Source organism: Pongo pygmaeus, chromosome 11, assembly GCF_028885625.2.
Source record: "Pongo pygmaeus isolate AG05252 chromosome 11, NHGRI_mPonPyg2-v2.0_pri, whole genome shotgun sequence".
Lineage (NCBI taxonomy): Eukaryota > Metazoa > Chordata > Mammalia > Primates > Hominidae > Pongo > Pongo pygmaeus.
The window spans coordinates 37,350,370-37,494,548 of record NC_072384.2 but is presented as its reverse complement, the minus strand read 5'-3'; the positions used below and the strand labels follow the sequence as shown (position 1 = coordinate 37,494,548).

At 38.7% G+C, this 144,179-nt stretch overlaps 1 long non-coding RNA gene across 3 annotated transcripts; it reads right to left on the bottom strand.

Moving 5' to 3' along the window:
* Positions 1-35,329: 35,329 nt before the first annotated feature.
* LOC129031331 (uncharacterized) lies at positions 35,330-136,491 on the bottom strand. Of its 3 annotated transcripts, XR_008501014.2 has the most exons (8): positions 135,849-136,491; positions 134,430-134,508; positions 133,099-133,211; positions 67,188-67,296; positions 60,515-60,560; positions 58,668-58,870; positions 55,211-55,288; positions 35,330-37,931 (listed from the first exon to the last, which is right to left on the bottom strand). It is a non-coding gene; the product is annotated as an uncharacterized LOC129031331 (long non-coding RNA). The 3 variants fall into 3 exon arrangements; XR_010122794.1 differs by lacking the exon at positions 55,211-55,288; XR_008501013.2 differs by lacking the exons at positions 55,211-55,288; positions 133,099-133,211; positions 134,430-134,508; positions 135,849-136,491 and adding an exon at positions 121,139-121,303.
* Between the last annotated feature and the right edge of the window lie 7,688 nt (positions 136,492-144,179).

Sequence of the window (144,179 nt, the reverse complement as noted above, 5' to 3'; positions counted from 1 at the left end):
GACTGTAGAGGCAGAGCTCAAAGTGAAAGCATTTGGTCACCAGGAGAACTCTACACAGGAACAAAAGTATCAGGTGGAACTCTGAAGAATGCTGTATAGCCATATATGTGCCTTCACCAACCAGACCAGAAGGTGACAAGTGAGTCTTTTGTTCAGCATAGATTTTGGCATTAAGAGATATTAATGTTTTCGTCAGCTCCTGTGGATCCCTCTTGCTGGTTTTGTGTGTCCATACAGCAGCCTCTACATGTGAGCTGTTACAGCTTACTCCAGTAACACTTACTCAAGCAACATTCCTCAGAGGACTTGGACTTGGACTCTTAGTACCACTTTCCTGGAAGCATCTTAGAATTTACATAGCATCTGGGGAGGTCTGTAGCTATTGACTGACAGAAGACAGGGTACAAAAATCTGATTCCTTGCCCTGGCAGGAAGGAGGAGGGGGAAGCCCTCTGTAGTCTTTAATCTCTAGAGCTCCCCATGAGATCAGGCTGAGGCTAGGGCAGCACTTCTCTTGATCCAACGTCTCCCACTGCCTTACCTGTTTCTCCTAGCACCATTCTTCTAATAAATCATTTGTGTACAAACCCTTGTCTAAGCATCCGCTTCTGGGAAACTTGGCCTAACATAGAGGTGGTATATTCATATCTACCCTCTCATTGCCTTCCATTCAAGGATCCTCAAAATAATTTTTAACACCACACAGTGTTGTTAAAGCAAACTAAATATGGCCTGAGAAAGACTCTGTACTCCTATATTTGAGTCCTTGTGGATCAATGGTAACCTAATTTAGGAATATGCATCTGTAACAATCGCTGAGTCTTGGCCAATCCCAGAAGTCATACTTCAATCACTCATACACTGCTGAATGTTCAAACTGTGTTCAAATAAGGCAAATACCAATCTGTAACCAATCCTGCTGTTTCTGTACCTCACTTCCGATTTCTGTACATCATTTTCCTCTTTTTGTCTATAAATTTGTTTTGACGACGAGGCATGCCTGGAGTCTCTCTGATTCTACTCTAATTCTGATTCACGAATCATTTTTTTGTTATTGTTTGTTTTTTCTTGCTCAATTAAACTCAGCTAAATTTAATTTGTCTGAAGTTTTAACAGTGCTATTTGTGAAATAAATAACAAAAATCATAATCTTGGGGAGTGATAAAAGCCTTTAATTCTGACTGTCTTTATTGACCATAGAGAGATTTGAGGATTGTTGTCAGAACTAAAAGACAGGTGGAAGAGAAAACAAGGGCAGGGTAGGTTAATAAGGTAGAAAAAAAATCAAAATCATGATTCAATAAACATTTATTGAATATTATCAATATTTTAGGCTTTTTTCTAGGCATAAGAAATATGTTTCTTGCCCATGGAGCTTAGATTTTAGTTGGAAGAGAAATGAGAAAACAATCAAACAAAAGAAGTTATGTATTTGAAGTAGTAGATGGCTGTCTTACTCTGAACTGTTATAACAAAATAGCATAGACTTGGTATTACAAACAACAGAAATTTATTCTTTTGGTTCTGGAGCTGGGAAGTCTAAGATCTGGTGTCTGGAGAGGGCCTGATTTCTGGTTCATAGATGGTGCCTTCTTGCTGTGTCCTCACATGGTAGAAAAGGGTAACTAGCTCTATGTGGTCTCTTTCACAAGGGCACTAATCCCATTCCTGAGGGCTCCACACTCATGGCCTCATCACTTCCCAAAAGTTCATGCCTCCAAATACTATCACCTTGGAGGTTAGGATTTCAACATATAAATTTTGGGGGGATACAAACATTCAGACTATAGCAATGGCTTTAGTGATGGTCTCAGGTTCAGTGAAATCCTTCTTGAATAAAATGTTAATTCTCCCCTTTGCATTCATGACAGCTATTGAGGGAAGGAGAAACCTGACCATGGTGGGAGCCTGTTTCCTCCAGTGCTGCCTGTTGCTGTGTCTCCCAGGCACATATTGCATGACCTGACCCTCAGTGAATGCAACATAAATCCTGCCTATCCTTGACTTCATTGATTAGGTATTGGAGATTCAACTCAACCACAATATAGATAAACCAACACTCATTCTGAATTCTTACTTGTTACACACCCATTGAGACACCACTTCTACAGAAACCACAGACAGCTGTCTGCTTTTTCTCCTCTCCCCACTTATGAAACTTGATCTGGATCACCCATCACTTTGTATATTCTCTTTCCTAGAGGTATTTATGTATTGTGTTGTCTCTAAAAATATTAGTACTGTATATAAGAAATAGCCAGAAAGGGTGGATTTTTTTCTTAGATCAGCAGCTTTTATTTCACTCCCAACTTCATAGCATATGCTCTGACTTCACATGATGTTAGTTTGCCAGCCAAAGGGGCTCCTCCACTGACATTCTGTAGAAGTCTGCTTCTCAGGGTGATTGCATCAGTAGCTGATCATTTAATAATAATAACAGTAATAATAGAATATTAAATTTGGCTCATAAGAAGTCACAAACATACTTTAAGCAATTCTAAATATTAGGCATATAAATGCACATTCATATGGCAATTATTTGACAAAGGACTTGTCTTTGACTATGGGTGCATGATTATAATTCTGTTTCTCATATAAACCACATCCGTAATGAGTTGTCCAAATTTTCTGTTTTACTTCTTTACAATGAAACAAACAAACAAAATCTTAAAAATTTTGCAAAGCAATCCAGGTCGAGAATTCTTTTACTTTTTGTGAATTATTTTTACCCTTCTTTATTCCAGTGCAATTTTTTTTCTGACTAATAGTTACCGAGTCTTTGTAAAACATTTGATTTATTTTTATAGGCACAACGAACTCCCTTTTTTACACTTTCATATTTGCATACTATTTTATTTTATTCTTTTAAAATAATGTATTACCTAATTAAATAACTTAATTACAATAACAATTTCAAATAGAACAAAAGGTTTTGGAACAAATAACTAAATAAATGGGAAAATAATTTTGTGATCATTCTAGGGATTAACTAAGGAGTTAAGTGTTCCATGGGAATCATTTTGTTTTACACAGGAAGTTGAATGGGTTAGTTATTTTGGAAAACTGCTTATATAGAGATAAGAAAAATTCCACAAGATATGTTCCTGTCCTTTGAAGATAACGAAATAGTTTGCACTAGAAATGGGTTTGTAGAAAGAAGTGGGGCAGAACTACTAGGTGAAATACTCTTTTGGAAAAAGGGAATAAATACTGCGAGCACTCCAACGAAAAGACTCAGAACACCAAAGCTGGGCCACATTTTCTGATCCCAAGCTCCAGATCACACATAAAATACGAACCGAATTCTATTGTTCCCCAATAAAGTTCACGAACACACTGCCTCCATGAAAGACCTGTCATTTATATTTTGAGATTAAAGTGCTGGGAAGGTTCACCCCAATTTTATCTCGGAATTCTACAATTACTGAATTATGCATTGTCTTCATTGTCTTTCTTCTTAGGGTTTTTTATTAAGTTTGAATCTCCTGATCATTGTAGCACATAAAATTTCTAAGTACCTGTCCTGAAAGAATATATCAGATTTCCTCTATGAAAGGGCTAAAACAGTATAAGAACACTGAGTGACTCTGTGTGAGTGATGGGGGTGGATAATAGGAAAGGAGTTATAGAAGAGAGCTTAGAAAAGAAAAGGTAGACAGCCTGAAGCATAGTCTTATCTCTTTCACAATTTTTCTGGGTGCTAATTCCCCCACTATTTATTTTATATTACAGAGAGTGAACTACTGGATAGAGACTGATGCCTTTAAGATAGTCCTACTTTCAATCTTCTATCATGGAGAATATCCAATCAAATGAGAAGTGAAACAAGTCAAAGTAAGCTTTTTTAAAAACAATGTTATCTGTGATTTTGGTGAAAAGATACATTTCTCCATTAAAATTGTTTTTACTTTTAAAAAATGTCAATATGGTTTGTGCCCCATTTATAACCCAACATACTTGGATGATTCATCATTGCCACCAGACATAAAAATTGCAACTTTTTTTATTTTCATCAACTCACTATTTTGACATGTAAAGAAGAGTCATTTTGTAAAATTCTAAACTTTTACAAAGGTAAGAAATGGTGAAATAATAACAACATTTGTCTTCTGTCAAAAAATATTGACATGGTATTACTATAGCAAAATTGGTTTGTGTTCTGAAGTATGTCTCAAAGATAAATTAGACTTTAGATTTTTTTAAACAATCTAAATTGTTCTTTTGATATTAATGTCTATAAAAACATCAGGACATATAAGTGCAGAAAAGAGATTCTATAAAGTAGACGTAAAATTTGGATAAGATCCTTGAAATTCCCTGAACACTCATTTGACATATTTGACATTGACTTAAGTCATTTTCAAAGTATAATGTGACATATTTCATATTTCATTAGTGTCTAAATTGTGGACTTCTTGGACCAAAAAAAGCCCTTTGTAAATGGCTAAGAAATGTCTGTTTACTGTCTTTGCAAGATTCTATTCAGAGAACTGGGCAAAGAAAGGGTGTACTATGTGAATGAAAAAATAAAAATTTATATAGCAAATTCATGTAATGGAGAAGAGCCCAGAATGATTAAAACATTGGCAGCAAATGCTCTTAGCAGTGAAAGTGAACTACGGTCTACTAGTCAACAATTTCTGAAGTTGGAAGTCTATTTCACCTCTTGTTTCTTATCCATGCCCATTAACCTCATGCCAGAATCAAACACCTAGTGCCATCTGTCTAATCAGACTGATAAAGCAACAGGACATGGAAATGCAGACAAGGCTGCCTTTTATACTTTTTAAAAAGTCTTTATTTTGATGTTGTTAAGGAGGAAAAAAAATGAACCATAAACAAAATGTGATTTAATTTAATTGGCTTTAAAATAGTAAATTGAGAAATAATAATAATTCAACTCATTTGCTTTCAAACTGATAACAAAATTCAAATTCACCTCATGCTTATTAAGCACCTACAATATTCAAGACATGTTCCAGGCAAAATGAAGGAACAAGGATGACTGGTGGAGAGTAAGCAGTCTGCATGGTGTGCTGGCTGGCTGCGGTGGCCTTCTGGATCTGGGACACTGGAGGAACTGCTGTCCTGGAAGGAAAGGCTGGCAAAGCAAGCCAGGATCAGTGGAAGGGCTTGAGCAGCAGGCTGGGCAGTATGGGCTTTGGGCTACAGGTAAGGAAAACCCTTCACAGGTTTCTAACAAGGGAGATGAGCCCATTGGGGTATTCAACTTGATGCAACCCTTATAGGAATAAGTAAGTGCAAAACTCTTCATTCCATTCCACTTTGGTGAGTTGAAGAGGGGCAAGGTAAGGGGGAAGAAGAAAGAAGAAGGACATACAGGCATAAGAGTGAACACTAGAGAAGCAGGAAAGGGGAGAAACATATTCTGAGCAAGGAACCAAAGCAGGACTAGGATTGAATAGGAGGGTTTTGTTTTGTTTTCAAGAGACAGAGTCTCAATCTGTCACCTTGGCTGGAGTACAGTGCTACAATCCTAGCTCACTGCAGCCTTGAACTCCTGGGAGCAAGTGACACTCCTGCCACAGCCTCCTGAGCAGTTGTGGTTACAGACATGTACCAACATGCTTGGATACTTTTTAAGAAATATTTTTTGGAGAGATGAGGGTCTCACTATGTTGCCCAGGCTAGTCTCAAATTCCTGGCCTCAAGCAATCCTCCCACCTCAGCCTCCCAAAGTGCTGGAATTACAGGCATGAGCCACGCACCCAGCCTACATGAGAAAGTTAAGTAAATGTTTAGTTGAGAATTAGGTGGCGAACATAATCTGCTGCTCCTTTGAGCTGGGAGCGTCTGAGAACTTACCCGCCATTTCCTAAACTAGAAGTTAACTGGTGACCTGTAGTCAACAAGGCCCTAAAATTTGGATTTACTTTATTTATTTAATTTTCTGTTTTTAAACTTATTTGTTTTTAATTTTTTGTTTCTTTTTATTTATACATCTTAAACATATTTTAAATTTGAGTGCCTTTAGGAGGCTATGCCATTCTGCAATTCAACACTCCCTATTTACTTACATCCATGTTTATATGCCAGCCTGGCTTTTGAGTTTGTAGTTCCAACTAGCAGATAAAGACTTGTTTGCTGAAGATAAATACAAGATATTTGTATCTCTGTACACCTTAAAATTAAGAATATCAAAACACATATGTTTAGAAATTTGGAAAGATACGTTGTATACTTCTCTCCCCCAGTATTTACAAAGAGCGCAGTGGGTACTTGTAAGAAATGTATCAGATGCTCTCAAAGTGATTGTCATGCTTTATCAGCAGCCATTAAAAGAGCATCTGCCACAAATATTTAGCCTCTCTGATGTTTTTACACAGTCATTTGTACCACTTTGGGCAGAAATCACTTGGTCAAATCTCAATTTTCTCATTTTCCTCTTCTCTTGCTTCAGGAAAACTAGTAGATTTACTTTCTCCTTGTTTCTTACTTTTTGAAAAATGATAGGAGCCAATTAAAAATTATTGAGTAGTATGTTATAGTATATTCTGGTTTTTGGCATGGTTGCTTATCCACAAAAAATAGCTCTGATATTGGCCAACATAGTTAACTATATTGTCAAGCACACTGGTCTCCCACTTATTTTCATTCAGATCTGTGCCCAAAAAATATCTACAATTGTTTTCTTTTGAGTGTTAAGGGCATATAACTCCTCTGCCACTCTCACCAGGAAGAATGCATATATTTATCTGTGTGAGATTAAGGTAGAAAAAGGCATATGTAATTATGACGGGACTGCATTTGACTACTGAGTAGGATATTTGAAACATCGAATGTCTTAAGACGTTATTAAATTGTGCACTTAGGATGGGTGAATTTTGTTGTATGTATGTAACACTTTAAAAACATTTTTAAAGTGTAAGATCTAAGACCACTAGATAAACGTGGCAGAGAATACATGCATTTATATTTGCCTCCACTTCAAATCCTACCACAATAAGTGTAAAGAAAAGAAAAAGTTATAAATCTGTAGCAGCCAAATGACCAGAAGTGGAGAAAACAATTAATTAAGAAGAAATGCTAATAAAATTTAGAATGGCTGAAAGTGAAGAGAAGAACCTAAATCCTACATGCTTGCAATGATGGATACCAATATGTAGTCAACCACAGGGCCTCAGAAAATGACAATGATAGATGGTCTCAGAACTTGTTTCGAGTACTCCAAAATGAGCGACTGAAGTATGGAGCTGAAAATGGAGTGATCAAGAGTCAGACCAAAGAAGGGTCAGCCTGTCTTTGAAGATTTGTGAGAATGACAACTCAGACTTGGTTCAAGATTGTTTTTTTCCATTGGTACTAGAAAATCATTCCCAAGCTCATTCCAAAACAGAGATACAAGGGAGTACCCAGCTATCAGGGTCTCTGCATTTCTCCCACACAAGTACATTGGAATTGTCGGAAAACAGCTTCATGTGCAAGAAATTCACAAAGCGGAAGATCCCTATTATCCTATTATCATGCAGAGATCTGTCTAGGGTCCTAGGAAGAAACTCTTGCCAAGATACTCTTTTGAGTTCAGTAAACACCTACAACAGACCTAGAGATGGCTCACCTCAGGGTGAAAGGCCACACAGGGGACATTTGGGCTTTCAGGATCCTAGTTCTACTCCCAGATAGCCCAGTGACCACCTCTTGCAAGAGACTAGGGGTTGACTCTTTGCATATATTGAATAAATCAGCCTTTGGATTTGGGAACACTGGACACAATGGAAAACAGAGAATAGAGCTAGATTTAAAACAGGGGACTTGAGCAAAAATATGCATGCAAAATGTCAAGATCTCATCCTCTTTTTCAGAGGACCAGCAGCCAGGCCTATAAACTGAGGGCAGAGAATAAAAGATCCTTCTTTGTACAGTGTCAGAGAAAATGTTAACTGACACTAAAATTTAGAATTTTACCAATGAAATAGTTGCGTTCACATATCGACTCCCTACATGGAAGCTCACCCACCCACAAGTCATTGCTAAGAACACACAGTGTACACTTGGCTTGTAGGTGCTTCATTATTTAATGTAGACATTTAGTCTAGGATTGTCAGACATTTAGGAGAGACTCTAGGATCAAAGGTAGAGCTGAAAGTCAATAAATGCTAAGAGAAAACTTAGCAAAAACAGAGACAATGCAGAGAAGAAAAAAAAATATGGCTACATTTATGGATAGATATGTTAGGTTGAATCATATGAAACTACCATTTTTGTAGATCAAATGATGAAATAGCAGCAATTTCACAAGGTCATTAATGACCTAATATACTGCCAATAGAAGTTCCAAAAGAGAGGAAAAAAGAAAAAGGGTACAGTTTTTTTGTTGTTGTTTTTTTTTTTTCAGGGGAGTTTGAGTGTGGGGAGTGGGCAGAGCAATTATCAAAGAAATGATATCAGATAATTTTATAGACAGAAATAATATAATTCTGTTGATTAAAGGGATGCTCAGAAAGATGAGTCTAGCAATGTAAATCACTGCAAAATTTTGGAACATGAAGAATAAGGAATAGATACTAAAAATATTCTAGATGGAAAAAAATTGGTCACACACAAAATAAAGCATATGAAGTGGTGGTGATCATCTCACTAACATTGGAAATTAGGAAACAATAGACAATACTCTTACAATGTTGAGCAAAAATAATTTTCAACCACCAATTTTCCCCCAGCCAAACTGGATGAAAGAATTTTTAGATGTGTACTATATATATATGTGTATATATGCATACACACATACACACACACACACATATATATATATAATATGTATATATTTCTTTTTACCCTCTTCTTCGTGCACTATCTCAAGAATATACTGGGGGATGTGCCTCACCAAAATAAAACCAAAGAGAAAGACGTGAGATATAGGGTCCTGACACAGGAGGGAAATGAAGGAAATTCTCAGAACAAGAGCAATGGGAATGCAGCTATGCAGTTGCCCAGGAGAGCAAGTGTTCAGTGTGGACAGGGGAGTCAAAGCTCCAAGAAGGGTGCACTCATTAACGAAATCGAAATAACTGATTATCCCATACATCCTACAATTTGCAAAATGGTATTGAGGGACTGACGGATGGTCAAAAGTAATTATAGGTCAATATAAGAATAAAAATATGGAGAAAAGTGAGGCAACTTATTAAGAAAAGTTTTATCAGAAAGTAAAATTAGTATTTCCCACTATTTGGCTCAGCAATAAACAATACTGCTTTGTAAAAATAATATAAATACTGAATATTGATATAAGTCCAAAATGTGAAATATAATTGAACTTTGTTGGGGAGAGAAAACAATGAACAAGGATAATTGTGCAAGAGAGTTGAAGCCTTAGCTACCAAGTAAGAAGCCAAAATATAATATCAAACAACCACTCATAGCAGCTTACTTTTGTTTTGTTTTGTTTTGTTTATTTGATATAGAGTCTTGCTCTGTTACCCAGGCTGGAGTGCAGTGGCCCGACGATAGCTCACTACAGCCTCAAAATCCCAGGCTCAGGTGATCCTCCCACTTCAGCCGCTTGAGTAGCTACCACAGGTGCATGCCACCATGACCAGCTATTTTTCCTTTTTAAATTTTTTTTAGAGACAGGCTCTCGCTTTCTTGCCCAGGCTGGTCTCAAATTCCTGGCCTCAAGCCATCTTCCTGTCTTGGCTTCCTGATGTGTCAGGATTAGAGGTGTGAACCACTGCACCTAGCCGTAGCTTACTTTTTAGTAGCTAAATGCCCATCAACAAATGGTTGAATGGATAAATTAAATAGTGATATATCCTTATAATGGAATAATAGTCATAAAAACCAATAAACTGTCGATTTATGCTCAACATGCATGGATATCAAAATATACTGAATGAAAAAATATTGAACAAACTTACATACAATATGATTCAATTTATAGAAATCTCTAGGAAGAATAAACTAACGTTTAGTGATAGAAAGCAGACCAGTGGTTACATGGGTCTGGGAATAAGGGAGGTATGGAGGAAAGACTGGGTTTCAAAGGGGCATGAAAAAGCCTTTGGGGATGATGGGAATGTTCATTATCTTCACTGAGGTGATTATTTTATGGGTATGTGTATGTATATATATATATGTCAAAATGTGTTAAATTGTAAACTTTAAATATATGTGGCTTATCATATATTAATTATACCTTAATAAAACTGCAAAAATAGGCCAGGTGTGGTGGCTCATGCCTGTAATCCCAGCATCGTGGGAGGCCGAGGCAGGTAGATCTCTTGAGGCCAGGAGTTCAAGACTAGCCTGGCAAACATGGCAAAACCCCATTTCTACTAAAAATACAAAAAAAATTAGCCATACATGGTAACTCATGCCTGTAATCCTAGATACTCTGGAGGCTGAGACTTGAGAATCACTTGAATCCAGGAGGCGGAAGTTGCAGTGAGCTGAGGTCGTGCTTCTGCACTCCAGCCTGGGCAACAGAGAGAGATTCTGTCTCAAATAAATAAATAAATAAAGCTGCAAAAATAGGTTCTAAAATTAACAAAATAAAGAATTTCAATTTAATGATTATATTTTAGCAGAAACATATAAATAGCAGAAAACACATCTAGGGTGAAAAATGGCAGTCTTTGGGGAGCAGGATTGGGGAAAAAGAAGATACTGCTCACTCTTAATGAAAACCTAAGAGTATAATTTCCTTTCTAAAATTATGTACGTGCATTCCTTTTGTAAAATTTAATACATTTTTAGGTCATTTTAATAAACACATGTACACAGATACTATATACAGTGATATGTACTCACGTTTTCCCCAAAGTAGACAAGAATGTGTATTTCAGAGGTTGATTTTTGTGTCTGGGCCTTATGGCTCAATAAGTAATTAGTAATTAAAAGTAATGGCAAAAACCACATATACTTTTGCACCAGCCTAATAGAAAATGGATGAGAAGGGCTCACTTTAAGTCGACTGAAAGTGGAGGTTCATGAGGAAATAATCTTTACTTGCCTTTTAAGATTATATTTTTTTGCCACTCAACTGCAAATTCAAGAATGCTGTAACTGGTAGGTTCTAAGGGAGAGTAGTTTGGTAGAATTGGGCAAATACAGCTTAGACAACTTTAAAGGTATATTTTTCCAATCTGGACCAGCTTTCCAAAATTTGGAAGATTTGTGTTTGATTTTTGTAATGGCCAGTCACAGTAGGTTAGGGTCTTCCTGTAGTGAAAGAGGGTCCTCTTCAATACACCTGATGATTTGGCTCCTTATATTTCACTGGTTTTGAATGATACTATGTCCTGAGTATATCCACATAATCACATTGCATGTGTTGGATAAAACTAGAGATTTCAGAGGGGAAAATCTTGTTTTCATAATGAATATTCACTCAAATGAATAAATATATGAATAAACATACTACAATCAATATCTGATCTATAATAACACAGTAGCTAGACAAAGGCATGTAAATAAGTACAGCTAAGCACAGCTAATGTGGGTTCAGGTGATATTCCCATCACACTGTTCATTCAACTTTGTGCCACAAGTTTTCTTGGCTTGTTATGACTATCAACTAAAACACATATAATGAAGTTCTTTGTAAACAATACATGTAGCAATTAATTAATTATACTATGTGCCATGGAATGTAGTAGTAAATGTTCAGAATAATACACTTTATAGTAACTTTAAATAAAAATTGGTCATAATCTTGATCATTGTAGCATTGCTTCTGAGTCTGATTTTGATAATAAAATTTATCAGCAACCTATTAACAATGTAAATAACTTGTTAAGTATTTCCATCAAATGAGCTTTCTTCATGTGGAAAGACCTAGAAGGAGTATTTAAAATAAAACAGAAAATCAACCACTTGGACATGATGACTTTATTGCCATATAGAAACAGACTCTGCTCCTTTCAAAGTCCTTGGAACATGAGTAGGAAACCGTGCCCATCACCCCAAATAGTACAAACCTGTTAGTAACTCCATATTTCATTATCCATAACCTTTTTTTCAGAATACATTGGTCCTTTGCTTAAGATTAAATGGACTTACAATGGTTAAAAAAAAAAAAAAACTAGGACAAAAAATGAGACCTATGCACATGGAGATGTCTACCAGAAAGTTGATGAAAGCTACGGGTGGACTCTAATCTGGCTAAATGAATCAACTTCACATTCTCTATCAGACCCCTTTAAAAACCCTTCACTTTCACCTGCCTCCCCAAGAAAGAGCCACAGCTATGCCCAGATAAATGGAAATAAAGCACTTTATAAGATTCTTTATTATTAAACTTAATTCTTGTTCATTCTCAACAGAATTTGTTGCATACACACAGAAACAGTTTCCAGAATACAAATATATTTGATTATTACTGATCTAGAAGTTAATGACAAGAGATAGGAAGAAAAAACACAAAACTTTATATACCAGAATATACCTGAACATTCACTGGCTAGTTTTGTGGTTTGTTTTTTTGTTTTGTTTTGTTTTGTTTTTTTGGTTTGAGGAGGTGGGAAGGCATGCAGGTTCTAGCAAAGAAAGTCGAAGACTTAGAGATGAATTCATGAAAATTAATTTTTCAGATGACTTTTTTTCAGATGAATTTTTCATGACCTTTTCAGATGACTGGCTAAGGACATCAATTATATGTTGGTCTGTATTAGCACAGAAAGAAAGCAGAACTTCCAAGTCCTTAATAGCTTAGCAGAAAATAAATAGTCATGTGGTACATTTTAACATTTATAAACAAAAACCAGAAGAATTAAAAAAACTGTTCCTCATTAAATTTAAGGTATAGTTATTTTCTGATTAGATTATACATAGCAAACAATTCTTCAGCAAGAAGACTATCTTTTGCTTTTTATGTGTTTGAAACAGAAAAATCCTTTTATTTCACTCGTTTTGAATGATATGGCTACTGATATTTCTAGAGCCAGTGTGGCACCAGACATTTTACAATTTGAGTCAGTGAAGTTACAGAGAGAACAAGTGACCTACAGTATAATCAAAACAGTGTAATAAAAACCCAATTCCCAGACAAAGTCTTCCAAACAAGGAAAGTCACAGGTACCATGGCAGGAACATGATGTGTGAGAGACACTGATCATGCTGTGAGATGAGGAACATAGACTTTGAGGTCAGAAGTGCTTGGCTTAAGTAAAAGCCCTGCTACTTGCTTGAAAAGAGTGCAGCCTGGGGCAAACCTCTTGAGCTTTGTTAGCTGAAACATCCACCTCTATGCCTGTTCTTCACCTTCCCAGAGTTATTATGCAGAGATCAAATAACACATAAAACTGCATCATACTTTATAAGGTGTTATGCAAACATAATGCATTATTTTTCTTTCTTGGATAAAACTGAAAAAAAGCTCAATTATAGAATCAACCTGCAAACTTTTTAACCTAAAGTATAATAAGACCCTGTAATTAGATCCTGTATTAGTTACGATAGAAAAGCAAATTTTCTTTACTGCCATTTAATCTTTTATAACAATATTCTGAATAAAACCCAATCTGATTAGTTTCTTTGAATGATTGTGAAGAAATTCAGTGTTATAGGTAAAATAATTTTAAAATTTAATTTTCATCCTTTTGGTTTGGGGGGGTGGCAGACTTTAATGGCAGTAAGATAAACTTTTAATGAACAGAAAAACTGAGGTCATATAGGAAATATTATGTCACGTAAAAATAATAGGTATTCTTATTTAAGACACAATTGGTATTTCCACATGGATTTTAAGAATTTCATCATAAATACTGATGAAGAGACCAGTCTCACTCGCTTTATTGATTATAGGGAATTACAAGACTGCAAAATGTTAAAATATCCAAAAATTCTAGGTTGGAATTTCATTATATTCTTTTTTCTTGATGATTTCAGCTTTAAAATAATTACGATAATTACAAATATCCATCTAGAATGCTAGAACTAATAAAGCAATTTCAGTTTCATGACCTCATTCGATACTGTCTTGTAACAGTCATTTTGTGTTGCTTATAACAGAATACCTGAAACAGGGTAATTAATAAAGAAAAGAGTTGTATTTCTTGCAGTTCTGGAGGCTGGGAAATCCAAGGTCATGGACTGGCTTCTGGTGAGGGCCTTCTTTCTGGTGGGGTCTCTCTACAGAGTCCCAGGGTAACAAGAGCATCACATAGTGAGAAGGCTGAGAGTGAGGGCATACTTGCTCAGGTCTTCCATTTCTTATAAAAGCATCAGTTCCATTTCCAGGATAAGCTATTAATTCATTAACCCACTAATCCATTCATGAGACAGAGCCCTCATTATCCAATAAACTCTGAGAGGCCCCACCTTTCCATAATGTCACATTGGAGATCAGTTTTCAACACTTATAATTTAGGGGACACATTCAAACCATAGCAAATACTTGTACAATCAAGTATGGGAAGTTTTATCACAGTGATGACTGTAGTTGCCTATAGCACAGATTTTAAGGAAGAACCAGTAATGATGTCCAAACCTTTTGACAGAAAAGCCTTGGTCTCTGGTCATTGCATAAGGTCATTGCATTGAGTGTATAATAATACTCAAACTGCATGTTCATGTCAAACCCAATTGTGGCTCAATGTAAAGAAAAACATTGCAACAACCCAAAATCCCATGTCTGTGTGTAGATTAATAAATCAGTTGGAGACATTGGCCCAGATCATTTTATAGTCCCTTACAAACAGATAGTGTTGTGCCCTGCCTTACATCACAAGTGCCTCCAGTTTAGGAAGTATGTATTTTCTACAGAACATGTAAGGCTACGCACATAGTAGGAAAGTTAGTTTTCTTTTTTTTTACATTAAAATTATGTTATATTTGCTTAAATGAATGTTCTGAAAACATATTCCATTTACAATAGAATTGTAACAAGCAGACACTTTTATCTAGTTTTATATCATTTCTTTTTTTTTCAATTTTACCATTTCATTTATTATTATTTTTTTTTATTATACTTTAAGTTCTAGGGTACATGTGCACAACATGCAGGTTTGTTACATTTGTATACATGTGCCATGGTGGTGTGCTGTACCCATTAACTCTTCATTTACATTAGGTATATCTCCTAATGCTATCCCTCCCCCTTCCCCCCACCCCATGACAGGCCCTGGTGTGTGATGTTCCCCTTCCGGTGTCCAAGTGTTCTCATTGTTCGATTCCCACCTATGAGTGAGAATGTGCGGTGTTTGGTTTTTTGTCCCTGTGATAGTTTGCTGAGAATGATGGTTTCCAGCTTCATCCATGTCCCTACAAAGGACATTAACTCATCCTTTTTTATGGCTGCATAGTATTCCATGGTGTATATGTGCCACTACCAATGACTTTCTTCACAGAATTGGAAAAAACTACTTTAAAGTTCATATGGAACCAAAAAAGAGCCTTCGTTGCCAAGACAATCCTAAGCCAAAAGAACAAAGCTGGAGGCATCATGCTACCTGACTTCAAACTATACTACAAGACTACAGTAACCAAAACAGCATGGTACTGGTACCAAAACAGATATAGACCAATGGAACAGAACAGAGCCCTCAGAAATAATACCACACATCTACAACCATCTGATCTTTGACAAACCAGACAAGAACAAGAAATGGAGAAAGGATTCCCTTTTTAATAAATGGTGCTGGGAAAACTGGCTAGCCATATGTAGAAAGCTGAAACTGGATCCATTCCTTACACCTTATACAAAAATTAATTCAAGATGGATTAAACACTTAAATGTTAGACCTAAGACCATAAAAACCCTAGAGGAAAACCAAGGCAATACCATTCAGGACATAGGCACGGGCAAGGACTTCATGTCTAAAACACCAAAAGCAATGGCAACAAAAGCTAAAATTGACAAATGGGATCTAATTAAACTAAAGAGCTTCTGCACAGCAAAAGAAACTGCTGTCAGAGTGAACAGGCAACCTACAGAATAGGAGAAAATTTTTGCAATCTACTCATCTGACAAAGGGCTAATATCCAGAATCTACAAAGAACTCAAACAAATTTACAAGAAGAAAACAAACAACCCATCAAAAAGTGGGCAAAGGATATGAACTGACACTTCTCAAAAGAAGACATTTATGCAGCCAAGAGACACATGAAAAAATGCTCATCATCACTGGCCATCAGAGAAATGCAAATCAAAACTTCAATGAGATACCATCTCACACCAGTTAGAATGGCAATCATTAAAAAGTCAGGAAACAACAGGTGCTGGAGAGGATGTGGAGAAATAGGAACACTTTTACACTGTTGGTGGGACAGTAAACTGGTTCAACCATTGTGGAAGACAGTGTGGCAATTCCTCAAGGATCTAGAACTAGAAATACCATTTGACCCAGCCATCCCATTGCTGGGTATATACCCAAATGATTATAAATCATGCTGCTGTAAAGACACATGCACACGTATGTTTACTGTGGCACTATTCACAATAGCAAAGACTTGGAACCAACCCAAATGTCCATCAATGATAGACTTGATTAAGGAAAGTTAGTTTTCATCGACTATGTTATCATAAGTCAGTAAGCATGGGCTTCAGGTTCCTCGTTAGGAAGGTAGCTTAATAATACCTGCCCTTACTATCTTAAAAGTACATATGTGAAGGTAATGATGTTCCACAAATATTGGGTGGTCTTAATACATTTTCTGCTAGACCCCATCCTCCTGAGTCTAATCTGGCCTTTTCCTTTAGATAATGCTGCCTGACCTAATATCATTTCAAAGCACTCAAAGGCTGCTTCATCCTGATATTTCACGAGATGGGCTACAAGCCCCAACCAACACATTTTCTTTTCAACAGTCATGTAATTGCCACATCACTCCCATGAATGGATCTGAGTCTGTTTAATGTCAAAGGCACATCATCACAGACATAAACAAACTTCATCTCTCCTATCCTCTTGCTGTGAGGGTAAGAAGTCTTTAACTAAAGATGTCCTTAGATCAGCAAAAAAAAAAAAAAAAAAACAAATAAAAGAGCACATTCTCTTTTCTGAGTTTCCCAGAAAACCAATGATACCAGCATACCTACAGGCATAATCCAGTCATTATTACATGAATTCATAATATTTGAGTAGATGGTTATTATTAGTTGGTTCACTCCTGAAGATGCACCACCGTAGGTGCCACCAATGTTCTAGATGATTTCCAAATTTCTTTCTGGTCTGAAATCCAGGATTCTTTGTTGGGTCCTGGGAATACCAGCAGGAGTTGGCAAAGTGATGGGACAGTTGGGCTAGTACAATCAATTTAAAAAAAAGTGATGGATTTTCCTTAAGCTTTCAAGCCATGGTGTTCAGTTGAAGCCAAGGCTGCATGAGGATGGTTGAATCTGTCCTGGATAAAATGCTTCACTGAACCCTCAGCACTTTAGGTGTGCCTGATACCCTGGTGTCACTTAGCTGCATCATGAACATGCATGCACATATACACATGCACTCACAGAAGAAAAATAAGTGCCCTCAGTAACAGAGATTTGGCAATTACCAAATATATTTAATTGATGTAGAATATCTCATTGGGTTCTTACACCTATCAAAGCTATCATTGTTAGACTCGGCATACTCTATAACTAAAGAATGCATGGTTTACTGTTTTCATCGAACAATAATTCTGTAATGTCTCCAGGGTTTTCGTCTGAACATGTGGCCTCATAACATTTTAATATGTTTATAGTAATAATAAAGTTTTATAAGTTAACTACTTTGCTAATACTTTGAAAGCTAACTCAGGCTCTGAATTAGATATGGAAAAATGTGAATGTCAATACAAACATGACCAGGAAGAATATGCAAAATTTTTTTTTTTCTTTTAAGGGGCTGAAGACTATGTAAACAAATATATCTAAATAACATAGTCTTCTAACAGTTGTAATAGTCACAAGCATTATTCTCTAACTGTCTTCACTGCTTGTGCTATTATCAATGGAATACATCAGAAATGGATCAAGTCAAACTCTAGATATACTTCCTCTTGACATCTTGGGAGGAACATATATAACATTGGAAGAAACCCATTCCATGCTGTCTACAAAATAAAAAACATTTTTCAGTGAAATTGATGCAAAATCATTGGGAAACTTCAGAAAAAACTGTTTCATGCATTACAGAAGATATGTATTTTCTTCTATTACCTTTTGCTAATACCATTTTCATCAATAAAGGTCTTTGGCTGCAAAAGATACAAAGAAAATCCTTTTTATATCATAGTGAGAACAACCTTGATATAGTTCCTCTGGCTTTGAATTATAATGTATGTCATCAGTAATGTAAGTTGTTATAATTTACTTCTGACATTAAGATGTTGCTTTAGGGCATATTGTTGCAAATGTATCCTATTCACTTTCTTGCCTTCTAAATGCCCTTCATGTTTCAGTAAAACAATCCAATCAAAACTAAAGACCAAAAACACTGTAAAACAAATCAAGCATACAAACAGTTTCTAAGCATTCCTGTTACATTTTAGCCCTTTAGCCAGCGGCTCTAAAATTTCTTAAGCTGTATATAGTAGTTTAAGTTGGCAAACGGGGCACAGAAAATGTCATCATGAATATTATTTTCAGTCAGGTTCTGAAGGACTGCAAGGAAATACCTGGGGGATACTAGAATGATTTGGCTCACAGGAAGCCACCCCAGGTAAAGCTCTCAAAGATCATATTCAAGGCGAATTAACCACATTCCTTCCTCTTGGTGCAGGACCCTTGTGACTGTAACCTCACACAGGAGCTAACAACCAAGCCCACTGTATCCCCTCTACTGAGATGTCCCAATAAGATAGAGAGGGATCCCTTCTGAAAGGTTTGATTTATTTGTTGTTGGTGGCAAAAGAATTCAAAGCTATTAGGAGATTTCCACCTATAGAGTCTCTGGAATATAGATTTTTAAAAAATTATTATTATTTTTTTGAGATGGGGTTTTACTGTGTCAGCCAGGCTGGATGGAGTACAGTGATGCAATTATGGTTCACTATAGCCTCGAACTCCTGGGCTTAAGTGATCCTTCCACCTCAGCCTCCTGAGTAGCTGGGATTACAGGCATGTGACGATCACCTGGCTAGGATTTTTTATTATTGTTGCTAACGATGATAAGCTAAATTTCTGAAGCAGAACATTAATTCACTGTAGGAAATGATTACCAGAAGTTCATTGCAAAAATGTCAGGCCACCAATGAGAAAAGGGGTGACAAAATTTCTTTCTGTATTAATGCTTTCCTTCCACAGTCCAAGGGAGATTTTAATACTATCAGGTGGAATAATTTAATATTATTCTTAAATATTTAAATATTCTACTTTTAGACAAATAATTTAGAGCAAGTATGTGTTTATACATATATATGCATGTATAATTTTCCACTTACAAAATAACCTCAGAGTTTTAGTCCTTATAAGTAACATCTTCCCTAATTTTAATTTTTCTGTGTAGTACGTAAGTCTCGTGAGACCCATTCACTACTACCATCTATTAAGCATCTGCTTAGCATGAAACAGTACTGTACTAGGTACTGGCAATACACCAGTGAATAAAATAGACATGGTCTCTGGCCTCATGGAGCAAACATTCTACTTGGGACAGGCAAATGATATAGAAGTAAACAGATAAAGAATATACTTTCTGATAAGCACTATGAAGAAGACAAATAGGCTGATGTAATTCAGAGTGACTAAGTGAATGTTGTCGCTTTACACTGTCAGAAAGACTTTTCTGGAGAAGTGACATGTGAACTGAGATGCAAATAACCACGTAAATTTGTTCAGTGCAAGGACCAAGTACTTCAGAGGATGTGCAAAGGTATAGGGAAGGAACAACTTTGGCTTATTTGAGAAATAGGAAAATACATGGGCTATGGTGGCTGTTGCACAGGGAGCAAAAGGAAATTGATATAAGAGGTCAGTAGGGACTGAAAATGTGGAAGCTGTGGGAAGAATTGTGGATTTGGTTTTGAATACAATAGGACATTGTTGAAGATTTTAAGAAGGTTAAAGTCATCATCTTAGGTAGTTTTTAAAGATCACTCTGGTTAGTTTTAGGTGATGGCATAGGGAAGCAAAAGTGGAAGGATGGAGATAGGGAAACTATCAGAATAAAGAAGAGAGATGGAAGTAGTGTGGGCTGGAAAGCTAGCCGTGGAAATTCAGAGAAGAGTCTGGATTTGGGTATGTGTCAGATGTAAGACCCCCACAAATTGCTGATGGTTTGTGCTAGACACAATTCTACAGTTTCCTCTAAGATTCCTGCCCCTGACACTATGCACGCCTTGTATAATCTCCTGCCCTTGAGTGTGAACAGGACCTGTGACTATGATGGGATACTTATTCTCATGACTACAGTATATTTATTGTATAAGATTTCCTCATAGCACACTGGAGGGAAATTTTTCTGCTGGCCATGTTGTAGGAGGGCCACATGGCCAGGACCTGAGGGTGGATGGCTGCTAGATACTGAGCATAACCCCGGTTAATAGGTACCTCAGCCCTACAATCACAAAGATCCAAATTTTACCAAAAATCTAAAGGAGCTTGGAGGAGGGCCCCAAGCCTCACTTGAGATTGCAGCCCAGTGGGAACTTTGATGACAGCCTGTGACACCCTGAGTGCCAACCAGTGCCCTGACTCCTGATCTGTGGAAACTGGGAGATAATAAATTAGCCTTGTTTTAAGTTGCTAAGTTTATAGTGATTTGTAATGTGGTAATTGAAAACGAATACATAGTTTGTAACAGAGAAGATCAAAGATAGGGATAAAACAGGAAGTTCAAGATTTTTGGCTTGGTTTCTGAATACCATCCTCCACTAAAAGAGTGTCCCTTGGAAAAATAGCTGATTCTGGGGCTAAATCAGAGAATGAACAAAAAGATCCATAAACATATGTTTGTGTTACAAAGGAAGGAAATATTCAAAAAATGAGGGGATACATCCAAAGAGACATTGGACTAGATTGGAGGAGACTTCTGCTGGCCAACTCAAAGACCACCTGAGCAGCAAAATCAATAATGAATAATGGTGTATGACCCATTAAAATATCAATTCATAAGTCTATTTTATATAAATGAAGGAAGAGACAAGTAAATTAGGGAGCAATGATAGTTCTTCCTTCCAAAAGAATACCAATACATTTTGAAGGAGTTATGAATATAGAAAACTCACCATTTGATAAACATCATAGTCATAATTAATTCAGATGGGAGGTATAAATGGATGCTAAGACTTTGGCGTGAAGACTTGACAGAAAGCAGTACATCAGTCATGGTCCAAGCAGGAAAACAGAGTCATAAAAAGATTACATATAGCAAATATTTATATATAAAAACATAGACATACATATGATTTTTGACAGGCACTTAGCCTTCTGCAATTATGAAAGTCAGTCAAGCGATTTAAGCAAGCTGTTGTCTCTGTGATGCTGGAGCTTTGAAGTCCAAAGTGTAGGCAGTAGGCAAAGGGAAATAGATGTAAACTGAGTGGCAAGCAGAGCAAGCTGAAATTCACAAGCATAAGCTGCAGATCAGAAGATGAACTGAAACCTATGTCAGTTCTTGTTGCTTCTGCCTTTGATGGTATGGATGTCCTGCAGAAGTCAGAGCCCTCCTACCTGGCTCGCAGGTCAGAGAAGCTGAAAAGGAAATCAGGAAGAGGTGAGTAGTTGCAGTCCTGGCTCCTGCGCACCAATGAGCTAGGCCAGTGGGTGAGTGACAACGTGAGAGATACAGAATGGGTGCCGCTTTACTTCCACCCTCTTAATTGCCCACAAGAAGGTCGTTGTGGCCCAGACTAACTTGAAACATTCTTGAAACATTCAGCCTAGCCAAGTTAACACATGACTAAGCCACCATTGGTTTAGATGTGGTGTATCTTCCCACAAAATACTTATCATTTACAAAGGAGAAAACAGTGACTTTAGGGTGAAAAACCTGGCAGACACCAACCTGATGTTTACATCACTTCTTGTGGGAAGGATCATTGTGCCGCCTGAGAGACATCCTCCAGAATGAACGATCTCTACTCTTTAAAACCATCAAGGACATAAAAGGCAGGAAAACAGCTGCAGAACTTTTCCAGATTGAAGGAGACTAAAGCAACATCAGATCCAAATGCAAAGCTTGATTTTGAATGGCATCCTTGACCAGAAAGGGAGAAGAGCTCTAATCAGGGTCATTGGAAAAAATGTGACTGGATTTCAGGTTTGGATTATAGTGATGCATCAGTGTAGATTTCCTGTTTGGGATGATTGCATGGCAGTCATGTCGGAAACTGTCCTTGTTTTTGGAAAATACACACTGTAGTATTTAAGGAGGCAGGGGTAACGTTGACCATAGTTATTCAGAAAAATAAGAATGATAATCATGTGTTGTATGTATTTACAAGGAATGAGAAATGGGGCAAATGTGGTAAAGTATAAACAATTGGGGAAGCTAGGTGAAGGAGATCCGGGAGTTCTTTGTGTTCTTCTTGCAAGTGTTCTCTTAGTTTAAATTTGCTTCAAAATAAATTATAAAGAGAATAGTAGATGGTAAATGAATAAGAATAGGAAAAGAAGAAGACAATATGGACAACAATTTTTCCAACTCTTCTGTGAATTGGAGGCTGAGAAGTAGGGCAGGACTAGTAGAGAAATTTGGTGTCAAGAAAGGATTTTTCAAAGATGGTTGATAAGAACTTGCTTGTAAGTTGATGAGAATGATACAAGTAATTGAGAGGGATATATAGTGCCTAATTTCAGGAGCAAAGTCCTGGCAAATCACCATAATGTCCACATGACAAGTAGATGGATGGTCTTTGAGAGAAGCCAGAACATTTGCTCTTTAAAACAGAAAGGAAGCATTTTATTGCTTTTATGGATTCAGATTTTACTATTTTTAAAAACTAAATATGAAATACTTAAAAGCAGAAATGTTGACAGCCATGATAATTAGGAATTAATTTTTAAAAAGGCTAAAGCAAAAATGAATTATAATTAACTTTTAAAATTAAACATATATGCATCCATGTTTAAGGCTTTTATTTTATTACAGAGAAAGCTAAAACGAAGATGTACAGATCACTTCCGGCCACCTGGTACACCAACTCCTGGAGAATTTCTTGCAGGGCTTAAGTAGAAATCAAGGCAAAGACTACAAATGGGATCCTAAAATTCACCCTGTGTACTCTCTGGAAGTGAAATAGTTATGGGCTGTATCAATAAACCTGAGTTGCATATGAAGTTCACATGCAAAAAAGGCCTAGCAGGGAGGTGAGCCTGTCCCAGTTCTGGGGAAATTTGCAATTCAACTTGGTCAAGTTACCCAAAGACTTGCTGACTCATGCTGTTGACTCCACTCTAAATTTTTCAGAAAGTTGAAAACCAATTTTCATTTAGAGCAGAAAAATGCTTTGGTTTGACTGGGAATGTGTGTTACTAGTAGAAAAGATCAATTGGGAAATTACACTTCAGTGTCTCACATATCAAATTCTTGAGGCTTTATTGAAATTTGTCATTGAATCATCTTTTTCACAAATATCTTACAACTTTAGCATTTTTAAAACTTGGCACATAAGAAGTAATTACTACTTTTACTTATTCATCAAAGCATGGGCTTTTATTTCAGTTCACAAAATTATCCTTCCAAAGAATTAATAAATTTTCCAACATTCCTTCCTTACTTTTATTCATAATCTTTTCTGTATTTCTGTTTTTGCTTAAATATATGAAATTATTATCTGCTTTACAAACATTCTGTTTCCAGACTCTTTGCTAACAAAAGAAATTGCTTCTATCTATTTGAAGCGTATATACAATGCTATGTCTACTAGTATTGTGAATTATACAGTGGTGATACAGATGGGCCCTGGCTTAAATCCCAATTCTACCACTTGCTCCATTCTTGACCTTGGAGAATGTACTTATCTTCTCTAGCTTGAATTTTCTCTAATGTAAAGTACAGGGGAGGCTGCATCTTGTGATGTATTTAATGGGTGTGCTCCTTCTATAATACAACTTTCCCCAGGGTTCCACTAAGTATTTTAATTCTTCCTCTGGGATTTTACTAGGTAATTAGTTTAAATTACATGTATTAAGGTTATTAAGGCTAAATACTCAGAAAGAAAGAAGTAAACTCTTTAGAAATGCAGGGACTCTGGAATTATTCAGCCACTTTACATTTATCTCTAGGGTTTTTTCTAGTTATCATAATAATATTTAGCAAATAGTTAAGGGGTGATCTTAGGACCTAATTCTGAAGAAGGTTGTCTTGCCCTGTGGTGTGTTCAACAGTGAAATGTTTTGCAAATTAGTGAGAGCATAAACCTGTAGTACCTAGAGGTTTCTGACGCAAGAATGTTCTCAGTCAGTGCTGAGTTATTATTTTTGTTGTTGATTACTCCCAATTATTCCTTTACCAAAAAGCATGCTGTTTTCCAGAACCCAGCCAAATAATATACTTCATTTGGACAACAGAGTTTGAAAACTGGAAAAAGTATAAAATTATTTGAATAACCTTTGCAAACAAATAAGGACTCCAAGTTAGGAAATGTCACTGGGGCAACACCCAAACTGACTACCGTTCTAGCCTTCTCTAGCACTCTATTTAGTAGAGTTGCTCTGCTGTGTTCATACACTGCTTCCAACCAGCCTTTCAGATGGCCCCTCCTTACCTTGGCTCAATTGTTGATAAGTGTATCACATTGCTTACATCAGAGCACCAAATGTCACCCAACTGGTAATTCCTTTGTTTCCTATTTTCCACCCAAGTTCACCCTGACACTAACAGAGAGGCATGTATGTTTTGTGTTCTTATCATTTTCTTTCTCCAAAGAGGTTTGAAATGTCTATTTTTGTTGTTCCCATCTAATGTTAAATAGAGTTCCATTTTTGCTTCGCTAAGGCTTTTGAATTTAAGTAGTTTAACTTTCAGCTTATTAATTTTGCTACTGCTTCTATACATTTCTAGAGAGGTCCCAGAAAAAAGTTTGTATTTCGTGAAAGCCTGTGTTTGCACCCAGAGTTAAAGATATCCCATCACTATATCTAACATGGACAAAGGCATTTGTCAGTAGTAGAAACCACTATGTGAGTTTACATTATTATGACTTCTCTATTAAGTCTCCGGGGCTTTCCACCACACAACAATCATTGCATTTTTAGAAAAGCGGTCTAAATACAAACGACTATCAATGGCTGGCAGTGAAAACCCTATTAAGAGCCATGCTAATCATGGCCAATTAGAGCACAATGAGACCTGACATTTTTCCTCATTTAAAACAATTTTTGTCCAGCTTCTTAAAAACAATTGTTAAAATGACCTAGGAGGGCATAGGATTCTAACACAAACAAATGGAAAGAAGATTTGTAGAATTATTGTTGCTATGATAGTATGATAGTTGTGCTTAATTATTAGATGAATAGAATGAGAGGGTTTCAAAAATATTTCATTGTTTTCTCACTACTTGTCTTCATCAGCTCCTGCCAGGTGAGGCTAAATAGCAATTTAGGACACGACCTCTTCAGCTTTTCCTCAAGTGCTTGAGCTATACTCAGTCATTCTGAAGTTGGAAGAGATTTGAAAAGTTCTAGTAAAAACTTTCAGATTGGGAGCGATGCCTTTAACCTTTGGAGGAATGGAGAGAAGGAAGGACAAGGTATAACTGTGGCTGGAGTATACATTGAACCATGGATGATTTATAATTTCAAGAAGAAGGATGTCAAAAACTGATTGTTTTCCCCCAACCTGTCTTTGGATCTTCACGTTTGAATTAAACACACACAACATGAGGATGGAATATTGCATGAACCAAAATTACAGTACGGTTTATGTGAAATTAGAAGAGCTCAGTTCTTCATGCAGCTGTCTTTTCGGGCCACTAACAAAGCTTTTTGTGTGTGTGCAATCTTCCTATAAATGAGCAGCAATCATCAATGCAAGATTATTCCACAACTCACTTACATGTATGCTAAAACTGAATAGTTTCTTTCTACATTTTTCTGGGTGTAAAAGTCTGGAGGAGGTCATTGCAGCAAAGGTTTTCTCATTTATCTGATGGCCCTAATTTTCTGATTTCCTGTACCATGTTTAATTCGCCTGCTTTTAACCTGTTCGTTCATCAATTTAACAAGTTGCTATTTTTTTGTTCATCCACATGTGTTTTTTAATATCCTATTTTGTGGTTTTTTATGTTGCTACTATCTGCAACCTTCTAGTATAAAAACTTCGAGGATATAGCCAGAAGCCTGTCCCTGCATTCAACAATAGTCTACTGATGATGACAGACAAGAAAACTAGCAATTATAACAGTGTTGTATGGTCTATGGTGAACAGAGTGTTGGGAGGAATGGGAGCACAAAAGAGGACAAACTGATTCAATCTTATCTTGGGAGGGCAGGAAGGCTTCTTCGAGGAGGTGCTATATAAACCAAGTTCTAAATGCTTAATACTTAGATGTTTTACAGAGAATTGAAGCAAGAGCACAGGTGTGTCTACAAAATCTACAAGATTGTTATTTCACGTTCATTTTCTCTCCTATTCATGTTTGTGGGTTAAACTGAATTACTGTATTCGTTCATTTATACTGGGAGGTGGGTAAGCAGAGCAGATCTCCTTACTACTTTTAAGAGTTCCTCACACTGAAATGGAGCCAAGAGAGGAAAAATAAATGTCAGCATAGATGCCAGAAATTGAGAGTCATTAGCCTCAGGTCTGTGATTTTTAAGTTCCATTTCTTAGAGCAATCATGGTTCAAGGGTGGCTTGAAATAAACAAACTGGTTTAAATGGGACACTCAGGGCGTTCAGCAGCATGAAGCGTCAATCCACGGTTAGCTAAACCTATTTCTCCCATTCTGCTTCCTAATGAGAGGCTGGAAAGAGCCTTGACTCCACTGAAAGAGCAATTTATTTAAGACAATATTGGTCAAATTAATTAAGTTCTATGGGCATTGTTTTCTTCATTCATAATAATAATATAAATCTACTCACAGGAATGTTGTAAGGAACATTTATAATTATGTTAATTCTCAAGAACAGAGTGATGCACTTAGTAAGTGTTCAATAAATTATAATTATTATTATCATTATTAGTATTGTCATTATATGGAAAGTGATCTCAGCTCATGCTTCAGAATTTTATGAACAAGTTCTCTCCAGACATTTTTTATTATGCACTGTAGGAGTCGTAAAACAGAAAGTAAAAGTTAACATATATATTAAACTTATATACGCATTACACACATTTTATATCAATATATTTTTACATTTAAAAACATACACTAAAATTGTATTGAGATTTAAATGAAAATGTATTCAATTAAAAAATAGATGCATGCCTATACTCCCAGCTACTTGGGAGGCAGAGGCAGGAAAATGAGTTGAGCCCAAGAATTTGAGGCTACAGTGAGCTATGATTGCACCACTGCACTGCACTTTGGGCGACAGAGTGAGGCCCTATCTCTAATAATAATAATAATAATAACAATAATAATAACAATGACAATAATAATAATAATGGGTTCTAATGGGAATATTGGTGTCCTGTAATAAGGTCTCCATATTGTAGCCTATTTTGGAAGACTTAGGCAGAATTCTAAGACTGTCCCCATGACTTCTTCCCGCAGTGTTGTGCCATAATTAGGTTATATTATATGGCAGAAGATTTTGCGCATGTAACTAAGATCACTAATCAGTTGATTTTGAGTCAATAAAAAGAGATTATTCAGGCGGGCTTGAACTAATCGCTTGAGCCATTTAATTGTGGGTCTGAAAGTCAGAGCCAAGAGTCAGATTCAAAGTATGAAAGGTATTTGACATAAGGAAGATTTTCTCTCTGGACCACACATAACATGCAACATTCCTTTTTTAAATAAAACCCCCAATCTTCTCTTTGTTCTTCGGACATTCCAAAGACCACCAGGTCTGTGTGTATGCCCTGAATTGCAATTCTTTCTTCTCAAATAAAACATTAACTTTAGAAGTTTGTCTCTACTTTTTAATTTTAACTTTGACACTTCTCTGAGAGCCCACTTCTGAGTGTCATCAGTGACTTGCCAATGGCCAGGCCAATAGTTCCTTCCGCTCACTTAACTTCCCAGGAGCACTGGATACTGTTCACCATATGTTCTTTCTTGAAACATTTTTTTTGGGGGGGGTTTCCTTGCACTCTCCTGCTTTCCTTCCTTCTTATTGGCCACTTCTCAGAATCTGTTGCTGGCTTCTCTTCTGCTTGACATCTAAATGTAAGAATGCTTCAGGGCTCCTTCTTAGCTATTTTTCTGCTCTATCTACCCACCTCCTCCCTAGGTAACCTCATCCAGTCTCATTGCTTTAAATGTTAAACTATTAGAAATAACTTTAAATATGTATCTCCAGTCTGACCCCTACTGAAATCCCTAATGAGAATAACCTACCGTCTGCTTAACATCTCCACTTAGATATATTTTGGGCATCTCAAATTTAATGTGGACACCACAGAACCATTGATTACCTCAACATTTTAACCTAAACTGGCTTTTCTTAGGCTTCCCCATCTCAGTAAACAGTATCATCCACTGTACAGCTTCTAGTACTATCTTTATTCATTTGCTCACATCCAGCATCTAATTCATCTGTTAAGTTTTGCGAGGTCTACCATTAAAAGCATATCCCAAATCAGTCCAATAATCCCCATATTTCACTTGAACTATGGCAGTAACTTCCCAAGTGGCTTCTCTGTTGCAAACCTGTTGCCACATCCATTCTCCACAAATCAGCTGAAGTAAACTTCAAGAAGGTAAATCAGACTGTGTCCCTACATATGCACATCATGTTTAAAACCCTGCAAAGACTTCCCATTACCCATAGAATAAAACTCAAACTCCTTGCCCTGCATTAAAATCATTGTTTGACTCCTGGCACTAAACTGACTTCATCTCTTGCCACTCTCTCTTCTCTGCTTGTCTGTCCCTTTGTTTCTCACTCCCACCTCAGGGCCATTGCATTAACCATTCCCTCTGAAGTGAAAAGTCATCTCCTGAGAAGTCTTTTCCAACCATTTGGTCTAAGGAAAACTACTCCATCACTTGAGGTCTGTTTATCTGCGTCACCGTTATCTTTACATGTTTTTGTTGTCTTTTATTGGTCTTATTCCAATTCTAGAATGCAAGCCTTGTGAGAGCAGGGAAATCATTCGCTCATGTCTTTATGAGTGAATCCTCAGAGCCTAAAAAAATCCTGCGGTATAGCACGTACTCAATAGGTATCAATTTAATAAATGAATGAAAGTTGAGTTGTTCAAACAGAAAGTAGAAAAGAGGGAAATGGAGGGATACCAATTTCTTAAACATGCAAGTAGAATTTTAAGAGACAGGGTATAATAGTGACTGAAAATAAAACTTTTTCTTAAATGCATTATTTAAAGTAAAAAGTTAACCAATCAAATACTAAAAATATAGTAAAACTATATTTCACTATAAGCATTAAGATGAGGGAAGGTTACCTTCTCCAGTGGAGTATGTGAGCTGCTTTCTTACCTTCACAGTGACAGAGACAATGGTTATGGTTTATATTTGATAAATTCATTAATAGAGATATAAGCATTTTTAGAAATATGGAATAAATAACCAGAATGATTAAGAGATTTTTTTTTAATAAGTGTGAGATGATTGTGTAAGATCTTAACATTAGGAGAAATTCGGTGAAGGATGTATGAGAACTCTTGGTACTATCTGCAACTTTCCTGTAAATTTATTCCAAAATTTAAAACTTATATAAGTAAAAAAAGGAAGAGTTTAATAAAAGCATTAGTATATTGGGCATAAGACTGGTGATAAGGCAGCTAAATATAGTTTTCATTTTATGCTTTGCTTACTATTTGCTTTTTTTCCCTTGTGTACATGTATGTAATTGATAGTGATGATGATGATAAATAAAAACTTTAGAACAAAACTTTCTTTTTGTAAAAAACAGCTTCATTGAAGTGTAATTTGCATATATTAAAATTCACTCATTGTTAATCTACAATTTAATAATTTAATGAAATGTAATGGAAATTAAAACCACCCTTTTTGGGTGGTTTTAATGTCTCACGTTACACTTCCACTAATATATGTGTGTGTGTGTGTAGTAGTAGTACTTGTTAAGATGTTTGTGTAAAGAGCATCATCACTGGGATGAAAGAAAACAAGGAAGAAGGGAAGGAGGGAGAAAGGGAGGGAAGGAAGGAGAAGAGGAAGGAAGGGAGGAAGGGAGGAAGAAGGAAGGAAGAAGAGTTTTATGGGTAAGACTAGGTCCTGGACACGCTTGATGTTCAAATGGGTCTTACATGGTGAAAACAAAGAGGAGCTGTGGGAATCTTCAGGACTGGATGCAGCGTGATTCATTTCAGCTGGAGCGGTATACCAGCTGGCTACTGCTTTCACTGAGAGAATCTAGTTCCCAAATAAAAGGTAGTAAGAGGCAGGTATATTGTCAGGACCTGGTCTAAAGAGCTGGGACAGGAGTGGAGCTCCAAGCCCAGTGTGCATACTGGGAAGCAGAGCAGATAGACAGGAAAAGCAGAGTGTAATAAGATTAGACAAATGAAGTAAGAATTAGGGAAAAGACGTCAAGTTATTTAATGGATTCTCACAAGCATTGGTTGTGAGAATCACTATATTGGTTTTCTATGTTGCTGTAACAAGTTACCACAACCTTAGTGGCAGAAACAACATAAATTTATTGTCTTACAGTTCTTTAGGTCAGAAGTCTTACACAGGTCCCACTTGGTTAAAATCAATGTGTAGGCAAGGCCACATTAATTTCGCAGTCTCTAGGAAAGAATATCTTCATTTTTTCTAGAGGCTGCCTTCATTCCTACGCTCATGTCCCTTCTGCCTTCAACACCAACTTCGGGTTGAATCTTTCTCATATTACCATCTCTTTTGTTCTCTTCCATCATCATTATCACCTTTCTCTGAGTAACCAGAGGCAGGAAAGGGCCTTTGCTTTAAAGCACGCATGTGATTAGATTGGACCCACCTGGCTAACCCAGGACAATTTCCCATCTCAAAGTCCATAAGCTTCCTCACATCTGCCAAATCCCTTTTGCCACGTAAGGCAACATACTCATGGGTTCCAGGTGATTAGAGTATGGATGTCTTTGGGCAATTATTCAGCTTACTACACCTCTCAAGACCTATCTACAGGTTTCCAGACTCCCAGCCTCTGGACTTCTAAAACTCAAGTACGTATTCATATGGATCTTATTCCTGTATGGATCCAGATGGTTTTAAGGTTGGGGGTGGGAATACTTGTAGGTGTCCTGCCTCAATGCCTGTAAATGAATGCATTGAGTCAGGTGGGTGGGCTGACACAGAACAAGCATGGTGATTATAATGATCACTTGAAATGTTATTCCTTCCTCTTTTATCATTTTTAAAATATAATATTTAGAAAAATCAGCTGCTACCTGTATATGAGGTGGCTTTTTATATCTAATTCTCAAAGCAACCTAGTAATTATAAAGATGAGAACTGCACAATGAAATTTAATTTCATGAGGATAATAACAAGGGGAAAAAATTCTTTTTTTTATTTTCAAGGAGGATTGGAAATTAGTCCTTCCCTTCCTCCTCTGCGGTTTCTAGGCTATGCTCTCTTAATGGATTTTTATCTGTTTTATAAGTAATTTCCTTAATATTTCAATGGTCACAGATAGTCGAGATTGTACGTCTTCTCAGGAAACATATATTTCATCAGCACTGTCACAGTCTAGAGTCCCAGAGCTTGTAGGCTGATGTTTCTGGCCCTTCCTGCTATCAGACACATAGCACAGAAATAAATGTGTTTGTCTATTGGAGGCTTTAATGAAATTGAAAATGTGGCAACATTTTTCAATGTCAATAAGCTAATTTTCTTGTTTAGATGCTAATGTTGGTTTTTCCTGAGGATTCCATCCTCTAATTATGAGTCATGACTTTCCTTCCCTTTGTCCAAACACTATTTCTGAGAATGGCTTGAATTATGTAGGGTGGTTTCCGATTCCAGATAGGACTAGATATTTTTGTTTGCCTAAACCTATGGCATGAGATGAGAGTGGAAGAGTAAGAGAAGCACTTGAGCTTTATTAAAAAGTATTTACTAAGAATTTGAGGATTTGCACAATGCAGTAAGCGCTGAGCTGAGAGCTGAGCAAATTCTGTCCCTGGTACTATACTTTTATTGGCTTGTACTGCAATTATTTCCATCTTATTAATGAAGAAATGAGCTCAAAGGAGCAATTAACTTGCATAACTTTTTAGAGTTAGTATGTTAGGCAGAGTTAGGGTCACACCCACATCTGACTTCAACCCCCTGCCTGTTTCTAGCATCACTCAGTCCTCAATACTCCTTCTCATACCTATCCTCCTACTGGGGCTGAAGAAGTACAAGGGAAGGAATGTTGTCCTGCCTTTCATTTCTTTCCACCTTGGTTTCTATATCAAATCTGAATTTTACAGTTTCTTGATTCAATAACATTTTCACTAGGTAAAGACTAGTTTCTGTTGCCAATTCCAGAGTATTAAGATTAAAAAAAAACCATAAAATCAGACCTGGATTAATTCATGCTCTTTTGTGCCCTTTTACTACTCATTATTATTTTCTTCTTCCTCTCTCCCTCCCTTCTCCTTTCCTTCCCCCCGTCCCCCCGACCACCACCCCCGTTATAAACAAACAACTGTTTTGTTAGTGGTTGCCTAACATCTTTTGAATAGCTCTTCTATTTGGGAGACATTCTGAACATTATAAACCTGGCTGCCAGGATGGGAGCTGAATTCATTCCCTCACTCTCCCTGGCTGTCTGGGTGCAGGAAAGGGATCTGGGCCACCCATCAGACACACCCGTGAAAAGATTTTTTTGAGTTAGGAAAATAAGATAGAAGTTACTTGCTCTTATAGAAGAGTAAAGATCTATCGTCCTAGACTGATATCATGCTATGGTCTCAGAAATCCATAGGGACAAGACTCCTTTCAAGTGATTATTTCACAACCCTAGGGAGTGTGACTCATCTTCACTATACTCAAAGCTAACATAAAATAGCTTCTATTTTCCACTGGCCTAAACTGGCCACAATTTGATCAAGTAGGGGCTAGGAAATGTAGTTTTTACTCTGAGCAGCTGGCCATGTGACCAACATGAGAGATGGACAGAATATATTACAATGAGAGATGGAGTGAATATATGTTGGGGTGCAAACAGCAGTCTTTCCTACAGAAGGGAGCCATATGATGTCATAGACACTCATTGAGTCTATCTTTCAGCAATTAGTGGTTCCAAGTGCTTCCAAGCATTTGGCTCCTCAGAGGCATTTAATGTCCGATCTTAAGCTTTGATATTTCGATGAACTGAGATATAGGTGACACACGTTGACAGCAGTGGTATTTTCATGGGTCATTTTCATGCATCATTTTCATGCATTGAGTATCGTCCCATGACTCTCTGTGGCTCTTTGGACCTCCTGATAATACTGTCAGCTACTCAGTATCCATAATACATTTTATTTACCTCTACCAAAATTAACTAGATACAGTCTCTAGTTTGCAGCTAAGAAACATCTCCTTACCAGTTCCCTTAAAAAAATGACTATAAATATTTCTGTGTTTTTCAAACTCAGATATCCAAACTCTGCTTCCTTTAAGAGTAAAAGGTAATGAACAACAACTCCTTAGTCTTCCTTTCCATCATTCAGAATTTCTTATCTAGTTATCACTAGCCTGCCCCTCTGTTTCTGTCCCTGACAATGAAGTGTCCCTGCTCCTTATCTGAGATGAGTTTTCCAGCCTTGAGGTTGAGCTCAAGCCTTCTGCTTTCTCTGGAATATTGCTCTAGAATTCCCACCCTCAACCCCCCACACATGCACTTATATCTTAAATCTCTTTCTCTCCCTTGTCTCTCATCACACAACCTGTCTTGGCTTCTTCTCCTAATACTCTCTTCTCTCCACACAGCTACATTTTTAGGATGCCATTCCATTATTTCTTCTACTTTCTCTCCCAGTTCTCCACCACTCACTCATCCCTAAGGCTTTTATAATCTGGTCTCCACACCAGTTTGCTGAAGCTACTTTATCAAGTCATTCCCAAACTCCTAATATCCAAATTGGAATCGTTTTCTTATTGGTATCCTCAAATTTGCCACGTTGGCACTGATGAAAAGCTCCTCTTTCTTAGTAGTAAGTCTTCTCCTGGATTAGTGACTTAGCATTACACTGATTCTCTTACTTTGCTCTAATAGCTGTTTGTCCACCTCTTTTAATTTTTTTTTTATGTCACCACTAAATCCTCCTCACCACCCTGTGCCACATCTGTGCTCCCAGTGACATCTCTCTTCACCGATTTGCCCAAGTCAGTTTGCTGAGTGTCCTCCTTGTCTTCCCTTTCCTTTAACACAGGCATGTAGTCAGTTGTCAAGTCCTGCCAATTCTCTCCGCTATGCATTTCTCAATTATCCTTGAAATCCCTTAATTGGTTTTCCTTGTTCTCAAATTCATGTCCAAACTCCATAACATGACTTATGATCTGGTCCTATTTACTTCTCCCATTTTGTGACTTAAAGGAAATCACCCCCTATATGGACTATCTTTCTTTTCATCCTGGAAAATCTTAAACATCCCATTTACTCTATGTGGAATAACATTTTCTTATTCTTGACTTGAGTAAATCTTCTTTTTTGAGAAAAATTCTCACTCTGTTGCCCAGACTGGAGTGCAGTGACATAAACATGACTCACTGTAGCCTCATCATCCTAGGTTCAAGCAATCGTTCTGCCTCAGCCTCCCAAGTATCTGGGACCATAGGTGCCCACCACCATGCCTGGCTAGTTTTTAAAAGTGTTTATAGAGACTGAGTCCCATCATGTTACCTAGACAGGTCTAGAACTTCTAGGCTCAAGTAATCCTCCTGCTTCAGCCTTCCAAATTGCTGGGATTACAGGTGTAAGCCACTGTGCCTGGATTGAGTAAATACCTTTTCTCCTTTAGGTTCTCAGCTTAGGTGTTACTTTCTCTTTGGAGTTTCCCTGGCTCTCTTCCCATATTGTCCTGTTTTCTGTATTATATCACAACACTATGTATTAAAATTGCCTCTTTACTTCTCTGTATTTACAACCAGATAGTAATCTTTCTGAGGAAAGTGTATTATTTTCACTTAGCATCACATTCACAATGCTCAACAAATATCTGCTGATGAATACACTGCCTCTTTCTAAATGTAGTAAATGTAGGTTTCATGCATAGCTGAATCCTAGCAACCAATGACATCATCTGAGCTTTATGTTTCTTTACATTTAGGGTGTGGGATGGCTTCCAGAAGGCCCAGACACACTTCCTACCTGCTCTGCCCCCTCAAACTATTTTCTACTATACACATCCTTCCTTTTATGTGCTCCACTCACTCCCTGTCATGCATTATTTCTTGTAGTTCACTGAATTACTATATCTTTTTATTTCTGAGTTTTTGAGGATGTTATTGATTCTTCCTACGGTAATGTAAATAATCCCTACTCATGCTTCATCTCTGAGAAAACTTCCTTGACTTGTCAAGGCTAGTTCTAGTCTCCCTTCTAAATCATCCCGTAATTGGTGCTTGCTTGTCCTTATCAGAACAGGTCAGATTGTATTTCAATTACCTTTTCAAGTTTCCCCATGTCTATTTTGTTTACCATCCATCTCCACTATGTAGCACTGTGATTGGCACATTCTAAGTGTTCAATAACTATCTTTTGACTGAGTGGTACTGTTGACTAATTTACTAAATACATTTTATATTTGAGAACTTTAATGCAAACATTTTTAACCAACAGACTCAGAAGCTGTCTCAGTCAGCTTTTGTCACAATAATGCTGCATAACAAACCACACCAAGATGTAGTGGCTTAAAACATCAAGATCTTATTTATCATTCATGGGTTTGTAGGTTGACTGCAGCTCAGCTTGGCCCAGCTCCAGGCTCTGGGTTCCAGGATTTGATGTGTTACACATAATTTTCACACTGTTTAAATCAGTGGCCATCTGACCATTTTATTCTCAAGATGAATACCAGGAGTCCCAAAGCCAAGCCAAACCATATAGACATATTTAAGGCCTCTGCCTGTGTTACATTTGCTAACTTTGCAAGCCCAATATCAACAAGGCAAGGAAGTTTTCTCTGCCCACAGTTGGAGTTGTAGGGGAATTAATATTTACTGAACAATAATCCAAACCATCACAAATTTTCTGCTAAAGGAGACTGACGAGAATAAATACAGAGCTTTCTTTACTGTAAAGAACAGTAAATAGACAAGAGTAAATGCTCCAGGTATAGTAATAATGTTGGCATTGTTTCTGGTTTTCAATTTACAATCCTCACTAGGGATTTTTTGACATGCTAGTAAAGTGATATAAACAAACATTCTCTCAGAAACACACAGAACCTTAAAAAAAATCAAACATGTTGCCTGTGTCTTCAAATAATTTTATTATGATCTTATGTAATATCATGTATCTGGAAAATTCTTTATAGACATATTTAATCTGCCTAATCAGAACATAAAAAGGATATCAAAATCAGTAGAAATTCAAATTAGAAAATATGAAACCTAAGCATGAAGCCAAAAATCTAAACCTGTCCCTTCTCACAGGCTGTCCTTTGTACATTTGTCATCTTTATGTAGCCGAATTTGTTGCTGCCCTTCTTCATTGATGATGTAGGTGGAAGTGGCAATGATTTTTTCTTTTTTTTTTTGAGACAGAGTTTCGCTCTGTCACCCAGGATGGAGTGCAATGGCTCCATCTCAGCTCACTGCAACCTCCACCTCCTGGGTTCAAGTGATTCTCCTGCCTCAGCCTCCTGAGTAGCTGGGACTACAGGCATGCGCCACCATGCCTGGCTAATTTTTGTATTTTTAGTAGAGACGGGGTTTCACCATGTTGGCCAGGCTGGTCTTGAACTCCTGACCTCAGGTGATCCACCTGCCTCGGCCTCCCAAAGTGCTGGATTACAGGCATGAGCCACTGCGCCCAGCCGGCAATGATTTTTAATGGCCTAAAAAATAAGGAGATACTATTGCATTTGCCATTCCAGGTTACTTTTCATGCAAAACGTGTCTGAGTATTACGGTTGGAATTCATTTTGTTTGTTGACAATTATGAGATATACATTTATACCAATAAAATTGCCTCACCTTTTCACCAAATACTTATAAGGGTAAAGAATTTCAGAATAGCTTTTAAAAGTGGTATTAATATTTAGAAAGTTGTTTATTTTTACCTGTGTTGTTGTTACACAAAGAAAATGTCCATATAACACACTTGCTAATTTTTAGATTAAAAATCTGTACTCTCTAAGGAAAAGTTTTAAGGGCATCAACTAGTGAGTTGCCTACCATGAAGAGCAGTTCTAGATCAAGATAAATCAATGATATCAGAAAGTCAATTCTGTTAAAGTAGTGTTGGTACTTAAAAAAAAAAAAAAAAGCTTAATTTCATTAGTGATTAGGAACAGGCGAATTAAAACCATAATGAGATACCAAGTGTTGGCAAAGATATGGAGTCACTGGATTCTGCATAAATGGCTGGTGTGAGAACAAATTTGGTACCTGTACAACCACTTCTGAAAAGGAATTGACAGTACTAACTAAAGTTAAACATACACACACCCTGTGGCCCAGCAATGAATACTCCATGTTATAGAGTCAACAAAGAATAGTACTTAGTAAAAATGTTTTATAGCAACATAACTTTATACTGTTCCCAAACTGAAAACAAGTTACATGTTAATCAAGAGAAGAATAGATAAATCATGGTATAGGCATAAGATGAAATACTATATAACAATGAAATAGGTCAAACTACTACCACCTACAGTCACATTGATATATCTCACAAACATAATGTGGAATGGAAAAGCAAAACACAAAATAATGTATACTATATGATTTTATAGATACAATGTTTGAAAATAGGCCAAACAAATCCAGTGAGTAGTGATTGAGGGGTGTATGAAGAGAGCTTCTGAGGTGCTGGTTATCTTCTTGACCTGGGGAGTGAAAAGGCAGGTGCATCACTTTGTACTGGCTCATAAACTGTGGCTTTATGATTTATGCATCTTTCTGAATATTTTACTTGAAAAATATACTAATTTTTTTTAAAAGCAAATAAACCAAAATACTCTGACCACATACACTATGCCAGGCACTTTCTTAGTTTATGTGTCTATTCATTTTCACATCTAATCTGTGAGGCAGGTATTATTATTTTCACAGTGTAGAAGATAAACTGGAGGATCAGAGGTGTTCTGACAATCCCAAGGTTAGACAATATTTTGTCATTCTCATAAACTCCCTGCAATACAGGTGCCTGGATCCTCTCACTCAATTTTCCATTCACAGCCTGCTTTCAGAAAAGGGTCTGATAAACCTGTAACACAGCATTAAATTGCAAATAGAAAGCTTATCGTTGAAGAAGAGGTAATTTTAAATAGAAAGCTTATGGTTAACATTTCATTAAAAGTGTATAGAAATTTGTTTGATGAAGAAAGTTTTAAAATAAGAAATATCTGATAAGGAAAAAAGGGAAATCTTGGAGACTTCAGTGAAAGAAAATAGTTCCATCTCCCTTTTGTAGGGCAGTAAGTATTCAGAAAAGTTAAGGAGGCTGGGTGGCTCTAGGTATGCTGGATGGAAGCAGGTACACCTGGGGCAGTCACAGTCTCATAGTATAATGCAAGCTACACATGCAATTTGAAACTTTCTAGTAGCCACTAAAAAATATAAAAAAGAGGTGAACTTGTTTTCAATATTATATTTCATGTAACCCCATAAATCCAAAATATTATCATTTTAACATGCAATCAACAAATTATTATCAAAAGTTTAAATTCTTTTTCATAGCAAGTGTTAGAAATCCAGTGTGTATTTTACATTTATTGCACATGTCAATGCAGGTGGTAAATTTTTATTCTTTGGATCTAGATTTGGATCTAAATTTGAACCTTTATTGATATTTCATAAAATTTACAGTTCTAAAAGAAGATATACATACTTAACTTGCTCCAAATATTCTTACAATTTTTACAATAGTCAATTATCAGTTTTTAAAGGTAAATTTCAATTAACTAAGATTAAATATATAATTAAAAATTTACTTTCTCAATAATACTAGCCACATCTCAAGAGTTGAGTAGCTATATGTGGCTAGTGGTCCCACATTGGACAGTGCAGGTCTGAAAGAATTGGGAGGAGGACGGTCGTGAGAAATTACAGTGAAATTAGGAGGTGGCCACTGCATTAAAGAAGCGTGAATGGAAAACCTCCTTTTCCTCAGTCATGCTCAGGCAGGTAAGAAAGAGACTAACAAAATCAAACATTTGGTAACATGATGGAATATGGATTATTTATTTACCTGTCACTGAATTATTATTATTTTTAACTCTTCTCACATCTTCAAATCTTGATTAGGATAACAGAGGGGGATAGGCACTATTTTTAAATCATAATAACGTATGAAATGTAGCTATATAGCTGTTAAGCCAGAGAGAGATAAAGGCTTGATTTTTTTGCAACATGAATCAGGTATTAAGACCAGTGTGGCAGCCTCTCTTCCTTTTCTCTTTCCTCCACCTCTCAGAATCTATCGGTCTAGGGCCATCCAGCATGGAACCAGAAACTAGAGGTTTACCTAATAGTCATACAAAGCCATCAGAGAGAACTAGAAATCTATCTCCATTTTAATGTCCACAAGAATTATGTGATACTAAGAAATAGATTCTCTATGAAAAAAGACATCAAATTAATGTATTCAAAAGGCTTTAGCATTAAATTCAAAGCATTTCAGGACCAAACGATGCAAAGAAATGCAAAAATCCATTCAAGTGAACTTGCTAGGCAGAGTTGCAGACAATAAGTAGACAGATATACATACTAAAAGCCTAACTTGCTTTAAGTGCTAAATTTGCCATTATAGACTATAAATAATGCTTAGGGCCAGGTGCAGTGGCTCACGCCTGTAATCCCAGCACTTTGGGATGCCGAGACGGGTGGATCACTTGAGGTCAGGAGTTCAAGACCAGCCTGGCAAACATGGTGAAACCCCGTCTCTACTAAAAAATACAAAAATTAGCTGGGTGTGGTGGCAGACGCCTGTAGTCCCAGCAACTCAGGAGGCTGAGACAGGAGAATTGTTTGAATCCAGGAGGCAGAGGTTGCGGTGAGCCAAGATCGTTCCACTGCATTCCAGCCTGGGTGACAGAGCAAAACTCTGTCTCAAACAAGAACAATAATAATAATGGTTAGAATGTCCCTACAAAGTCTATAATAGGATTATATTAATTACATGTTCTGATTATATATTATTTGCAATTAACATATGCTAATATGTTAATTTTGTGAGCCAAACACCTTATCATTTTGCAATCTCAATTAGTTGAGAAGTTATTTCCAAAATCGATTGGCATGATACAACTGTTTTCTTATTGAACTAAAAAACATTTAGATTTAAGTAAGAGATATTCAAAGAATCAAACCTATTGTATTTCTTTTAGCTAAATAATAAGAGTACATTTGGAATTCTATGGGCTTATGTTTAAGAGAATTTGTTCTCCCCAATAACAAATGAAACTTACAAATTTAATATAAAATACATATTTGAATAACAGATTTAGACTTAGAATTTTAGGTTAAAGTCTTCCTCAATATGTAAACAATATTGGGACATTTTAGGGATCTAAGTCTTACTATATGTTTCATTTATTTGCTATATAAAACTTACACGAGTATATCTCAGTCAGAGAGGTAAAGTAAGTAAAAGGGAAACTGAAAATATTAAACTCATAAATGTGGATTAAAAATGTTTTAATTGAGTCCAACTATATCTATACCAAAAATAATCAAAGGCATCCTCAACAGTGATTATTAATAGTTGGTGTATCTACAGAAAGATATTAAGTATAGTAAACTGAACTAAAAAAAAGCTAGATTTGGAGATCTACAACTTTAAAATTTTGAATATTATTCTTAAAACAAGTTTTTTTCTTAATAGACATTCCTGTGTATGAAACATTCCTTGCATCTTTATGTATCGGGAAATTTCTAGATCAAATAACGTCTGCTTTATATGAAAGGCAGCATGGTAGAGATCAGGAGTTTGCCACATCATAAGTATTTCAGGCTTTGCAGGTCATATTGTCTCTGTTGGCAACTACTCAATTCTGTGGTTATAGCATAAAAACAGCCATAATAATACACAAACAAATGGGCGTAACTGTGTTACAACAAAACTCTACGTACAAAAACAGATGGTGAGCTGTATTTGGCTTATGATCCATATTTGCTGACCCCAGGTATAGTTGGAAGTCATTAGTATGTCCTATCACTGTGATCTGGCTTTGAATACTAGCTCTACCATTCATTATATACTCTTCATGGTCTTGCTTTAAATTGGAATAAGTACATTGTATTTACAGGACTGGATAAATGATTGAGTGACATAATGCATAAAGCTTCTGACATGGAGCATGCCTAATAAATTTTAGTTTCAGGATTTCATTATAGAAGGGACGCTGTTCAATAAAGTGGCAAGTTTGGGGAATGATAAAGAATTCCACTTGTGATGATAAGTGTGAGACGACAGAGAGCCAACCAATGGAAACCTTCAACAGGCAATAGGAAAATGGATAAGGAGTTCCAGAATAGAGTGCAGAGAGGGAGTTGAGTTGGAATTTTAACTTGGGTAATCAGGGTAGGCCTCACTAGGAAAGTATCCTCTGAGCAAAGACTTAAAGGAGTTGAAGAAACTGGCTATGAGAACTGTTCCAAGCAGGAGAAACACCAGGACCTTGGACTTGAGGTGGAAGAATAGTTGAGATGCTCAGCAAACAGCTGGGAGGCCAGTATGCCTTCAGTGGAGTGAAAAGTTAGGAGATGAGATTGGAGAAGTAACTAGAAACGAATCATGTAGAATCCTGTAAGTCATTGTAAGGACTGGCTTTTTGCCCAGAAGAAAGACATGATGTAGTTTCTATTTTGAAAATATCTTTCTGCTATGATATGATATGGCAAGTCTTTAGTGGGCAAAGATAGAAGCAGGAACACCAGTTAGGAATTGATGTAATGCAAGTGAAACTTGATGGTTTCTCTGGCCAAGGTCACTGCAGTGGAGGTTATGAGAAATGGTCTCATTGTGGAGATATATATATATAAGTTTTATATATAACATTATATATTATATATTTATATATTATATAAAATTATATATAACATATATTATATACAATATAATATATAATATATTAATATATTATGTAACATATATTAATATATTAATGTATAATATTTTACATATATATATATATTTAAGATGGAGTTTCACTTTTGTTGCTCAGGCTGGAGTGCAATGGCATGATCTTAGTTCACCGCAACCTCCACCTCCCAGGTTCAAGCAATTCTCATGCCTCAGCCTCCTGAGCAGCTGGGATTACCGGCATGCACCACCATGTCTGACTAATTTTGTATTTTTGGTAGAGACAGAGTTTCTCCATGTTGCTCAGGCTGGTCTCAAACTCCCAACCTCAGGTGATCCACCTGCCTTGGCCTCCCAAAGTGTTGGGATTACAGGCATGAGCCACTGCGCCCGGCCTATTCTGGATATATTTTTAAGGTAGAGGCAAGAGAATTGCTGATTAACTCTTTGTTTGATGAATCTGGAATGCGTAATAGAAAGAGAGGGGTCAGAGATGACTCCCAGTTAGAGGTGGGCCAGATCATATATAAGATCTCTTCTCACTATTTTATGATTCTATAATTATAAATGATATGTCCTAATTGTGATCCTCAAAACTTGAGTGCCGGAATAAAACGGGTAAAGCAGGTTTCACCTAGGTTTTAGAATTTACTGCTGCACAAAGTTTTTCCCCCTTTGGAAAAGCAGAGACTGAAGCCAGAGCTGTGAGAATATGCACTGCCTTGATGGGTATAATCAACAAATAATTTTGTGTGAGGATGCTAAATTATTAACCTCGCCTCTCTTGGGTGAATAATATAGTATTTTAACCAAAACTCACCAAATTATAAGCCTCTGGCTTTTTAAGAAGGGAGAAGGAACTCTAAGCGTTAAAGAAAGAAGGAAAACATGAAAAGTGGCTCAACAGTCAAAGACCAGTTTATTTGTGAGAATAAACCTGAGAGGAGCTTCCGGCTGATTTTGGTTAGGAGCCTTCTCTCTTACAGAATAAGGGTATTTAAGGGTATAGGAAGGGAGAACTTATTACAGGCTCAGAATGTTTCCTTGTGGAGGAGAGTTACAGGGTTGGAATGTCTCTGGTCGGAGGGGAGGTTATCTTGGGGTTGGCATGTTTCTGGTTGGAGGGGAGGTTATCTCAGGGTTGGCATGATTCTGGTCAGAATAGGTTTATCTCAGGGTTGGAATGTTTCTGGTTAGAGGTGTCACTTGTGGTTTATGGTCATGCTGACATTAGCCATTAGGCTGATGTTTTTTGGGCTGGATTTAGGCAGTTTTTAATCAAGGGGAACTTAAAATGGCAGTGTTTGTCTAAGATGGTGATGCTCCTGCTTTGTCAGGAACTACTGAAAAAATCGTTCTTCCTGGTCTGGTAGGCTGAAGGATTGGTGGCTCCATATTCCTTCTGAGTCTGAAACTATCTAGGCAGTGGTGTTGCATCCATCTCCTTTGATGCTCTGAAACCAGGTCTTCCTTCATTAGCTTTCCCTATGACTGAAATATTGTGCCCACTAAGAGCTAAGCCACAGTCCAGGAGTAGCTATTAACATTGTGCCACTGTTAAGGTACATCTAGGTCTTGAGGAAGTGTTCCCAGCAGTTCATACATTATCCCACCCTGGGCCAGAAAGTGTGCGCTATAAACACTCTTTCTATCTCTTTCTTTGTGTCCTTCTCCACAGTAAGTAAACTACTTTTATTTTTAACATCCTCAATATTAAATGTTTTATATTCTTATAAATTATGTAAAATTATTGAGGATAATTAGAATTTACTACAAATTACTGAAATGAACCCAGAGAAATTCTACATTGTTCTTTTTATTCTGTCATCTAATAGACAAGGGATCAAACCAGCAGATACCACATCTGTTGGCTTCTTAGACATTACCAGGGAATATTTTTAATATAAATATTCTCAAGCCTTGCATCAGAGCTACTAAATCCTGTGTGCTGGGACTTAGGCCTTGGAATCGCCTTTTTTTGTTTTGTTTTGTTTTATTCTTTAAATCTTCCCAGAAGATTTTAATGCAATTGACATGGATAAGATTTTCCAGAATGGTGCTTTGGGTCTTCCCACAATTATTATGAACATAATGCTTAGAAAATATTCCAAAGCAGTTGTCACTAAATAACTGAAGATCCTCAGAAAATTGTAGCCCAGATGTCATATTTGGCAGACTTGTCATTCATTGCGAAGATGATATCTGCCCATTTGAGATAATGAGCTGACTTCAGGGGCCTCTCTATGGTTCACTCTGAAATGATCACCTATAGCTCTATCTCCTTTACTTTTGATTATCAAATGATCAGTTTTGCTGCCTGGTTAGAGAATGTAGTGTTGTTTGTTAGTTTATTTTCATCATCAGTAAATTGCTGATCCCTGACAAAGTTTACTGAAACTGCCAACCATACATTCTTCAAAATAATTCACATCAATAACGTGAATTTGAAAGCTCTCTCATTCCTTTCTTGGCAGCTACAAACTGCTGACTCACACACCTTTCCCTGTCGAGTGTGTTTAACTTCATATCACAGTTTAATAGTTTCATTCCAAAACAAAGACTGGAATTGGAAAGTGCAGGGAGAGAGTGCAGTAGGTGAAATGAAAGTTTCAATATATGTTACCATATATAGGAATCTTAAATTACCTCTAAATAATACACAAGCTGTGACATGAAGCTGAAATGAATCTGTGACAGAATGTTTCATCCAGACGCAACTTCTCATCTTTTCTTGGAGAAAGGATAGAAAAACAAGCTGACTTTGTGAAATGTTTTCCAATTAAGGCATTTCCATTTCAGATTCAAACTTGTCACCTGAGTTTCTGGATAATCCAGTGAAAAGCGAGTTCATCCTCCAATCATTCAGACAAAATCAAGACTTTTTATTAATGAAGCACAATGTCATTAAACTAGTTGCCTTTCCAGAATGAAATTCAATATCTTATAATTATGCCCTTGGTTTCTCAGGCATCCAAATTATCATGTTAAAGAAGAAGGAGAGTTGATTTCTGGAGGCTATACAGTAAACTTCCTTCAATCCACCCTCTTGGGCAAAATTGTAAACTCAGCCAGCAAAGTAAGGTAAAGTCACATGGATTGTGATTTTCTAAGGTGGTGAACAACTCTTCCTAATTTTTTGGCAAAAATATAAAATTTTCCTGGATCTCTTTGGGAGTTACATTGCTGAAAACTCAGTAACTATTAAAGCCATGCAAAAATACTGTGTGCTTATGTGTAAAATGGAGTTAGATTATTGAGTCAGATAATTGTAAACAGATTTTTTTACCTACATGATGTACACTGAGCACTCAACATGATGAATGAACTTAGAATGTTTTACTGTGTGAAAATGTAGTATGCACTGTGACTTTACCACTCTCCCTGGTCCCCATCACTAAATGCCAATAGTGACTCCTCATCATTGTGACAATAAAAAACACTCTCCCTGTAAATTTCCAAAGGCATCCAAAAGGATAGTACCATATCCCTTTATCAGTTGATCACTGATGAAACTGTTGAGGAAATGGACACAGTGGTCTTGATATCTTTCCCCACCTACTTAAGGACAGCAATCCATGAAGAATCTACAAAATACAGATGTCATAATGTAAACTGATATCTGTATTTTGAGATAATTCTCAATCTTTTCAGGCAGAGTGGTGAAATAAAGGAGCTGTGGATTTAGAATGAGAAGATTTAAGCTCCAATCCGAGTCCTGCCTGGAATTTGGCTGCTATGTGACCTTGGCCAAGTCACTTTCCCATTCTGGGTCTCATTATCCTTATCAGTAAAATGGAGATAAAAGTAATAATAACTGTCCTGTCTGCTTCACAGAATTGCTGAGAAAATGATAATCAGTATGAGATTGGATTTTGTCAACTAGTGGGTTGTTAGAACTAAGTGGTAGTTCTTGATGCTCAGAGATGCCGTGAGGAGATAGGAAGGTAGATTGTGTGGCCTCTAGGGTTGCATATAAGCCTAGGACTCACTGGTGTTTTAATCAGATAGATACTGTGACTAAGTGTGAGTTCACTGTGTCCAGTATGTGCTGCTTGTACCAGTTAATCTAGGTTGGATTCACTCCTTCTGTCTACGTGCTGAGCACATTTTTTTCTGTTGTCCCTGGACACAGCTTCCAGGACATGCTCTTCTCTCTTTTATTCCATCTCCTCCTTACCACACTGGCACTATCCCTTTGTAAAAATCACTTTCGCTCTTGCTTATTCCCTCTGCTTCATGAACCCACTCTCCCTCACAATGGCCATTCTCTCTGAAATTCAGTTTCGGCTGAATACTAAGAACATAAAACAGTAGCTTCTAACCTTTACTGCATACTGGAATCACCTGTGTAATTACTCAGACCATACCAGTTTATATGGCAATAATGTCCTCACGAGTTCTACCAATTTTTTGACTCTCTAGCGACATTTAGAAAGGCCAGGGCAGACACTAGAGTTAAGAAATTAGCTCAAACAGGCAAAAAACAATCAGTAACAAAGTAGCCAGGAACCTGACATTTCATGTAAGATCTGGATGTCCAAACAAGAGCAGGAAAACCACAATGAAGTCAATACAGTTTGGAGATAAAAGCTGGAATTTGGTACAGAAGTTCAGGGTCCATAGGTGAGTACAGATTAAACAGAATGACCAGTCTGGGTGCATATGCAATTAGTATACTAGACACTTCTCCTTGGTTGATGCTTTTCTTATACTCTTAGACTTGCCCAAGAATTTTCCTCTTTGCTGGGTAAGGACAGAGCTCTGGTGCTTGCTTGAACAATCACAATAGGCAATCCATATATTCCCTAGGCAAAATCTGCCATGTAGAAATCTAAGGTGGAATTCATCAGAATTCACAAATGCTCCACTGAAAGATAATCTAAGTTTTCTGAAGTGGGCCTTTGTGAAAGACAAGGCTGGAGCTAGGGGTTAGCCGCAGTCCCTGAGATTAGGACCACAAGACAACCAGACATTATTGAGAAGAGCTCAGGAGGCAGAACAAACCCAGGCCTCCTCACAGGTCATGGTAATTGAGAGAATCAAAGTAATGGTGATTCTCAAACTCAGATAGGTAATTGGTTCATGGTTCTGTGTGATGGAGGGGTTGATTCAATTTAAGTAGATCATAACCAATATCTGGGAGAACTGAAAAGGGTCCAACTCCTGGGAAAAAGGACAGAGGAAACAAACCAAGTGCATTACAGTTATTAGCAACATTCTCTTTTTAAGAGAAGTCAACAGGGAAACTAAACTCAAGTGCAATCATTCAGGCTGAGCATTGGCAGCTGTGGTTAGAGAAACCCTGGGCTCTGCGACTTGCTTGCTCTTGGACCACTCGTTCCAGACTTGTTGTATCTGGAGCTACCAATATACTCTCCACATTGGTCCAAACTGGATCAAAAATCGGGTCGGCTGAGCTCACAAGTTAATGGCATGAGTTATTATTGGGCCTGAACTGTGTGTTTTCAGGAAATGATAAACTCTCAATGGGCCTTTGATGATAAATGTGTGTTTTCAGGAAATGATAAACTCTCAATGCTTTGGTATATTTGGGCTCAAAGGCACCTGTTACAGCTACCCCACATGGAAGGCTGCTGTGCTCCAAAGCCAGAGGCCATTTTTATGATATTTTGTGGACTATATTACCTCTCTGTCCACAAAGCCTTGGCCAGAAGTGAGTTCCATGTTTTTGAACCTTGGCCACTTTACTGCCACTCACCTGGAGTTTACAATCAGCTTCTTGACGTGAGAGACATAACTCCTGATTCAAGGCTTAGATTCTTCCTCCAGGACCTCAATGAGAGTCTGAGCATACAGGTGGCCCTGAGCTGGCCCAGGCAGACCACAGGGGAAAGCAATGCTGCGATGTTCAAGATGCATTCCCTAATTCATGCATGCTTTCTCCATGGTCAATGAGGTGCTCATTTGTCTTTTTGGCATTTTCCGTGTTTTGTTATGAGTAGATAGGAGAAATTTGAATTTCCACTGATGACACAGTAAGGCTTTGGTATAATCCTCATGGATCTGAGATTCAGAAGGCCCAGATTTTAGCAGGCTCTGCTACCATGTACATTTAGGTAAGTATTAAACATCTCTGAGCATTAATTTCTTCTTCAGTAAAATGAGAAAGCAATACCTAATTTGTTTTGTCCTTGAGTTGCAATAAAAATCAAATAAAACTGTAAATACAGACTATAAGAAGGAATATAGATAAAAACTATCCATTTACTCATTCATTCTCTCAGAGTTAATGAGCCTCTATTTATGTAGCAGGGAGAGCTAGTCGCTGGAGATATTAGTCAAGTGAATTATGCAGGTATAAATGAAATAATCATTCTAACAAATGTAAGTTACAATTCTGACAAAGGCAATAAAAGAAAGGTATGTGGTTCATATGATAAGGGGAATCCAGCCTCCTGATGGTGTTCTTTAACTGAGCTGTGGAGGATGGAAAGAATTTAACCAGGTAAGAGGATAGAGAAGAGAATTTTAATAACTAGAAACAGCAAAAGTCAGGAGAGGGCATGACAGATAAAAAGCACCACCAGTAAGCCAGTGAGGGTGCAATAGAGAGAAGGACAAGGTGCTGGAAAATGAGGCTTGGGAGGCAGGTCAGACCTGGATCATACATCGCTACATTGGTCATGGTGAGGACATTCTGCTTTAACTTAAAGCAGTGAGATTTTGAGGGAGCTGAGAGAGTGATGAAGGGAAGTGATGTGCATCTTGAGACCATCACTTTGATAGATATTTGACTGCATAGCTTCTTATATTCCTTAACTTTATCCTTCATGTATCTCACTTTAAGTTTTCTGTTTACTCTGATGGTTATTGTTTTTGGAAGCAGGCATATTTAGACATCAATTCGAGTTCTACCATTCACCAATTGTATACTTATTCTTCTCTGATTCTCCATTTTCTAAACTGTACAATGGTGATGGTAATTCTTATCTCAAAATTTCTTAGGAGTATATGTGATGGTATCTATGTAATTTCTGGCACACAATGTCAACAAACACTAGTTTTTATTATTATCCCCTCTAATAATTTACTCCTCTTGTAATCACATTTTTCTGGATAGGATTCATTTTAGCTTTTTAAATTTTTTAATAAGAAGGTGGAATTATTGATCTACTATCCATAGAAGATGCTATTTCATTTATTTCCCATAGAGGGGATGGGAAATAAATGAAAGCCATTACCTTTGCTCCCCAGCACCTCTAAAAATAATGCCCATGCATTACATTACTTTGTCTAGCAATAGTTTACCTGAAGTAAGGAATTAATATCATTACCCTTTTAGGATTTAGCTAGATTGAATAGTATAAAATGATTCCAGATTCCAAGAAAAGGGTTAGGCATGAGTTAATTTAGGTTGTATTGACACCACTATCAACCATTAACTGGAGGGCATTTACCTTTCTCGATTAGATAGAGTAGCCCAGTATAAAGCCAGTATAGCTGGTCTCACACTATTGAAAAATTGTTCACCCTGCCTACTAAGCTGTTGAATGTGCAGTGATGTTCAATAAGCAGGCTCCACACACTATTTTAAATGAAAATGGCCAGTTTTGAGTAAGACAATGAAAAAGTTAGGTGGAATTTGTCCAACAAAGGGTAAAATATCAAAATTAATTTTGGGGGAAAATTAAGATTCTCCTCACAGTCTCAAAGCTTTCTCCTCTAATCACACTGCAGACACTATCAGTGAACAGAGAATCTTTGTATTATTTCCAAGTTTCTCCCATTGTCAGTCACTGTGACAAAGTGCTGGCCAGTCTGACACAATGATGAATCACTCCAGACATTGAGTTTTCACATAGCTGTCGAAGGTTCTTGGTAGACTTTGTTGTCTGAAAATGCTACGGACCAATACTAGGTGCTCTGCTCATGAACAAAGCCAGGATTTGGCAAAATTAAACACACGTATTTTAGAAAAAAAAAGAGAGTTGTAATAAACATTTACTATCTCTGTTCCTACCATGTCTTCATGCTGCAATTGATTTAAATGCCTATTAAACAAATCCTCACTTGCCAAACCTCATCTCTATATTCTGCTGGAATGAGTTAGATTTCAGAGTACATTGAGAAGTTGAAATATTAAACAAATATTTTTATTTATTGTTTTCAGCAACAAAATAGCATGTGGGCTCTCCTTACCCTTTATCCTGGAAATTTTAACATACTACATAATTCTTTGCAAATAATATTTTTAACTAATTAGAACTTACAAATCTAATGCTGAATGATGGATTGATGCATAGCTCAATGCAAATGTACTTGTAATGTCTACCTTAGTTTCCTGTTAGAAAGCTTGTCAATACACCACCGCGTCAAATCCATTTTCTCAGTAAAAATGTTGCAGTTTTCTGATTATTATTCACAAAGGCAGCTTCCTGAGTTATTTCTGCTCCTGCACAATATTCATGATAGCAATTTGATACCTTAGCAGTTTCAAGGTTATCAAGTGATGGAAAATCCTACTGCTTACTTCAAGGTGTAACATATACAACTGTGCTGTCATCCATTATAGCAGTATAATAGTTTTTCATAATGCCTTTCATGAACTGCTGATGTAGAAGTGTAAGCCTAACTTCTGAAGGCGCTTATCAGTCTCAGGCTAGGGAAGTATTGCTTCACTGGAAAACATCAGCAGGGACCCTTTGTGCTACTAGAAAAGAAAAAAAAGGAACTAACTTTCATTTCTCTCCTAGATAGTGTTAGAGCCTTGTCCTGTGAAGTCATTAAAGTGCATCTGCAAAAAGAAAGAAAGAAACAAACAAAAACCATAGTTTAGCCTTTGAAGGGCTAATGCTAATCAGCAATGAATCTTAGAAGGAACCATTTGATTTTGCAGATTGTGGAGGTTAAGTTAGAAAAAAGACATTACTGAGAGAAATGATGGAGGAGATTTTGCTAAAGCAACAACACAAAAAAGTCAAGCAAATTCATAATGATGCTGGGAGGTAAAACCCATCATTATTCAAAGCACCCTTTGCACATATTGCTCTATCCACGCATTGAATTTTGGTTTAGGGGTCTCTGGTTGAGCAGAGGGTTGCTTGAGTGAGTTTAGAAGGTGGCATCTGTTTAAGTAACAGATGTCTGTGTCACCAAGGTGCTGTGTTCTCACTTTTTATATAGGGGAAATTGCTGCTGAAGGAGTTTTATTGTTTTTATGCAAATGAAAATATCATACTCTTCTCCTTAAAAGGTTTCTCTTCCTGATGTGGATCCACAACAATCATAAAGTACCTCAGCCTCATGGACTTTTTAAAAATATATTTTGGAATCTGATAAAGTTTCTTATGCACTGCCAACTATGCATGAAATGAGATCTGGAATTGCAGACATACTTGCTCTTTTTTAACAAGGCCCCACTGGGTTGAAGCAAATTGAGCAGAGTAAGAGTCAATGCTGACCCTTCTGTGGCACCAAGAAACTGGACCTGGAGAGGCATTCACACCCCTTGAACTAGCTCTAAGCATGGAGGGGAAGGGTTGCCTTAGGGCATAATTTTGACTTTGTTCATTTGGTTCTTGGCTTCTAGAAATTTCTGATTCCTTTTATTTTCCAGAAGAGATGAGGGAGAGTGGAGTCATCCAAAAACACCCTTCAAGTAGACACATATAATTAACTATGACAAATATTCCAGGTGACAAGATGAGAAGGAAGCAGGAAGAGCTGTATTTCTGCTCCATAACAAAGTATGATGATTATCTTGAAGAAAAATACTTGTGCAATTATTTGAGTTTCAGGCAGAACTACTCATTTCTTTTATGGAATGTCAGTTTTATCTGAAAGTACAAAAGAGAGACAAACTATAGGAATTCAGAGTTAAGCATTTAGGATTTGCCATGAGAATGAACAACATGAGTCTTTCATTTCTAGGAAAATGACTGATGGTATTTGTTGCCAGCAGTAAAATCCAAACTTTCAAGGGAAAATTTGAATTTTGGAAAACTTGTTTCCATCACCATGAGCTTACTAGCTTCATAATATTTACAGTGTCCTCTAATGAAATTGGTGGTATTAATAATAAATTTGATTTTTTTGATACTGTAAAATGAAATGTGTCAGTATTCAAAAAACCTGCAGAATTCAGTGAACCAATATTTTCCAAGACACCATGATGTTACGGAGGCATGCTTAGTTAAAAGATACATTCAAAGTAAAAAATGGGCTAATGGATTGTGATATAACAGAGTAAGAAAAGCTTATTGATATGGTTTCAGATTCCACACACAACTAACTTGTAAGACACTACTACTTGTTGAGTTTTGGTGTACTATCAAAAAAGAATATCTACATTCATCTGAAAAGTCTATTAGAGTTCTTCTTACTTTTCCATCTACATATTGGTCTGAGGCCACATTTCCTTCACATATTTTTGTAAAACAACATACAGCAGATTGAGCCCAGAAGCAGATATAGAAATCTACCTATGTTTTTTTCTGTTTTTTTTTTTTTTTTTTTTTTTTTTTGAGATGAAGTCTTGATCTTCATCTCACTGCACCCAAGCTGGAGTGCAGTGGCATGCAATCTGGGCTCACTGCAACCTCTGCCTCCCAGGTTCCACCGATTCTCCTGCCTCAGCCTCACAAGTAGCTGGGACTACAGGCGCGTGCCACCACACCAGGCTAATTTTTGTATTTTTAGTAGAGATGGGGTTTCACTATGTTGGCAAGGATGGTCTTGAACTCCTGACCTTGTGATCTGCCTACCTAGGCCTCCCAAAGTGCTGAGATTACAGGCATGAGCCACCACACCCGGCCACCTACCTATCTTTTATGAAGCCAAACAAAAGCAGGATTCAGGCTCACAGAGGTTCTCGGAGACTAATTATTGAATTAGTTCACTTATTAAAATAAACCTAGAATACCTTTTGTCAATATTCTTTTCTTGTGGACACTGTAGAAATTAAAGTGATTTCAGGAGCTCATGAGTAATCTCATATTTTTCAAGAAGAAAACTAGATTCTATACCCAGGGAAGTCACGTAGTTGTGGTAAACCCAAGATTCCTAGGCATCAGTAGCCCAGTGCCAGTGAGGTCAAATGAACATTAAGCCTTACCTAGCTCATTAAGCCCCACCTGCACACTTCAGGACCTCAGCATATTCTCTTCAGGGTCTTGCACTCCCTCTATGCCACCAGTGTTTCTGAAATTTTCGAAATGTTTTTCATTTGTGTTTGTAAGTCAGTTAAGTCTGCTAAGAGTCTCTGTCCTGCTGCATATAGCTCAAGGCACAGCTATACTGTTAATGCTTTCCCTCTGGCTAACTAAAAACCAGATTTTTCTTTTTTAAAAATTTTGGAATCTGATGGGCTTCATGTCATTGCCTTCAAGTGGCATCAGTCACTGTTGCTTGAAGAATGCTGAGAGGATGTTCTTTTACTAGGAGATGGCAGTGTAGTGAGCATCGCAGCAAGGATTATGAGCTATGAAATAGGAAAAGACCGCTGCCTGTTCAAGACCTTGAGGAAAAAGGAGATGGGTGAAGGTAGCTTCAAAGTAAAACTAGGCACTGGTGGAGGCTGTGTGTAGGATCTAGCTTAGCACTTAGTGACTGGGGGAGGATGTTAGTGGGGAAGTGATGAGGTGAGGAGCTGAACTTCCACAGAGGATGTGGCTAAGCTAGAAATCTGGCTTGTGAAAATGTTCTGGTAACATAAAATTTTTCAAGGAAAAATGGGTTCACATGACTTCAAGATGTCCCTAAAGTATCTACAAAGCTGGTTAGAGGCCACAGCCCAAGGGTCTGATGCTTCCCCCTTATGAAGGTTTACCTGACAGAAGTCCCATTCCCTCCAACCTTGCCATTCATCAAGAGATAATAAAACAATGACTGTTTAATGAGTGCCTCCTCCCGGAAAAGACAGTTGTCTTGAATGAGTGGGAAATTTGAGAGGCAGGTTTGAAATAGGCAAGAATTTCAGAACTCCTAACAGCTGAAAATAGTTGCCAACCCCACTTACCCTGAGTCATATGCCTGATCTGGAGATTGAACCACTTTCTTCTATTTCTCCTATTCTCAATTATCTTTATTTTTAAAATCACATTTGAAGGAAAGAATCTTCTGAAAATCAAAAATCTTAGAAAACATCCCTCAAGCACTTGTAAGCTGCTAGCACTCTTTGTCCCCCAGTGTCTGGATGGGTTTTGGGGTAATAAGCTTATTTTAGTAGTTCAATAAATACAATATCCTCTATGACAATAAGTATGACTCAGAGAGCTTTTTTTATCATAATTAAACTTTATTTTAAATGATCAATGCTAAAATTTATTTGCATTAGTGTAGACAAATATAATTTGATTAGACCTAGCCTTCAGAGATCAGTTTTCAGACACTGTGATCAAACTTTTGTGGTGTTCTTTGAATTAGAGGAGGTAGAATACACCATAAAGCATATCTAAAAATTATGTATAAGTCAGCATTATGGTTATAATGGATATCAAGGCAGGTTTGCAGGCTTTATCTAAAAATGGTGAAGCTCAATTGTTATCTTTGTAGTACCTCGCAGTTTATTATTTGTGGGCAAAGTATTTGTAGATGTCATTAGAATGGCTGTTATTAGTTTTTTGATTTCCACAGATAACCTAAAAATGAGGAATGGATATCATAACAGCTGAGCAGAATGGTAACTGGGGTATCTGGGGACTTTTCTTGCATATCTCCATTAGCAGAATGGAACATTTAAAGGCACACTGCACACTTGGGTGTAGCTAGAGATAGCTGAGTCTCAAAGATGACCCTGAGCTTCTTATGTGGGATGAGGGTGAACACGTGCAATTTGAGTACAATAAAGAACATATGCAACTGTGTTAGAAGCATAGAACATGCAACCATTCTCTGTTCCTCCCTTATTCCACCTAAGAGATAACCTGTACCTCTCCCTCAACATCATCTTCAAATCCATTCCATTCCCCTTCTCAACAGAGCAGCCCCCCTGAATCTTGTCTGGATACTGTGGAGGCAGAAGGTAACAGGGAAGAGTAGAAAGCAAGTTAAAAGGATGTGACGGTGAGAGAAAGAAAAGAGCCATGATGGGCCATCATGGTAAGGAGTGTGACTACTTACAGCAGAAGCAGAAGGCTCAGATTCAGAAGGCAGGTAGCTTGCTGGCTTGAATCAAGCCGAGATCACACTTCCTCTGACCTGAATTAATAGAAGTTTTGCAATAGCCTTGATCATGGATAGCAGATAGATTTCTTCTGGAATGCTGGTGGCATTTGATGGGCAATGTATCTGGCATATTGTGTTAAAATAGATTTTAAAGCTAAATTGGACTGAGGGGGAGAGAAAGTTGTGATTCATTAACAATATCTACCACAGACATGACAAGGGAGATTGCAACATGTGACAGATTTACCACCTCTGCTCCACATGGGTCTAGGGTAGCCTGCCAAATGTGTGACTTCTTCTTTCCACATTCTTAGGTTCTAAGGTCACCTTGACGCTTGGTGGCATTGTCTGTTTTAAGAGGTTGGCATGTGTATGATAATTTTTGCATAAGACTATTGCTATATTTTTCTGTCCTTCCGTTTCTAGAAAGGCACAGGGGATTCAAGTCTCCATGTTCATTTTCACAATCCTCTTCATTGATCCTGTTCCCAGAATAATTTTCCTAAGACTATTCCAGAGATGCCTACGTCAGTCTCTGTATTCTTGCAAATGAATGACAAGGACAAAAATGAAACTATTATGAAAGGGAGAAGACTCAGGAGGATTCTTTCCCTAGGCCCTGAGATCCTCACAATAGTTCAAGCGAAATGACAGCCAAGGGCTTCTTTATCTGTTCCCTTTGCTTGACCAGCCCCCAGAATGTGAACAGTTGTTCCGGAAATCCACATTAAACATTGCCTGTTCCCTCTATTTATACTGCATTTTAATGTAATTGGTGGCTTTCCCCCATTTGTTTCAGGGTGGTGACACAGCTCTGGGGGCCTAAGGATGATGAAGTGAATGAGGATGGAGAAAGAAAGAGAGTACACACATGAAAAGCCCTATCAGCAATACTTCTTCTTATTTATAGTGACAACCCCAAGCAAAATATAAAAATATATTTAGAAAGATGACAGCTTTGCTGCTTCTTGATCACAAACCAACACTTAGGAGTTCCCTTTTGCGAGCAGATAAAAAGGGCTGCACCTCGATAAAACAGGGTGAGGAAAAAGGAAAGAGAGAAATTGGATGAAGGGCACTATGTCCTAGATAAAACCAGTACAAGAACCAATACATTAAATAGAAGGAGCCTCAGAATATTGCCTGTGGGTGCCTTGGACTGAAGATGGATGGAAACCTCCTCCCATCCAGAAATTATAATGCCAAGAAAGCAAGAGGTCTTTAGACTTGCCTTCCAGTCCTAGAACTTATATTTGATGAATAAAACAATTAGTCTTCAATTTACTTTATTTCAAAATAAGAGAGGGGAAAAAGGTGCATGAAAATATTTGAGAGGGGCATTACTTATTCCTGTGTTAAGAAGAGGCAGTCACAACTTATAAACAAGTCCACCTTCGAACAATTCAACTTAAGTATGCTCTCTGCAAAGCCCAAGTGGTACAATGATGAGTAAGACACAGACCCTGTTCTTAACAAAGTCGTGGCAATGGAACCAAAAGTTTATTTGAAAGTTAGTTTGAAACTTATAATGCCATCTCCATAGAGTTAGTGTTAAATATGGCAGTTGGTTTTCAGTTCATGATTCCTTTGTTCCTGAAACATAATTCTGTTATAGTCTGAATGTTTGTGTACCCCCAAATTCATGTTAAAATTCTAACCCCCAGGGCGATGGTGTTAGGAGGTGGGGCCTTTGGGAAGTGATTAGGTCATGAGGGTAAAGCCCTCACGAGTAGGATTATTGCCCTTATAAAGGGATCCACAGAGCTACCAGGCTCCTTCTACCATGTGAGGAAGGACATAGCTAGAAAGTGCAGTTTTTATAAATCAGGAAGTGGGTCCTCACCAGACACCAAATCTGCTGGTGCCTTGATCTTGGACTTTCCAGCCTCCAGAATTGTGAGAAATAAATTTCTGTTGTTTACAGGCCACCTATTCAGCTTATATGTTGACATACCAGCTCTAACAAACTAAGATATATTTCTTTTATTTTCTTCCTTTATCTTCAATTTTCATTTTAAGTTCAGAGGTACATGTACAGGATGTGCAGGTTTGTTACACAGTTAAACGTTTGCCATTTTGCCATGGGGATTTGCTGCACAGATCATCCCATCACCTAGGTGTTTTTTTTTTCTATTCTTTTCTTTCTTCTTTTTTTTTTTTTTTTTTTTTTTTGAGACAGCCTCTCACTCTGTCACCCAGGCTGGAGTGCAGTGGCACAATCTTGGCTCACTGCAACCTCCGCCTCCCAGGTTCAAGCAATTCTACCTCAGCCTCCTAAGTAGCTGGGATTATAGGGGCACACAACCACACCCAGGTTTCAATATGTTGGCCAGGCTGGTCTTGAACTCTTGACCTCAAGTGATCCACTCACCTTGGCCTCCCAAAGTGCTGGGATTACAGGCATGAGCCACCAAGCCCAGCCTCATCACCTAGGTATTAAGCCCAGCATCCATTAACTATTCTTCCTGTTGCTCTTCCTCCCCACACTGGCAGGCCCCATTGTGTGTTGCTCCCCGCCATGTGTCCATGTGTTTTTATCATTCAGCTCCCACTTGTAAGTGAGAACATGCAGTGTTTGATTTTCTGTTTCTGCATTAGTTTGCTGAGGATAATGGCTTTCAGTTCCATCAGTGTTCCTGGAAAGGACATGATCTTGTTCCTTTTTTATGGCTGCATAGTATTCCATGGTGCATATGTGCCACATTTCCTTTATCCATCAAACTAAGACATACTTCTATAAGGCTATTTCAACATTTATTTCTCTAGCACTGTGTTTATATTATTCTTTTTTAAATGTGGGCAAAAGAGTATTTCGAGCTCCAATCTAGTACTAAAAAGTGCTTTTCTGAATGCATTCATTCAAATATCTGACTTCTCTGATACTGATTCACTTTAAAGTGAGAAGAGTTGGGGGTGGGGAGAAGGGCAGAAGGCTCCCTGTTTGCAGAGAGCTCAATGTTCACTCTGTATGTGAGTACCTGAAAATGCCAGTTCTGCCTTTGGCTGAAGACTTCTCACCAATGCTTTGGACATTTTTCTCTGGTTCTGTCCTTGCTCTCCATGCACAGTTGGTTCACTTAACCTGACTGGCTTTGAGGGCACATGCAAGTTTACATAAATGCCCTTCTGCAGGTAGTACCATGCCCTATCTACTCATCATGCATCCACATGCCAACCTTTATTTCTATTCCCGGTTTATCTCTTCAATTTTTTTAGCTCTTTTACCCTGACTCTTACTCTGAATACTCAATCTCCATAAATCTGCTTTTACCTACCAGTTAACTCTTATTAACCCTGTACTTACTTAACAGAGTTATCTCTCTAAGTCAGATCACCCACCCCTGCCAATCCCACCAGTTGATTTGGAATGGCATATGTTGGTTGATATGGGAATTACTAAATCCTCAGTTACCTTTGTGAAGGAAGCATTTGTTTGGTGACTGTGGTTGTCGAACTTTGCTCCATTAGAATCATCTTGCAGCTTTCAGAAAATCCAATCTAGGTTGCATGTCATGCCAATTAAATCTGAGTCTCTAGGAGCAGAACCGGGGCATCAGCATTAAAACTCTCTAGGTGATTTCAAGGTGTAGACAAGTTTGAGAACCATGGTTTTGGCTGAAAAAAGCAACAGAAATGGAAACACTGTGGAGATGGAATTAGATGTACTGTGCAGAAAACTGGATTCAGGATCTCTTCACCTCACTAGCTTTGCTCCTTTGGATAAGTCATTAAACCTCTTACTGCCTTGTTTTTGTTAATGAGAAAATGGAATTAATTATTACTTCCTAGGCTAACCCTCAGAATTCTGCAGGGCATTTAGGATATCATGGTTTTGTGGTTCTGGAAACACTCTGTGATTATAACACACAATTTAAATGTGAAGTGTTTTAATAGAATGTTATACGGTAGAAAGGCCAATTTTTCAAATTGTCCTATCTCTCATTTCACTCATACACCATTCACAAATTTGTAAGCGCATGAAATCTGTGATAGGTAGACCCTCTCAAACTTGTTTTTTGGCCACTCCCTTCTCTCTCTTGGTGCTTATGACAAGATTCACAGTACCTTCACAGTATTCACTGACTATCCAGGACCATAGCCCTAATCACCATCCTGCTCTGCTTTCACTGTATTCAGAATGATGAGAGGAAGAGAGTGACTTCGGCAGCCAAAGGCTAATCTTTGAGCCTGGAATTAGTGAATAGAAAAGTTCATGATGTTTGGCTAGGATTCCAAGGACTGCAAGTAGTGTCCTCCTTTCTGGGACTATTTTGTTATTTCCATTATGGTAATTCCTTTTTAAAAAACTTTTTGACTGGTAGCTTAACTTCTATGCCACCTTATTACCTTCTTTCTCTGTCTTGAATTCTTTTGAAATTGCCATAATATCTTATATTGAGTCTTTCATTTTTTATTGGCTAATGCTTCTGCTCAACACTTCTGTCCAGTGACTAACAACTATATTTCTGGTTTTGACTGGGGCCCTAGCCTCTATTTCTGACAACTATTTGCTTAATACATTGGTTTTAGACCCACATCACCTCAGAACCATGGTTAGCACAGGGATATTAGGACTGGCCTTGTCCTCTAACACACCTGCATTATTATTGGTCTGATCTTGCTCACTCATTATCAGTTCTTTGATTCTTTACCTACTAAAATACTTAATGATACAGTATTAGATAATAATCGTGTGCATTTTTACAATGGATTTTTCAATATACCATACCTTAAGTCAACAGAATGACTGCTGCTTGATACTTTACCTATTAAAATATTTAATGATATGATTCTAGATGATAGTGATAGTGTGCATTTTTCTCTATTTATTTTTTGAAATAGAGAAACATAGGTTCTTGACTTGTAACCGAAGACTGAAATTGTAAAAGTATAAAATTCTACCAAATAAATTTGTAGGTTTCATATAATTTCAATAAAAAATTGTTAACCTGTTATAACTTAAATAGTCTAAATTTCATCTGAATGAGTAAACATGTAGAGATAGCCAATACAGTTTTTAAAAAGAAAAAGAGCTCACTTAAAAATGGGGATCTCACTTTGATGACAAACCATGTAGTAGTTTATCTAATAATCTTAAACAGAATGGTGTTGGTGCTAGATTCAACCAGTATATCAGAATAGAACAAGCAGCACTGCCTATGGAATATTTAGTACATGGAGGATGAAAGCAAACATGAGCACACAATGTTTTAGTTAGATATAGGAGTGGGGAACAAGTAAAATTTCCGCTTTACCTACCGAAAAACATTCAGGCAAATTAGAAGTTAATGAAATCCTATCAGAACTGGGGGGAAAAAAGAATATCAATAATTATTTGATCTAAAAATAAGGAAGGACTGTCTAAGCATAACAGCAACAAAGAGAATCACAGCCAGAAAAGTCACCAATAAATATGCTTAAAAATGGAAAATTCTGTGTCATATATAACATTTAAAGATAAATGGCGCATTAGGAAAGTATTTGAAACATTCATGACAAATAATAGAAGCTATCAATCTATAATATGCTCACACAAATTGATTAAATGAAAAAAGTCCTTAAACCCAAGAGAAAAATGGTTAAAATGTCACAGCAAGCAATTCTTTGAAAAAGAAATACAAATATTCAATAAATATATAAAAATGCTCAGTTTCATTTATAATCCAAGAAATGCACATTAAACAACTATAGAAAATTATTTCCCACCCTTAAGAGTGCTAAGGGAAAAAAATTTCTCATCCAATAATGGGAAGATGTTACCAGTCTGTCATTTTATTCAGAGTAGCATAGAATTTATCTTTTTATGTATTAATTCTCAGAGACCCATCCTGAAACAATAATCAGATAAATGATCAATTTATTATATTATGGAAGATTTAAAATTATACATCCATACATTTAAAAGGATTTTACATAGTCACTAAATCGTGTTTGCAAAGAATATTTGATAATATGCAAAAGTTCTCATAAAGTCTCAAATAGAAATAAAGCATGATACAACATGAGATAGCAAGGCATAATAAGAGTTTACCCACCAAATGATCATATTAAATCACAGTTTGTATATTCAGGGCACTTCCTCATTCATCACTCATTTAATCCTTATTTGGTAGGAAGGGGAAGCATTACCTACTTGTCTTCTTGAGTTGATAAAGAAATAGATTCAAAGCTGATGTTTTCTCATCCTAGCCCCTAACTTTTTCCCTAAGTTTAATGCCATGGGCAAAGAGCTACATAAAATAATTATAGGGTATGTCAATTTTCTGGAACTGTTCCTGAGTTCCTCGTACCATTAAATATAAGGTAATGTGTTTTTTGAGTAGCTAATATGTGGTAGGGTCTTCTCTGGCCACAAGAATACTCTGGTGAAGAAGAATGAGATGTTTTGCTTCTTTTGGAATATAACACTAAGGATGAAAGAAGATAGACCAAAAGCAAATACAAAAATAAACAATATAATTTCCAGACTTGATAAATGCCAAGAAGAAAATAGAGTGGCTTGTTAGAGAATCAGCATTTGTGGAGTGACAGGAACAGGACCTTTATTGGAGTAGCCAGGGAAGACTTCCAGGAGGAGGTGACACTTGAGCAGAGTTTTAAATGGTGAGAAGGCAGCCATGGGAAGATCTGAGAAAGAGGGTTTCTGTCAAAGGAGAGAGCAGGTAAGAAAGGCCCTGAGGCAGAAAAGAGCTAATAAGAAAGCCAGTGAGATTGGATCATGGTGTCTAAGGGAGAGAATAGTGTGAGAAGAAATTGAAGAATGCTGAGTTCAGATCATTCTGAGCTGTGTGGGTCTAGAATAGCTCATAATATGTGATTGGTGTATATTCTACTGGAAGGCAATCAGAGGGAGTGGAACTTAAACTGACCAGTTGCTCAAATAAGTAGTATTTATGTGGACAGAATGGTGAGGAATACCATAGCATCAACTAGAGCAAGATCATGATATAAAGCAGATTTATATGATAACTATGTGATACAAAAATACATTTGTTCCTTCAGTGATTCCATTCATTAGATAGGGAGGGAGGCTGACTAGCTTTTGCCGATAGCACTTTTGTTTTAACTAACATTTTAAGAAATTTCAGGTATAGTCGCTGTGAAGCTCAGTTTTAGAATTCTAGTTTTTCCTTTATCATACTACCTTATATGTAATGGAATGAGAAACTCAGAAACAGTTCCAGAAGATTGACATCCCATATAAATCAAAAATATCAAAAATTGTTCCACACTTTGTACAAGTTATAAAAATTAACAATAGAAAGTTTAACAATAAAAGGCAAATAAACAATGCTGTCCAGAGTCTTATCAGTCATGTGAGGCTAATAATAAATGCAACTCAACTGATCATAAATTTAAGAAAAAATGAAATATTTATTGTGAAAGAGTAAATATGAGCCTGAATCCTTAGCAATGCAACATAAATGAACAAAAGATTCCCATTAGATTTCAATGCTTGGTCGATTTAATTTTATTGCAACTAAATTCATCTCTTTTCTGTGAGCAGATTGCAATGTAAACGAATATTTATGATGTTTTATAACTATTCATAGTTCAGTGTTAAGAAAACATCTAAAGTGCTTTTTAGTTATGTATTTTGAGATAGGTAAATTTGAATACCTACAGAAAAAATAAGCCAGGCTCCCTGTTGTGCCTTTGTTGTGTTTTGCTAACTGCTTTTTGTTTGCTAAAGTTTAACTGACTACAAGAAGAAGAGGAAAAATAAATTTCGAAAGTTTAGGATCAGTTCTTTCCTATTCAACCAACGTATCATGACCCACATTCAAACATCCCACTCCTTTTCACCTCTTTTGCCCGTTAGCCTTCTGAAGTCCTCTCCTTACAGAAATCTGATGCTGGAAGAGCTCAGCTATTTGCTTTCTCTGCTTCTCTCCCAGCCTGCCATTGAAAGGCGCCCCAGGAATTATCACTAATACAGGACCTTCAACCTCTGCTGAGCGCCTGATGCTGTACATAAGCCTGAACTTTCCCATCAGCATCTTATCTTTCCCCATGCCTACATTAATTTCCTCAAGACCTCTCTCTGCCCAGCATTCTGCTTCACACCCAATGATTGCCTTTCAATGCATTTCTTCCTTTGTCACAGAAAACAGGTGCCTTCCTAAGGGTCTCCTTAAAGTTTTTTTTTTTTTTTTTTTTTTTTCCTAGCCACTCTGGTCTTAACACTTACCAAATTATCTTTGCAGCCTCCCATCCTTGCTGCACCCCAAACACCAATGTAGAAATTCTTGATCTCATCTAAGCTGTTTTCCCCACATCTTCCTTAAACTGTGTTACCTGCCTGCTTATCTAGGCTTAAGCAGACACACTTCCCCAAAATGACCCTTTACTCCTGTCTTCTGTCACTGAATCCACTCAAAGAGATATTTTAATTTTACCTTTTTAAATCTCTTATATCTCGTCCCTTTTCTGCATTGACACTGTCCTGTATTTGGCCCACGTTCTTAAGTTTCTTCTTAAGACTTGTTACCTGAAATTTGTTCAGTCAGCAAATATTCATTAAATGCTATTGTATGGCAGACTCTGTTTTAGGTAGATGAGACACATAGGGGAACCAAATGTGTTCTTGAGGTTCTCTACTCTCTCCTCTTGAGGAGCCTATATACTAGTTGGCAGAGAGCAATAACAAACATAAAATATAATAAGCGAATACCTTATTACGTTGTAAATTAAAATGTGGCAAATGCTATGGAATAGAACAGGGTAAGGAGAACCACGACAGTTGGTGGGGTCAGGGGTTACCATTTAAGATAGGATGCTCAAAGTAGGCCTTTCCAAAAAAAGGTGACATTTGGGCAAAGACTTATATGAGGTGGGGGAATATAGAGAGGAGAAATTTGGAAGAAAAACAGAAACACTCAATAGAAAGAACCTAAGGAGAAAGTATACCTGAAGAGTTTGAACACCCACTAACCAGTAAGAAGGCTGGAATGGCAGAAGCAGAGTGAGCAAAGGAGAGAAAGTAGATTGAGGTTTAAAAGGTGAAGGGGAAGGCAAGGTAGGTATTTCAGGCACCTTTGCTGTTACTGAGGGTTTTTTTTTTTTTTTTAAGCAAAGAGTGATATTCATGTTTCAAGAGGATTGTTCTACTGATGAGTACAGATTTTTAGGGAGTAAGAATGAAAGCAGAGATACCTGTCAGAAGGCTTTTGAAATAGGTGATGATGGCTCTCTGGTCAAGTAGCAGCAGTGAAGGCGGCCAGAAGTAGAGGAAGTTTAGCTACCTCATGACAGTAGAATAGGATTTGCTTAAGAATTGAATGTGGGGCATATAAGACAGAGGTAAGCTAAGGTGGTCCCCAAGAGTTTTGGTCTGAACAACTAGAAGCAGTGAAGTTGCTATCCCTGGAGATGGACAAGGCTGCCAATAGAGCAGGTTTTGTAAGGTAAGACCAGGAGTTCAGTTTTGGACATGTGAAGTTTGAGGTTTCTATTAGATGTTCTAGCGGAGGCGGCATTAAGGAAGAAGTTGCATATGTGAGGCTGGAATTTGAAGGAATGGGTGAGATTTTTATTCATGTATATATGTGTGTGTGTATATATATACACACACACACATATTTGAGGTGTTGACATATAGATGTTACAACTATAGAGAGAGAAGAGATTCAAGAGTGGTACCCTAAGGCTTTCTAACATAGAGAGTTGTGGAAAAAATCTGAAATTCTCTCAAAAACAGAAAAGCAATGACCAGTGAGATAGAGAAAAGCATAGATAGATAAAGCAAAGATAGATAAAGAGAATGTGTGCCTTGGAACCAAGATCAAGAAAAGATATTTAAGAAGAGGATTTATGCAACTGTATTATGTTGATGATAAATAGGTCACTTAACATGAGGACTAAGAATTGTCCGCTGGATTTAGATGAATAATTTCTGTGGAACAGTGGGGCCTAAAGCATGATGAAAGTAGATTTACAAAAATAAATGGGAGAAGAAAAATTGGGGCAGTGAGTATGGACAACTCTTGTGAGATGTCCAACAAAGGGAACAGAAAAACATGACGGTAGCTGGTGGGGAAAACGAGTCAAGAGAAAGATTTTTAGGATGGGAAGAATGAGAGCATATGTGTATGCTGATGGGAATGATCCATGGGAAAAGAAAAATGTCTTGCAAGAGGCAGGGAGAATTGCTTGGAGCAGGCAAGAGGGAATGGCATCTAGTGCCCACGTGGAGAGACGCTTTTAGCAGGTGCACAGGAAGCTCACTGCTGATGTCAGGTAGGGGGTCCAGGACATGCAGGCTCTGAAAGTGGTAGATGTGGTGTTGAGGGTCTGTGGAGGTTCCCTCTGGTTGCTTCCATTTCCTCAGTAAAGTAGGAAGCAAGGTCAACCACTAAGTATGAGGTTGGGGAGGAAGAGGCAGTTTGAGGGAAGAAGAGGGGTGATAAATATCTGGAAGGTGGAGGAGTGAATGGCCATGCAGCCTGATTGCTGGGCAGCACAGAGAGCCCATTCCTGGTCATGAAGATCAAAGGTGGTCTGTCAGGGAAACTTTGTCTCTCTAAGTACGTGGTTTGCTCCATCTTGGTCTTGTTCACAGTGAGAGTTCTGTGGCTAGGACAGTGCCTGGCACACAGCAGGCACCTCATCCCCATCCTGCCTCTAACCTGGCCTCCCTCGAATTCATTCTTCACACAGCTGTCAGAGGGAGTACTGTAAAAACAATGCTTGTCTAGTTGCAGTGATTGTCCTTCGTCCTCAGTACAGCTCAAACTTGTTACGGCAGGACAGAAAGCTTTTCGTGTCCTGGTCTTTGGTTAGGTTTCAAACTGCAGCTGTTGTGTTTATCCTCATGCCCCACACTGTAGGGGCAGTCATATTGGCCACCTAGCAATTGCCATAATGTTCAATGCTATTTCTTTCTGGACTATCCTCATCACCTCTAGCTCTCACCTAACTAATTCATACTGATGCTTCAGAGATTCAGCTCAGACATCCCCTGCTCCAAGGAGCCTTCACTGACACTCTCCCTAACACTTCCTCCTCCCAGGCTGCACTGGATGCCCTACAGAATCCTTCGGTGACTTCTATCTCACCCTTTCTTATGTGTCTTCTCTGTTCAACAAAATAATATTGGTAAATTCTAGCATGTCAACATGGTATTTATCTGTATCCTGAACTCCTACCATGGTGTCTGGCATATAACACGTTCTCAAAAAATGTCTGTGGAATGAAGGAAGAAAAGACAAGAACCAGTAATGACTGTCTGTTGTCTATCAAGACAGGTTCCAGTAAACATTAATACATAATACATAGCAGTAAGCTCCAAGGCAGCCATTCTGGACTTCTTGGATTATTTGCTTAATTCTTTGACCCTTTCCTACTCCTAAAGTTACTTTATGTATATCTCTGATTTTTACAAGTAGAATAGTTGTGATCTCTGATTTTTACAAGTAGAATAGTTGTGATGTGTTTAAGATCTGATTTGCAGACATGGCATCAGTAAGACATACCCATTGAACAGTTTTTCAGAGTCTGGAGTTAGGTGGCCCTGAGCCATGCTCACTTACCTATGTATGATTAGCAAGGAGCAAGAAACACACACTCTGGAGGCCTTTAGGCCCAGGCTGAATCTACACTACCTCCCTTTACCTCTAGGAGTCTCCATATCCTCATTTGTGATAAGCTTGCCTGGAGTGATAGTCTAAGGATGGCATTTTGTAGATGAACAAAAAATGCTAGTTCGCTGTTATAATTGTGACCTAGGATTCTCATTGTTTAGGCATCTGCCCTGAATAACAAGTGGCTACAGATCTGAATAAAACAACTCTTCCACTTGACAAACCACCTTTCTCTACTCTCTGAGGTCAGCCTGCTTCTTGTTCTTTAGGTCTTACTTTGAATGTCCTCACCTTCTTCAGTCACTCTGTCTAAATCAATTCTCACCACACCTTCCCCATTCCCCACTTACCTCCCCCTTGTCATCTCAACGCTGCAGTCCCTTCATAGTGTTGATCAGCATTTGCAATTCTAGAGTTCAAGTCCCATAATTATCTTGTTCAGAGTTATATGTCCAGTGCCTAGAGTCCAAAACATAGATAACAAGCAATCCATAAATACTTGAAGAATGGATAAATTGCACTATGTTTTGATCATACTGGACAGCTAATTTGCCTAGGAATTCTAGGAGTTGTTTAATTTTACCAAGTCACCTAGAAACTTTGAAGAGAATATTTGTCTCTCAGCTTCAGGTATAAGGTTCATCCTTTCTAGACTTTTCTTCTGTCTCCCATTCCTAATGGCTTCACCACTGAAGATTATGACAACTATATTCTGTGCTTGCAGAACAATTTGTAAGTCTAAACCATCTTCAAAAGTTCTTAGCAAATGCATGGAAACAGAATATTTAGAAAAACAGGCAGCTTCTTAAATGAAGCCTCTGTATGTGTATATATATATATGTATGTATAATAAAATCTATTGGCTGTGCTTTAGGATTAGAATCCCAACCTGCCTCCCCATTCCACCAGGAATTGAAGGAGCATGCCAGAATGCGTTGGAAAGCTGATTATGTCCTGCAGTCGCTTACGAACTGGCTCAAGACGTCAAGACTGACATCCTTGAAATCTAGTGAGAATCTAAGTCAATATAAATCACGGGCTAAACTGTGTTTTACTGGAGAGTCGTGAAGTTACTCTAACTTAAATACAGGGTACCCGAGTGGGGGAAGATCATTGAAGGCTAAAAGCTTCCTCCAAGAGGTGGGGCTTGAGAATGAGTGGAAGAGGCTTGGTATCTGGGAGGCGTGGCTAGAAGGGGTCGGGGTCGGGGGCATGGCCCCTGCTGGTAATAGGCTTGCAGTTCCCAGAAGGAGGTAATGCAAGGACGCGAACCTAGGTGGGCGATGAGGGAGGTGGGAACCTTGAACGGCCCCGGGTCTGGCACACTGTGCTGAATGTTGGATGGTTCTGCAAAAGCTGTGACTTCCCCTCTACTTGTTTATTGCCTCCTGCCTTCCCCAGAACAAAACAAAACTAAACCAACACCACCAAACAAAAAAAAATCTCTTCCCTCAGGATGGGCAGCAGGTGGAGATTCCATGTTCTTGCTAAAGGAACCATAAGGACAAGTGTTTATGAAAATGTGTCTGGCTAAAGAGTTATTTTCCATAAAGGATGAGAGATTAAAAACAAATGACAGCAGGACGCAGAGCATGACTGTGTGTGCATATGTGTGTACTGCGTCCACCTTTGTGTGGGTGTATAGTCTATACCCATGTTGTGTGTATGTGTGGTGTGCTATAGAGTGTGTGTGTGTGTGTGCGCGCGCGGGGGGGTGGGTGAGTGTACAGTATATGCCCATGTTGTGTGTATGTGTGGTGCGCTGAAGAGTGCGGGTGTATGTGTGTAAAGCACACATTTTTCTCCTTCCTCTGGCACCTGCTTGGGCATCCTCAGTTCTTGGCTTCTTCACAGGCAGAAAGAGGTTTGGGGCGCGGCCCCTGTTTCCTTTTCTGCTTCTCTGTGCACCTGGTGTCCCCTTTTGCTCTGCTGCCCACTGCAGGGACCCTTCCTCTCACTGCTGCCTGCTTTCCTTCCCAGCCAGAGGAAGGGGGCCATGTTCCTGAGGAAGGCGGGAAGGCCAGCAAGTGACTTTGATGGATCACTTTGCACGGGAGACCCAGCGCTCCTAGATTAGAGAGGCTGCAGCTCGGCGCCCGTGCCTCCAACTGGGGTTGTTCTGATGAGATATTTTTCTCATTAACCTTGATAACTCTCTGCTGATATACGGATCTGTTTGCACTAACAGAACCTTTTTTTTTTTTTTTTTTAATATTTTTCGGTCTTCTACACCTTCCAAGGAGGAGAACTCGGAGCTTTGTGTCAGCCTACAGGCTGTTGAGTAGCCTGGGTGCCAGCTTCTGGGCGCCCCGGCAGACCTGCAGGGTGGAGCTTAACAAGTCCCTGTGTTCAGTATCCTGGATTTTCTTGGCCATAAAGCTCTCAACAACTGTGGAATAGGTGTTGGAGTGAATGAGCAGTTTAGAGATTTAAGAAACCCATGAGGCAGAGATGGGCTCATCTGCTCCCACTCCCCCTTCACTCCCTTTAGCCTGCAGCAAAACCCAGCTACTTGCTGTGGCTCCTTGCAATAGCTCTGATTTCAGACACCTTGGCCTCTGCCAGAACTGTCCCTGTGCTTCAAAGTGTAATGGCAACATGCCAGAACCATTACTTGGGGCGTGTCTTTTTCATCAAGCTTTCTCTTCCCTAATTAAAGTGAATTTCTGTATTGTGTACATACTACCCTTACGGTATTTATTATAATAAATTGTGCCTATTGGTCAAGTCTTTTTCCCTGGCAGTCTGTGAGCATTTTGAGAATACAGTCTGTCATTTTCATTTTTGTTTCCTCAGCATTAATACACGGTCTGGCAACAGTGAGAATTTGGAGAATGTTTGTTGACTTTTGAAGAGAATTAAATAAGACACAAAATTAGGAAGTGCCTTGAATGCTTCATGGAGTTTAGTTTTATGGGGGAAGTTATTAGCATAGGTTGAATTGTATCCATCTGGGGCCTAATGTTGGGCCCTTACACATAGAGCATCCTAAGTATCTCCCCAGAGGCCCTCAGAGTGGACAGGGCAAGTCAATATATTGAGGATCCTGGTCAATTACAGTGAATAACTGCAAAAATGGGCCCCAAGGATTTAATAGACTAACAAATTAAACACCTTTATGAAAACCCACTGCAATACAATTATGTTGTCTGTGAGGTAAATTTTAATTTTTTAAATAATTCACAATACACCACAGGCAGCGTGATCCAGTATGAGACACAAGAGAAATGATGGCCATCTTTCAATTTTGACAGTGTACTTCTGTGAGTTTACACAAAGTGATTTAAAAATTATGTCAAAGTTCTAAATTTAAGCTTCTTCATGAATGTGATGCCTGCACAGTAGCTTTGTTTGACTTTTAGTCTCTGATTTGATCCTTCACTACACATGCATACAACAAACACCCTCTCTCCATTTTTTCCTTAGCCAGGCAGCCTTTGCTTATCAACTGACACTCCATTTTGGAAAGAGGTTATGTATTTGGGGGGAAGTAAAATTACCTTATAATTCTTTAATGAGGCTGACAAAGACATTGTGTTGGGTCATAAAGGCAGGACAAGTAGAATGTAAAGAACTCTCCAGATGCTCTCCTCTCTGAAGAACACAGGGAAGTGTTTGCTGGCAGCTGCTGCAGTGTTGGAGCCAGTGTTGATGTTTGAAAAAAGGACTCAGACTGAAGGGAGAGGAATGATGTCATCTCTTGAAGCAGGGGCCAGTTCTTAAACTTAACACTCCTTAGAATAGACTGTGGGGATGGAGTGAATTCTAAGAATTTGTACTTCTTACAAGTTTCTGGTTGTTGTTGATGTTGCTAGTCCATTGGTCTAAGGGAAACTGCATAAGAAAAGTATGCCAGGTTACCTCAGAATTATTAGAGATGAGAGGAACCAGTGGGTGCTATTTGAATTATAGAGAATTTAAGATGCAAAGGATCTGATAAATCATTGGATCCACACCCTCATTTTATAAACAAAGAAATAACAGAGATCTAATGAGGGGTAGTAATATCATTTTAAAAATAAGTGAGTTGATGTTACTAATATTTGGTCACAAAGTCATCTAAAACCACCCAAGTGGTTGTTTCAGCTACTAAAGATACTAAAAAGACTATAGTGATATACAAAATAGAATTGAGAAGTGAACACTTTTCTTTATCTAAAGATTCTGGTTGCTAAATTCAATGTAAGGAGAACTATGTTCAAATTGTGCTTCATCTAAATGATTTCTTCCTACTATGTGCCAGGCACTGTACAAGGTCCTGGGGAAATAGCTTACAGTCCAGTGAAGGAGATTCACTTTTGACAGTATAGAGTTGGCCGAAGGGAAGTTTTCAGAAAAGCTCTGCCTGCTGGAACTTTTACGGAGTATCAGCCAAGTGACAGAAACCGAAATAGTTGCGAAGAAGTGGGCTTACCAGCAAATGTACCCAGTCCTTGGCAAATGTAGAGATATGTCTAAGGTCTAAGGTCTATCAAAATTATTATGCTTAAAATTGAGAAATGGGGTCTAATTAAACTAAAGACCTTCTACACAACAAAAGAAACTATTATCAGAGTGAACACACAGCCTATAAAATGGGAGAAAATTTTTGCAATCTATACATCTGACAAAGGTCTAATATCCAGAGTCTACAAGGAACTTAAACAAATTTACAAGAAAAAAAACAAACAGCCCCATTAAAAAGTAGGCCAAAGTCATGAACAGACACTCTCAGAGAAGACATTTATGCGGCCAACAAACATATGAAAAAAAGCTCAACATTACTTATCATTAGAAAAATGCAAATCAAAACCACAATGAGATACCATCTCATGCCAGTCAGAATGGCTATTATTAAAAAGTCAAAAAACTACATATGCTGGTGAGGTTGCAGAGAAAAAGGAACGCTTTTATACTGTTGATGGGAGTGTAAATTAGTTCAATGACTGTGGAAGAGAGTGTGGCAATTCCTCAAAGACCTAGAGGTAGAAATACCATTTGACCCACCAATCCCATTACTGAGTATATACCCAAAGGAATATAAATCATTCTATTATAAAGATACATGCACACATATATTCATTGCAGCACTATTCACAATAGCAAAGACACAGAATCAACCTAAATGGCCATCAATGATAGACTAGATAAAGAAAATGTGGTACATATACACCATGGAATATTATGCAGCCATAAAAAGGAATACGTTTATGTCCTTTGCAGGGAAATGGATGGAGCTGGAAGCCATTATCCTTAGCAAACTAACACAGGGACAGAAAACCAAACACCACATGTTCTCACTTATAAGTGGTGGCTGAATGATGAGAACACATGGACACATGGCGGGAAACAACACACACTGGGGCCTGTTGGTGGGGTTGCAGGAAGGGAGAGCATCAGGAAAAATAGCCAATGCATGCTGGGCTTAATACATAGACGGTGGGATGATCTGCGCAGCAAACCACCATGGCACACATTTACCTATGTAATAAACCTGCACATCCTGCACATGTACCCATAAACTTAAAAGTTGAAGAAAAAAATTATTATGCTGTTGTCTCATATATTTTGAGGAAGCCTGGAAAAATCCAGCCAGAACAAGTGCTTCTTGTTTTCTGCTCCTATTACAGGGCTTTCACTCTCTTTTGGCCTCAGTTTCTTGTGTAGCAAATGCTGTGAGGATTTAATAGAATGAGATGAGGAGAGTAAAGAGGCTTCACTCAGGGCCTGGCAATGTGGAAGATGAGCAATAAAATTGTAGTTTATGGTATAACTTTAGAATGTTTAGAATTCCAGATATGCTGCTTTATAAACTGTGTGCTATGAAGTGAATAATATTATTCTTCCTTTGTTAAGAAAAAAAGGTTCAAAAACGTGAAGAAACATGCTTACACAGTTAGTAGCTGTAGATCATGAATTCAAAGCTACAGCCGCCTAAAACCAAGTTTCTTTTTCTCTTTTTTTTTTTTTTTTTTTTTTTGGAGACGGGGCTCATAGTCACTCAAGCCAGACTGCAGTCATGTGATTGTGGCTCACTGCAACCTCTAATTCCTGGGCTCAAGTGATCCTCTCATCTCAGACTGCGGAGTAGCTGGAGTAGTGGTGCTATAGGCATGCATCAACACACTTGGTTATTTTATTTTTTGTAGAGGTAGATCTCTCTATGTTGCCTAGGCTGGTCTCAAACTCCTGTCTTGAATGATCCTCTTGCCTCAGCCTCCTCAAGTGATCTTTCTGCCTCACCCTCCCACATTGTTGAGATTACAGGTGTGAGCCATCTTGCCTGTCCTATTTTCTTAATTATTCTTTCTTAATGATACTGTGGGATGTAAAAGTTCTGAAAAGAGTTGCTTGTTATCTGATCCAAAGAATTAGTTGATCTATAGTACTTTTTGTTTTGAAGGGGGTTGTGTGTAATCACTTCAGCTTTCTTCACATTATTTCCATAAGTTAAGAGTTAAAAACTGGATTTGTGGCAAGTTGCTATAGTCCTCATCATACCTTTTATCTTATACCTAATCTGCTTCACTTATTTGTGTTACCTGCCACTTCCCTTTGGCATCTGAACTTATGGTCCTGGAATATTCCTTTTCTATTTCTTCTTGCCAAAGAACCCTGATGTATCCACATAAAGATTTATACATATAAGCTCATAACAGATTTACTTAAGTAATAAAACAAAACAAAAAAATAGAAACAAGTCATATATCTATCAACGAGTGAATGCATAAAAAATGGTGGTAAGTCCATAAAATGAAATTTAGTAGAATAAAAAGAAAAGAAAGGCAAGAACATGGATGGATATTAAAAACATAGATAATGACTGAAAGAAGCCAGAAATAAAAGGACACAGTGCATGATTTAATTTGTGTGATATTCTAGACCTATAGTTCTGCATTGAAACTAATCCATAGCAACAGAAAGCATATCAATGGTTGCCTGAGGTCAGGGGGGAAGTGGATGGGGGGATTGACTTGAGACACAAGGAGCTTCTGAAGAGTAACGAAAGAGTAATGAAAATTTTCTGTATCTTGATTGTGGTTGTGGTGATTACACAATTGTATACATTTGTCAAAATGCATTGAACCATATACTTAAAATGGATGGGTGCATTTAATTACATGTAAATTATACATCAATAAAATTGATTATTTAAATTAGCTCTTGAAGGGCCAAAGAGCTTTGCAAAAGAAACAATGCATGTGTCTGCAGAGTATTGGACTTCCAGCTAGGCGACCTTAAGGTTTCTCTTAATCTCATCACAAATTAGAGCTAAAACTGCATAACCCAAATAAAACAAACTGCCTTGTGGACAGTTCAACAATATTTAGGTAGAATCATTTTATATTTGCTAGAGATGCTCTTGCAACAAATAGTGATGGAGGCAAAATTTCAGAAGGTATCTCATGTGTGGGATCTCACTCTTCTTTATTTGTGGGGGATGGCACTGCCCTTACTTATAAAAGATACTTTCTGTGTGGTTTTATTTTTTAAACTGAAATACAATCTGTATATAGTATACATATCATTAGTGTCTAGCTTGATGCACTTGCATAAACTGATTACACTCACGTAATTTTCACCCAGATTGAAAATAGAGCAACCTCAGCATTCCAGACACCCTCGCGTGCTACTTTGCACCCCATTATTCACCTCAAAAGGGTAATCTCTCTTCTAAAAGTTGGCATCATAATTTTATACTTTTAAGACATTATGTAAATGGAATTGTATAGTATGTACTCTTTTGTGTCTGGTTTCTTTGATCAACATTCTATTTATGAGACTCATTCATACTTTTGCCTGTTGTGAAATTAATTGTTCTCATTACTGTGTAATATTCCATTGTGTGAATATACTATAATTTATCAATTTCTAAAGTTGGTTTTTGACTAATGAAACCTTCTTTAAAATATTTGTAGCTTGACATAAAAAGCACAATTCATGAAAGGAAAAATTGATAATTATTTTTTTATAAATTATAAATTATAATTGATAAATTATTGAACATCACCAAAATTAACTTTTGCTCTGTGAAAACTCATATGAAGAAACAAAAAAGACAAGCTACAGACTAAGGAAAACCATTGCAAAATCCTACGCCTACGGAGTCTCGCTGATTGCTAGCACAGCAGTCTGAGAACAAACTGCAAGTCGGCAGCAAGGCTGGGGGAGGGGCGCCCGCCATTGCCCAGGCTTGCTTAGGTAAACAAAGCAGCCAGGAAGCTCGAACTGGGTGGAGCCCACCACAGCTCAAGGAGGCCTGCCTGCCTCTGTAGGCTGCACCTCTGGGGGCAGGGCACAGACAAACAAAAAGACAGCAGTAACCTCTGCAGACTTAAATGTCCCTGTCTGACAGCTTTGAAGAGAGCAGTGGTTCTCCCAGCACGCAGCTGGAGATCTGAGAAGGGGCAGACTGCCTCCTCAAGTGGGTCCCTGACCCCTGACTCCCGAGCAGCCTAATTGGGAGGCACCCCCCAGTAGGGGCAGACTGACACCTCACACGGCCGGGTACTCCTCTGAGACAAAACTTCCAGAGGAACGATCAGACAGCAGCATTCGCGGTTCACGAAAATCCGCTGTTCTGCAGCCACCGCTGCTGGTACACAGGCAAAAAGGGTCTGGAGTGGACCTCTAGCAAACTCCAACAGACCTGCAGCTGAGGGTCCTGTCTGTTAGAAGGAAAACTAACAAACAGAAAGGACATCCACACCAAAAACCCATCTGTACGTCACCATCATCAAAGACCAAAAGTAGATAAAACCATAAAGATGGGGAAAAAACAGAGCAGAAAAACTGGAAACTCTAAAAAGCAGAGCGCCTCTCCTCCTCCAAAGGAACGCAGTTCCCCACCAGCAACGGAACAAAGCTGGACGGAGAATGACTTTGATGAGTTGAGAGAAGAAGGCTTCAGACGATCAAACTACTCCGAGCTACAGGAGGAAATTCAAACCAAAGGCAAAGAAGTTGAAAACTTTGAAAAAAATTTAGACGAATGTATAACTAGAATAACCAATACAGAGAAGTGCTTAAAGGAGCTGATGGAGCTGAGAGCCAAGGCTCAAGAACTACGTGAAGAATGCAGAAGCCTCAGGAGCCGATGCGATCAACTAGAAGAAAGGGTATCAGTGATGGAAGATGAAATGAATGAAATGAAGTGAGAAGGGAAGTTTAGAGAAAAAAGAATAAAAAGAAACGAACAAAGCCTCCAAGAAATATGAGACTATGTGAAAAGACCAAATCTACGTCTGATTGGTGTACCTGAAAGTGACGGAGAGAATGGAACCAAGTTGGAAAACACTCTGCAGGATATTATCCAGGAGAACTTCCCCAATCTAGCAAGGCAGGCCAACATTCAGATTCAGGAAATACAGAGAACGCCAAAAAGATACTCCTCGAGAAGAGCAACTCCAAGACACGTAATTGTCAGGTTCACCAAAGTTGAAATGAAGGAAAAAATGTTAAGAGCAGCCAGAGAGAAAGGTCGGGTTACCCACAAAGGGAAGCCCATCAGACTAACAGCGGATCTCTTGGCAGAAACTCTACAAGCCAGAAGAGAGTGGGGGCCAATATTCAACATTCTTAAAGAAAAGAATTTTCAACCCAGAATTTCATTATGACAAAGGACTAGTTTTTAGGCTATATAAAAAGCCATGAAAACTCAACAGTAAAAACCAAATAATTCAATTAAAAAATGAGTAGGAAACATGAAGAGACTTCACTGAAGAAGCTATACAAATGGCAAATAAGTACACACAAAAATGTTCAACATTATTAGTCATTAGGGAAATGCAAATTAAAACCACAATGAAATATTATTATCCACTTACCAGAATGGCTAAAATAATAAATAGTGATGATACCACATGCTGACAAGGATGCAGAGAAACTAGATTGTTCATATATTGCTGGTATAGATGTGAAATGGCACAGCCATTCTGGAAAAGAGGCAGTTTCTTATAAAACTAAGTATGCAATTACTGTATGTACCATCGTTTGCATTCCTGGGTATTTATTCCAGAAAAATGAGAACATTTGTTCACACAAAAACCTGTACACGAATGTTCACAGGAATTTTATTTGTATTAGCCAAAATCTGGAGTCTGCCCAGATGTTTTTCAATGGGTGAATGGTTAAACAAACTGTGGCATAACCATACTATGGAACACTAGTCAGGGGAAAAAAAAAAAAAAAGGAAAAAAACCCCACTGAACCACAGATATAAACAACTTGGATGAATCTCACAAAAATTATATAGAGTGGAAAAAGGGTATTCAAGGAAAGCCACATCTTCTTATTTCCCCTTCCCCATCTGTAAACCCCAGCAACCACTGTCTGTTCTCCATTTCTGTAACTTTGTCATTTCAAAAATGTTATATGAATAGAATATGAATAGAATTGTACAGTGTGTAACCTTTTGGGATTGTCTTTTTCCAATCTGTATACACATACTGCATATGTGATAAAACTGTATAGAAGTAAATACACACACACACAAGTGTGTACAAGTAAAACTAGAGAACTCTGAGACTGGTGAGTTATATCGGCGTCAATATTCTGATTGTGGATTTTGCTATTACAAAATGTAAGGGTAAGACTGGGTAAATGGTACATGAGCTCTCTCTGTATTATTCCTTATGACTCCATGTAAAGCTACAGTTATCCCAATATAACTCAATAAAAACTTGTATTTATTAGGTTTAGCGATCATTTCTAACTTAGAAATAAATTACTATAATGCGATTGTATTATTATTCCTAAGAAGCTGAGATCAGCTTCTTTCATGATTGTTTTTGATCAATAGTAATTATTATTGATAAGAAATAATAATAATGGTTACTAAAGACTTGGAGTGGGATCATTTTGAAGCATGAAATTCTTGAAATAATCTAGGATTTATCAAAGTGGCGAGCTTTGGCCAGCAAACGGCACTTGGGAAAGAAAGGTACCAGGTAATGGAATATGGTAAAACTATGTTCACTTTGCAAACATGCTGAGGGCCTGATGACAGCAGGCTTTCTCATGTCTCTGAAAACTATCCGCCAAGGGATAAGTGTGTCAAGGGCTGAGCCTGAAGAATTCTAGTCTCATACTCCAGATTTGTTTCACAGAGGCTTTACGCGAGAGCAAGATGAGAGACACATAGAGCTCATATTATGGTGGAAAACATAATTAAAGAAATAACCCCTCAAAGAGACTTTAACATTCCCTTGGATTCTGAGAATTTTATCAGAAACTTGAGCCCATAGTGGCAAAGGACTGCTTGCGGAAGTGACAGAAAAACGTGAATGAATGGATTGCTTCTGAAAAGGCAGTTCATACAAAAGAACAGTCATAGGGGGAAAAAAACTCAAACTGTTTTTCCTCTGTTCTCACACCACAACAATAATCAACACAGAAGACTTCTGTGACCAAATGTGGGGGGGGGGGTTCTCCCCACCAACAAGCAAGCAATCAACCTGCAGCAGATGCCAGCTGGGTGTTCTTAATTAATTTCCAACACTATCTACCTGGGGCTAGCATCAGATCCCACAAGGTGGGGGCTCAGTCCCCAAGACTACTTCTCACTTCCAATGACAATCCCAAGCCCCAGGTTATTTTTCCTGTGCTTCTGACTGACCAGCTATAAATTCACAACTGTCTCCTTGGTTATGATTACATTTGCTGGAGTAGCTCACAAACCTCAGGAAAACACTCTCATTTATTAGTTTATTACAAAGGATATTTTAAAGGACATAAATAAATAGCCAGATGAGGAGATACATATGGCAAAGTCTGGAAGTGTCCCAAGCACAGGAGCTTCTGTCCCTGTGTAGTTGGGGTGTGCCGTCCTCGCAGCACATGTTTGAGTTCTTGCGCACCTTCCTGTAAGCCTCCATATGGTCAGTTATTCAGGAGCTCTCTGAAACTAGTCCTTTTGAGTATTTATGGAAGCTTTATTACATAGGGTTAATTGATTAAACTATTGGCCACTGGCGATCAACTTAACCTTCAACCCCACTTTCCTCCCCAGTTGTTTGTGGTGGGGATTAAAGCTCCCATCCTTTAATTCTGCTTTGGTCTTTCCTGGGATCAGCCCCATCCTGAAGCAGCTAGGGGCTGTCAATTATCAGTCAACTCATTAGCATACCAAAAGACATCACTTTGGAGTTTCTAAGGATTTCAGAAGTTGTATGCCAGGAAAGAGGATTGAATACCAAATATATGTTTTACAATATTACAGAGAGAAAATTATATTATCTTTCGTCTGAAATTAAAAAATAATTCCAATATTTCTGAATGAATTGTTGAGATTGGGTTAAGGAATCTAGTTCTCCAAACAAGCCAGACTAAGTACGGTCCAACCATAACTAAAAACAAAACAAAATCTAAAATTGGAGATTATTCCACCTGTGAGCTTTTATTTGTGATATTTGATCTGAAACTTGATATCCCATCAATATGCAAATAATGGAGGAACTTGAAGATTGGCGAATGGCAATGTAGACCGTTTGTGTGTAATACCTGGAATTCACCAAAAATGCTTTATTTTATTGTTAAGTCACACAGATTCCCCAGTATGTACCTGGCATAAAGTAGGAGCTAAATAAATCTTTGCAAGAAGAAAGGGCACACAAAAAGAAGAAAGGAAGGAAGGAAAAGGAGGAAGGAGGGGAGAAAAGACCATATTTTAGGCTTTGGCTGAATTTATACACCTAAAGACAAAAAATAAAATGTGTTTGATTAAACTGTTCAGTAAGTAAAAGACATCGACATTTCATCACTTACTTCACACCTTCCAACCCTCTTCCCAGTAAACCATTGATTAGTGAGTTAAAATATACATTTAGAATAATTTCAAAAGTTCATAATTATGAAAAGTATAAATTGAGATGACTGTTTAAAATGGATTTCTTTCTCTCTCTCCCTCCCTCCCTCAGAAAACTCCAGGTGAGGAAGGAAGAAACATGGTTAGACTACAGTGATGCCATTTCCTCATGTAAGCATTTGACTTAAGAAATTGAAACTGGCCATGATTATTGAGTAGGCCTGGCAGTTCAGCAGAAGGATGATCAATGGACTTCAACTCAGATGCAGAGCTTGACTGACAGAAGATAATTATCATTCAAGCTAATGGGGAACTTGAATTGGACTCATTGGTGTTAGAAAGTGAAGAAAGGGTAAGTCTTCCTAAATAAGAAAAAAATAATAATCTCTTTGGTGAGTTCATCCTTTTAGCCTGAGTCTCTTTGATAGTAGACAGTAAAAAAGTTTGCATCTTCAAATAATCATTTTCAGTTTAGATTATTATCAATGTTCTTTGTTGCTGTTATTTAGTATATTTTCACAGCAAGAGGCTAGAAATTGCCTTCTTTCCTCTAGATGAGAGCAACTGAGCATTATAAAGGTTTTCTGCCAAAATCATGGAGCCTCAGATAAGTAATCTCATCCTTCACCTATGATAAATAAGCTATTAAAAATCAAGAAAAAAAGAAACAGTTAGAATGTGTGAAATGCACAGACAATGTTGTAGAAACCTCATTTGTGAGACCATGAGTCTTCCCCATTGTTTCACCACAATGCTGAATCTTCTTTATTTATATTTTTGTTTGGGGATTTTTTTCTTTCCCAGGCTGAAATGTTTTGTGCATGAGACTGAAAAGCTGCCAGGACTGGTCCATCTGGCTGGCCAAATGGATTGTGCTCACTGGAGCAATGCCACATGTATACCAGCAGAAAGTTTAATTTCTGGGCAGTCTAACACCCTGCCTCTTTTTCAGTGTAATAGAGACCACATTTCTGTTTTCCAGAAACTTCTCCAATTGACCTGAATGTTGTCACCTCGTCTTGCCTCCCGTAATCTTGATCCCAGTCTCTGGAGAGTTCAAGAGTGCAAATTCTTCTTTCTATCAAGTCCGAAGCAGTGAAATGAGTTTGATGAAAAGGGTTATGGCAAATGAAAAATCACTAAGTTGCATTTGATTACATTTGTCTGACCTTGAACAATCTTAGGAGCCAGAGTAGTCATTTCAGTTAACTAATTTAGTTTAAATTACTTAATTAAGAAATAAAATTTCGTGGAATTCCCTAGATTAATTTGCACTTATACTTACGAGCATCAACATTTGTAATCAACTTAAAGAGGAAATAGGCCTAGAGTATTTTATAGTTTGCAGTGAAATCTAATTGGATTCATTTGGGCTGAAATAGGAAATACAGAGAGATCTATTTTTAATTTCCCAAATCTTAAGAACAATAATGGCCATTTAATCTTAGTGAGACACTGAGTTTTAGACTTGAAACTGCGGAAATTGTGGATTTTGGAGATAAGTGGCTGATTCCCCCTGTGTTCTTACCTTTCAGGGAAGGTATTCACCAGTCTAGATTGCAGCAGAAACCCACAGGCTGTGTTGGCTTCTGCATCAGCAGAGCAGGGAGGGTGCCTGGATCTGCCAGGGCCTGCTCTTCTCAGCCTCTGCAAATGTTCTCTATCCAAACCTTTCCTTCCTCTCTTTCTCCAGAAGATTTAAATGAGAATGTCAAGATTAGATATGAGTGTTTAAGAAGATTCTGTCTGATGTTCAGGACAGTGATTTGAGAGGGAACAGACTGAGACACAGCGGGGCATTTTTGAGGCCACGTATCTGTCCTAGTCAGAGATCCTAAGATCCTGAAGTAAGACAGCAGTAGTAAAAATAGAGAAGAGATATTCTAGAGTTCATATCAAAAAGCTTGGTGATCTATTGGGACAAGTTGGGGAAAAAAAGGATAAGGGAGAAAGAAAAAGCAAGGATAGCTAGCAACTTTCTGTCTTGGATGACAGCTAGTCCCCCATGCATCTGTATATTCAAGCTTGTCTGGAGCTGGGCAGGATTATGCCTGTAGTACCATCCTTTGATTTTCCAGTGTGTTTCAGTTTGGCGGTCAAATTTATATGGTCACTCTAGTAAAAGAATGAATGGCAATCACATTGGGAACTTCAGGGTAGAGATGAACTGAAAGGAGGTTTTAGACCTATTATATCTGAAATGCCTATGTTACAATTGTATTTATTTACTCACTTCCTTTAAACCGTTGTTCAAACATTCCCTTTTCACTGAGCTTCCCCTGACTATCTAATCCTTCAACTTCCCCCTTGACCCATCTTTAGTCCTCCTTTTTTTGCTCTACTTTTTCTTTACTCATAGCACTTTACACCTTCTGTCATGCTGTATAATTCACTTATTCAGGATGTTTATTGACCACTGCTTGACCTCTGCTAGGATGGAAGCTCCCTATGGACAAGGATCTTGGTCTCTTCTGTTTAATGATGTATCCCAAGCACTTAAAACAGTGCCTTCTATTTAGCAGGTGATCAGTGAATAATTTTGAAAAGAATGGATGAGTGAATGAATTTACGAGTGTAGATTGCATGCCTACTGTGTCCCAGGATATTCAGCACACAGTGAATCATATAACTTCAGGAACAAGAGAAGGTCTACACTAGAGTTATGAGTGTGTGTCTGTAGCAAGTATATCATGTTTGAAATTGTGGCGTGATTAATATGCCATAGGGAGATCATTTTAAGTGAGGTAAGAACAGGGCTCGGGACTAAGCATAGAAATTAACAACAATTAGGGAAGGTGTGAGAAGAGAAATTTGGATGGAAAATTAGTAGGAGTGGCCAAGAAAATAAGCAGAACCAGGAAAGGATAGTATTGTAGAAACTGAGGGGGATTAGAAGTTTTTTTAAGAAGGGAGTTGTCAAGAGTATGAAATAAAATGCATTATTCAAGTAAAGCCTGAATAATTGTTATCAAATTTGTTAGCAACATGGTTGTTATGGGCCGAACTGTGCCCCTTCCTCCAAATTCATATGTTGAGGCCTTAATTCCCAATATGACTGTATTTGAAGACTATCTAATTTTTATATTTTAATATGACTGTATTTGAAGACCTTTAAAGAGGTGATGAAAGTTAAATGAGATTATAAGGATGGGTCCCTGCTCCAGTGGGATGGGTGTTCTCATAAGAAGAGAGAAAGACATTAGGGGTACACTCATACAGGTGAAAGATCATGTGAGGACGCAGCAAGATGGCGGCCATCTGCTCGCCAAGGAGAGCAGTCTCAAGAGAAACCAAACTTGTTACTACCTTGACCCTGGACTTCCAGCCTCGAGAACTGTGAGGAATATATTTCTGTTGTTTGAGCTACCCAGTCTGTGGCATATTGTTCTGGAAGTCTTAGCATACTAATAAAATTGTCATTATCAGAATGTTGTGATTGAAATCACAACACTTTTCAACAATATCTAAAGCTGATACCATATAGCAGTAGGGTAAGGAGTCAAAGGAGGGGTGAGTATAATCCCCTTTTATGGAATGGTAGTTATATGGGAGGAGAGAAATGACCCAGGAACCAGAGCCTGTGTGGGAACCCCAGGAAAGAGCCATAAAAAATTGTTGCCATAAATTTCCAAGAGACAAGTTGGTAATTTTCACACTATAATTTTACAATATTATGCATGTTGATTAGGGGATATTTACTTGTTTTGTAACCAAAGGAAATTCTTTTTTTTTTTTCTTTTATCATTATTATTATTATTATTATTATTATTATTATACTTTAGGTTTTATGGTACATGTGCCCAATGTGCAGGTAAGTTACATATGTATACATGTGCCATGCTGGTGCGCTGCACCCACCAACTCGTCATCTAGCATTAGGTATATCTCCCAATGCTATCCCTCCCCCCTCCCCCCAACCCACAACAGTCCCCGAAGTGTGATGTTCCCCTTCCTGTGTCCATGTGTTCTCATTGTTCAATTCCCACCTATGAGTGAGAATATGCGGTGTTTGGTTTTTTGTTCTTGCGATAGTTTACTGAGAATGATGATTTCCAATTTCATCCATGTCCCTACAAAGGACATGAACTCATCATTTTTTATGGCTGCATAGTATTCCATGGTGTATATGTGCCACATTTTCTTAATCCAGTCTATCATTGTTGGACATTTGGGTTGGTTCCAAGTCTTTGCTATTGTGAATAATGCGGCAATAAACATACGTGTGCATGTGTCTTTATAGCAGCATGATTTATAGTCCTTTGGGTATATACCCAGTAATGGGATGGCTGGGTCAAATAAGCAATGGCAACAAAAGCCAAAATTGACAAATGGGATCTAATTAAACTAAAGAGCTTCTGCACAGCAAAGGAAACTACCATCAGAGTGAACAGGCAACCTACAAAATGGGAGAAAATTTTCGCAACCTACTCATCTGACAAAGGGCTAATATCCAGAATCTACAATGAACTCCAACAAATTTACAAGAAAAAAACAAACAACCCCATCAAAAAGTGGGCGAAGGACATGAACAGACACTTCTGAAAAGAAGACATTTATGCAGCCAAAAAACACATGAAAAAATGCTCACCATCACTGGCCATCAGAGAAATGCAAATCAAAACCACAATGAGATACCATCTCACACCAGTTAGAATGGCAATCATTAAAAAGTCAGGAAACAACAGGTGCTGGAGAGGATGTGGAGAAATAGGAACACTTTTACACTGTTGGTGGGACTGTAAACTAGTTCAAAGGAAATTCTTAGTAGTTTTAAATTTGAGACGAGTAGGAAACTATTAGAACTATATTAACACTGAAGCTAATACTCTTTTGGCATGATTTCTGGGTCACTGAAACAGCCTAGACCTATGTAGCTAAAAGTTGTCCTAGGTGGTGTTTAAAAAAACAAACAAACAAACAAACAAAAAAAAACCTAATAGTATTTAAGGCTACCACCCACCTTAATTCACATTGCTGAGTTTAAAGACTGCCATATGAATACAAAAGCATAGCCCAATTAATGATATAGTCTTTTACTTAGAAATTGATATGTTAGACACTGCTATAATATCACTGGAAATGGAAAGAGAGAAAATTAAATTTACCAAAATTTCTCTTAGAATGGGTATTATTTGTAGTTAAAAGGAATAATGTTATAGTCTGCTTCTGGGTTAGGATGGGGAGGCCATGGAGAGTATAGCTGAGTAACAGCAGATGATCACTAGACCAACTTCTTTAGAAGGTGGAAGTTAAATGCAAGGATTTATTTAAATTAGCAAATGTCCAAACTAGACTACTGTCTTCAGCATTCTTTTTTCTTCTTTTCTCCCCTCAAATGTCTTCATTTCTTCTCTAAATAAACAAGGAGCAACTATTTTTAAAATATGGGTTTAATGATGTGCCAGTTATGAGCATCCCTGGACTGGCCACATTATTATCTCTATCACCACCTCAAATCTTACCTTCCTGAAGGGTATTGATTGCTCCTGAATTTAACTCCATCCAAGATTTTGCCTTCTATACTAATTCTGGTGGACAGATTCTAAGGTGGACTCCACCCTCATACCCCCTGTCTCCTGGCATGTGTGGGACCTGGGACTTGCTTCTAACCAATAGAATATGGAATATTAGTGGATATTACTCCATGATTAATAACTCTAAGAGTTGCTCTAGAGGTGCACCTTGCTAACTCAAAGTTAGCACCTTTTTTGGAAATATCCATAAGGTGAGGAGCTGAAGGCAGCCTAAGATATCAGTTTGTTACCATAGTTACTAAAATCAGTAGGAAAAAGAATGAAAATTCCAATGTTTGAGCTAGACAAATTCATGTCTTTTGAAGGCAATTTTAGGATGGATTGATCACCTTAAAAAAAGAAAGTGAAAAATGCCAGTGGATAAACTCAAAACAGAATACACATATACACACTGATTAATCCCATTTCAATTCTACTATCCTTTACTTATTATAAGGGATCAAGAGAGTCCCTGTACATGCAGTTTTTAAAATGATGCCATTTTGGGTACAGCTGCATTTGTTTCCTTTGTAGGAAGTTAATTTTTCTAATGGCGTCAAGAAAATCTTCACTAAATTACTCTCATTTTTTAAAGCTTTTTTGAAACTTTTACAGAGTGTGAAAACCATGCCTGTTTTCTGAGTCAGAGATGAAATTGTCTAATACAAATCAAGTATGGGTGTGGAAAAGAGAACTTCCAGAAAACTCCCCAAATGCCAAAAACACATGATTCCTTTACCCTGTATTTGCTAAATAAAGCCCTCTAAGAGCATTAACTTTTCTTCAATTACCGCTTTCTAGGAAAATACAGAGTTGAATGTAGTTTACAGCCAAGGAAGATTGGAGATACTGACTTAAAAGTATGTCTGCAACAATGATTACATAGTTAATAATAATAACTTATGTTTGTATGTTGTTTTACAAGGGTGTTAATGATTTTACAAAATTTAAGGCAGAGATTACGTTTGACATTTGGAGAAAGGGAGAGAGAGAAGGAGATAGAGTGAGTAAGCAAGGGAAAGAGAGAAAGCCAAGACAAGAGTTGAGGTTTCATACTTTCTACTTTAAGGCCTTACCATCATTCCACCTCATTTTATTAGCATCTGTGCATATGTGGACACTGGACTTTTATCCATCTACCACTCATTCAGGGACACCGAAGAGAGGGAGGAGATTCATCAACTTGTCCAGAAATTCCTGATTCTTTACATCAGTCTTCCTTCCTAAAGTGTAAGCACTAAGTTCTGAATCTTTGAGGGCTAGAATTGATTCTTTGAGAAAGAAATTGGGGCCTAAACAGGTTGCATACCTTGTCCAATAAGAATACGAGTTGACATATAAAAGAAGGTGCCCACCATTTATTGAGGTCTTACTTTGTATTGGCCACTTCATATACATCACTGTTAATGCTTTCAGGAAGCCTTATATATAAGAGGAAAGTGAGACTCAAACTTTAAGGTACTTGCTTATTAACACAATTAATAAATAACATATGGGGGATTTAAATCAAGGTGTGTTTAATTCAATAGCCCATGCCCCTTTCATTAACTAGGCACTACTTAAGAATCCAGATCTCTTTATTCCCAGCTATGGCTTCTACTTTAGCAATGAGTCTGACCCAAGTTCTAAGTCCAAGTCAGTCTTATGAGGATTTACCCAGAGATTGTTTTTCTCATACAAATAGCTAGAAGTTGAGCTTGGGAGGGTGTATGTGTCGAGGAATTTATCCATTTCTTCTAGATTTTCTAGTTTATTTGCATAGAGATGTTTGTAGTATTCTCTGATGGTAGTTTGTATTTCTGTGGGATCAGTGGTGATATCCCCTTTATCATTTTTTATTGCGTCTATTTGATTCTTCTCTCTTTTTTTCTTTTTTAGTCTTGCTAGCGGTCTATCAATTTTGTTGATCCTTTCATAAAACCAGCTCCTGGATTCATTAATTTTTTGAAGGGTTTTTTGTGTCTCTATTTCCTTCAGTTCTACTCTGATTTTAGTTATTTCTTGCCTTCTGCTAGCTTTTGAATGTGTTTGCTCTTGCTTTTCTAGTTCTTTTAATTGTAATGTTAGGGTGTCAATTTTGGATCTTTCCTGCTTTCTCTTGTGGGCATTTAGTGCTATAAATTTCCCTCTACACACTGCTTTGAATGTGTCCCAGAGATTCTGGTATGTTGTGTCTTGGTTCTCGTCGGTTTCAAAGAACATCTTTATTTCTGCCTTCATTTCGTTATGTACCCAGTAGTCACTCAGGAGCAGGTTGTTCAGTTTCCATGTAGTTGAGTGGTTTTGAATGAGTTTCATAATCCTGAGTTCTAGTTTGATTGCACTGTGGTCTGAGAGACAGTTTGTTATAATTTCTGATCCTTTACATTTGCTGAGGAGAGCTTTACTTCCAAGTATGTGGTCAATTTTGGAATAGGTGTGGTGTGGTGCTGAAAAAAATGTATATTCTGTTGATTTGGGGTGGAGAGCTCTGTAGATGTCTATTAGGTCTGCTTGGTGCAGAGCTGAGTTCAATTCCTGGGTATCCTTGTTAACTTTCTGTCCCGTTGATCTGTCTAATGTTGACAGTGGGGTGTTAAAGTCTCCCGTTATTATTGTGTGGGAGTCTAAGTCTCTTTGTAGGTCACTTAGGACTTGCTTTATGAATCTGGGTGCTCCTATGTTGGGTGCATATATATTTAGGATAGGTAGCTATTCTTGTTGAATTGATCCCTTCACCATTATGTAATGGCCTTCTTTGTCTCTTTTGATCTTTGTTGGTTTAAAGTCTGTTTTATCAAAGACTAGGATTGCAACCCCTGCCTTTTTTTGTTTTCCATTTGCTTGGTAGATCTTCCTCCATCTGAATAGACCAATAACAGGCTCTGAAATTGTGGCAATAATCAATAGCTTACCCACCAAAGAGAGTCCAGGACCAGATGGATTCACAACCGAATCCTACAAGAGGTACAAGGAGGAACTGGTACCATTCCTTCTGAAACTATTCCAATAAATAGAAAAAGAGGAAATCCTCCCTAACTCATTTTATGAGGCCAGCATCATCCTGATACCAAAGCCTGGCACAGACACAACCAAAAAAGAGAATTTTAGACCAATATCCTTGATGAACATTGATGCAAAAATCCTCAATAAAATACTGGCAAACCGAATGCAGCAGCACATCAAAAAGCTTATCCACCATGATCAAGTCGGCTTCATCCCTGAGATGCAAGGCTGGTTCAATATACGCAAATCAGTAAATGTAATACAGCATATAAACAGAACCAAAGACAAAAACCACATGATTATCTCATTAGATGCAGAAAAGGCCTTTGACAAAATTCAACAACACTTCATGCTAAAAGCTCTCAATAAATTAGGTATTGATGGGACATATCTCAAAATAATAAGAGCTATCTATGACAAACCCATAGCCAATATCATACTGAATGGGCAAAAACTGGAAGCATTCCCTTTGAAAACTGGCACAAGACAGGGATGCCCTCCCTCACCACTCCTATTCAACATAGTGTTGGAAGTTCTGGCCAGGGCAATTAGGCAGGAGAAGGAAATAAAGGGTATTCAATTAGGAAAAGAGGAAGTCAAATTGTCCCTGTTTGCAGATGACATGATTGTGTATCTAGAAAACCCCATTGTCTCAGCCCAAAATCTCCCTACGCTGATAGCAACTTCAGCAAAGTCTCAGGATACAAAATCAATGTACAAAAAATCACAAGCATTCTTATACACCACTAACAGACAAACAGAGAGCCAAATCATGAGTGAACTCCCATTCACAATTGCGTCAAAGAGAATAAAATACCTAGGAATCCAACTTACAAGGGATGTGAAGGACCTCTTCAAGGAGAACTACAAACCACTGCTCAATGAAATAAAAGAGGATACAAGGAAATGGAAGAACATTCCATGATCATGGGTAGGAGGAATCAATATCATGAAAATGGCCACACTGCCCAAGGTAATCTATAGATTCAATGCCATCCCCATCAAGCTACCAATGACTTTCTTCACAGAATTGGAAAAAACTACTTTAAAGTTCATATGGAACCAAAAAAGAGCCCACATCGCCAAGTCAATCCTAAGCCAAAAGAACAAAGCTGTAGGCATCACGTTGCCTGACTTCAAACTATACTACAGGGCTACAGTAACCAAAACAGCATGGTACTGGTACCAAAACAGAGATATAGATCAATGGAACAGAACAGAGCCCTCAGAAATTATGCCACATATCTACAACTATCTGATCTTTGACAAACCTGAGAAAAACAAGCAATGGGGAAAGGATTCCCTATTTAATAAATGATGCTGGGAAAACTGGCTAGCCATATGTAGAAAGCTGAAACTGGATCCCTTCCTTACACCTTATACAAAAATTAATTCAAGATGGATTAAAGACTTAAACATTAGACCTAAAAGCATAAAAACCCTAGAAGAAAACCTAGGCATTACCATTCAGGACATAGGCATGGGCAAGGACTTCATGTCTAAAACACCAAAAGCAATGGCAACAAAAGCCAAAATTGACAAATGGGATCTAATTAAACTAAAGAGCTTCTGCACAGCAAAAGAAACTACCATCAGAGTGAACAGGCAACCTACAAAATGGGAGAAAATTTTTGCAACCTACTCATCTGACAAAGGGCTAATATCCAGAATCTACAACGAACTCAAACAAATTTACAAGAAAAAAACAAACAACCCCATCAAAAAGTGGGTGAAGGACATGAACCAACACTTCTCAAAAGAAGACATTTATGCAGCCAAAAAACACATGAAAAAATGCTCATCATCACTGGCCATCAGAGAAATGCAAATCAAAACCACAATGAGATACCATCTCACACCAGTTAGAATGGCAATCATTAAAAAGTCAGGAAACAACAGGTGCTGGAGAGGATGTGGAGAAATAGGAATAGTTTTACACTGTTGGTGGGACTGTAAACTAGTTCAAACATTGTGGAAGTCAGTGTGGCGATTCCTCAGGGATCTAGAACTAGAAATACCATTTGACTCAGCCATCCCATTACTGGGTATATACCCAAAGGATTATAAATCATGCTGCTATAAAGACACATGCACACGTATGTTTATTGTGGTACTATTCACAATAGCAAAGACTTGGAACCAACCCAAATGTCAAACAATGATAGACTGGATTAAGAAAATGTGGCACATATACACCATGGAATACTATGCAGCCATCAAAAATGATGAGTTCATGTCCTTTATAGGGACATGGATGAAATTGGAAATCATCATTCTCAGTAAACTATCGCAAGAACAAAAAACCAAACACCGCATATTCTCACTCATAGGTGGGAATTGAACAATGAGAACACATGGACACAGGAAGGGGAACATCACACTCTGGGGACTGTTGTGGGGTGGGGGGAGGGGGGAGGGATAGCTTTAGGAGATATACCTAATGCTAAATGACGAGTTAATGGGTGCAGCACACCAGCATGGCACATGTATACATATGTAACTAACCTGCACATTGTGCACATGTACCCTAAAACTTGAAGTATAATAATAATAAAATTAAAAAAAAAAGTTGAGCTTGTGAGAAGGTAGAAGGGTAGCTGTTGGGAAAGGGTCCTTATGCGTATGGTGTATGTGTGTTGCACTCAGGCAGGAGCACACATGGCTGTGCTATAAGAGGTGCAGCAAATGGTGGATGTTCTCTCTAATATTTATGCACAGAGCTATGTTTTTATTCTTATTTTTTGCCATTTATTTGAAATATAGCTTTTCATTGCCTCCACATGAAGGTTTTTATCAACATGTATGTTCAGATACCTGTTTGAAAGTCCATGGTGACTCAGCCAGTGTAAGCCATTTCAATTCTGGTTAGATCATCATTCCTAAACCATCAGTTTGATGTCATGGACCCTAAGTCTCCTTGCTGTTTCCTTTAGGAAAGGCAGTGGAAATTTACAGGCACTGAAGGACCCTGTCAAAGACACCAGGCTTTGGATGGAGCCCTGAATGCAATGTGTCACAGTGAGTATTTACACACCAAATGGAAGGCTTTTCAAGAACAGAAGGTGCAGACAGACACAATAGTCTCTTAGTCATGCTTTAATGAGCCAGGGCTCTTGGCTGAATGGATGCTCAGTAACAGGATGTCTGTGCAATGAGAAAACAAGCAGAGGATGCTTGGGATTTGCTTGGGCAGGTGTCTCCAAAGGGAGGGAAACATGACTCATGACACTTGCGCCTTGAGCTAAGTTGACACCACTGCCATCACCCTTGGAATGCAATTTGTGGGCAGAGATCTAGGCTGTTTATAAAAATGACGTGAACAGCAGCTTCAGCCTCAGGAGGCTTCATAGGAATGATAAAGAAGAGGATTACAGAAGCTAAAGCTTTTGTTTAAAGAGAGATTACAAAGCATTTATTTCGGATCAAGTCAGCCTGAAGCTTAACAGCTAAAACTTGCCCTTTTTTATGCTCTGTGATGAGTTTTGCTCTTAAACTGAGTGCTCAAATGGGAAGATGAAGATGAGGCTTTATTTGGAATGACCTCAAATGAGGCCATTGGTTTTTCACTCTTTTGTTAGTATGAATTCAGGAAACATGAAGATTAGTAAAGATTCTAATCAATTGCCCAACGTTAGTTTTTCTAGTAACAAGGGCAAATGTGCTTTTTAAGTACTTGAAGGTGAAAAGAAAATCAGACAGCAAGAAAGGGAATGCAACAAGGTTAATGCCTGCAGAGCTTTTCATAAATTGTGGTTTCTGTGTTGGAAATTGTTCAAAGTAAAGACTGCCCATGTTGGGAAGGTAAAAAAAAAAAAAAAAAAAAAAAAAAAGTTTAAAAACACTCAATCTCTACCCCTTCTGAGACTGAATTGCATTGACTGCATGGCTGTTCCAGTGACTGCAGAAACCTACACATTCAGGAGGTGACTTTCACAAAATGAATTGACAGTGTGGCTGGCAAGATGGCAGAATAGGAAGAGCTCCAGTCTGCAGCTCCCAGAGAGATCAGTGCAGAAGGCAGGTGACTTCTGCATTTCCAACCGAAGTACCTGGCTCATCTCATTGGGACTGGTTAGACAGTGGGTGCAGCCCATGGAGGGTGAGCCAAAGCACGGTGGGGTGTTGCTTCACCCAGGAAGTGCAAGGGGTTGGGAACTTCCTCCCCTAGCCAAGGGAAGCCCTGAGGGACTATGCTGTGAGGAACAGCGCATTCCAGCCCAGATACTACACTTTTCCCATGGTCTTCACAACCCACAGACCAGGAGATTCCCTCGGGTGCCTACACCACCAGGGCCCTGGGTTTCAAGCACAAAACTGGGCAGCCATTTGGGCAGACACCCAGCTAGCTGCAGGACTTTTTTCTCATACCCTAGTGGTATCTGGAATGCTAAGATCCACTGGCTTGGAATTCTCACTGCCAGCACACAGTCTGAAGTCTATCTGGCACAGTCGAGCTTGGTGTGGGGAGGGGCATCCGCCATTACTGAGGCTTGAGTAGGCAGCTTTCCCCTCACAGCGTAACTTCACCAGGAAGTTTGGACTGGGTGGAGTCTACTTCAGTGGCACAAAATTGCTGTAGCCAGACTGCCTCTCTAGATTCCTCCTCTCTGGGCAGGACATCTCTGAAAAAAAGGCAGCAGCTCCAGTCAGGAGCTTACAGATAAAACTCCCATCTCCCTGGGATAGAGCAACAGGGGGAAGAGGTGGCTGTGGGCGCTGCTTCAGCAGACTTAAACATTCCTGCCTACCAGTTCTGAAGAGAGCAGCGGATCTCCCAGCACAGCACTGAAGCTCTGCTAAGGGACAGACTGCCTCCTCAAGTGGGTCCCTGACCCCTATGCCTCCTGACTGGGAGACACCTCTCAGCAGAGGTCAAAAGATACCTCATACAGGAGAGGTCTGGCTGGCATCTGGCAGCTTCCCCTCTGTGACGAAGCTTCCAGAGGAAGGAACAGGCAGCAATCTTTGCTGTTCTGCAGCCTCTGCTGGTAACATGCAGACAGACAGGGTCTGGAGTTGACCTCCAGAAAACTTCAGCAGACCTGCAGCAGAGGGGCCTGTTAGGAGGGAAACTAACAAACAGAAAGGAATAGCATCAACATCAACAAAAACGATGTCCACACCAAAACCCCATTTGAAGGTCACCAACATCAAAGACCAAAGGTAGATAAATCCATGAAGGTGAGGAAAAAAATCAGCATCAAAAGGCTGAAAATTCCAAAAACCGGAACACCTATTCTCCTCCAAAGGATCACAACTCCTCGCCAGCAAGGGAACACAACTGAACGGCAAATGAGTTTGACGAATTGACAGAAGTAGGCTTCAGAAAGTGGGTAATAACAAACTACTCCATGATAGAACATGCTAAATGAGCATGTTCTATCTAACCCAATGCAGAGAAGCTAAGAACCTTGAAAAAAGGTTAGAGGAATTGCTAACTAGAATAACCAGTTTAGAGAAGAACATAGATGACCTGATGGAGCTAAAAAACACAGCACAAAAACTTTGTGAAGCATACACAAGTATCAATAGTCGAATCAATCAAGTCGAAGAAAGGATATCAAAGATTGAAGATCAACTTAATGAAATAAAGCATGAAGACAAGAGAAAAAAGAAAGAAAAGGAATGAACAAAGCCTCCAAGAAATATGGGACTATGTGAAAAGACCAAAACTACGTTTGATTGGTGTACCTAAAAGTGACAGGGAGAATGGAACCAAGCTGGAAAACATTCTCCAGGATATTATCCAGGAGAACTTCCCTTACCTAGCAAGACAGGTCAACATTCAAATTCAGGAAATACAGAGAACACCACAAAGATACTCCTTGAGAAGAGCAACCCCAAGACACGTAATCGTCAGATTCACCAAGGTTGAAATGAAGGAAAAAATGTTAAGAGCAGCCAGAAAGAAAGGTCGGGTTACCTACAAAGGGAAGCCCATCAGACTAACAGAGGATCTCTCAGCAGAAACCCTACAAGCCAGAAGAGAGTGGGGGCCAATATTCAAAATTCTTAAAGAATTTTCAAACCAGAATTCCATATCCAGCCAAACTAAGGTTCATAAGCTAAGTAGAAATAAAATCCTTTACAGACGAGCAAATGCTGAGGGATTTTGTCACCACCAGGCCTGCCTTACAAGAGCTCCTGAAGGAAGCACTAAATATGGAAATGAAAAACTGGTACCAGCCATAACAAAAACATACCAAATTGTAAAGACCATCGACACTGTGAAGAAACTGCATCAACTAACGGGCAAAATAACCAGCTAGCATCACAATGACAGGACCAAATTCACACATAACAACATTAACCTTAAATGTAAACAGGCTAAATGTTCCAATTAAAAGACACAGATCGGCACATTGGATAAAGAGTCAAGACCCATCTGTGTCCTGTATTCAGGAGATCCATCTCATGTGCAAAGACACACATAGGCTCAAAATAAAGGGTTGAAGGACTATTTACCAAGCAAATGGAAAGCAAAAAAAAAAAAAAAAAAAGAACAGGGGTTGCAATCCTTGTCTCTGATAAAACAGACTTTAAACCAACAAAGATCAAAAAAGACAAAGAAGGGCATTACATAAAGGTAAAAGGATTAACACAACAGAAAGAGCTAACTATCCTAAATATATATGCACCCAATACAGGAGCACCCAGATTCATAAAGCAAGTTCTTAGAGACCTACAAAGAGACTTAGACTCTCATACAATAATAGTGGGAGACTTTAACACCCCACTGGTCACAGGGAGGGCAACATCACACACTGGGGCCTGTAGGGGGTAGGGGAATAGGAAAGGGATAGCATTAGGAGAAATACCTAATGTAGATGACAGGTTGATAGGTGCAGCAAACCACCATGGCCCGTGTATACCTATGTAACAAACCTGCACATTCTGCACATGTATCCCAGAACTTAAAGTATAATTTTAAAAAAATGAATTGACCAAAACCCAGACAATTTTTCAACTATTTGTAGACTTGGTCTCTGCTCAGATAGGGATGATTTGTGATCTTTTCTATATCAGGGAGATTTTTTGCTTCATTGAATCTTTCCCTTTCTTTGGGAATTAAAATCTGAAGAAAAATGATACAATTTCAAAGGTACTATATACAAAGTTAGATGTATGGTTGATCATTCATTAATACAACAGAGAGGCATGGAACACGTACTAGGTGCTAGGTTCTATTCAGAATACTAGAAATCCAGGGACTAAAAAGACAACTCCTTATATTTAAGTTATTGTAGGGAAGACAAAAACTGAATAGTTAGGTAAAGAAGGATATGCAAAAATATACTTTCGGGCTGGGCATGGTGGCTTACACCTGTAATCCCAGGACTTTGTGAGGCCAAGGCAGGCAGATCACTTGAGGTCAGAGGTTCAAGGCCAGCCTGGCCAACATGGCAAAATTCCACCTCTAATAAAAATACAAAAATTAGCTGGGTGTGATGGCACACACCTGTAATCCTAGCTACTTAGGAGGCTGAGGGGTGAGAATCACTTGAACCCAGGTGGAGGTTGCAGTGAGCCAAGATTGTACCACTGCACTCAAGCTTGGGCAACAGAGTGAAACTCTGTCTCAAAAAACCCCCCAAAATATACCTGCATATCATGATGTTACCAAGAAATTAAAGGAGGTGCAGTGTAGGAAGTGGTAAGACTACTTTAGATGTCAGGAGAGGCTTTCCTGAGGAGGTGATATTTGAGCAGAGACCTGAAGATAAGAAAGAGCAAGCTGTATAAAGTTCTGACAAAGAAGTGTTCAAAAGGGAGGGGATGGCAGGTGTAAGGACCTGGGAGCAGAAAATGAGCTCATGGTATTGTAAAAACTTTAAGGAACTAGTGTGGTTGAAGTGGAGGGGGTGAGAAGGAGCAAAGCAGGAGTTAGGCTGGAGAGCCACAGAGACCAAGGGAGCCCACAGCAAAGAGCTGGGCTGTCCTCCCCCACGCAATGGGAAGCTGTGGTAGAGTGTTGCAGGGGAAGGGACAGAATCTGAGGTGTAGTTTGAAGGAGCTCTCTGGTGACTGTGTTGTGGAGAATTAACTATTAAGTGGCAAGAGTAGAAGCAACACAGCCAGTTTTGAGATAATATCTAAAGTCTGTGAAGGAGATGGTATCTTAGAGAAGTGTGATATTTGAAAAAGTGAACAAAAGTAACGGGACTTGGATATATTTTGAGAGTAAACTCAGTAGGGCTTTCTGGTGACCTGGATGTGGGGCTGTTGAGGTGAGAGAAAGATTTGAGATTATGGAATGAATCATTTCAATATCTAGGCATCTAGAATGGAGCAGTGTACTACCTTCCTTTAAGCATAGGCCCTGATTGAGCTTCAGCAAGTAGAAGAATGTTGGTGGCTGAGATGAAGAAGATAGTGAGGGAGCAGACCTTTTGGAGATTTTAGGTGGAAAAAAATGTGGATATGAATAAGTTATGTTTTAAGCACCTGTGTACTACTGCTAGTACTACTAACAGTAAGTTAGAGATGAGTCTGGAGTCTGGAAGAGGTCTGGATGGGGAATACAAATTGGGACATTATCAGTATGTAGATTCTATATGAGATCACGGAAATGGCAGATTGCTGAGGGAGGCAGAGAGAGAATAGGGCAAAGGACCAAGAATGGGGGCAGGACAATATTCAAAGAAGGATATAGAAAAAGAAACCAGCAAACAGAACTGAAGAGGAGCCATCTGTGCAAAAAATAAACTTCACAGAGAACAAAGTAAAGAGTATTCTGAGCTTTCTGAATGCTTGAGTAATACAAGGACATAGAACTGACTGATGAATTTACTGCAATAAAAGCACTGGTGACACTGATAAGAGTGTTGAGTGAGGATGAAAGCCTGATTATAGAGTTAAAAGAAAATGGAAGGTGAGAAAGTGAAGAGTGAATATAGAAAATGCACTCATTTCTTTTTTTTCTAAACATAGCAGAAAAAATTGAAGATAGCTGGAGGAGATATAGGATAAAGATTTTTTTTTTCACAATGTGTTTACATGCTTTAGTGGTCAGGATAGGCTAAATTATGCTGCAGTAACAAATTGGACCCTAAATCTCAGTGGTCTACAACAAAGGTTTATTTTTCACTTATGCTATATGTTCAAGGAGGGTTGGCTGAAGGCTATGCTCCCTAGTTTCTCGGGTTCACAGTCTGATTGAGGCTCTGTTGTTTTATATCTGTTGTATATCTGCTCCATATCTCAAATATGGAGCCACCTCATTGCTGCAGCAGAAGAGAAACACTAGGAAAGAATGAATGGGATTTTCACTCTCAGCCTGCAAGTGATGCACATCTAATTGGTCAAAACTAGTCACATGACCTGCATAACTGCAAAGGCCATGGGAAATGTAGGATAGCAAAGAAAATCTTTTGTGGCATCACTGCCTCTACTACATAAGCTGATAGGGATTATCCAATAGAAAGAATAAATTTGATTTAAGAGCCAAATTCCAGAGCAGACAAGAGGGAATGGAAATCAGTACACTTTGGAGGAACAGTTTCCAGCAGCCTTATCTGAATAAGGATGTTTCACCCTACCCACTGTGTCAGGAAAGAGAGTAGGGTATATGGATAGAAATTCATGGAGCCTGGGAGATGGAAAGATGAATGTGTCCTTTTCTGAATAATTTATTTTCTCAGGGAAATAAAACCAAGGTCATCAATTAAGAATGAAGAAAAGGGAATGATTCTTGTAGGTTTTAAGAGAAAGTATGTGTGTAAATATTGGTCTCTAACAGTGGAGAACCAAGTTTACTAGAAACATGAGAGAAGATGACAGAGGCAGTATAATGTGCTACTTACTAGTCACAGACTGTGGAGCCAGATTGTCTGCGATCCAGTCTTGGCTGGGTCACTTATGATCATGGCCTCAAGTAACATCCAGCTAAGTGCCTTAGTTTTGTGATCTGTAAAACTGAGATAATAGTACTTACACCATAGAGTTACTTGGGAGTTCAGAACAGAGCCTGGCACTTTGAAGTGTCAGCTGGTATCATGAGGATAGCCTAACAATGGGACAACTTCAAGTTTACAGTCTTAAAAATGAAATGATGCCAGTTAATAAGGCTGTGTGGTTTTCCTCTAGCCGTGTCCAACTGCTTAGGAAGTTCCACTGCTCATCTTGCTAGGAAGCAGGTGTAGAGTAGGTAGAGAATTCGATGTAACCAGGGTTAGACAAGATGTGCATGAGATAGGGCATTTTGTCCAATGCTCTACTGCTAGGTTTCTCCCTCTCCCAAGTATAAAGATGTTGCATTTCTTATCTGAAATCCTAAGTATTTTTTTTTTATTTTCTGTGAGCTATTTCAGATTTTACAACGTCAAACTTTATAAGAGCCCTACAGAATATTAAGAGGTTTAGAATTCCATTTCTGATTAAATTAGTCCTCTTCTTCATGAAAAGCACCATTATGATTCCATAAAAGTGGCACATTTGGCAGAGACCAACCTACAAGTCTCTCCATGAGAAACTATCACCAAGAGCCACAGAGGTCAGGTAAATTATATTCAAAGTTTTCCTCTTGGAGGTGAAGGAAATGATTTCTATACCAAATAATATTACATTATTGGGATAAAGTTCACATCATATTTTCCATAGGTGACTGCTTTTTTGTCTATTTTACATCCCTGAGTATTTGAACCTTGATCTTTAGGGGGTAACAATACACCACAGTGTCCATTTCAATTTTTCTGCCAGCTTACATACTGCTTTCTTGGTTGCTAATGATCTGAAGCAAATGTCACCAAGTAGAAAAGAGGAATGATTCCAATGAGACTAAATGGGCAGGCCAACTGTACCTCCTCTTTTCACACAGGAATCTGCGAGGTGGCCAACAGAGGAATCTGTTATTCTATAATGATTATAGGACAATTTTCTCCATGTTCTTCTTTGCCTTTAGAAATTTTTTACTTTGGCTTTTTCTGCCAAAAATTGCATCTAGCGTCCTTAACAACCCACACTTTACGGAAACCCTTACACTGTTGGCAGTAGATCTTACTCACTATCAGTTCACTGGCATTCCCCATCCTAAAAATAATAGATTTCTGATTTAAAGGGGTGAGTAGCCTCTTCCAACTATCATTAAAATACAATTATAAGTATATGCAAGTGAAAATATAGAAATAGCAAAATACGTAAATTTAGGATAAACAAAAATTGGAAAATATTGTAATCAAAGAAAAATTATAATATTTATATTGCAAGTGGAGCCAGATGGGAAGACACTCCCCATTCCATTCTTCTATTCACAGATGCAGAGACCTAACACCTGGACAACTAAAGCAATAAGCAATTCTCCTATGGCATTATATTTATAATGCTTACTTTATTTGCGTGGGGAAATGAGTGATTTTGATATTTTTTCTAATTTTTATTCTTTACTTTGTAATTTTTTAGTCTAAATAGCTTTTAAAAGACAACATATTTTTATATATGTTATATATAGTCTTTCTGTTTTATATTTCCAAATATTTTTACTATATTCATGAATTACCATATAATTAGGGAACAAGATATAGTCTTTAAAAGACAGTGCTTTAGAGGACTTAGAAGAAATGGGTTTTATTACCTCTTATTTTAAGTCAGATCCGCAATAAAATATTTTCTTCCCTACTTGGTATGTTTTATCACCGAGGTGAAGATTATCTTTTTTTTAATGAAGAAGGTTAATTTATATAGTGAATTTTGTTTGGCAAGCAGAGAAACAAAATAGCTGTCTGGGTTCTTGTCCAAAATGGAGGGTATGTCTGTGTCTGTTTTGAACTGTAACCTGATTAGTATGCAGAACAGCCATGAAATAGCTAGATCACCTTAATGCCAAAACTGAGGATGAGTTTTTCATACAAATAACTTTAATAATGTGGAGAGAATTATTGAGATGGTCTGTGTCATTGGTAAACTTTCTTTGGGTGCAGGGGGAGCTGTGTCATATCCTAGGATATAGGAGTCATCATCAAAAACTACAACTGAAATATGATAAGAGACCCTTGTAACTGCCAATTTGGAAGCACCTGTTTTAAAATGTATTTTTTAATACTGTTGACATTATTGTTATTACTGTTATTATTAAACCATCATTTATATACATTAAAACATACAGCTCTTAACTGTTTAGGTGTAACTGGCATCCGTATGAAGATATGGAACACTTTTGTCACCCCAGAAAATTCATTCAGGCTTCTTCCCAGCTAATTTGGTTTCTTTCCAGTTTAGCGCTTCTATGCATAAAGAGGCTGTTCTTGTATATTATGGTGAACATAAGCACTCATTTCTGTTGGGCATATGTCTAGGAATGCGATTGCTAGGTTACAGGATATGTGTATGTTAAGATTTAGTAAGTACTTTAAAATATTTTTTCAATGTGATTGGACCAATTTCTACTCCTCCAGCTAGGCAAGAGAGTCACAGTTGCTTCATAAACTTGCCAACACTTTGTATTGTTCATATCTTTAATTTTACCCAACTTACAACCATGATGGGTTCCTATACATATGTAAAAGTGATTCATGATTTGAGTCATTTATCATGTTTATTGGGTATTTTGCTACCCTCTATAATAAAAAGCCTGTTTATCACAGTGTGTTTTAAATGTTCATTTTCTTATCTACAATTATGCCCTAACAATTGGTCTCTGATTTCCTAAAGGTGAGAGATGCTTTTAATAGGTCTTTCTATTCCTAATGCTTAGCACACTGCTCTAGCACATTGCAGATTCTTAAAAATATTGATTCGAATGAAGTGAGGGTAATTATTAAATAGCTCCTCCTATGCTCCAGATGCTTTTCATGTATTTCTCAGTTAATCCCCATACCAACTTCATTTACAGATGAAGAACTTGAGGTTTGGGGAGTTTTAGGTACCTGCCATGGTCACAGAGCTACTAATTGGCTTTCATTTCTATAGTCTGAAACCAAGATTCTTGGATTCAAAAACTATTTTCTTTGTTCCTCCATTCACCACAATGGCTTCAGATTAAAAAGAGCCTTCCAGAGGAGGAGCCAAGATGGCTGAATAGGAACGGCTCCGGTCTACAGCTCCCAGCATGAGCAACACAGAAGACGGGTGATTTCTGCATTTCCACCTGAGGTACCGTGTTCATCTCACTAGGGAGTGCCAGACAGTGGGCGCAGGTCAGTGGGTGAGTGCACCGTGCGCCAGCCGAAGCGGGGGCGAGGCATTGCCTCACTCGGGAAGCGCAAGGGGTCAGGGAGTTCCCTTTCCAGGGGTGACAGACAGCACCTGGAAAATCGGGCCACTCCCACCCGAATACTGTGCTTTTCCGACGGGCTTAGGAAACGGTGCCCCAGGAGATTATAGCCCACACCTGGCTCAGAGGGTCCTACACCCACGGAGTCTCGCTGATTGCTAGCACAGCAGTCTGAGATCAAACAGCAAGTCGGCAGCGAGGCTGGGGGAGGGGCACCCGCCATTGCCCAGGCTCGCTTAGGTAAACAAAGCAGCCAGGAAGCTTGAACTGGGTGGAGCCCACCACAGCTCAAGGAGGCCTGCCTGCCTCTGTAGGCTCCACCTCCGGGGGCAGGGCACAGACAAACAAAAAGACAGCAGTAACCTCTGCAGACTTAAATGTCCCTGTCTGACAGCTTTGAGGAGAGCAGTGGTTCTCCCAGCACGCAGCTGGAGATCTGAGAAGGGGCAGACTGCCTCCTCAAGTGGGTCCCTGACCCCTGACCCCCGAGCAGCCTAACTGGGAGGCACCCCCCAGCAGGGGCAGACTGACACCTCACACTGCCGGCCAGGTACTCCAACAGACCTGCAGCTGAAGGTCCTGTCTGTTAGAAGGAAAACTAACAGAAAGGACATCCACACCAAAAAACCCATCTGTACATCACCATCATCAAAGACCAAAAGTAGATAAAAGCACAAAGGTGGGGAAAAAACAGAGCAGAAAAACTGGAAACTCTAAAAAGCAGAGTACCTCTCCTCCTCCAAAGGAACGCAGTTCCCCACCAGCAACGGAACAAAGCTGGATGGAGAATGACTTCGACTAGCTGAGAGAAGAAGGCTTCAGACGATCAAATTACTCCGAGCTACATGAGGATATTCAAACCAAAGGCAAAGAAGTTGAAAACTTTGAAAAAAATTTAGAAGAATGTATAACTAGAATAACCAATACAGAGAAGTGCTTAAAGGAGCTGATGGAGCTGAAAACCAAGGCTCAAGAACTACGTGAAGAATGCAGAAGCCTCAGGAGCCGATGCGATCAACTGGAAGAAAGGGTGTCAGCCCTGGAAGATGAAATGAATGAAATGAAGCGAGAAGGGAAGTTTAGAGAAAAAAGAATAAAAAGAAACGAGCAAAGCCTCCAAGAAATGTGGGACTATGTGAAAAGACCAAATCTACGTCTGATTGGTGTACCTGAAAGTGACGGGGAGAATGGAAACAAGTTGGAAAACACTCTGCAGGATATTATCCAGGAGAACTTCCCCAATCTAGCAAGGCAGGCCAACATTCGGATTCAGGAAATACAGAGAACGCCAAAAAGATACTCCTCGAGAAGAGCAACTCCAAGACACATAATTGTCAGATTCACCAAAGTTGAAATGAAGGAAAAAATGTTAAGGGCAGCCAGAGAGAAAGGTCGGGTTACCATCAAAGGGAAGCCCATCAGACTAACAGCGGATCTCTCGGCAGAAACCCTACGAGCCAGAAGAGAGTGGGGGCCAATATTCAACATTCTTAAGGAAAAGAATTTTCAACCCAGAATTTCATATCCAGCCAAACTAAGCTTCATAAGTGAAGGAGAAATAAAATACTTTACAGACAAGCAAATGCTGAGAGATTTTGTCACCACCAGGCCTGCCCTAAAAGAGCTCCTGAAGGAAGCGCTAAACATGGAAAGGCACAACCGGTACCAGCCACTGCAAAATCATGCCAAAATGTAAAGACCATTGAGACTAGGAAGAGACTGCATCAACTAACGAGCAAAAGAACCAGCTAACATCATAATGACAGGATCAGATTCACACATAACAATATTAACTTTAAATGTAAATGGACTAAATGCTCCAATTAAAAGACACAGACTGGCAAATTGGATAAAGACTCAAGACCCCTCAGTGTGCTGTATTCAGGAAACGCATCTCACGTGCAGAGACACACATAGGCTCAAAGTAAAAGGATGGAGGAAGATCTACCAAGCAAATGGAAAACAAAAAAAGGCAGGGGTTGCAATCCTAGTCTCTGATACAACAGACTTTAAACCAACAAAGATCAAAAGAGACAAAGAAGGCCATTACATAATGGTAAAGGGATTAATTCAACAAGAAGAGCTAACTATCCTAAATATATATGCACCCAATACAGGAGCACCCAGATTCATAAAGCAAGTCCTGAGTGACCTACAAAGAGACTTAGACTCCCACACATTAATAATGGGAGACTTTAACACCCCACTGTCAACATTAGACAGATCAACGAGACAGAAAGTCAACAAGGATGCCCAGGAATTGAACTCAGCTCTGCACCAAGCAGACCTAATAGACATCTACAGAACTCTCCACCCCAAATCAACAGAATATACATTTTTTTCAGCACCACACCACACCTATTCCAAAATTGACCACATACTTGGAAGTAAAGCTCTCCTCAATAAATGTAAAAGAACAGAAATTATAACAAACTATCTCTCAGATCACAGTGCAATCAAGCTAGAACTCAGGATTAAGAATCTCACTCAAAACCGCTCAACTACATGGAAACTGAACAACCTGCTCCTGAATGACTACTGGGTACATAACGAAATGAAGGCAGAAATAAAGATGTTCTTTGAAACCAACGAGAACCAAGACACAACATACCAGAATCTCTGGGATGCATTCAAAGCAGTGTGTAGAGGGAAATTTATAGCACTAAATGCCCACAAGAGAAAGCAGGAAAGATCCAAAATTGACACCCTAACATCACAATTAAAAGAACTAGAAAAGCAAGAGCAAACACATTCAAAAGCTAGCAGAAGGCAAGAAATAACTAAAATCAGAGCAGAACTGAAGGATATAGAGACACAAAAAACCCTTCAAAAAATTAATGAATCCAGGAGCTGGTTTTTTGAAAGGATCAACAAAATTGATAGACCGCTAGCAAGATTAATAAAGAAAAAAAGAGAGAAGAATCAAATAGATGCAATAAAAAATGATAAAGGGGATATCACCACCGATCCCACAGAAATACAAACTACCATCAGAGAATATTACAAACACCTCTACGCAAATAAACTAGAAAATCTAGAAGAAATGGATAAATTCCTCAACACATACACTCTTCCAAGACTAAACCAGGAAGAAGTTGAATCTCTGAATAGACCAATAACAGGAGCTGAAATTGTGGCAATAATCAATAGCTTACCAACCAAAAAAAGTCCAGGACCAGATGGGTTCACAGCCGAATTCTACAAGAGGTACAAGGAGGAACTGGTACCATTCCTTCTGAAACTATTCCAATAAATAGAAAAAGAGGAAATCCTCCCTAACTCATTTTATGAGGCCAACATCATCCTGATACCAAAGCCTGGCAGAGACACAACAAAAAAAGAGAATTTTAGACCAATATCCTTGATGAACATTGATGCAAAAATCCTCAATAAAATACTGGCAAACCAAATCCAGCAGTACATCAAAAAGCTTATCCACCATGATCAAGTGGGCTTCATCCCTGGGATGCAAGGCTGGTTCAATATACACAAATCAATAAATGTAATCCAGCATATAAACAGAACCAAAGACAAAAACCACATGATTATCTCAATAGATGCAGAAAAGGCCTTTGACAAAATTCAACAACCCTTCATGCTAAAAACTCTCAATAAATTAGGTATTGATGGGACGTATCTCAAAATAATAAGAGCTATCTATGACAAACCCACAGCCAATATCATACTGAATGGGCAAAAACTGGAAGCATTCCCTTTGAAAACTGGCACAAGACAGGGATGCCCTCTCTCACCACTTCTATTCAACATAGTGTTGGAAGTTCTGGCCAGGGCAGTTAGGCAGGAGAAGGAAATAAAGGGTATTCAATTAGGAAAAGAGGAAGTCAAATTGTCCCTGTTTGCAGATGACATGATTGTATATCTAGAAAACCCCATTGTCTCAGCCCAAAATCTCCTTAAGCTGATAAGCAACTTCAGCAAAGTCTCAGGATACAAAATCAATGTACAAAAATTACAAGCATTCTTATACATCAATAACAGACAAACAGAGAGCCAAATCATGAGTGAACTCCCATTCACAATTGCTTCAAAGAGAATAAAATACCTAGGAATCCAACTTACAAGGGATGTGAAGGACCTCTTCAAGGAGAACTACAAACCACTGCTCAAGGAAATAAAAGAGGATACAAACAAATGGAAGAACATTCCATGATCATGGGTAGGAGGAATCAATATTGTGAAAATGGCCACACTGCCCAAGGTAATCGATAGATTCAATGCCATCCCCATCAAGCTACCAATGACTTTTTTCACAGAATTGGAAAAAACTACTTTCAAGTTCATATGGAACCAAAAAAGAGCCCGCATCGCCAAGTCAATCCTAAGCCAAAAGAACAAAGCTGGAGGCATCACACTACCTGACTTCAAACTATACTACAAGGCTACAGTAACCAAAACAGCATGGTACTGGTACCAAAACAGAGATATAGATCAATAGAACAGAACAGAGCTGTCAGAAATAATGCCACATATCTACAACTATCTGATCTTTGACAAACCTGAGAAAAACAAGAAATGGGGAAAGGATTCCCTATTTAATAAATGATGCTGGGAAAACTGGCTAGCCATATGTAGAAAGCTGAAACTGGATCCCTTCCTTACACCTTATACAAAAATCAATTCAAGATGGATTAAAGACTTAAATGTTAGACCTAAAACCATAAAAACCCTAGAAGAAAACCTAGGCATTACCATTCAGGACATAGGCATGGGCAAGGACTTCATGTCTAAAACACCAAAAGCAATGGCAACAAAAGCCACAATTGACAAATGGGATCTCATTAAACTAAAGAGCTTCTGCACAGCAAAGGAAACTACCATCAGAGTGAACAGGCAACCTACAAAATGGGAGAAAATTTTTGCAACCTACTCATCTGACAAAGGGCTAATATCCAGAATCTACAATGAACTCCAACAAATTTACAAGAAAAAAACAAACAACCCCATCAAAAAGTGGGCGAAGGACATGAACAGACACTTCTCAAAAGAAGACATTTATGCAGCCAAAAAACACATGAAAAAATGCTCACCATCACTGGCCATCAGAGAAATGCAAATCAAAACCACAATGAGATACCATCTCACACCAGTTAGAATGGCAATCATTAAAAAGTCAGGAAACAACAGGTGCTGGAGAGGATGTGGAGAAATAGGAACACTTTTACACTGTTGGTGGGACTGTAAACTAGTTCAACCCTTGTGGAAGTCAGTGTGGCGATTCCTCAGGGATCTAGAACTAGAAATTCCATTCGACCCAGCCATCCCATTACTGGGTATATACCCAAAGGACTATAAATCATGCTGCTATAAAGACACATGCACACGTATGTTTATTGCCGCATTATTCACAATAGCAAAGACTTGGAACCAACCCAAATGTCCAACAATGATAGACTGGATTAAGAAAATGTGGCACATATACACCATGGAATACTATGCAGCCATAAAAAATGATGAGTTCATGTCCTTTGTAGGGACATAGATGAAACTGGAAATCATCATTCTCAGTAAACTATCGCAAGAACAAAAAACCAAACACCGCATATTCTCACTCATAGGTGGGAATTGAACAATGAGAACACATGGACACAGGAAGGGGAACATCACACTTCAGGGACGTTGGGGGGTGGGGGGAGGGGGGAGGGATAGCATTGGGAGATATACCTAATGCTAGATGACGAGTTAGTGGGTGCAGCACACCAGCATGGCACATGTATACATATGTAACTTACCTGCACATTGCGCACATGTACCATAAAACCTGAAGTATAATAATAATAATTATAATAAAAATACAATTTTTTTTTTAAAAAAAGAGCCTTCCATTGTATTCATTCTGCACCCATTTACTGAGAAGAATGGCAGAGGATGCCATCCCTTCCAATATCCATGTCTCTCTTCTGTTCTCTGGGCACGCAGCTAAAGTACATTTCCCAGAATGCTTTAAGTTAGATTGCATCTGTTATGACACTGGAATGTGATACAAAATTGTATACCATTTCCAGGTCTCACCTATAAAAATCTCCCACATGGAACCTTCCACTTACTGCTCCTGTGGAACATTTGGAGTCTACATATTGAACATAGAGTTGCCATAATATATAAGAAGGCTGGGTCCCTGAGTGACTGTGTGGAACAGAAAATCTCACCCCACCCCCACACCCACTCCCCTGCTATCACAATGGTCTTTCACGAGTGAACGTTGAGTTCTCATTGTGATAGACAACAGAGGTTTCGGGGTTTGTTAGAACACCTCAGCCTACTACAATTTTTCTCTAGGTGTTGGTGCAGAGATGAACAGCTGTTAGCCTTAGGGAACTTCAGTTTGATAAACAAATTCAGTTGATCCTTGAACAATGAGAGGCTTTGTGGTGCTGACTCCCTGCACAGTCAAAAATCTGAGTTTAACTCTTGACTCCCCAAAAACTTAACTAGCAATATAGCCTAATGTTGAACGTTAGGCTTTACCAGTAACATAAACAGTGAGTTAATACATAATTTGTATGCTATCTGTAATATGTAATGTATTCTTACAATAACATACGCTAGAAAAAAGATAATTTTATTAAGAAAATTGCAAGGAAGAGAAAATATTTTTACTATTTATTAAGTGGAAATAGATCTTCATAAAGATCTTCATCCTCATCATCTTCATGTTGAGTGGGCTGAGGAGGGAAAGAGGAGGGATTGGTCTTGCTGATTCAGGGATAGCAGAGGCAGAAGTGATCAAGGAGGTAGAAAGTGAGACAGAAAAGGCAGGAACAGTGAGTGTAAATTCTATTGAAAAAAATCCACATATAAGTGACCTGTGCTGTCCAAATCTGTGCTGTTCAAGGATAAACTGTAATTCTAACACAATATGACAAATGTTATAAAGCTACAAATGGAGTTCTATGGCAAATGATGGAGACAGAACAAGTCTGTCTTATAAACTTATAGAATATCTCATTGAGAGGATAATATTTTTATGTGGATCCTGAAAGATCAAATCAAAGTGATGGGCCTTTCAGGTTATAGAAACACTATGAAGAAAGGCATGGAATAATAAAAAGCATGGTGTACTTCCTCCTGGAGATTTGTGAAGTTCTAGGTAGCTGGAGTGCAGCTCTCAGAAGGAGCATGGTAACAGAGAAGTCCAATAAAATAGATTGGTGGTTGAAATTGAATATGCTATAAAAAGGAATTAGAACTTGGTCTTATGATTAATGGGGAGCTATCTCTTATGATCTGTAGGGAGAAGAAATTAGAAAATGGAAAATCGTTTGAAGATATTGCAATTATCCAGGTGAAAAATAATGAAGATCAGAACTAAGACACTGTAAATAAGAATTAAGAGGTGGTAGAGTCTTAAAATTAATAGTGTTGTGGATGCAAAAATAATAACATTTAGACTATTCCTTTTGTTGAATGTCTCCCACTATTAAGAAAGTATTACATAAATCAAATCTGAATGAATCTTTGGTATTTGCAGGTCTCATTCTAGAATCCATGTTTCCAGCTTCTCAGAATGTCTAGAAGCCTTGTCTATACACAAAATGTGCTTATCAATAACATTTTATCAATGAAAAAGCTGAGCTTTGATTCTGGAATTATTGATTTCTTACATGCCTTTCCCCAATTTATCATTTCTTTTTCTGCTTTACATGGAAGACAAACAGTTTAATTCCACAAACAGTTATTGAGTCCCTATTATGTTCTCATATAGCAATAAATACTAATGATAAAGAGAAGTATAATCTTTTATATCATTCTTTATGAAGTTCCTGGCCTAGTAAAGGTAGAGAGAAAGTAGGTCAAGAAGGACAAGATCACAGCACCAAATGGCTACAATGCAGTCTAAAGGAACTGTCAAAATCAGGTGGTATGAGGGTTCAAAGTGCTAAGAGGGTTCAAATGAGTGATGTTAAAGGATTAGGTGTGGTTGGTATTAGTCATGGTTCTGTGCAGACCACAGACAATGTGGTACAGGTTTTCATGATGAAGACAGTGGTGATGAGATGATTGTGATAATGATGATGATGATGATCGAGAAGGAGGACAAGTTCCTTTTAGCATTTACAGTTTTATCAGCTACTGCTGACATTGTCTGTGGGCACATGGCCAGGCAGGCCATTCATCCACATTCGTGTCTAGTTTCCTGCATTAATGACTCAAACCACTGATTATGTAATAATAATGATAATAACTGTTAGGCAAAGAGTCAATTTTCACTGTTTGTTTTGTATCTTCAGGGGATTAAAGGCAGTTTTATAAAATCTCCCTTAAATTTACAGAATAAAGCAAATACACAGGAGGAAATATACCACCAAGGATTAAAGAAACTCATGTCAGGACCAGGAAAAGAGACACCCAGAAGCTTAGCAAAATGAATGAATGAGTAGTTTATTTACTTTTGCTCCTGAAAATATATGTACAAAGAGAATCACAAGTGGAAGGGAAAAGAATAGACCATTGTATAATGAGGGAAGGTAGGAGAAAAAAGTAGAAAACACGATTTTAACTTGTTTTTAGATTAAATAGGGCTGATTCCAGAAACAACATAAATTTCCCAAAGGGGGAAAATTTTGGCAGAAAATCAGAATCACGGTTTTAGAACTGAACATTATTCTTCTAACTGTAACAAAAAAACTCTAAATTTTTCAGCCTGAAAATGAATTTTGGAAATAATATAATAGATGCATTCATTTATTCTCTAAGCATATAATGATAGTCTCTTATAGACCAGATCCCATGCTAGGTATCAGTAGAAAAAATGCTGAGACAGTGTTGTCTCCCTCTAGGAGTTTGCAGTCACATAGAGTAACTCCCAGGGAAATAAAAATAACCAGTAACCATGGTGGTGAGTATTGTGGAGCTATGTGCAAGGATGCTAAGAAAATATGGAGAGATGAAGTCTTGGTCTGCCTGGGCAATATGAAAAGGTTTCCCAGAGAAGAAACAATCTTCAGCTGGGATAAGTCATATAAGTAGGAATTAGACACGAGAAAAAAATGGAGATAGGCATTTAAGGCAAAGAGGAAAAAATTGAGAAACTGATCATGCGTCAGTAATAATTATTGCAGGTAAAATTCACTGATGAGTCTTAAATTTATTGGGTAAAAGCTTAAGAAAAAACAAAATTTACATATCCTCAAAGCGTCTCCTCCAGGGTATGGTTGTCTACAAAGGCAAAGATAATTTTACAGAAGTAAAATCTGGCAGAAACAACCTTCTAATGGATAGAAAACAGCATTACCAGTAATAAGACATATCAATATTATGAGCTCTGTGATAATGATGCACTGAGAAAAACACAATATCATTTTGTGGTGTTCTTGCCAAAAAAAAAAAAAAGCATAACTTTACTTTGATCCTAAGAAAACATGAGACACACCACAACTGAGGAACATTTAGCAAAACAACTGATCATTGCTCTTCAAGAGTGTCAATGTCAGGGAAGTGAAGGAAAGACTAAGGAACTATTACAGACTGTGGCAGACTAGGAGGAAATAACAACTAAAATGCAAGGTGGGATTCTGAATATGATATGGAACCAGAAAAAAGTTATTGGAAAAAAGGGTGGAATTTGAATAAGGTCTTTAGTTAATAGTATTTCCTCATGTCAATTCCTTTTACTTGATAAATGAACTATTGTTACGCAAGATGGGAGGGAAAGAGGAGTGAGGAATATACAAAAAGTCTCTGTAATATTTTTTCAACTTTTCTGTAGGCCTAAAATTGGTTCAAAATTTAAAAGTTGAAAAAAAAGGAAATGCAAGTTTAAGATAATGAAGTGTACATATGGCAGATAAGTACATTGACAGAGTTTAAGTGTTGGGTATTTCTGGGAAATGAGGTAAGCCAAGCCCTTTCTAAGGACTTTGGGCTTAATCCTATAGATAATAACAGGCTATTGAGGCAGTTCAGCAGCGGACCACCATAATGACATTTGTGGTTTATGAACAACCTTTGTTGACAGTGTGTACAAGAAGATAGAAACAGTGGAGTTGTGCACACTTTTAAGTAGCTATAGGCTCAGGCAGAGATGTTAAAGGTTTGTACCAGGATGGTCACAAAGGGGGTGAAATAGAATGACAGAGTTCCACAACAGTCTTTTGAAAGATTACTCATCATTCCCATGCAATATAATTAAACTTAAATATGAGTGCTCCTAGGCCTATATTATATATGAATGTTTCCAAGGCTATTTTTCATACCCACCATCCATATACCCATGTGTGTAGTCTACATTGTTGTCCATTTTACCCTGATTATGAATTTACTCATTCTCTGTATTCTATGCACTCCTTCCTGACTTTTAGCATGAAATTTGGTGTTATTATCTGGAGAGCACCTATGCCTCACAAGAACAAGTCAAATTTCTTTCAGTGGATCATACGAGTAGACAATGCATTTTTCCTTCCCCAAAACATGCTCCATGTAGGCATCAAGAAACAGAGATAAAGAATTTTCACTCTTTTTCTGTGCTAAAGTTGCCAATCCATCTAGCTGATCAAGACAGCTAGGGCTGAGAATCAAGTAAGTTTTTAGCCAAAAGTAGCATTGAAAGAAATAAAGAAAGAGAGAGAGAAAGAAAAGGAGAGCAAGAGAAAGAAAGAGAGAGAAGAGGCCGGGCACAGTGCCTCATGCCTGTAATCCTAGAACTTTGGGAGGCCGAAGGTAGGGGTGGATGACCTGAGGTCAAGAGTTCGAGACCAGCCTGGCCAACATGGTGAAACCCTATCTCTATTAAAAATACAAAAAAAAAAAAAAAAAAAAAAATTAGCCAGGCATGGTGGCGCTTGCCTATAATCCCAGCTACCTGGGAGGCTGAGGAAGGAGAATCACTGGAACCTGGGAGGTGGAGGCTGCAGCAGCTGAGATCATACCACTGCACTCCATCATGGGCCACAGAGGGTGACTCTGTCTCAAAATAAAATAAAATAAAGAGAAAGAGAAAAGAAAGGAAGGAAAGAATAGAAGAAAGAGAGAGAGAGAAGGAAGGAAAGAAAGGAAAAAAGGAAGAAATAAAAAGAGAAAGAAAAGAGAGGTAGAGAAGATAGGAAGAAAAGAAAGGAAGAGAAGGAAGGAAGGAAAGAAATAAAGAGAGATATGAAGGAGAAAGAAAAAAGAAAGAAAGAAAGAGAAAGAGGAAGGAAGGAAGGAGAAAGAGAAGGAAAGAAGGAAAGATAGAGAGAAAGAAAGAAAGGGAGAAAGGGAAGAAAAGGATTGTCAAAAAATTTTTCTTGAACCTAAAAAAACAAAAAACAAAACACACAAAAAAACTCACATCCCCAATCAGTTCACTTCTTTGGATTTGCCACTACTTTAATGTTTTATTACTCACTGCAAAATTCAACAACTTGTGCTTCCATTTGAGGCTGTTTAGTTTTCCTGTGTTATGATTTACTCTGGAGCTTCTATTTTAAAAGACACAGAAGTGGGAAGGGCTTCAGTTACAATAAGAAGGCTGGCAAATGTATCTTTCTCCATCCTGCATTCTCTACTACTTTCTCAAATGCCTCCCTGAAAATGGAGCCCAGGTGACCATCAGGTGGCTTCACAGTAAAGAGTTTTGATTTGATAAGTAGAGGAAATAAGAAGTTGCCTTCCCCGGTGATTTTCCATCTGGATTTTTATACTAGGGATTTATGCCATGCGTTTTAATTAAGCATATCTCCCTGTTCTCCCTAAATATTTTTCTTTTTTTCTTTTTTCTTTTTTTTTTTTTTTTTGAGACAGGGTCTCCCTCTGTTGCCCAGGCTGGAGTGCAGTGGTGCGATCTTGGCTCACTGAAACCTCCACCTCCCGGATTCAATTAATTGCCCTGCCTCAGCCTCCTGAGTAGCTGAGATTAGGTGTGCACCACCATGCCCGGCTAATTTTTTTATTTTTAATAGAGACAGGGTTTTATCATGTTGGCCAGGCTAGTCTCAAACTCCTGACCTCAAGTGATCTGCCTGCCTCGGCCTCCCAAAGTGCTGGAATTACAGGCGTGAGCCACCGCGCCTGGCCCCTAAATATTTTTCTAACAAAGCAAAGACTCCTGATAGGAAGGCTACATTAGGCCACCACCATGTCTGTGTATTCAATGTTATTAAATCCACTTACCTTGAGTTAAAGCAGGTGGAAAGCCTGAATATGCTGGACACCTTCAGTGGAATTGTGGCATAGGATCCAGTGCAAAAAATATACATAGTGGAGATCCTTGCCTTCCAAGATTCCAGGCCTCCAGGTATTAGCAGAGTACTTGATTTATTCCCATGTCTCCTGCCCTGCTTCATCATATCATGCATAAGATTGCCAGACCCATCAGGTACAGAGCTATCCATTGCCTTAAACATTGGAGTAGGTAAGGAGTAATCTTGGACTTGAGTGAACAAAGGGTAGAAAAGGATCCCTGAAAAAGATCTTGAAGGGAGTAAGAAAGAGTCTTTTCAACCAAAAAAAAGGAATTTTTTTTAAGTGAAGATACGCCAAATAAATAAATAAATAAATAAGTCTAATGCCTAAGTTGAGATAGGGAACAGAAAAAGTGAGGGAGTGGAATTTGTAACCAGAGGGCAGGGCACAGCCTGGTGACAGGGAAAGATGCATTGAAGAGAGGAGCATATAGTGCTTGAATCTAGCTACCTGGAATGTAGCTTTGCTCCCATCAACTGGTGTAAAGGAATATGATCAATGTAGTAAACTCTAGCAAGTTTGGTGTTCAGAATGTTGAAACTCTTGGCCTATTGTGTGGCCCTGATATGGGAGTGGTGGGATGGTGGGAGGTAAGCCCAATAACAACACCAACCCCGAGAGAACTAGGGGGTATGTATTTGTTTTAGGGGAGTTATCAAAATATTATGGAAGATTCACACTCTTTCTCAGAGTTTAAATTTATTCATTCATTTATAAAACAATGGGGATTATTCAGAAAATTTAAGAAAAATTTTAGACAGGTTTTCATCAAAGTCCTTTTATTTTCTACTCAAAATGGCATTAATAGTCAGACATTACCCACATTGATTTCTCAGCTTGCTCTGAGTGAGTTTTTTAGGCCTTATTCTTTTTTTTTTTTTTTTTTTTGATATTGGAGTATAGATTCAAGATCTGTTCTTTTTTAGAAGAAGGAAACAAAAATATTTTTTCTGTTGTTAAGCTGTTGCTTATGCTTCTTCCTTCTTAAGGGGACTCATTCTCTGTTATACTCAAGACTATTAGCAGAAATAATAACTATACATCATTTCATGTCTCATTTGAGAGTAAGAGGTAGGCTCTTTCCTTTCTGTTACCCAGGTTTTACAAAGTAAAAAGCAGGCAAAGTTCACAGGACATGCTATAAGATATAAAACCCAAAGAACATGCTACATTCGCCTTCCTGTTCCTTGCTATAAATCTTGCACTGGCGTGTGCCATGCTGTTGTAGGGATAGTACTCTCAGTCCCTTATACTGACACAGAGGCAGTGGTCAAATAGAGTTGTTCATGGGACATGTAACATGGTTCCTGAACCAGCCCTGAGTCTAAGGAAAAGTCCTAACAGTGTGGTGGTGGTTCAGTTACCATCGCAACTCCACTAGTCAGGACTATAGAACCATAGCCCCATCATCACCCAATTCAGACTCCCCACCAGTGGAGTGAATGGCTGCTGGCAGGATGCAGAGGTTCTTTATGGGCATGGGCAGGATTTCATAACAATTACAAAAAAACTAGTTTTCAGTCAACCTCCATGAAGTATGATGTGCTATATATTAAAAATATTACTTACCACTGAATAATTTATCCATGACCTTTTGAAATATGAAGAATTATGTTGTCATATATTATCATACTAAATCATCTCTCTCTTTTGTTTAATGGCAGACATTTTTAATATGCCTATGAGGATCTACTTTAAATATTCAACCTAACATAGAATGTCCGTATACACATATCTTTTGCAGATGAAGTGAGCTGCCTTTCTTTTGCCTTGGAGGTTCTGGGCTTTAGATTGAGAGATGGCTGGGCAATGTAAAATGTTCAAAGTTTTGTTTATAATTCGACCATTTCACGTTGAAGTACAAAGCTAAGGCTAAGAGGTGAGTTGATTGTCTTAAATTCTTGGGCAAATCAGAAGCAAAACTAGACTCAAACTGAATTTTCTTGATTCTCTGTCCAGTACTCTATTCTGCACATTGACTAAGAGTGGGGTTTAGAAGCAGCTGTTGTCCAGCAAACCAAGACAGGAAAAGGATGAGAGGAAGAAATTCATGACATATGTAGTGAGTGATGTTGTCTAATACTGTGCTGCCGGGAAATTAATTATTTGATTCTGTGGAGAATAAAGAGTTCTACCTGAAATCCTAACATAGACCAAGTTACATGTGTACTAGCTTTGGGACATTTATTCTTTAAGAAAATATTTATTAAACACCTATAGCATGCTAGACATTATCATCAATGTTGTCTAGGGATATGGGACACTGGGGTGGGGACCTTCTTCCCTGGCTTACTATTTCTACAAGAAGGAGAACATCAGTAAATATATCACACTTGGCATCTCTAAACCTCCACACTCACATTTTCCCAGCCTGGGAGTGGAGGTGGCAGTGACTTACCACAAGGAAGTTTCAAGTAGAAATTTGGCCTAGCCCTTCCCTTTGTTATTTTCCTTCTTTTTGAAACCTGCCTGCTCAGCTCTTGGTCATGTGTTAAGCTGAGCAGTAAAGTTTCTGTTCTAATGGGGGTCAGTGTGTGGTTTCCCCTCACTGTGACCAGAACTGTCAATCTGTCTAACACAAAGGCTCCACATCATGAAATCAAATTTGTCTCACATCTATGTGAAGTTTCCTATCGGTTATATTGGTAATGAGGTGGGTTGACGTCAGGCAAAGGGGTGCTAGGTCTACAAACAGCCTATGGGCCATCACAGTGCAGGCCTTTGTCATGCGTGTAGGAGCAGTGCAGTCATACAGGGCCTCTGACTTGAAGGAGCCCACATTTCCATTTTGCACTAAGCCCCACAAATTATGTCGTGGATCTTGCCAAAGTTTTTAGCCCAATGGAAGGTACTTACTTATGGTACCAGCTGCGTGGCTAAATCTTAAACTACTCAAGATCAGCTTGAACAGGTATTAGAAGATCATTTTAGATACAATAGGTAGAATATTTGTCACTTTTAAGCCTTAAGGTGGCTGAGATCTATACACAGAGCTCTGGTAAGGTTCTAGTATTAAAATGTATTGGATTGTATTAGATCTGTTACTCCAAATTCAATTCAATATTGGGAATGTGGAGAAAACTCTAAGCCCTGGGGCTTATTAGATGCCTCAAGAATCACCCTTCTCCTACACACACACACACACACACACACACAAACACACACACACACACACAAACACACACATACAAATTGACCTCGCATTTGTCCTGGATTAATTAATAAACTTTTTCTGTATTTTATTGTATTTGAAGAGCACATGTTGGAGATTTTGGTCCTCAGGGCCCCCCATTACAAGTTTCAGAAACAGCAAAAACCATTTCAGTTCCCAGGTATTGGTTCAACTGAAAATCAGATATGACAAGGGAGAAACTTCTTCTAGGAGGCAGGTGTTTTAGGCCTAATCAATTCCATGGCAAGGAGTTTTGTTAATAGACATCGAGGAGTAAGAATGCCTGCTGGCATGGGAGTGAGCAAATATGCTTCCAGAAAGACCCATGCTCCATGGGTGACAAGGACACAGGGATCAAAGGAAACATGGAAATTAGGGAGGTTTAAATGCACTTAGCGGGAAATAATGTTACTTCCAGAAACACTTGATGATTGGACTGCCACCACTGCATATTTGTAAACTCTAGAAGACACAATGTAGTGTCAAATGGCCCTTTCTGGAATGGGAGACAGAATCCCTAAGTGAAATTCCATCTCAGATAAGATAAATGTACAGTGCCCAAGTTAACTTTTGTTCAAAAAGATCTACTAATTGAGTTTAAATTTACAATTAATCGTCTTCTTAAACAGGGATGGCCTGATTGGTACATTTGGAGCTGAAATCAGAATTTTTTTCGTCTACTCACTTTTTTTCAGATACCGTCAAATCTTTTCTATAGTCTTTGGAAGACCTAAGCTCTGTGTTTCTTTATCTGAAATGAGGTCTTGAGGAGTAGGAATTCCCTTTGTTTCTGTATGTTTAAGGTTTGCAGCAGTACTGGAATAAACTCTTGTGTTTTAAAAAATCTTTGGACTCATTAAAAAGTGAGGTACATGACCGACTTGACGTTGAACTAATTCAGTTCCTGAGGTTCAGAGAAATGGCCTGTATTCTAGTGATGGATAACATTGGCTGTGGCTTCTAAAGGAAGCCAGGCATTGAAAATATCTTAAGCTAAGACCGAGTAGAACACAAAAAGGACTTCACTTTCTTTGGCTTTACATAGCCAAGGATAATAATATCTGATTTTGGACTTAAATTACTTTGAATTTTGTTGTATCTAAATTTGAATTTTCAAGGGGATCTAATCTATGGACTTTATTTTCTCCCAGGGAATTTGATCCTGGAAAGAAGTTTATATTCAGCCATTTGGAATTTTATTATTGTGTTAATTTTAAGTTTCCTGTTGATTTATATTTGGCAATGTGCTGAGAAAATAGGTAGGTAATACAGGTACCTACTTTTACAAGATTGTTATAGATTAAATGAGTTAGTGGAAAATGCTTAGAAAAATACTATATCAGTGTTTTCTGTTAATCTTTTATCTTATCTATCAATTTGTTCAAAATTTGGGGGGTGGTGAAGAGAGAAGCTGTTGGGTCTTCCATAAAGTCCAACAATCAGTACTAGTTACGGACACACAACAGTATTATTGTTCTGGCTTCAGTCTAATGATGGAGGCAGATGAATAAACTGATAATTGTAGTACATTATGTGATATATTATAACAAAGATGTGATACGCTGTGGAAACTTGGAGATGGGAGCAACTGACAATTCAAATGTTACTACAGCTGTACACAAGACTAGTCCAAGATAAATTGTGAGTCTGAGCCTAATATTTTTCAGCCCCACAGCTAAGCCTTCCTATTACTGCTCCCCACCATTTATCTGCCACATAGGGACCCATGTCCTTTCACTGGCTGCTCTCCTAGAGTTGCTCCTTCCAATATTTAGTTGCAGATTCAATAGCAGGTTGGCACAACAGCTGCCTGAAGCACCCATCCATATGAGCTGCCAAACCATCAGCTGAGGATTTAAAACATCACTGGCTACAGAATAAGGTAGAGAAAATTAAGTTTCTCAGAAAGGAAAGGACATTGTGTACTAGATGAGATTTGCAGATCTAGGCAACAGAAGCTAGCTTAGGACAATTAAACAGAAAAGGAATTTATTACATATATTTAGCAAATCACAGAATTATTAAAAGAAAGTTGGAGGCTAAGTGTTCAAGGTAATGCCTTTAAACCACACTGTGAAACTGGTCTGGTAAGAAAACTGCACACTGACTAGAAAATACAGTTTGTACCACCACTATTTGTGCATCAAGAACTCACTACTTCTGAAAGCACTATTGCTTCCTTCATAATGCGCCTTTGACATAAGAAAAGCACCTTTGCAACTTCTGCAGCCACTGCAGACTTCGCATGCTGGATACTTCACTAATCTTGGCAACAAAAACAAAATGGATTATGTGTAATTCTTTCTTCCTCACACTGCTTGCTTTCTATCATATTTTGCAAAGTGTATTCACTTGGTGGAGTCTAGGTAACATGCCTGAATTCAAGCTGCAAGGAAGCTGGCAAAGCCATTTCTATGGCTTCTTTGTTGGAGTGGTGTTGGGAAAGTCTTAGTCAATCAGAAAACATGACAAATGTCTATATACTAATGATAACTTTGGAGGAGGAGTAAAACTCTTTAAAAACTTGACTAATGATATCACAAAATATAACGTGCTTCTGTTTCAAATTAATGGAGAGGTTTTGCTATGGTCTGAATGTTAGTGTTCCTCCCAAATTCAATATACTGAAACCTAATCACCAATATGATATATTAGGAGGCAAAGCCCTTGGGGGTGATTAGATTAGGTGATGGGCTTAATGCTCTTACACAAGAGGCTCCAGAGAGCATCCTTGCCCCTTTCACCACGTGAGAACACTGCAAGAAGGTGCCATCTATGAACCAGAAAGCAAACCCTCACCAGACACTGCATCTTCTGGCTCCTTGATCTTGGACTTCCCAGTCTCCAGAACTGTGAGAAATATATTTTTGTTTTTCATAAGACACCCAGTTTATGGCCTTTTTTTTTTTTATAGCAGTTCAAATGAACTAAGACATAAAACAGTTTTTCTTTTTTATTTTACATGAAAGTTTGGAGACAGAACTCAGAAAAAACATATGCAAGTCCAAGTATTTCCACTATGAGCTTCTTTTATTCAACATTCCCAAAACAGTGCTCTGCTTCTCTTTTCAGTGCTGAGCATATATGAAAAGCAATTTGTTTTTTGTTTGTTTGTTTGTTTTCTTGAGACAGTCTCGCTTTGTCACCCAGGCTGGAGTGCAGTGGCACCATCTCAGCTCAATGCAACCTCTGTCTCCTGGATTCAAGCAATTCCCCTTCCTCAGCCTCCCTAGTAGCTGGGACTATAGGCGCATGCCAACATGCTTGGCTAATTTTTGTATTTTAGTAGAAGTGGAGTTTCACCATTTTGGCCGAGCTGGTCTCCAACTCCTGACCTCAAGTGATCTGCCTGCCTCAGCCTCCCAAAGTGCTGGGATTACAGGTGTGAGCCACCATGCCCAGCCCAAAATGTAAATTATTTTGAAGATGCATCTAGTTATTAGCCTACCTGGGGGACACCCTTGGTATTAACATTTAACCATGTGTCATAGTAAAGGTTCCCTCCTCTCCCAGAATGGACAGTATCAAGGACCCTTGTTCAATAAGTGGTGTCAGATATTGTCTGATAGTCAAAGCCTTCTAAAATCTGGACTAAATTACCACTTCATCTTCTGCTACATTTTCTCCCTCACCAGATGCCACAACGACACTGGACACTACAGGCTTTGCCCAAATATATTATTCTATTTGTCCCTCTCAGTTTTATAAATTCAGGCCTTGATGCCAAATACACTTTCAAGTTCTGGCTGTGCAATGTCATAGATAAGACATATTGGTCAAGATTTCCACCCTAAAATAAAAAACAGTAATATTATCAAGTAATTACACAGAAAATATTCGCCATTGTTATTATCTTTGTTTTTTCTTTTACTTCTCTCACTGTTGAAGTTCTACTTAACCTCCAAGTCAAAATGAAATACAGACGCTCCCAACAAATGAACTCCCCACTACTGCTTTCCACCCTCAACACCATGATGCTTGGTTTTCCACTTACTTCACCAATAACAGTTTCACACTGTCATCATCTCCGTTGCGGCCTTCTTTCTCTATAGAAGTCAGAGTTGGTTTCATCTTTGTATTCCCCACACAAAAATAAGTTGCTTATGTGGAGCAGAATTTCAGCAAATATTTGTTAGCTTGAGCTAAATAGTTATTATTTTGTCTCATACTCCTGCCCTTTGTTAATTAACCATAGAGAGGTTAAAGGATTTTAATGGAATATGGAGTTATTCCATCATATAACTTCTTTCTTTTTATAAAGGGTTTCTGGAGCCACATTGCAAACTTCTTAGGTGTAAGCTACACTTGAGTTGAATGCAGCACCAAAAAGCACTTCCAATCTCTTCTTCCCTTGAAAGATCACTGATGGATGCTGGTGGTATTAGTCTGTTCTCACACTGCTAAGAAAGACATACCTGAGACTGGGTAATTTATAAAGGAAAGAGGTTTAATTGACTCACAGTTCCACATGGCTGGGGAGGCCTCACAATTATAGCTGAAGACAAATGAGGAGCAAAGTCACTTCCTACGTGGTGGCAGGCAAGAGAGCTTGTGTAGGGGAACTGCTCTTTATAAAACCATCAGATCTCATGAGACTTATTCACTATCACGAGAACAGCATGAGAAAAACCTGCCCCCATGATTCAATTACCTCCCACCAGGTCCCTCCCAGGACATGTAGGGATTATGGGAGTTACAATTCAAGATGAGATTTGGGTGAGGAAACAGCCAAACTATATTATTCGTCTAGTGAAAAACTGCAGTGCTGGACATTATCAGCCAGATTCTTCAGTGACATTTTTTGGTAATAAAAACCCATTGGCTAAAGAAACTGAAACAGAAGGATTAGAAAGGCAGCTTCTCCATCTTTGGACATGGAAATCAAAGGGAAAGAGGATGGCTAACACTTTTCTAAACTTTCTCTAGGGGATTGATCTAATTTTATTTTAATTTGGAGAAATAAAGTGTGTCATCAAACTTGTATCCTAAACTTTTACATTTTTGACCACGTTTTTACTGTTAAGGCAGTTATGCATGTGTGCCTATATACACAAATAAGGTCTGGGGAAGACTGTGAAGCTGCAATGGGAAAATATGTAACAGTATAAAGTATAAGCATAGTGACTTAACCTGTTTGCAGATAATGTCAGCCTTACTTCAAAGCAAGTTCTAGTTGCTATTTAGTCTTCCATTGTCTTGAAGGATCTTTTGCAGGGAAGAATAACAGAATGTTTGACCTAGCAGGAACTTGGAAATTGTACAGCACTTTCATATGACGTAGAAGTATCCTAAAGCCAGTGCAGAAGTGAGACCTGATAATGGTCACATGGAGTAAACAGCACCAGTGAGACTGGAATCGGATGTTTCTGTGCCACTTTGTTCTGATCAAAAGCTACCTATAGTAACTACTCAAAGATAGCATTCTTTGCTTTCTTCCTAAGCATCAGGCCTGCTTTATTTCAAGCTGTTTCCTTTGCAAAATTATTACTTTGCAAATATTAGCAGCTGTGTTGGAAAACAACACAATTTCAGTGTTCTCTATGATATGAAAAGAGAAGGAAAGCTTTGCAAATATTTTTCTAAATATAAGTAGTCCTAACTATGGGGCTAATCATTTTCCTGTTACCTTTATCCTCACTCTTAGTCTAAAAGTATATGCTGTTGAAAAACTTGTTCTGACCAGTCCTTTTTTTTTTTTTTTTTTTTTTTTTTTTTTTTTTTTTTTGGATAGCAGCACTTTTCTTCGCATCTCTTTAACTTTGGGCATCTGCAGGTCCTGCTTTGGCTTTGTTCCTAATTACTATATTATTAGCTGATTTTCATCTGTTCTTGGCCATTTAGCCTACGTGGACTTGTTTTCTCTGCCCTACTAATTAGGAGTTGAGCAGTGGGGTAGCCAAAACAAGTCTGCCCAGATTCAAGAGATAACCTCATTCGGTATCAGTTTTCTCATTTCAACAAACTAGGGCTTCTTACATTTTGATACATTCCCTTTCAATCCTAATCCACTATTTAATAAAGTTCCCAAATTAACAACCCTGGGTCCATGTGGCTTATCCAAGAGAGCCCTGTGAGCTCCTGGTAATCCAGTCTCAGAGGCAGAGTATGGGCTTGGGCTGCTTCCTGAGAAGCTGTATCTAGTTTTAAGCTTCTGTGTTTGGCAGCTTCACTTGGAGAGAATTTACTAATAACTCAGAATGTAGTTTCCTCTGGGTGCCTCTGAGTGTGTGTAGGTTTTACATACCACAAGAGAATGAAACTATTGAAAAAGTTGAGCTTTACTGTACTAAATAGGAAACTCACACTGGATGGAAAAGAAACTTAGACTCTTTGAATTGTTCCCATTAAATCTGAAAAGTCCTAATTAATTCTCTTCAGCGGTCTGCATTTCCAACCATTTATGGATTACAGTGGAACAGGGAAAACAGGGCCTATGAGGAGCCCCCACATGGTTGAATGCTCATCTGTTGCTGTCTTGAAATTCTAAAAGCTGTAGTCTTTGAAGGTATGTTTTGAATGTCAACCTTGAAGCATGTGATTGAACAAAGGATGTATATGGAAAAAAGGTAAATGCCTTCCCCTGTAATGACACTGTTGTCCAGCTTTTTGAACAAGGCTCTCCCTTTTTCATCACTGTCCTGAGTAAGAATGAGGCATATGTCACAGAGTCCCTACTTCAGCATGGCCATTTGTACCCACATATGGCCCCGTAACTTTCTGTCCTGGCTTGCATCCTACTTATACATCACCTCAGTGACTCAAGTTCTCTTTTTCTCTCCTTCACTAGCAGTTATTTAAAACTATTTATTTAGCACTCGCTCTATGCCAAACACCATACCCAGGACTTCACCCACATCACTCATGGAATCACCATGGTGGCTCTCTGGGATCAGTGTTCTCATTATTCCCATTTTATAGGGGAGGAAATTGGAATTTAGGTTAATAACTTGCCCTGAGTCACATGGTAAGTGTTCGAATGAGGATCTGTTAGGATCTGAATCCTAACAGACTAAAGTCAGAGCCAACGCCCTAGAAACATGAATACAGGAAAAACAACATTTTAAAAACTGCCCAGCTCAAGAACATGATCTGAATATTACACTCTAACTAATTCACCCCATGATTTCGTCAGTGGTCTTTTAACATTTTATTGATTTATTTTTGCTTCTTTAAAAAAGTGTCTTCAATATAGTAGTATATTAGATTGTGATCTACTAAAATCCATCTTAACGAGGCATCAATGAGGGAATGATAGCTGTGATAATAGTAATAATAATGACCATCTACTTTCTCTCATTTCATTTTCATTATTTAAAAAAGGAGTAGCTGAGTAACCTGTTTTTCTGCGTAAGGTCGTTAGATCAAAATTGCACTTTCATTCACTTTTTATTATTTGTGTTTCCTGATCTCTCTTTGTGTCTCTCTCAGTCTGAGACTAGGTTTAGGAAAATGTGTGTGGCACAAGCGGCAAGTTCAAAATCTGTAGGTTTCAATTTATAGAACCTGATTCCATAAAAGGACATGTGGTCTCCATACCAATCCTGCAAATATTTCCAAAAACTCCTCTTTATATAATTCACCGTTTATGTCCAAGAACAATCCAAAAGACTTGCTGCAAGACACTGTCTCCCTCGACTGCCACGTGGGTCATTGCAAATCCTGATCTTCGATGATATTTCAGTCTGAAAAGAGGGAGAGTGGCTCACTTTCATGTCATTCCTCATCTTCTTCTATGGCTACTAAGTCAAAATCACAATGATACACATTGTATTATGTTTTCCCCAAAATCCATGTGTTAAAGCTCTAACTCACAGTGACTTACTGTGAGTCACTGTGCAGTCGCAAATGTGTAGCGCATTTGGATATAGGGCCTTTAAAGAAGTCATTAAGTTAAAATGACAGCATTAGGATGTGCCTTATTCCAATAAGACTGGTGTTTTTAGAAGAAGAGGAGATTCAGCACACAGACACATCAGGGATGTACGTGCACAGAGGGACGACCATGTGAAAAGACAGCAAGAGGACAGCCACCTGGATGCCAAGGAGAGAGGCCTCAGAGGAAACCTAACCTGCTGCCATCTTGGTCTTAAACTTGCAGCCTCCAGAACTGTTAGAAAACAAATTTCTGGGTTGTTTGTTTGTTTGTTTGTTTTGAGATGGAGTCTCACTCTGTCACCCGGGCTGGAGTGCAGTGATGTGATCTCAGCTCACTGCAACCTCTGCCCCCTGTGTTCAAGTGATTCTCCTGCCTCAGCCTCTCGAGTGGCTGGGATTACAGGCACCTGCCACCATGCCTGGCTAATTTTTGTATTTTTAGTAGAGATGCGGTTTCATCATCTTGGCCAGACTTGTCTTGAGCTCCTAACCTCGTGATCCACTCACCTCGGCCTCCCAAACTGCTGGGATTACAGGTGTGAGCCACCACGCCCGGCCACATTTCTGTTCTTAAACCACCCTGTCTGTGGTATTATGTTACAGCAGGCTTAGCTGACTAACACAGGATTCTTCTCATTTGCAGGCAAACACATTCTTAAACTGCTCATCTTGTTCCCTGTCCCTTCCAGCCATTGTCTAATATTTTGAACCCTTCTTCACAGTTAACTTCTTAAATCATTTATGTAGTCATCCTTGACTTTTTCCATCACTCATACTTAACATCCAGTTTGTTAGTAAATTACATTACCTTTAGCTTTAAAATATTTTCAGATTTTGATTTTTTTTCTCACCATTTGACTACTACCATCTGGTGCAAACTGCTATTATCTCTTACCTGGATGACAACGATAGCCCCCAACGGCTCTCTCTGCTTCTACCCGGTCCACCTTGCAGCAGCTTCTGATGAAAACCTACCAATTACCTTGCAACTTAGAGGAAAAGACTGTCTTTGAAAAAAGATTTCCAAAGCCAGACATGATCTATCCTACCACCCCTTTCACCACGCTGACCTCACCTGCTACCCCTTTTTACTTCATGCATTCTACTCAAGCCACGCTGGTTGTTCATTGTTGTTTCTTATCAATGCTATTCATGAAGCCACTTCAGGTCTCTTGTATGTACTGCCTCTTCTGCCTGGAATGTACTCTTCACAGATTTTATATATATATATATATATATATATATATATATATACTTTAAGTTCTAGGGTAAACGTGTGCAGCATGCAGGTTTGTTACATATGTATACATGTGCCATGTTGGTTTGCTGCACCCATCAACTCGTCATTTACATTAGGTAGTTCTCCCAATGCTATCCCTCCCCCATCCCCCACCCCCCGACAGGCCCCGGTGTGTGATGTTCCCCACCTTGTGTCCAAGTGTTCTCATTGTTCAATTCCCACCTAGGAGTGAGAAAATGCAGTGTTTGGTCTTCTGTCCTTGCAATAGTTTGCTCAGAATGATAGTTTCCAGCTTCATCCATGTCTCTACAGAGGACATGAGCTCATCCTTTTTTATGGCTGCATAGTATTCCATGGTGTACATGTGCCACATTTTCTTAGTCCAGTCTGTCATTGATGAAAATTTGGGTTAGTTCCAAGTCTTTGCTATTGTCTTCACAGATATTTTCATGGGGCATGCTCTCTCTCATTTTCTACAGGTCTGTGCTCCGACACCTCATCATGAGAGAGGACTTCCCTGACCAACTTCTCTGACCTCCCTAGATAAGACAACAACCATATCCACTCAGCACTCCTTTAAGTCCCTTTAAGTCTTGCTTAATGTCGCATTATTCTTTCCAGCTGACATATCACATATTTCTTCCCTCTACGACAGAAGTAACTTAAGACACTGTCAATTGACTGCTCAGTCCCAGCATCTGTAGCAGTGCCTGGAATGTAGTAGGTCTCAATAACTCTTTCCTAAAAAACAGCTCCACTTTATTATTTCCCTTTTATTATCATATTTATTCCAAACTGGTTTTTCCTCTTGTCTTCTGAATTTTCTCTTATCAGGGTCTTCAGTGACTTCTGTTCTGCTAAATCCTCAACTAACTTTACCTCTCAGATGGTTTTGTCAGAATAAAAAACTACCCTCCTTTTGAATCACTCTCTCTTCCTAGCATCTGTGATTTTTCTTCTGTGCTGCTGGCCACTCCTCACTTTCTCCTCCTATGCAACCCTGAAGCTGTGTAGTTCTTCAGAGATCTCACCAGAGTCCTCCTCTCTTCTCACCCTTCAGTTTCTCTCCAGGTGATCTCATCCCTCCCAAGGCTTTAAATACCATGGGATGTTAAAGTCAGGAAATCTATTTTCTCGCTCAGCATTATCTTCTGAGCTTTAGGCGGATGCTGTCATTAAGAATCTAGGTGTGATGTGTGGAAACTAAGTGGCAAACCTATTTGTCCTTGAGTGTTACTTCCCTCAGAAAACATTTGATTGCTTAACTTGGAAAGCTGGGAGTCTCTTCCCTTTCCCTTACTTCTCAGATTCAATTCACTAGCAAGTCCCTGTCCATTCCACTGTTGAACCGTACCTTGTGTTTCCGCTGCCTTCTCTTCATCTCCTTTATCACACCCAAACCACCATCATTCCCTGCCTGAACCACTGCAACACCCATCTAAATGGTGTTTCTGCTTCTACTTTTGTCTTCTTTTAATCTGTTCTCTATGCAGTCACCAGTATAATCATATGATCATGCCACTTCCTTGCTTAAAATACTTCAAGTGACCCGCATTGCAATTAGGTTCTTAAGTCCATCATGATCTGGCCTCTAGCTATTTCTTTTGCATGACATCTCATATCTCCTGCTTCCACTCATCATCCTACATATGCTCGAACTCATAAATAGCTCTTATTTATTGAGCACCTATTATGTACATTGTGGTAGTTATTTAACCTATTTACCGTATCATTTTCACATTATGCAAAATGAGCATTAATGTCCCTAAATTTTAACTGAGAAAGTTGAATTCCAAGGAAATTAATCATGAAACTGAAATCATATTTGTTAAATAGATGAATAAATGAATGAATGAATTTGACCAAGACCACACAGCTGGATGTTGCAGATTTTGTTCACCACACAGGTTTATTAGGATGATACACAGGCCAATTTTTCAAAGCATAAAGTACTAAAATATAAATTTTAAAATCATATTACTGTTTGAAGTTTGTGTTACCCTGTATTAAAAAGGCACTCCTGCTGGGTAAGAAATAGACAACTAAAAGGCTGAGTTCTCAACATTAAAGAGCTTATTTTCTCACTAGGCAGGCAGGGCTTACATACATTGAACTCATAAGGAACAATAAAACGTGTCATTTAAAAATCCCTGGGCGAACAACTGGAAAAAGTCCTGTTTTGCATGCTGTTGCAGAAGGACACAAATAAAGAAAGGGGAACCCAGCCGATGAACACAATCAATTAAGTCAACCAATGTCATGACACATTGTAGACAGTCTCTGACATACAATGTAAAAGCCCCTAGAATTTAGCCCTGAGCACATAACCACCAAGAGTGTGTCAAATCTGAGCTTACCAAATAGTACCTAACAAATGAGGTCTCTGCTGACAATATGTCCACCCCACTCCTACAACTGCCCACTCCATTAACCTCCATACTCTTTAACCTGATGTATTCTCTTTCTTCTCACCACCTGACACCATCTAATTATCTGCTTGTCATCTGCTTGTTGTGTCTCTGGTCTGTAACAGGGGCTAGAACTTGGCAGTTGCTGGAGAAATAATGTGTTACCTGCGTGAATCATGAAGCACTAGATTGAACTGAATCCAGTCCTTAACTGAGGGACTCAGAGATTAGGATGGTCACTGTAACAATTATGGATTCTACTGTTACCCCTTCTTGACTGCAAAATACTGCCTAATTTTCTGCTCTCAGTTTTCAGGATGGGTTTCCCTTCCTTCTTAGCACATCTTATAATAGGGAAAGCTGCAGCCCCATCCACTCATTGTCCCCAGAGAATATGACCAGAGGCACAGGCCAGGCCCTCTTTAAAGACCCTCTGAGAGCTTCCCTGGGTAACTGTCTGGTGTCTCAGTGGCCTCACTTCCTTTGCTGCTGGCTCCAACCCAGAAGATCACCAGCTCATCTCCAAATGTGCTATTTATGATGATTCATCCAGAGACAGCCTTCCAGAACCCAAGGCCCCGCACCGGCTCCATTCAGCTGAGACAATGTGCCCAAAAGCTACTGCAGGTTTCACTAAATTAAGGAGCAAATGTCAGACTTCCCTCGCATTATCAGACACACATTTTACATGGCCTCTTTATTGGGTTTTTATATCTTGAGGGGGTCTTAATAGGATGAAAGGGAGGCTTGCTAGGTGCAAATGAGTGCCATTCGACTATTTAAAGGCACATTTAATTAAACTGGATTCATTGCCTGCATGGGGCAAGTTAAATGAAAACTAAATAGATGGAGTATGATTACATATTACTAAGAAGAGAGACAGCTCTGGAGACCAAATTCTTTTAACACAACATTAAGCTGAGCTCATTTCATATGCACAGTTTAGCACTGGCCTATAAGGAGAACGTGTTTTGAGAAAATCAGCAGAATGGTTATGAGCTCTAAACAGCTTTTAATAAAATGCAATGTTTCAGGGAAGGAGCAGCTTCTAAGCTTCACTTAAATATGCTAATTAAAGAAAATGAAGTTTCCCACTGATTCCAGGTTCCCTTTGTGTTCCCTCTATTTTTTATGTTCATCGCACCCAGGCTACTTTCTACCTTATTTTGTAAGCTCCCAGAAATGCTCCAGATTCCTTATTAAAAAGGTATCAGTGCTCACTGTGAGTTGGGAAGAGAAGAAAATAAACCCAAGTCTGCCAAATTGGTGACTTTATTCAAATTGACTCTCTGGGTCTGGGCGTCCATAGACTGAAATAATCCTCAGCTTCTAGCTAGAATCAAGACTATTTTGACAAATGGACCTCACTGAGTTTAGCAATAATAATAAAAGTAGTTTCCATCTGTTGAGTCTTTGTACTGGGACAGGTGCTTTATAGACATCACCTAATTTGATTCCCACCATCACCCGGGAAGATAGGTATTGATATCTCATTCCACAGAAACAGAAAGGACAAGGCTATTTGCTCAGGGTTACACAAACAGTCATTGGTGTTGTTGGGATTTAAACTCAGGTCTGACAAGCTGCAAAATCCCTGCTCCCTCACTGGCAACAATATCTGCCCTGATCCCATCCAGGGAGTCGTATCCCCAGGGAGGGGGTGGTATTTTAAAAGCATGTAAAAATAGTCAACATAATTTTGTATCACAAAAGAGGAGAAAAAAGGAAAACTTACACTGAATTTCAAAGCATGAACCCTTTTAAAGTAATCTTCTTGGCTGCTGGTCCACAGGTTAAAAAAAAAAAACAAGTTGAAACATAATTGATCTGATTTATCCATCCCCAAGTTACAATCTTCTGCCGTGGCCCCTCCATTCCTCTTTCTTCTGATAGCAATGTCTTGGTGTTACTGTGGAGTCAGCATTCCCCTACTTTTGGTCCATGTGGCCTAAGCTGTATTTACCCTACCCTTTAGTTTCATGAGTTCGCACATGCCCCTGTCCTGGGCAACACGTCCCAAATTGGTTCACAAGTCCCACTCCAAGAAATGATCTCCAGCCCCAGTGCTTTTGTCTGGAGCTACTGAGAGAGAGATCCTCCCTGTAGCTGCTAAGCGGATAGGATACATTCTCTTAGTGGTCCTCTTGGCACCACTCTCAGGCAAGGTGAGAACTTGCCTGAGAATGAAGCCCAGCTGAGAGACGGAAAGGTACATAAGCCCAGTGATATTGTTTGAGAGCTGAACCCAGGCACACATGAAATCAAATATCTGCACATGGACTTTCTAGTTCATTACCCAATCAGCTCCATTTTGTTTTCAAGCTAATAGGAACCAGTTTTCTGTCACAGGCATCTGGAAAATATGGCTCCCAACCTCACCAATTTTACACTCGTAGAGTCTGAAGCCCAGTGAGGGAGAGTAGAATTTCTTAAAATTTTTGCCACTAATTAGTGACATCTTTAAGCTAATAATCTAGAACCCCCTCCTCTCCAGCCAGATTTGTTTCCTTTACTACAACCTGCTAGGCCATTGCTTCTCAAAGTCCGATCACCAGACCAGCACCATCAGCATCATTTGCAACTTGCTAGAAATGCAGACTCTAAAACCCCCATCCAAGACCTACTGAATCAGAATCTCTGGGAGTAGGACTAGCAATTTGTGTTCTAAAAAGTTCTTCAGTTGACTCTAATGCCTGCTGAAGTTTGAGAACCCCTGCTCTAGATCAATGTTTTTCCAAGTTTTGAATCCTCATCACAAGAAAACATTTTCCCTCCACCATTTCTGCTCAAATTTTCTGTAATTCCTGAAGCTCGATTTTAGGGTGAGATATTCACTAATCTCTACATAAAAAGGGACCTTTTGAATATTTGCAGAATTAGAAGGGAGAAGTGGGGTTGGGGAATGCACACCAATGGAGATCTGCCTTGGGAAATCTCAGGGCCTGTCCCAGCCCTCCTCCAAATCCAAATGTGGATGTAGACACGAGAAGAGGCAGCAACTCTTTAAGGGAGCTCAAGATCTGAAGCTTTGATGTCTAGAAATGGTGTAGGAAGCTAGTTGTTAATATATTCCCCTCAAACATGGGGAATGCAGCAGGGCTACTTCATGGCAAATGTATGAAAAACTGCACATGTTATGGAACCTGAAACTCTCCTTGCTGCATGCTCAGCTATCCTTCCGTGGGGAAATTCAGTCTTCTCCAAAGATAATTGTATCTATTATACCTGTGTACTCTGAGGCCTCAGAGCTTTGGCGTTCTAACTTCCTAGGATGGATTTCAGGAGACAAAACTGTGTTCAACAAGAAAAGGGATCATCTGCAGGGGAAAGATTTGGGGGCAAGCTGATTTCACAGCCGTCCTAGGAACACTAGGAACTGCTTCTGCATCTTTGCAATGGTTAGTCATAGTTATGATTCCTGAATGCACCACAACCTTAACTCAGGCTATTTCCAACAATTTCTACTTATTATTTTATAAGATCAACTATCCTTTTCCTTGTAAAACTATTTCTGTCTTCCTTGACATTCTTCATTTTGTGTGTGTTACCATTGATTCTTATGCATGATTTTGTTACATGTATCACATTAATATTAGGAATAATTCAACACTAAGAATAATTTTTATAATAATAGATAATACATTTTATACTTGTTATTATCTATTTTGGGGCAGCCAGGGAGCTCACCATCTTGAGAAATTAATAACAGCTGCCATAAATCCAATACCTGACATAAACCAGGTGCAGTGCCTAATGAGTTACAGACATTATCATAGGTGAGGAAATTGAGGCACAGAGTTTGTCGCTTGTCCAAGGTTGTATAGCTGGTGAGTGTTGGAGCCAGGACTGAACCCCAGGACTGAACCCCAGTCTTAACCCCAGTAATTTGTCATATAATGACAAAATTATTCTTGCCATTATATCTATCTGCCTCTCTCATTCATTCATTCATTTAACCTACACTTAAGCCGCTTCAGGAGAGCCTTCTCCTTACTGCTTCCACAGTGTGGCTAGGCATGTGGACATCCTGAGGGAATACGCTTCAGGGATTTCTGACTTCCACAAGCTCACAGAATGGTAAAGAGAAAGGCCCCAGTACTGCAAAAAAAAATAAATAGGCAAATACAATCCGGTAATGATAAGGGGCTCTTGTCTTGGATCTTCATAGTACTGCTCTTCTACAGACTGCAAACCTCTCAGTACATCAGCAGTGAAATCATAAAAAGATTGTTATTGTTTCGCTGTTTTTTGTTTTTGTTTTTGTTTTTTTCATACAGAAACAAAGCTCATGACTTTGCAACATCTTCAGGCTCCAAGGAAGATCAAATTAAGCAGGTTATCTTGGTACTGTCCATTATCCCAGGCCTGCTTGCCTATCCCAGCTCTAATTGCCAGCTTTCCTGGGCAGAAATAATTCCAAGCTGCATGCTCTGCACTTTCTCCTCCTTTTTAATATCATCAGATTTGAAATAGACATACGCGGCAGCAGAGTTGCTGGAAGTATTATAGAAGCCCAGTAGGAGATATTTGCATATTTATGAAAATAGTTTACCTTCTGCTATGACAATAACAAATGTTCACAGTCTCAGCAATTTGCCCACTTTATTTGAGGAAAACCAGGAGTGCATTAACAATTTAGGAAGGGCTTTTGAGGGGTGGTTACACCACTATCTTATTTTCCTTGAAGTTATCATTTCAAGAGGGTACTTTTTGGGTGCAATTTCTAATGCAAGGAATGACCATCTTCTGACAGTGATAAACAGGGAAACTTTTTCAATCATCCCCAAAATGTGCCGAGAGTTTAGGTCAGACAGTGACAAACTTAGTGTTACAGTTTATACTAGGAATTCATACCCAACAAATGTAACTTTTGCCTATTTTTTTGATAACTACTTACGATTGACTCGTTGGTCTCTTGAATTGTTTTCAGCTTTCTAAAAATATTTCTGGTGATGTTAAGCAAAGAAGGATGCCAGTCTGACTCAGCAATAGTTAACTCGTAACCTTTCTCTAGAAAGAGAATGAGGATGTCAGAAAAAAAATATTTTCAAGAAGAAAGATGACTACGGTGCCTTTAATGACACTAAATCTCTGTCTAGCAGCCAATATTTGTATAAGACTATTCTAGCTACAAGAACAGTTTACTGTAATTTTAAATTGGCCTAAAATAAATGAGACCCAGGTGGAAGAAGCTGAATGGTATATTAGAAAGAGCAAAAGTTTTGAGGTTAGACAGACTTGGACACAAATCCCCACTGACTCACTTACTTGTAGTGGCCTTCTGGAAAACATTTTAACCTTTTTGAGCTCCCATTTTGTGAGCTGTAAAATGGAGATAACCTTGCCTAGGGTTTCATAAGCTTGAGCTGACAAAAAGAACCTCTAGTTCTGAGCACATAGTGCTGGTAGAATGTGAATAGGTGCTCAGTAACCTCTCTCACAGAGTATGTGTTCCATGTTTTACTATTATTTGTGTTATAGTTATTGTACAGTTTAAATGCTGTTACTTATATTAGTTTTTTGTGGCTGCTGTGACAAATCACCACACACTTGGTGGCTTACAGTAACAAAAGTTTTTTTCTCTTAGAGCTCTAGAGGCCAGATGTCTGAGACTAAGATGTTGGCAAGTCTGTGCTCCCTCCGAAGGCTCTAGTGAAGAGACTTTTCTTGCTCTTCAAGCTTCTGGTCACTCCATATGTTCCTCAGCTTGTGGCTGCAGAGCTCTAATCTCTGTCTTTGTCTTCCTGTGCCTTTCTTCTGTTTGTCTTCTCTTGTTTTGTCTGTTTTAGAGACACTGGTCATTGGATTTAAGGCACACCCAGATAACCCAGGCTGATATCATCTTGAAATTCTTTACTTAATGACATCCTCAAAGATTCTTTTTCCAAATAAGGGCACATTCACAAGTTCTGGAGATTAAGACATGGACATATTTTTTTGAGAAGCACCATTTAGTCCACCACACTAATATATTGTGAAACTACCATGAGCCAACTTTCACAAGATGATTTATTTCAGTTGCTTAGCTTTTAAAAAAAAACATTTGCACCATTATTAAGATGAAGAAAATACCATCTAACTCAAAATATTTCAGAGATTAAACAAGAATTGAGAGCTTTGGGGTTTGTTGTAATAAGAACCTTATTACTTGGTATAAACTTTGATAATTTATAGCCCCACTGTCCATAGTATCTTTAACTCAGGGGATGTTTGATACTCGCCTCACACCTTTGGTTTGTTGTCTCTTGATCTTGGGATTCTCAGGCCTGTCATGAATTTTGCTCCCTGATAAGTAGCTGGATGGGTGCTGGGATTTAGACAAAAGTACAGTCATTTTCAAATCTCACTTTAAATAAATACATCGAATCTATATTTTAATCTTTCCTTTGCCTTTAAAAATAAACCAATGTAGATAGAACTTTCTGACACCCTTATAAGCTAGTTTGAGATCACTCAACTCATTTGCATGGATGACCTCTACTTGAACTCATTTCTCTGGAAATAAAAGTTTAGTTAACTACTAATTCAACTTAGAAAGTAATTGGAAGACTTCAGCAAATGAGGAAAATTCTCATTTTATAGGGACTGGGGACTTAATTCAAATGAAAAGACCTTCATTGATGACATGAGTTAATTGTGCAGTTAACATAAAATAACCCTACCTAGAATTATAAAGACTCTGAAAGTATCAATTTGCAGGTATCAATGATTAAAAGATTCTTTAACAGAATATCACATTTGTTGAATTTTCTGCATATTGTATATTAAAGAAGACAGTCAGTGACCACTAGTAAGTCTAATACTTTATATAATTTCATTTGATAGAACCCTATTACAACCTCAAAATCTAGATATAGTGTTTCTTCAGTTTCCAAGACACTATACTCTCTTTTTTGCTGAATCCTTAACTTCTACCTCTAAATGTCAGAGACCTCATGGCTCAGCCGTAAACCCTCCTATCTAGTTACATGCCTCCTTGGAAATTCCATCCATTCCTTTGGCTATTAATACTATTCACGCGCTACTAATGCCCAAATACTCTCTCTCTCTAAGGTTGAGTCCTATATCAGTCTACCTATTTGATGTTATTACTTGGATACCTCATAGTCATGTCAAAAGTAACCTGCTGAAAATTAATTCTCTTTTAGGTTGGGTTCCCTAAAAGCAGAGGATCAGACAAGAATTCTCAAGTAACTTATGACGTTGAAATTGATTTAGTGATAGTCAAGTGATTTATTTAATTAGTGCTCTCAGAAGGGGAGTGAGAAAAACAGGAGAGGGCTGGGCAAAAATGAAAGTGAGTCTAGCTTCAACATGATCCCATACAGAAGCTCTGGAATGCAAATTGTGCACTAAGCTGGTCCCACCTTGAGGCAAGGAAGGAGACTGGCCTTTTGTTACCACATGTCAGTTCCAGCTTCCTCAGGATTGACAGATTGTAAGACCTGACTTCCCCAACACTGCAACTACTGTCTTGCTGGGGAAAAGCTCCAGAGAAGGTGGCAGCTGTGAGCAACTAGCATCGAACACTCATAGCAGATGGGAAATGGGCAAATCTGCCAAGAAAGAAGGCAAGAACAGGGCACCAATAACATCCACTATAGCTTCTTAATTAATCCCACACTACATGGTCAAAGTTCTACCTACCGATTCTCCCTGATATCCACCATCTCTCTGTTTCTTCTCCCAATAACCTAGTGATGCAGGATTTTTCTCAGTCACTTTGTCAGCCGGGGACCTCCACAGCCAGTGACATCCTCACCTGGGCCTTGCTCAGTTCTGGGCCTGCTACAGGAGGCGCCCCATTCACTTGGCCTCCTGGGCCACACCTGGCTTGCACGCCAGCCTGGATCCTGCACTCGCCACAGGTTCTGTGCTTAGCCTATGGCTAGGCTGGGCCTGCCCCAGCCCACTTGTGTTACAGCTTGTACCCACGTTGGTGGTTCCCAAGTTCTTGTCCTGCATCCAAGAAGAATAAGGTTATGTTGACAATCAAAGGGTGAGGAGGGCAGAGAAGAATTCTATTGAGTGACAGAACAGCTCTCAGTTCCTCACAAGCTGAGGAATGTACGGAGTGACCAGAAGCTGGAAGAGCAAGAAAAGGCTCTCCATTAGAGCCTTCAGAGGGAGCACAGACCTGCCAGCATCTGCAAGGGTGGTCTCCCTCCCAGTGTAGCTGGGTCCAGGGCTTTTATGAGCTCAGAATGGGGAGTATGTGCTGATTGGTTTGTGAGTATGCAAAAAAGGTTAAAACAAAGGCACCACTGAAAGGTGGGCACAACAGTGTAGAAAACCAATTAGGGAAGGGTAGGTATATGTAAAATAGGTGAAGGGTGAGGATCAATCAGAAGAAAGCTGCCAAATGGGAAAAGAGACTCTCAATCCAGACCATGGATTTGACTCGTAGCTTGGCTTCCAGGCTTTAAACTGTCTCGGCTTGAAGGTAGGGTTTCATGGGGGACCCGCCCCTGTCTGCCTTCTGCCACTATCTCTAGGCCAAGCTACTACCATGTCTTATTTCAACTAGTAAAATGCTTCCAACACATGCCGCTATGTCCACCTTACTCATCAGCAATACATTGACCTCAGAAAAGCCAGGATTATTATTTTTTAAACACAAATCTGGTGGCTCCAAATGCTTTAATGTCTTCTTATTGCCTTTATAACTAATTTCAAAACCAAGGCCAAGATCTCAGAGCCACTGTGGCATTAGACCCCTGACTCCAATGCACTCTCCAATGATCTCTCCCTCTGATATACTATGCATCTGATGCTTCTGGTACTTTGGTCCATTCCTATATCATTAGAAGCTTCTGCCTTGTGACCTTCACTCATGTTATTTCCACTAATGAGATGAGAATACTATTTTTTTTTTTGAGATAGAGTCTCACTCTGTCACCCAGACTGGAGTGTAGTGGTGCGATCTCAGCTCATTGCAACCCCTGCCTCCTGGGTTTAAGTGATTCTCCTGCCTCAGCCTCTCAAGTAGCTGGAATTACAAGTGCATGCCACCACGCCCAGCTGATTTTGGTATTTTTAGTAGAGATAAGGTTTCACTATGTTGGCCAGGCTGGTCTCAAACTGCTGACCTCAGGTGATCCACCCACCTTGGCCTCCCAAAGCGCTGAGATTGCAGGCATGCGCCACCGTGTTCAGCTGAGAATGTTTTTTCTAAGTCTCTGTTTATTTTGTTTGTTCTCATCACTCAGGTCTCAGGTTCAAGGACAATTGCCTGAAAGAGACCTCTTCTGATCTCACCTTGTTCACAACAGTAATCACAATCTACAAGGTTATTTGTTCTCTGAAAAACCTAACTACTGAATGAGCTGGATTTGGTGTATGAAAGCAGAAAACAATTTTCTATTAACCTTGATCTCTTGACTCATTATCCTCCACACTGGGTAATCCCATTGCTTCTTCAGCTTCTCTCAGATATTAAAATTACAATCCAGTGAAACATCCACACTTTTAATATCTTTGACTTATACTATTTAAAGCTTTTTATCTCCCCCAGCTTGGATCTGCCTTGGGCTGGTAAAACGGCATTGAACAAGTAGGGCATGATCAACTTCTTTAGGATTCCCCTAAGCTTGTGTTCCTCTTCTGGCTGCACCCAGCTGTCAATGCTGAGACTTAACTAAATAAAAAGTAGCTGTAAAATAATCTGTTATTAGGTGGGAGATGTAATAGGCATACATGCTATTTTTGCAGGTGGATGACAATATATGAACAGTTCCATCCAGAAAGTCATGTGATTTTACTCAGTTTGCGATTCAGTTTGTGATTCTACTCAGATAGTGAGTCAAGAGATAAAGGTTAATCAAATAACTAATCAAAAGTAGTTCTTTCCCATCATTTAACTTTTTGTAAAAGAAGGTTTAATATTTACTTTTCTATTTGGGACCTACTGTAGGCAATTATAGCTTTCACAATATGATCCTTTAGAACTGTGGTTAATAGCTTAATAGCCCTTTTGAGAATTTCTGGATTCTTGAAAATCAGAGCCCCACTAATGCGAAGGAAGTTTGCCAACAACTGTGAACAGTGGAAGTGAATGGGAAACTGAGTGTTGGTGCCCAAGTCACAGACACAACCTCCCACCAAATGGGCTCCTTAGTGAGAGAGGGATGACCCCAGTGGGAACTGAAACAGCCTCAAAGCTGGAGGCCCTCCTCTCCCTCCCCTTCTGCACTATCCTAAGTTTCTGTCAGCCCTCCACAACAAAACCTCACCACCTTACCCCAAGCTGTTAAGAGTAAGCTTGGTTGTACTTCATATCTTGAAGATTCTTATAGGCATCTTCAGATCTTGTGGGGCAATTAACTTCTGACTGCTAGAAATGACCAAAGTCCCAACTTGTGTGCCTGTTCATGGAGCTGTTTACCTTCAGATCTGTTTCTCGAATTTCCCCCTGCTCTGCTATGTATCACAAAGGGTGGGGAAGCAGTGGAGGGAGAAGGCTAGCTGATGCCTGCAGACTGTGTTTTCCAGGATCCTATGCCAAGAAAGGTACTAATGGAAGATTGGATGGTGGTGGAAAGGAGGGAGAAATTCCCACTTCTGCATTTAGGGTGTGATTCCCAGAAGCCACTGTTTCTCCTCTGGGTCTCCAGAAAACCCTGTGATGAACTGCCCTGATTCCATTTTTCACCAGGTGACTGTCATCCCAGTGCTCCGGTAACAACACTCCCCTCTGGTCCCTTCAGACTTAGGGTAGGAGCTTCCTACCGTCACTTATTTCTGGTTTGCCTCCCTCTGTACTGGATGCTTTCTCAGTGTCCTCCCTGCATTCTATATAGCTGTGGAAACAATTCTCTGTGTTTGTTTTAACTCCTCAGAGTGGGTTCTGTTCTTCTAGTGGGACCCTGGCTGATCAAGGCTGACTTTAGAAAAGGTGGGTGGGGTGGGGCAGGGCAGTGCAGAGATGAACAAAAACCTATGACTATGGTATACAGAAGAATGAGCATGCTGCTAGAAATGAACAGGTCATGAGAAATGATTGAAAATCATTTTCAATTTTCAATCAAGACTGAAAATAAGATGTTGTTATCTCCCAAAATGCTGCATTGCAGGAAGGAAGGGAATTATTCACCACCACCTTACTGCTAGCGAACCATCATACCCAAGGCCTTAACACATCAAAACCACAGGCTTTCTTTCATGCAAGAGTACATTACTGGACTTCCCCTCAAAGAACTGCTTCGCTCTCAGCAGGAAAGCAAAGAGATCCTGTCGCTCAGGGAGTAGACAAGAGACCTTGTGATATTCAGGATGGGTGATGGGGATGCAAACTTCAAAATGGTTACTTGAAAGTGGTATTCCTAACACATTCTGTAACTATTAGTGAGTTCCTACCATGTGTTGTGTTGTTTTAGGTCCTGGGGATAGAGCCGTGAGCAAATAAAACAAAGTCCTGTCTTCAAAGAATGTATAATATGGCAGTGGAAGGATGGGAGAGACAGACAATAAACAAAATAAATAAATAACTTTTTTTTAATGGTGATATATGCTACAGAGAAAAATAGTGTAGGGAAGTGGATAGTAAGTGTTGAGAACAGGAGGCTGAAATTTTAAATACAAGGTCAGGGAGGGCCTCAGAGTGGCATTTAAGTAAAGAGCCGATGGAGGTGAAGAAGAGAGTCATGGGTTTTCTGGGTAAAGGACATTCAGGAAAAGAGGTGGAAAAGATTTAGCATCATTTTGGGATAGGATGTGAGAAATAGAAAGGACTCCAGGAAGAATTCAAGGTTTCTGACCAGTGCTTCTGGAAGAATGGCATCAGTTGAAATGGGGCAAAGATGAGAGAGAGGATATTTGCTTGGGGTCAGGACGATTAGAAGCTTAATATTTAGACACATTAAACTTGGTAAGCCTATTAGATATTTAACAGGGGATGTGACATAGGTAGTTGCTTCTATGAATCTAGAATTCATAGAAAGAGAGACAGAGAGAGAGAGAGAGATCTTAGAGTTGTCAGCATATCAAGAGTACTTAAACAGTATGTAAAGCCCCAAGAGAATGAAAGTGAGCATAAACAGGAAAATAAAGATTCCAAAATGAAGTCCTTGGTACTCCACCATTAAGAGGTCAGGGAGATGAGGGAAAGCTTGAAAAGAAGTTTTAGAGGTAGTGGCAAACGAGGTGTGAGGCAAAACATCAGGGGTGGGGGTGTCCTGAAAGTCAATTGAAGAATGTGTTTCAAGATAGAACATGTAAAATACTGCTGGTAGATGGAATAAGGTGAGCACCAAGGACTTACCACTGGATCTGAGGTCACTGATGGGGCTGCCAAGAGCAACATTAATGGAGTGGTGTGGAGAAAACATGGGGTGGAATCACGGAAGAATTAAGAAAGAAAATGAATCCCAGCAAGTATAGAAAACACTTTCCAGGAAAGTTTCTGTAAAGGGAAAGGCAGAAATAAATAGTGGCTCGAGAACGAAGTAGAGGTAAAAAGAAGGTAGAAGAATAAAAAGCAAGTTATTATGTTGGTGAAAAAGACTTAATAGAGAAGAGAAAATCATTGTTTGGGAAAAAGAGGGGATAATTGCTGCCATGATGTCTTCAGACAGCGCAGAGGAGTTGGAACTTGGTGCACAAGTAAAGACACTCACATCTGCTAGAAGCATGGACAGTGCATCTATGGTACTGTTAGAGGAGTTATTAAGAAGTTACTTTTGGCAGATAGAGAGGAAAACTTCTTCCTTGGGAAGTTTTTGTTTCTATTAAAGCAGCTCCAGAAATGTTTGTTGTCTAGCAGGAAAGCCCCAGCTGTTACATGGGCCATGCTGGCCATTAGAAACTGGGTCCACCCAAACATGGTAATTCCTGTAGTCTTCTTCTTGCCCTTGGCCCAACATGTGCCTGGCAACATGGCTGCCCCCATATATCCCCACGTGCGTAGAACATCATGGTGGCCTGCATTTACATATTAAAAAGCTAGAGTGGGAGGGCCAGATTTTTTTGCCGGCTACCGTGCCTAGTCAAACCAATACCCTGAGCCCTATGCAAATCAGACACTGCCTCCTCCAGCCTCCTCATATAAGCAGCCACTTTTCCACAGCACACAGAGTTTCCTCTTTCAGCTTTGGAGTTCCCCTCCCTCTGTCTCTGTATGGGAGAGCTTCCTCCTTCTTTCTTATTAAACTCTCTGCTCCTTAAAACCACTCCACGTGTGTCTGTCATTTTATCAAAATCGGCGTGAGACTAAGAACCCTAGTGTTCCTCCAGTCATCGGAACCATATCAGTACCAGAAGGAAAAGTAGAGTATAATAGGTACAGGTGCAGGCAAGCGAGTAGATGTGGCTGGAGTTTGCAGAAGTTCTTTTCTGGTTGCTTTTATTTTATCAGTAAAATATGTTGCTGAGAAGAAGGAACCAAGTCATCAACTAATAAGGATGGGGGAAGAGGTATTAAAGGTTTAAGGAAAGAACTATATGACATACTCCACTGGTAGAGTGGGAGAGAAATGGATATGGAAATATATTTTCCAGTTAACATTAAGAGCCCACTTGAGATTAGTGGTCATGAATTTAAAGTGAGGCCATTCATCATGGTTTTACGCTTTTCTTCAGTCGTATTCAGTTGCACAGTTGCAGGTATGGAGTAGACAAAGAGTTAGATTTAAGTAGGACTGTGTTTTTGCCTATGATGAAGTGAGAGAGTGACAAAAAATTCATGCAAGGGAGGGATTATAATTATTGGTCACCAGAATTTAAGCTGGATTAAAAGAGGATTGAATTGAAGGCAAGCCAGGAAAAGTGTAACATTGATATCACTGAGAAATTGTAGATTCTGATGAGGTCAAAGGGAGGTTGGAGAGGAGTTCCTGGAGGGAGTGGGCTGGAAACATCGCAGAATGTGATGCTGGGAATGGAAAATATGGAGGGCACATGGGTAGGGTAAGACAAGAGAGTAAATGTGAGCGAATGGCTGGAAAACATAGATGAGAGGAACATAGGAAGAGAGGCGGTCAGTGACTTAGAAGCCAGGATATTAGCAGGGTAACATTAGGTTGGAGGGAAATTGAAATCACCAAAAAGCAGGAGTGGTATAAAAAAGAGTGGCAATGAGCCAGGATCAAAAATCCTCAAAAATCAAGAGAAAATGGTCTCCAAGTATGAGTTAATAACAGAAACAAGGAGAACTGGTATTGGGAATAGCCTGATGACCTGAGATTCAAAGTTGATTTTTTCATGGAGAAAGAAGAGAACATAGGAAGGAAGTGACAATGAGGAGATAAGAGGACACCATCCTTCCTTCAAGCACAGCGTATGACAATGCAATGGGCTAAAAGCTATCATTTGAAAGGGCTATGGGGAAAATGGTATCCTCAAGACAGGGCCAGGTTCTGGAACGTAGGGGATTGAGAATACCAATGTATTTAATGATAATAGACAAGAACTTTTAAAATTCACAATGGAAGAGTTTTGCGAAGTGAGGATAGTTAGGAGATGTGATCAGAAAAGGACTTCAGAGGGTTTAGGGTACCCCAGCAGTCCTGCCCTCTAGGGCTGCATCTCCTCATCATAAATATGAGATCCATTGAGGACCAGTGGCCTCTGAGTCCTTTCACAGCACCCATTTGGGTGGCAGTAGGTACAGTGGGAGGAATCTTTGGAATCCTGTCTCAGACACACTTGAGCCTGTAGAAATACACAGCTTGGAGTGTAGTGTCCTCTGTGGCCCCTTCCTTCCCCTTCAGGCTTGGCTACGCAATATTAGAAGTGATAGTTTTACTCTACAGTAGCTGCCCGTGATGACAGAAAGATTTCTCCGTGAAGTTTGCTATCTTCCTGGGCTTCACCCAGCATGGAACCCAGATATGCTGTACTATCAGATCTCTAAATTTAAAATGGACTTTTGTGTTACTGTACATATTTGGCATAAAGTTGAGCATAAGTTCTCTCCCCAACCCTCAACAGCAAGCAATAGTTCTCTCTTATATCTAACATTCTTGTTTTTCCAATTACTCTCCTCCCTATTCTGAGTTTGAACCATCTTTAGCTCATGAGAGCATAGGAACTCGGCCAGGGCAGGGAGAGCAAAACATTACTTACTGAAGTCATGTGCTTTATCACTGAGGGGCATTTGATGTCCCTGTTCTTTGGTTCTCCATGAAAGAAAAAAAAAATGGTGATATCACTGGATAAGACACATGGTAGATTTTCACTTTCTCCTGAATTATCTATTTTTATTTTAGTGGAAAGTTTAAGTTGATAAATGAAATTATATGCACAGCAATTGGTAAATGCTTTGAAAGTAAAAAACTATATGAATGGAAATAATTGTTTTAAATTCTTGAGAATGAGAAAGGAAGAATGAGCAGATGGCCCATCATGCTTTTGCTGGCTTTCGGGTTGGTTCCAAATGGCAAACTGTTGCCTGGGCAAACATTTGGAATCAAAATGACCATACTCTGTTTGCTGAGAATCTTTCAGCGCATTGTGTACTCTGCAAGTTATGTTCACCACTATGAAAGGACATTAAACTTGATAGAAAAAAAAATGTGATTTATTAGAGCACTAGGAAGGAGTTTGAAAAGAAAGCAAGTGAATTAACAGATAGCCATATCCAAATGGCAAAGATGCTAACATGGGAAGAAAAGAGTCCAAGAACACTGTGGAATTTGAAATTAAAGTGGCAGAACTTTTATCTAAATGTGAGCAAATTTTATATGCATGGTTGTCCCAAAGACCAGAGCTATTTTCAAATGAGAATTGGATCCTGAATTACAAATTTTGTTGCAAATAAGTCAAAGAGAATATTATATAATTTTGATAGAATCAATAACCTTTATGAGAAAATAACATTTTACTTATTTTACCTTTTTTTTTTTTTTTTTGAGATGAAGTCTTGCTCTGTCGCCCAGTCTGGAGTGCAGTGGCATGATCTCAGCTCACTGCAACATCCACCTCCTGAGTTCAAGCGATTCTCCTGCCTCAGCCTCCTGAGTAGCTGGAATTATAGGCACATGC